At 40.1% G+C, this 144,179-nt stretch overlaps 4 protein-coding genes across 11 annotated transcripts in view; 1 reads left to right on the forward strand and 3 right to left on the reverse strand.

Moving 5' to 3' along the window:
• Nucleotides 1-7,371: 7,371 nt before the first annotated feature.
• On the reverse strand, nucleotides 7,372-68,851 carry LOC128696060 (ornithine decarboxylase-like). Of its 4 annotated transcripts, none has more exons than XM_070094944.1 (12): nucleotides 68,690-68,843; nucleotides 38,497-38,613; nucleotides 13,758-13,900; nucleotides 12,874-13,068; nucleotides 12,482-12,578; nucleotides 12,267-12,343; nucleotides 11,234-11,406; nucleotides 10,901-11,102; nucleotides 10,191-10,343; nucleotides 9,570-9,761; nucleotides 8,562-8,776; nucleotides 7,372-8,348 (listed from the first exon to the last, which is right to left on the reverse strand). In XM_070094944.1, exons 4-12 carry the CDS (start codon nucleotides 12,964-12,966, stop codon nucleotides 8,138-8,140), a joined length of 1,413 nt encoding a protein of 470 aa, XP_069951045.1. In that variant the 5' UTR covers nucleotides 12,967-13,068; nucleotides 13,758-13,900; nucleotides 38,497-38,613; nucleotides 68,690-68,843; the 3' UTR covers nucleotides 7,372-8,137. The 4 variants fall into 4 exon arrangements, with proteins under 4 accessions (XP_069951045.1, XP_069951044.1, XP_069951043.1 ...); XM_070094943.1 differs by lacking the exon at nucleotides 38,497-38,613 and adding an exon at nucleotides 23,898-24,064 and having other exon boundaries at nucleotides 68,690-68,840; XM_070094942.1 differs by lacking the exon at nucleotides 38,497-38,613 and having other exon boundaries at nucleotides 68,690-68,851.
• A 1,182-nt stretch (nucleotides 68,852-70,033) lies between these two features.
• On the reverse strand, nucleotides 70,034-92,236 carry LOC128696020 (ionotropic receptor 93a-like). The gene is made up of 6 exons (XM_070094945.1): nucleotides 91,333-92,236; nucleotides 87,621-87,716; nucleotides 87,017-87,148; nucleotides 75,599-75,726; nucleotides 74,732-74,892; nucleotides 70,034-72,172 (listed from the first exon to the last, which is right to left on the reverse strand). The coding sequence occupies exons 1-6, from the start codon at nucleotides 91,543-91,545 to the stop codon at nucleotides 72,033-72,035; spliced, it is 870 nt and encodes a 289-aa protein (XP_069951046.1). The 5' UTR covers nucleotides 91,546-92,236; the 3' UTR covers nucleotides 70,034-72,032.
• A 25,995-nt stretch (nucleotides 92,237-118,231) lies between these two features.
• On the reverse strand, nucleotides 118,232-125,777 carry LOC128696019 (thrombin inhibitor rhodniin). 2 transcript variants are annotated; one of them, XM_070094947.1, is made up of 5 exons: nucleotides 125,623-125,777; nucleotides 124,575-124,721; nucleotides 123,386-123,523; nucleotides 120,129-120,284; nucleotides 118,232-118,638 (listed from the first exon to the last, which is right to left on the reverse strand). In XM_070094947.1, exons 2-5 carry the CDS (start codon nucleotides 124,693-124,695, stop codon nucleotides 118,634-118,636), a joined length of 420 nt encoding a protein of 139 aa, XP_069951048.1. In that variant the 5' UTR covers nucleotides 124,696-124,721; nucleotides 125,623-125,777; the 3' UTR covers nucleotides 118,232-118,633. The 2 variants fall into 2 exon arrangements, 1 of the variants encoding a protein (XP_069951048.1); XR_011393270.1 differs by lacking the exon at nucleotides 120,129-120,284 and having other exon boundaries at nucleotides 125,623-125,776.
• A 5,481-nt stretch (nucleotides 125,778-131,258) lies between these two features.
• The window catches only part of LOC128696058 (uncharacterized), a 32,989-nt gene continuing 20,068 nt past the window's right edge, over nucleotides 131,259-144,179 (forward strand). Inside the window, exons 1-2 of one of the 4 annotated variants that reach the window (XM_053787064.2) lie at nucleotides 131,259-131,386; nucleotides 144,149-144,179. The exon at nucleotides 144,149-144,179 is cut by the window's right edge and continues 148 nt beyond it. Coding sequence is in view for 2 of the 4 variants with exons in the window: in XM_070094948.1 (XP_069951049.1) it covers nucleotides 139,820-139,946; nucleotides 144,149-144,179 (158 nt within the window). In the remaining 2 variants the exon portion in view is untranslated. Of the gene's footprint in view, nucleotides 131,387-139,258; nucleotides 139,361-139,640; nucleotides 139,947-144,148 lie in introns of those variants that run through there. The other 3 variants (XM_053787065.2, XM_070094948.1, XM_053787063.2) reach the window with 3 other exon arrangements.

A 144,179-nucleotide genomic window follows, 5' to 3' on the forward strand; every position in this document is an offset into this window, starting at 1 on the left:
AGTCTCTTTTGTCCCCTTTCCCTTTATATAAAGGGACTATACATGCTCTCCGCCAATCCCTAGGTACCTTCCCCTCTTTCATACATTTATTAAACAAAAGTACCAACCACTCCAACACTATATCCCCCCCTGCTTTTAACATTTCTGTCATGATCCCATCAGTTCCAGCTGCTTTACCCCCTTTCATTTTACGTAATGCCTCACGTACCTCCCCCACACTTACATTCTGCTCTTCTTCACTCCTAAAAGATGGTATACCTCCCTGACCAGTGCATGAAATTACTGCCTCTGTTTCTTCCTTAACATTTAAAAGTTCCTCAAAATATTCTCGCCATCTACCCAATACCTCCATCTCCCCATCTACTAACTCCCCTACTCTGTTTTTAACTGACAAATCCATATTTTCCCTAGGCTTTCTTAACTTGTTTAACTCACTCCAAAATTTTTTCTTATTTTCATTAAAATTTCTTGACAGTGCCTCTCCCACTCTATCATCTGCTCTCCTTTTGCACTCTCTCACCACTCTCTTTACCTTTCTTTTACTCTCCATATACTCTGCTCTTCTTATAACACTTCTGCTTTGTAAAAACCTCTCATAAGCTACCTTTTTCTCTTTTATCACACCCTTTACTTCATCATTCCACCAATCACTCCTCTTTCCTCCTGCCCCCACCCTCCTATAACCACAAACTTCTGCCCCACATTCTAATACTGCATTTTTAAAACTATTCCAACCCTCTTCAACCCCCCCACTACTCATCTTTGCACTAGCCCACCTTTCTGCCAATAGTCGCTTATATCTCACCCGAACTTCCTCCTCCCTTAGTTTATACACTTTCACCTCCCTCTTACTTGTTGTTGCCACCTTCCTCTTTTCCCATCTACCTCTTACTCTAACTGTAGCTACAACTAAATAATGATCCGATATATCAGTTGCCCCTCTATAAACATGTACATCCTGGAGCCTACCCATCAACCTTTTATCCACCAATACATAATCTAATAAACTACTTTCATTACGTGTTACATCATACCTTGTATATTTATTTATCCTCTTTTTCATAAAATATGTATTACTTATTACCAAATTTCTTTCTACACATAGCTCAATTAAAGGCTCCCCATTTACATTTACCCCTGGCACCCCAAATTTACCTACTACTCCCTCCATAACATTTTTACCCACTTTAGCATTGAAATCCCCAACCACCATTACTCTCACACTTGATTCAAAACTCCCCACGCATTCACTCAACATTTCCCAAAATCTCTCTCTCTCCTCTACACTTCTCTCTTCTCCAGGTGCATACACGCTTATTATAACCCACTTTTCACATCCAATCCAATATACATACATACATATATATATTTCAAAGTATTGTGATAACACTTACATGAGTGAGGCTGGAGGCAGTGATGTCAGGTTTGAGAGCAATGTATGATGTGAATGTCATGTAGAGAATTCGGAGCGTAGAATTTAAAAGGTGATGTAGGGTCACAAAGTGTATTATTCGGAGGGTTGAGATGGTTTGGGCATGTAGAGAGAAAAGGAGAGGGGTAGGGTGACAAAGAGGGCATATAAAAGGGAAGGCCGGAGGGGTACGGGATGGTCCCAATAATTCTAAGGGCTTGATATCCCAGCAGGGTTCCGTACTCAAATAAAAAAGGCCCAATACTCTGACTGGAACATTATTATAATCAAAAAGCGCTAAACCTACTAGGATCCTACAGTGCTGCGTAACTAGAATGCACATAAGAGACAAAAACTCATGACGACGTTTCGGCCCTACTTAAGCTAGTAACTAATCTCACGACTAGTTAATGGTCCATGTGGGACAGAAACACCGTCAATATTTCAATCTCCTATGTGCGGGTTATTTGTGTATTGTATACTCATCTAATTGCGGTTGCCGAGGTCAGGTCCCAGCTCCTGGCCCCGCCGTTGTTGGCCACTACTGGTTTCACCCTCCAGACTGCTTGAGCTCTGGTGTGAAAATAATTTGTATGGCGGAGTTAGTATTTAAGATTTATTTATATTGTTATAACTAAGAGCTAAACCCATAAGGGTCATACAGCTCTGCTAAGATTTATACCAACTGGTTGTATAAATAAGCTCAAGTAGGGAGAGGGGACAGAGGTTTCCGAACATTTTCCATAAAAAGTAGTATTTATAATTCACATTTTGGATTATTTTTATTATAATCATGGGGAGCACTAAACCCATAGGATTATACAGCATGTGGGGGGGGGAAGATAGGCTTAATTCAGGGAACCAGAGCACAGATTCATTTCCTTAGATCAAGAGCCCCTCACCAACGTCAAGGAACCTCCCTTGAGGGGTTCACATTTCGGAAAGGATAATCCATTACATGTAAGCCATTTTTCATTACTTACATTCCTTTAGCAGTCGTCTCTTATTTGTTTTCTTCAGAATCCACATTACTGATGTGATTGTCCCTAGAAGGAACAATCGTATCAAAAGTGGAGTATATTCAGAAAATATAGAAGCACAAGTTAGATTCTTACAGTCGTCATTGTTTTTCTTTATAAATTTGTGGAGAAAGGAAAATTATTCACAAGAAAGCCCCATCTTGTATCGTACAGCACTGAATAATGGATGAATGCTGACAGAAAGGTGAAGTTAATGGGACAGGAACCAAATGACATACTGATGACAGAAGTTAAGATTGTCACTTGCAGAACAAACTTTCACCGAGGCAATATTTCGCCATGTGCAGATCTTTAACAATTCATGCATTTTTATACTCACAAAATGCGCCCATCCCATATGGGTCATAAAGAGCCACAAGGGCTAACGGAAGCTATAGACGAAGGAAGAAATATGACAGCTAAACTTATGAGCTAACAAAGTTAGCACAACTCAGATTTTAATAAAAAAAAAAAAACAGTCAGTCTATTGAAAAAAGAGACAGAAAATGAATTCTATGTGCTGTGATAAGTCATACGGAAGATACAAAATACACACATGCAGTATACTGCTGGCAAAATAACTGGTGTGGTGAATCATAAGTATGAAGCTATACAGCAAGTACAGTGATTGTGTTGAAATGTTCCCTTGTTTCTGGGAAATGTGAGGTAATCAGGTTTGATCCAAGGAAGTGGAGATTCAATCCAATTCCCGTGATTAAAAGCTCTTAGCCAGCATTGAGACACCTCCCTTGAAGGTTTTTTACCTTTAATGGTCTTGTGCCCTGGTGAACAAACTTGTGCTTATTAGAAATAAGACAACTATAAATAACAATAATTTTGCCATAAGACAACTATCATATGTGAAGAATAATGGGATGTGGGGGAATTTAATTGCTGTACAACTTTTAATGCACTGAAGGAGTTTGAAGCAATAAACAATGAGAAAACATTGCTACAATGTGTATGATAGCAAGTAGTGCATACACTAACTGCTGAAAAAATTCTTGCCAACTAATAAATGTCCTTAGGAAACATATCTGGGATAACAAAACAAAAAAAAAAAAGAAAAAAAAAAAGTTATGTACTCTACTCGAAATTGAAGATTTGGAATCATCAGTGTACACTGCCAGAGCACAAGAATGAAATTAAAAATTCAAGGAAGAGTCAGTTTAAATTAGACATTATAATAATTGGGGAGCGCTAAACCCGTAGGATTATACAGCACATGTGGGGGGGATGGAAAGTATTCAGGCTCAATTCAGGGAACCAAAGCACAGATCCAATTCCCTAGATAAGGAGCCTCACCAGCGTCAAGGAACCTGCCATGAGGGGCTGTCAGGGTAACGCCTTCCACCTGAAAAAAAAGAATGGAAAAATAAATAAATGAATGATTTGAGGATTAATAATGAAGATAGTTTTCTAAGGCTTTTAATTAAAATTAAATAAAAATAAAAATTGGCCATTGTGGTTCTGGTATGATGTTAGGGCAGGAGTATATAATGCCCAAGATGGTTTTCAGATGTTTGAAGAAATTGTGTAGGTTATCCTGGGCGGTGGTATTCATTCGATGTTCTGGGAAAGCCTGTCACCACTTAGTTGTAACACCACACTTCAAATATGCAAGGTGAGGAGTCGTCGTAATGTCCCACTACTACGTCCAGTAGACAGGAATCTCGCTCCAATTTACTAGCGTCTACCCTGGTTAACCAGGCTAGCAGCAGAGCTGACAATGAAGAAAATAACACTGGTTACATAAAGTTAGACAAGTATAACATTGAAGAAAGACAAAGGGTGGTATTCAACTTCAGTGTCATTACAGGTAACCACGAAAATCAGAAACAATAAACAGCAATATTCCTGGTAGATCACTTTACGTGATCAGAAGAGTGGAGGTGAAGTGATTCTCCAAAATTCAACCCACACCAGGTAAGGTTAATACTAACAGTAGTAGAAATTAAAGCAAATCAGACACCAGGAACTGGAGTTTAGCCTCAGCCCGCTAGATGGTAGTGCAGCCAGCAACATGCTAATGGTTCCTGGGTCTCTGAACAACCAAAACCCACTTAGTAGTGGCTTGTCCCTCACGGGTTAAATCAGACAGATATGTTTTCTCTCGGGCATGGGAAGGAGGAACAAATGCAAGTCATCTGAACTTACTAAGGAGGGGAAAAACTTAACAATTTGGAGTGAACAGAATGGAAAAAACATGGCCAAAGTTCGAATGCAGACAAATTTATCTTACGAAGTTACAATTCTGCATACGTAATGGTTGTGGAAGCAAACAAAATACCCAAGTCAATGGGTATTGTGGTACTCTTAGTAGTGGTTCATGTCTGCAAACAAGGACTAGACTGGAGGGGAGGTTCAAAATACCATCAATAATTATTATACAGTGGACCCCCGGTTAATGATATTTTTTCACTCCAGAAGTATGTTCAGGTGCCAGTACTGACCGAATTTGTTCCCATAAGAAATATTGTGAAATAGATTAGTCCATTTCAGACCCCCAAACATACACGTACAAATGCACTTACATAAATACACTTACATAATTCGTCGCATTCGGAGGTAATCGTTATGCGGGGGTCCACTGTATTATTATAATCAAAAAGAAGCACTAAACCACAAAGGGCAGGGCAGGGAAGGAGGGATGATTATTAGGTTATGAAGTGCAGTGGGGCAGTGGATAATGCAGGGATGGAGGGTAGCTAGAGATTAAGGTTGAAAGGACTGAAAAGAGTGCCAGACATCATCAGATGTGTAGTGAATCAGTTGCTGTCAAAAAGTCAATGAGTGTGTCTGGATTAAAGGAGGGTCCATCAGCAAGAAGGGAAGATAAAGAAAGGGCAGCAGAGCAGAGATGACGACGGATGTAAATTGTACTTGCTCGTTGATAGAGTGGGCAGTCCAACAGAATGTGGCTAACAGATACTGGAACTTGACAATTCTCACGGAAAGGGACAGACCTCTCCATATTTTTTTTTTATTAACACATTGGCCATCTCCTACCAAGGCAGGGTGGCCTGAAAAAAAAACTTTCATCATTCATGCCATCATTGTTTTGCCAGAGGTGCACTTTCACTAGTTATAAAACTGCAACAGTGTAGGCACTGTACTTCGCCATCTCCAGGACTCAAGTCCGGCCTGATAGTTTCCCTGAATCCCTTCATAAATGTTACCTTGCTCACACTCCAACAGCACGTCAAGTCCTAACAACCATTTGTCTCCATTCGCTCCTATCTAACATGCTCATGCATGCTTGTTTGAAGTCCATGCCCCTTGTGCACAAAACCTACTTTACCCTTTCCCTCCAACCTTTTGTAGGCCGACCCTAGGAAAGGCCAGTGGGAGGGGGTAATGCGTATTGTGGGGTATTGTGGCAATCATCCAAAGAAGTGGTTCATGTCTGTAAACAAGGGCTAGACTGGAAGGGAGGTTCAAAATACCTCCAACAAATATAATCCCTATTATAAAAAATAAGTGCTAAAAGTATAATCCCTAATGATAAACAGTATAGAGGGCCAATCAAATATGCTTCAGGATTTGCATGCAAAGTTATTTACCTGTCGTGTTTAAGATTTGCCAGAGGGATTGTCATTAGTTAATGGTGCTAAATTTGCACAGCACATGGAATGCGGGGTAATCAGATTCAACTAAGGAAAGGCAGAATAGGTTCCATTCCTTGCATCAAGGCACCTCCCATTACAGGTTTGCTACTATAGGAAATTTCAAAACTTGGTTTTTCAAAAATTTTTTGTCGGCCCATTGTCTTTTGGACCATGAATCTGTTGCATCATGGAGGAGAGGGGTAGTAGTTATAAATGGCCAAGGTAAAGCAAAGCTCAAATACACAGGTTATGTAACTAGAATGCTGGTATTGGGTTACCTGAAAGCTGTTCCAGGCAGCACATGCAATAGTCAATAGAGGATGTCACTAGGGAGCCAGGAGAATTAAGGCACCTAAATTTGTCAGTTCCGAGAATGAACAAATCCTGGAACCACCCACAATGAACATTCACTACTGATCCCTGGATACCTCCAGAACTGACCAAAGTAGGCTTAGTGAAATTGCCTGCCTAGGCAAACTAACCAACCTTTCACATCTGCAGTTGCCACTGGTTGTCATTAAATGTCATTATCTTCTTCCAGAATATAATCAAATTAAGTGCAAAACCAGAAAATGTCATACATTATTATAATCGTGGGGGAGCACTAAACCCATAGGATTATACAGCACATGTGGGAGGGAGATGGAAGGTATCCAGGTTCAATTCAAGAAACTGGAGCACAGATGCAATTTTGAAGATCAAGGAACCTCCCTTGAGAAGATAAAGGTCATAGTGAATGATAGGTGTGCAAGAAGGCAAGAAAATAATTGATCATTTAGTTAATTAAAAAGTAGTCTCATCATCAATGGTGGGACTTTCAGGAAGGTCAGCATTAAGGTAGCAGCAACGATGAAGTGAAAACATCCCCTCATAAGAGTAGGGTATTTAGATTATAGCCAAGGAGAGGCTAATTCCTTGGATCAAGACCCCTCCCATCCTTTAAAGGATTTTTTACTTTTTTCTTTAACTGGAAAAGGACTGAAATCAGGTAAAGTGCTTAACCTGTTATATAGCACCTCAAAGGAGAGAATGCCTAATGTCTTGGATTGTCACACAAAAAACCCCCCCAGAATCTCCCTTAGGAAAAGGGTGTAAGGGTAAGATTACAGTAAACCCTCCATTAAAGACTTCAGATACAAGAAAATCTGCTGGGTCAATAGATTTGAAAGCAATTGACAGTTTTGATAAAATTGTTCATTGTTACAATCGTATCTAACCATTAAAATTGCCATTACTCGCTACCCAATTCTCTCAGTTTGTCCGTTAGAAGGTTAACTGCATTATAATCAACTTCTAAACCCAAGGGGTAAGAGAAAAGGTAATAAAACCACTGTTAAAATTTCAATACATGTATATTCAATTAGCCAATTCACATTAGTTAGTACTGAAGATCAGTACCGTACATCTGGCCAAGATACACATTGCCATGGGGTTACAAGTTCTACAAGAGAACTCTGAATGTCATTATGCTGGAGCATGCCAAATTGAACAATTAATACTGCAATAACATGGAATTCTACTGTCATCTGAACTGGCAAGCTGATAAGTTACTGAATAACTATTCCCATATACAGGTTACACATTGGAATACTATCTACTATAATGGGAGGTAAGCATTCACAATCACTACCATATTGCCCACATTCGATGCATGGCGACATTAATAACATTTCAAATATCTTCTATCAAATACTTAGGTAATCAAACTTTAGCTGTAGCAGTGAACCTTCCTGAAAAATTTTCACATTGCAGGTTTAAGAATACTATTTTCCACACAAATTCTCAACTAAAATTGTGAAGTAAAACTTTACTGCACACGTCAATTCAAATAACATTAAAATATTCCCAAAATAAAATATCAATATACCAAAAATAAAAATGACCCAGTTGTCATTGTTTTTAATTCCAAAGAGTAAATGTATTAAAACCAAACATGGAAATCAATACCAGTGATATGCCTATTCCCTTTATTTAAAATAAAAGATTATGTAATTCAAGCCAACTGTTGAATGGTTAACATGAACCAGGTTATTTGCAGTTGCTTTTTTTTTTTTTTGTTACAGTTTCCTAACTTCTCTACTCAAATGCATTTAGAAAGTTTACATTTCTCCAACATCAATGACAAGCTGAGCCAACTGCTCCTCCAATGTAGTGTTGTCAACAGTGGCAGAACAAGTGCGATAAACATTTTTCTTTGCTAACAATGAATCTTCATCTCTTAAACTGGGGCTTGAGCAGTCATCTAAAATACCTGTTCCATCTACTGAAGTAAATCTCACCGAGGATCCCAGATGCTCTTCCAAGTACAGCCTGAAATGAAAAAGTATAAAATGAAAATGAAACGCAAAAACAATCTTTTTTTTTTTTTTACCAAATCTTGTGCAGAGCTAATCTATAAAGACTAACAGTATATAAGCAGATTACTTAAAAACCATGAAGGGCACTCTGCAAGACTTATCTTCCAAAATCTACATTCTACTGCAAACATGTCAAAGACATGCTCATCAATGTGAACCAACTCACCAAGTATGATATGGTACAACAACATGTACTTTTGGTAGAGGGAAACCATTGAAGGTACCAGCAGCAGCAAGGGTGTAGGCTCCCATCTCTGGCCAAACCAGCCAGTCCCCACAGGAAAGCCTTGGCAGTTGAATTTCAGATATTACCTGATCTAGGCCATCACATGTTGGTCCCCAAATAGAGCATGACATATGGTGCTCACCCACAGCAGGTTCCTGGAAGATTAATATAAAACTGCATTTCAAATTTAAACAGTAATTTTCTATCTTTTCAAAATTAACATTTATTGCCAATGTTGCTGAAATGATACTGCAGAGCACATTAATATTTACAACAAGCATTTTAAACACTTTCTTACCAATTTCTAATTTTCTCAGACATTTATGGATGCCTTGTTGAATTTTTAGGGCTATATAGAATATTGGTACTTGGGTTATTAGTATTATAGTACTTTATACATCTGAGCAAGTACAATAAGGCATGTAGCAATTTTTTCTCTATCAAACATGTCCAATACAGTACTATCCTGCATCCATTTATCCCCTACAAGATTACTTTAGAATTAAAAATTAACTTTTGTTCCTGTCCTGCTTACATAGTGTAATAATTTTATTATTTTTACGTTAAAGTCTCTTCAATCCTGTTTTTGCATAGGCATTATGAAACTTTTCTGGTAAAACTCTTAATGCCTGTGAAACATTCGTGATGCAAGGACCCACACTACAGTTTCTGCAGTTCACTCACAATATTTACGATTTATTTCAAACAAATGATCAAATAAACTTCATATTCCATATAAAAAAATTAAATTTAAAGTATTTGTCACCATTTCACTACTAGTTTCCATTTTTAAGCATGTTTGTGTTTATATCTACTTCACTACATTGTAGGTTAACCAGTCTGACAGTAATTAAATCTCTCACTGAGGTACTGCACACATTACTTTAAATACAGTACAATTATATACTTCATCTTTGATAAAACTTCTGTATGAAAAATATTACATACCTCTAGAAGAACTGGATAAACAACCTGATGATCATAAATGGTGCAATTGAAAGAGCCATACACACCATCATTAATGTAGTACATGGTGGACAATATAAACCCATTATCATCACACACTTCTCTCATTGCCAAGATGTTCGTTGCCAAGGTAAAAGCAGATGCCACTACATAGCGACCAGGCTCTGCAATTATCTGAAAATGAAAAAATAAAGTTATCACCAAACTTTGCTTATTTGGTTGTAGAATTACAAATGGAAAGGTTGGAGATCAAGTAATTAAATGGCACCAAAGTCCCAATATCATGCAATAGTGTTTGGGCCTTGCTGTAAGAAATGAAAATTTTTCGATACAGTACAACTAGAAAATTTTAGTTAGTCACAGGGCAAATGCAATATACAAAAGAATTATCTGTACATTTCAGTCTGACTGAAGTCTAAGAACCCAAAATACAGATGCTCTCCATTCTTGTTTTAATTTTCGGCCATACAGGATTCATCTTTTCACTGATCAAAGTTAATTAAACTTGCCAAACATTAGCTACATATGGCATTATAACAAGTACAGTACATAATGGTTCACCCTACAATCTTTCCTGTTCACCAGTTTTGACACTTCACATACCTTCACTCCACAACCTTCAGGGAAAAACTCTTCCAGTGCTTTGTTGATATAATCAGATACTTCATCCAGGGAAGAGCTGCGAGTGCCTGGGAAACCACCACCAATGTCTAGCAGATTTGGGGTAAATCCCAAAGCTTCAGCTTGTTCAAATACCTGATGTACAAGCAAAAAAATGTTAGTACCCAATTATATAATACCTAACAAAACTGGTAAGCTGCCAACCAACTAAATGCTGTACTTAAAGCAAATGTGGTATGATACAAAAACAAGACCAATCAAAAACAGTATTAAGCAGGACTGCTAAATTCATTTAATTCACTCCAGGTTTTGAAAATTTCTGAAGAATAGATTTTCAGATTTATCAATGACAGTCTCTTAATTAACATATAACTAAAGTTACAAAGCCTTACTGCATAACCAAATTTCTCCAGTATACATTAATTCTGAAAGTCATTTAACCCTCAAATGGTCCAAACTTATATATACGTTTTTTCAACATCTGAAAGTATGTAAAAAAAAATGTAGATCTTTTTTGTTTTACATTTGAAAACGTGTAAAAAAACTATCTACATTTTTTTTCGTTACATTTGAAAATATGTAAAAAAAAAGTAGATCTACTTTTGTAGCACTACGAATTTGAACGTTGATTTGTTTGGACCGTTTAAGGGTTAAAGCAGCCAGCTGCCTTACATATTAAATAGAAGCCTTACTTGTTTAGCAGCTGCAATGGCACGATGAAAAACTGCAGGTTCACGACAGCCTGAGCCAACATGAAAGGATACTCCCACAATGTTTAGATCCAATGTTCTAGCTGTTGCCAAGAGCACACCAGCATCTTCTGGAAGCACTCCAAATTTTATACCCAGTGGGCACTGAACTTTAGCAGCATCGCAACGAAGACGCAGAACGAGCCTGGAAAAAAATGCACTACCAGGTAATACGTATTGGTCATAGAATTTAAGTTCATCAACACTACTTAGGGCCATATTATATTATCTAATACAATGTAAAGTAAGATATTTAAAATGCAGTAAAGCACTTACTTAGCACTTGGAAAGTATGCCTTTACTTTATGAAGTTCTGACTCATTATCAAATGTCATTAGTGGGATGTTGAATTTGGCTGCTTGCCGTATGTGGGACACAGGCTTGCATGGGTGGGCATAGATGATTCGTGAAGGATCCACTCCCAACTGCAACACCTTCTGCATCTCTGCCTAAATGAGAATAAACTTTTGCAATAAATTTGTTTAAAATGCAATCATCTCCCACCAAGGTAGGGTGTTCCATTTAATTTCTGTCTTCCCAGAAGTGTGCTGACATCACAGTTCAAAGGACTCCTAACTGCACCATCCTTACCCCTCCCTTCAGAGTAGAGGTACTGTACTTCCCAAATCCAGGATTCCAGTCTGGACTAGTTTCACCTGAATCCCATCAAATGTTACTTTTTTTCACTGACAGCACCTCAAGCTGTAAAAGCCATTTTTCTCCACTTGCTCCAATCTAGGATATTCACACAAGACAATTTCAGTCCCCTCCTAACCCTTCATGGGATGACTCCAACCTTTGATTTATATAGTACCTTCTTTGTCATCCTATTTTGCTCCATCCTCTTTAAATGCCCAGACCACATCAACCTCTCCTCAGCCCTCCAAGTTATATTTTAAGCAACCCAACCCTGTCTTTTAATCTCTACACTAATCCTTTGAATACACCACACACTGACCTTAAGACATTTCCACTGTCTTCAGCCTCATCATCACTGCAACATTTAAAGCTCATGCCTCATGCCCAAAAAATGTTGGTACCAGTATACCTTGGTACAGTCCCCTTTATGCCTCCACAATTTTCTTCCCACAGATACCCCAACACCACCTCTCCCTTAAGTCTAATCTGACCCAATTTTTCATAGATCCCACCTGCCAACATATCCAATCCAAAATGCCTGAATGCATTCACTTCCTCCAATTTAATGAAAAAGTTTTCACTGCCTATTTTTACTAATCACCTAGACCAAACATCTATTCATGATTAAAATTAGATTGTTTCCACAATGTAAATGTGGTAATATCCTTACCTTTGAGGCACAATCGAATCCAATTCCTAAAGCTGCTAAAATCTCCAAGACAGTTGGATCGTCGTTGCATTTAACCGCTGTTGAGAAAATTTTCATTGTGGAATGCATATTGTGTACAATTTTAAAACAAATCAAATTTATCAATATCAAGAAAATTTTTTATAAGCATGTATAATTAAAACCAGCAGTAGACAACTTAAAACCTCAAATCTTACCATAAAAGGGATCAACACGTGGCATCTTCAGCTTCCAAACCTTTATCTTTTGTACGATATCTCCAACATCCAAAACATAGAATGGGTCCTCTTGTCCCTATATATATATTACATATATATATAATCTATATACATCATAACTCTGAAGCAAACATTCACATCAATTGTTATGAAATTAAAAGTATCAATCTGTCTTATTTCACATTCTTAAACTTCTTTAGAAAAGTCAAATCTTTGGATCTAGTAGCAAATTTGCTTTAGCTACTTTGAGTCGAGTCCTATCAATTTTACTGCTCACAAATATTTTAAATATGCAAGTAAAAATACACTACTGGTACCATTAAATATTACAGTTAAGTACATATAAAAGACTGAACATACAACATACTTACAGGATCTCGAGCAAGCTCTTTAATAATGTCCATAATAGTCTCATCATTCAAGATATGAGCTGACCCACTGAAGAAGTTGCACTCCACTTTCATTGTCGCAAGGTCGTGTAAACTGATTCTTTAAAATGCTTTTCAGTAGATTTTACCAGCAGTTCTCTTGTAGTTCTTGTAACCTCCACGGAAATGTGTATCAGCCTATTTAGAAGAATTCTCAATTACATATTGTCTATGTAGACAGTTACCACTATAGACAATACATTCACCAAATTTTAGAATGTTTGAATACCTAGTATACACCATGAAAAATACCCAATGAAGAGATGTAATAGTGTGATTTTATTTTCACAGTAGAACCTAAGAAAAAAAATAGCAACCCATTCCTGATTATGAAATTCCATTCCTGGTTCCAAGTTTGTGTATCCCAATGAAAGCGTTGCAGCAATACAATGAAAATGCCAATACCATTTTAAGTCTAGTATGGATAGGAGCAAAACCCACTTGTAATTAATTTTCTAATTCCATCTCAAACACCACAGTAGCTTATGCTGTACTAATGCTAGTTAATGTCACTAGAAAATTAACAAAAATTCTTAAATTAGGTATTAGTTTCCATACAAAGTAAAACTATAGCAAGGCATTATCAAGTATTAAGCACTATCTAGGCAATTTCAATTATCACAACAAAATTATGTACTCTTAAGCTTTTATTTTTTAGACAAGTAATCAATAACATTATGAACTATTGTTTGTATTAACAGGTTTCTAAATATACTGGGTAAAGAAATCTATGTGAAAAAAATTTACAAGTTACCAGGAAGAAATCGAAAGTTCTACTGTCATATACGTACTGTTTAAAGAACCTTTACCAATATGGTCCTACATACCTTTGTTACGGCCTGCTGAGCCTCAGAATGAAGGCAAACAGTGGACCTCAGTACCACGGCGGCAAACCGTTAAGTGTGAATCTCCAGTTGCCCCCGTACAGAGTAAAGGTGCACTGGTCCAGACGGGATCCCGAGTATCGTCCCTAGGAAATTAAAAAAGTTTTTTTTTCATAATTTTAAAGGAAAATCAGAAAATTATACGTAAAACCTAGTACTGCCAAGTTAATTTTCCCAATACGTATTGTTTTAGTATCAGCGAGTCAATTTTGCAAAATCCAGGTAAATGGTAACAAATCTCTAAATTAAGAAATTACTATTCTATTTGATAACATTAAAACTAAGCACACAAATTATTTCAGAAGAGACAGTGAGGCTAGTACAAATAGGAAGTGTGTCTCACTCAGCAGACACAGGATCAACCAGCCACCATGTCTTGCGGTGAATGACTCGTGTGTTTAGTGTTCAATGATTTTAACATTAAAACTAAATAAACTATTTTAGACTAATACAAGATAAATTGTAAATAAATAGTATAATGCATTTGTAAATTTGACATGCATGCATGCCTTTACAAATACATAGCTAGTACTTTGGTGCATGAAACCTGTGGGAGCCAATAAATCTGCCTATCCCTAGGTTCACTGTACAGTCACTAAAATTTTTCGTGCATGACTAAGGGGCTAAAGTACTAAGGTATATTGTGAGAATATACAACCATGAAAAAGTGTAGCTTACTGTTCATACTCAAAAATTTAACATTATTCTACTGTGTTTCTGAACTTCATATAATGGAGTTCAGAAACAATCAACTGGGTCAATTGATTCTCACTGGACAGTTTTTGTTACAGAACTGTCCAGAACTTAATCACAAAATACTCACCACCCACTCTTCCCAATCAGTCCATTATATGGAGGGGTTTACTTTTAAAATCAGCCCGAGTATACAGTGTTCTCCTTTGCATTACCTTTACAAATGATTTCGCTTTCATTCTACAAGGCAAGCCGATACAGACATTTTTAGGTGAATCAAAGTTTAAATAAATTTAGAAGTACAATCACAAATCTGACATAACAGGGAAATTTCCATGCAATTGTTGGCAATTTGAAATTGGCATGCTTCCTACAATTACTACAGAGCAAATTTACACTAACGAGATAAAACAGTAACTGGTTTGCAGGTTACATCCATCAGTAACCTGCATTACCAAGTGTACTAATGAATGCTTTCTAATACAATCAGGCAGTTAGGAAATAAAGACATACTATAACTCAACAGTCAAACAGACCAGTTAACAGTACATTAAATGATACTTATGGTTAAATTAATTCTACAATGTTTTGTATAGAAAATTTTTATATGCACAAACTCAATTCCATTAATGTACACACTATTATAGGCTTTCAACAATGAAAAGTTACATAAAACAAGCTTTAAATCCACTGGGGCCCTTAGCTCGTTTAGGAACATTTCATTTAAAAGAGGTTTAAGCATCTTCGATGAAACTTTCTTAATAAAAGGTCTGCTCGTGCTATGCATTTCTTGCTTTTCCATATTTTTTGTGCAATGATTACTCCTGACTACCTGGGTCTGCATCATTCCATCTCCTAATTGTAAACATTTGTAAAGTCAAACACCCATTTGGCTGTATTGCTCACCTTGTGTTATAAAGTTGATCAAGTGTGATCTAGGGAAAGTAAGGGTAGCTAAAAAATCCTTTGATCAAGACCCTTGCACCCTTCCTTCTTCTTGAAAGGACTAGAGAAACTTTTGACAACCTAGAACAGTCCTACTAAATTCCAAAATTTTCTCCACTAATGTCCCAGTGAAAGCTTTTTGATCCAAGGAATTGAAGTTACTTTTCTTTTGATCACATTGAATCCCATCCATTCCCCAGGCACTGAGCAACCCACTACAGATTTAGCATTTCCTATTTCATCAATTACAAACCTCAAACTGTACAGGCCTTTATAAGAATATCCAGTTGGAATACCTACTGACTGGTTCAAATCCCTTGACCTGTACATCTAGGAATGCAGGCAACAAAGATGCACGATAATTTTATTTTTTATTTTATTTTATCAAAATATTGCTTGTTTCTCAACAAGGCAGGGTGACCTGGAAAAGAAACACTTTCATCATCATTCACTCCTTCACTGTCTTGCTAGTGGCATGCCTAGACTACAAATATAAAACTGCAACTTGTCAACACCCCTCCTTCAGAGTTAGTGCACTGTACCTCCCACCCCCAGGACTCGAGTCCAGCCTGCTGGACTTGAGTCCTGTTACCTTGCTCACACTCCGACAGCACGTTAAGTCCCAAAAACCAGTCGTCCCCACTCACTCCAAACATATTCGTGCATGCTTGCTGAAAGTCCAAGCCCCTCACACAAAAAGCTTCCTTTACCTCCTCCCTCCAACCTTTCCTCGGCTCTCCCCCCCCCTACCCCTTCCCATTCCTTCCACTATAGATTTATGTGCTCTCTAAGTCATTATTTCATTCCATCCTCTCCAAATGTCTGAACCACCTCAACCACCCTTCTGGATAATACTTTTAGTAACCCTGTACTTCCTCCTAATTTCCAAACTACAGATTCTCTGCATTATACAGTGGAACCCCCGATTTCATCCTTAAACCGTTCCAGGTCAGTCTAAATCTGAAACAATATTTCCCATAAGAAAAAATGTAAATACAATTAATCCATTCCAGACACCTAAAAATATTAACAAAATACATTTTTAAAGAATAATTATAGTTTTACATATAGAAAATGAGATATAAATGACTAATGAAATGGATGAATATTTAAAATCATACTTACCTTTATTGAAGACTTGTTGGAGTATGGACGGCAAAGAGGGGAGAGTGAGGAGGAGCAGAGGTTACTGTTTAGAAGGGAAATCCCCCTCTATAAGGACTTCATGTATCAAAGCCCTCTGGGGTTACTTACCTTCTTTGTCTTACTGGCACTGGACCCCTGTCGCACTAAAAATCTGTCCAGAGCGCTCATTTCTGGCATCTCTAAGACTTGCCTAAAATGGGACAAGGTACTGTCACTGAACATTGGTCGGTGATATTTTTTCCACAAAAGTTTGCACCTTATTCCACTTCGCACCAATGTCCTTAATCACTGAAGGCACCTTCTCCCCTCTCTCTTCCTCCTGAAGCAATTTCCTCAGCTGTGGTCTGTTGCTGTTCTAGAAGGTTTTGCAGCTCTTCAGTGGTTAGCTTTTCCCTGTGGTCCTCCACCAACTCTTCCACATCCTGGCCACTCGCATCCAACCCCATGGGCTTTCCCCAAAGACAATAGATTCCACAACAGGCATAGGGTTGACAGGAGCAGCCTCAAACCCTTTAAGATCTTTGTTGAGGACACATTCTGGCCACAATTTTCTTCAAGCACTCAGTAAAATGAAAGACAATGGATTATTACAAAATATTTTGGATGAATGTTCACTCAACCAGTGACAGAGCCAGACAGACATGTATGCATGAGTAGCGGTATCCCGGGCAGGTGGACGTGCCTGATACGGACTATTTCCGGGAAGAGGTATGAAATCCAAAGCAAAATTTCGCTGAAAAAAGTGGTCGAAACTAAGATATTCGGGGATCCACTGTATTCACACCATACATTGCCCTCAGACATGACATCACTGCTTCCAGCCTTCTTGTTGCAACATTCACCACCCATGCTTCATGCCCATACAAGAGCATTGGTACGACTTCTCTCATACATTCCCCTTTTTGCTTCCATGGATAACATTCTTTGTCTCCACAGACTCCTCTGTGTACCATTCGCCCTTTTCGCCTCATCAATCCTATGATTTACCTAGTCTTTCATAGACCCATCTGCTGACAAATCTCGCTCCCAAATTATCTGAATACATTCATTTCCTCCATACTCCCTCCATCCAATCTGATATCCAATCTTAAATTATCTAAATTTTTGTTATCCTCATCACCTTACTCTTTCCTATATTCACTTTTAATTTCCTTCTTTTACATACCCTACCAAACTCATCCACTAACCTGATAATATACACTTAGAAAATCTTAAGGGGGACTATTCCCAAATCAGGACATGGAAATCACTCCCTATGCAAGCAAAAGACTCAGCAGGCAGTGCAACATCCCCTTCCCCCCCAATGAAAAGCAGGGGTGCCTCAGTATGTTAAGACAACACAATAAGTGTCAGGTGCCCAAGAATGTTCAACTGCCTCCCAGCATACATACATAAGGGGGATTACCAACATATTCTTGGTTGTCTTCAAGAGAACTGGAAAGGCACCTAGAGTCAGTTCCCAACCAACTGGGCTGTGGTTCATACATCAGTTTGCATGCAGCCAATAATTAACAGCCTGGTTCATGAGGCCCTGATCCACCGCAAGGCCCAGTCATGGACTGGTCTGCTGGGGCACTGACCCCTGGAACACACTCCAGGAGCTAGTAAAAGTGATATGATAGACCAACTAATTGTGAACTCTGAAGTCACTTATTTTAGTCAGTCTCGAAGAACAGGCACGAAGTAAACAATGACACCACCCCATTTTCTTTAACAAATATGTACAGTGGACCCCCGCATACCGATTTTAATCCGTGCAAGAGGGCTCATTGGTATGCGAAATAATCGGTATGCGAATGAATTTTCCCCATAAGAAATAATGGAAATCAAATTAATCCGTGCAAGACACCCAAAAGTATGAAAAAAAAAATTTTTTACCACATGAAATATACATTTTCCTACACACAAAGAGAAGGATACATGCACAGTAGTAGAGTAGTACATGCACAGTATATATTGTGCATGTACTAGTCTACTAAATGAAGAATAAATGACACTTACCTTTATTGAAGATGCAGCAATGACTGATGAGACACTGTCCTGGGAGTGCCTTTTCCTCCTGAGTACTGTAGGTCCTGTTTGGTATTTTCTTCCAGAACATGCCTTATCACACTGTGTATGTCACTACGATTCTTAAATCTTTCAAACCAACCTTTGCTGGCTTTAAATTCACCAATATGAGCACTAGTTCCAGGCATTTTTCCCTGTTCACCTGGGTGTTAGTCGACTGGTGTGGGTTGCATCCTGGGAGACAAGATTAAGGACCCCAATGGAAATAAGTTAGACAGTCTTTGATGACACTGACTTTTTTGGGTTATCCTGGGTGGCAAATCCTCTGGGGTTAATTGTTTCTTGGTATATTCTCAATAAGCCACACCAACAACAGTGCTACAGCAGCAGCAGACGATGCTACAGCAGCAGCAGCAGACGATGCTACAGCAGCAGCAGCAGCAGACGATGCTACAGCAGCAGCAGCAGCAGACGATGCTACAGCAGCAGCAGCAGCAGACGATGCTACAGCAGCAGCAGCAGCAGACGATGCTACAGCAGCAGCAGCAGCTGACAGTGCTACAGCAGCAGCAGCTGACAGTGCTACAGCAGCAGCAGCTGACAGTGCTACAGCAGCAGCAGCAGACGATGCTACAGCAGCAGCAGCAGACGATGCTACAGCAGCAGCAGCAGACGATGCTACAGCAGCAGCAGCAGACGATGCTACAGCAGCAGCAGCAGACGATGCTACAGCAGCAGCAGCAGACGATGCTACAGCAGCAGCAGCAGACGATGCTACAGCAGCAGCAGCAGACGATGCTACAGCAGCAGCAGCAGACGATGCTACAGCAGCAGCAGCAGACGATGCTACAGCAGCAGCAGCAGACGATGCTACAGCAGCAGCAGCAGCAGACGATGCTACAGCAGCAGCAGCAGCAGACGATGCTACAGCAGCAGCAGCAGACGATGCTACAGCAGCAGCAGCAGCAGACGATGCTACAGCAGCAGCAGCAGCAGACGATGCTACAGCAGCAGCAGCAGCAGACGATGCTACAGCAGCAGCAGCAGACGATGCTACAGCAGCAGCAGCAGCAGACGATGCTACAGCAGCAGCAGCAGCAGACGATGCTACAGCAGCAGCAGCAGCAGACGATGCTACAGCAGCAGCAGCAGCAGACGATGCTACAGCAGCAGCAGCAGCAGACGATGCTACAGCAGCAGCAGCAGCAGACGATGCTACAGCAGCAGCAGCAGCAGACGATGCTACAGCAGCAGCAGCAGCAGACGATGCTACAGCAGCAGCAGCAGCAGACGATGCTACAGCAGCAGCAGCAGCAGACGATGCTACAGCAGCAGCAGCAGCAGACGATGCTACAGCAGCAGCAGCAGCAGACGATGCTACAGCAGCAGCAGCAGCAGACGATGCTACAGCAGCAGCAGCAGACGATGCTACAGCAGCAGCAGCAGACGATGCTACAGCAGCAGCAGCAGACGATGCTACAGCAGCAGCAGCAGACGATGCTACAGCAGCAGCAGCAGACGATGCTACAGCAGCAGCAGCAGACGATGCTACAGCAGCAGCAGCAGACGATGCTACAGCAGCAGCAGCAGCAGACGATGCTACAGCAGCAGCAGCAGACGATGCTACAGCAGCAGCAGCAGACGATGCTACAGCAGCAGCAGCAGACGATGCTGCAGCAGCAGCAGACGATGCTACAGCAGCAGCAGCAGCAGACGATGCTACAGCAGCAGCAGCAGCAGACGATGCTACAGCAGCAGCAGCAGACGATGCTACAGCAGCAGCAGCAGACGATGCTACAGCAGCAGCAGCAGACGATGCTACAGCAGCAGCAGCAGACGATGCTACAGCAGCAGCAGCAGACGATGCTACAGCAGCAGCAGCAGACGATGCTACAGCAGCAGCAGCAGACGATGCTACAGCAGCAGCAGCAGACGATGCTACAGCAGCAGCAGCAGACGATGCTACAGCAGCAGCAGCAGACGATGCTACAGCAGCAGCAGCAGACGATGCTACAGCAGCAGCAGCAGACGATGCTACAGCAGCAGCAGCAGACGATGCTACAGCAGCAGCAGCAGACGATGCTACAGCAGCAGCAGCAGACGATGCTACAGCAGCAGCAGCAGACGATGCTACAGCAGCAGCAGCAGACGATGCTACAGCAGCAGCAGCAGACGATGCTACAGCAGCAGCAGCAGACGATGCTACAGCAGCAGCAGCAGACGATGCTACAGCAGCAGCAGCAGACGATGCTACAGCAGCAGCAGCAGACGATGCTACAGCAGCAGCAGCAGACGATGCTACAGCAGCAGCAGCAGACGATGCTACAGCAGCAGCAGACGATGCTACAGCAGCAGCAGACGATGCTACAGCAGCAGCAGCAGCTGACCTGGCCAGCTCGGAGACACGCACTCCACTTTCATACTTATCAATGATCTTTTTCTTCATCTCTATAGTAATTCTCACCCTTATTGCTGTAGGGTTGGCACTAGAAGCTTTCTTGGGGCCCATGGTCACTTATTTTCCAGATAAAATCACCAAAAACACTGTAATAATACGAAATGTTATGATTGTATGCTTGGATGCTACCGCGGAGGCTGGCTGGTAAACAATGCCACTGGCGGAACATGTGAGGCTGGCTAAGGCGCACATTGGACGCGTCTCGGACGAACAGCGGTGAGCGGGTTTTTAAGCGGTATGCAAGGCAAAATTTTTGCGATTAAAGCAAGCGGTATGCGGATTAATCGTTATGTGATGCCAACGGTATGCGGGGGTCCACTGTATAGTGTTCCCTGGCAGCATCCTAGACACTCCTGTTCCTTTTCTACAACTTTCTACCAAATTGCACCCAACCCCTCAGACCCATATTTTTTGATGACAGAACAGTATTAAAAGTATGAACTAAACAACTGTATACTCCTGGACAGTAGCCAACAAAATCTAGATTTACTGCATGCTGTTTGGTAATAAATCAATCTCTAACAAAACTTTTAAAATCCTAGATAAAATCAGTTAACAGCCCTCCATTTAACCACAGTAGAGGGATCTGCTTAGTACAGGCCAATAGGCATACTGCAATACTTGCTATTTTTTGGAGGAACTGACATCTGGTGGGTAAATTTATTTTTGGAACTCTGATAGGTACTAAATTGTCAGTTTTAACAAATTATGAAAACTGTACAAAATATGCTAGATACAGAATTATCTTTGTCATCAAAACTACCCACCACAAAAAGCAAATAAAATTATTCATCTTTTTACCTTCACTTTCAATGTTTATGTCTAAACAGTGTATAGTATTACAGTATATTACATGGTAGGGTACGAGTTGCTTTTCAACATTCAGATCGGCCTGACACTGGCATTGAAAATCCTTCCCCCACCCCATCAGTTAAACCAAGGTTTTGCAGTACAACATGACAAACAGTACCAAGTTAATTATGTTGCTTAGTGCAGAAGCAACGATGTTGGGAAGCTTGCATCATACAGGAAACCTATGGTTAATCTCTGAAGAGATTTCAGTAATATGCAGCATTTTGATTACAAGATCAGTTTGGGTTAGCCACTCGGGATAATCGATGAAAGTTAGCGAGTAATCAAGGACTTATCTCCACTGGAGTCCTTCAATCTTGTCGCCCCAGGATGTGACCCATACCAGTCGACTAACACCTAAGTACCTACTTGAACGGAGACAACAGGTGTAAGGAAGCATGCCCAGTGTTTCCACCCCTTCTGGGGATTGAACCAGACTGAAGCGAGATCATTGCCAACCAAGCAAATTCTACTGGCCCAACATTTGCATTCTTACAGCACTGCCATGACAAATTTTTAATTGCTACCAAAAGTACAGTTTTTGCTTCAGTGATGCTACCTGCAAGTGTGCTGAGCAAAATGACAGTATGTATTTCCAAAAGTATAGGCACTTTCTAAATCTGAATTTACCCAGAGTATACCTGCCCAGTTTAAATTTATCACTTCAATTTCTTATTTCTCAGTTTATTTATATCTACATCATGTGTTTTGGATGCAATCAAATCCACCCCCTCAATTCTGTTTGAGCAAGTTCTAAGCTATTTTCATATAGGGGAGTAACTTACCCTTTACATTTCACAGCATTTTCTTATAACTTCTATAATGTGGAAACCAGAATTTCACTTCATTTGAGGCCTTACCAACACAAAATGTCATTACTTGCACTTGTGTCCTTTTACCCAGTAAGTAATGTAACATTAACTATGAAGTTAGTGAATGAATATTGAGACCTAGGCCTGTATCTACACAAAGAAATAGTTATAACTGACAAATTGAACAATTTCTACAGCAAACAAGATGTGAAGATGGTCATTTTTCTGCAACATGGATGGCAGTATCATCTGCTCATTTGAGAGGCCACAATCATTCTACCAGGCTTTAACCTGGTAGGTTAAAGACAAAGGACAATACATGGTACAGGGACACGTAACAACACTAAGATGGAAATTCTTCCCTGAATGAAGACATGGCTGATTACTGACTAGCTAAGTATGAAGGAGAATCAATAAGAACTATTCTAGACATTCCCCAGGGTTAAATTATCCAGATGAAAAAGGGGCACCGATCATTTACCAACAAAATCTGAAGACCAGGGAGGCTAGAAAACTAATAGCTGTTATAAAGCTAAATACATTCATTATAACCACATGCATAAAAGTCATGCAAATTCCAACTGGTAATCATTAATCGAAACATTTAAGGCCTCAAGGTCCAAGGGAATGACTGCATGTATTAAAAGTAATGTACATGCAACAGTAGCAAAATTATACAGTACATCTATATAATTAAGGAGGCACAGCTTTAATATAAATTATAGGCAAATACATTCCAAAACCCTCAGAAAAAATAGTCCCTTCATCTCTAATGCCTTCCTACAGATACAAGTTGAATTTACAGAGGGGAGGGGGATTAAAATGACAATGAAAAACAAATAAAACTCCAAAATAGATATCAAAAACAGATAAAAAGTTGATTGCATTTAGATTTGAGGAACTAAGTACTATTTTTTATATTGTAATAAAGTTCAATAGTCGTTGAAGATACAACTTTAAGAACTTTGAAATTAAAGAATGCGAATATTGAATAACTACCTTGCATGGGCCAGATGCCTACTGAGGTAATTACAAGGATCTGTATTAAATTAAGCCAATTAAAGAATAACAAGAGTCCAACACTGATGAAAAACAGTTCCTTAACTGTTCCTAGTTATAAAATATTAAGTACAATCAACGTCATGGATGTGCAGTTATATTACTCACCTAGGGTGTTAGTTTCCCATTTATCATGAACACGCCATACAGGGTATGCGTGCTTTCCCAATAACCGTCAGTAAATGATGGAGCTGATTAACTTCTCCAGTTCCATGGCTGGAAATAATACTGCTTCAGAGACTGCTACTTCTACGAGTCTTCAAATCGCCGGGTAACTTGGATGCACAGGAAAAGTATTAAACGTTCGTATGTGCTCAGAACCTGTTGTTGATCTCAACAGTTACTGACCAACACAGCAGCAGACGTTATGACACTATGTCAGCCTCTACCAGTGTGGATCTGGGTACCCCCCACTATATACAACGGGGGTGAGCCCGTTCCACACGTACTGAGGACCACCAGACTCGTGACAGTAAAAATCTAAGAAAATCGTGCCGTAGAGCCAGATAAAACGTTAACACAAGCGAAGCAACACGACCACTTTGGGAGCCGGGAAGTGAATGAGCATGTGTGGCCAGCTTTGCTTGCCGGAGGAGCGACCAGTTGCCCAGTAGTACAATTAATCTATGTCTCTAACACCAATCTTGCTATGAACGATAATGTTAATGCTAAATTAAATATGAATTTTATATAAACATTAGCGTATGTGCACGCTAGCATGCATAAAACGTGTTTATAAAGAAAGTTAGCCGGCAACCCGTTGTTCCAAGTAATCAATACTTACTGGCGCAAACTGGCGCAGGATCCTCCATGTCGGAAACAGGCCTGTTCAGAATCAAATACTTCCCGTCTTACTTCAATTTAGTTCGCTTTATTTTAGGCAAGTCATACAGTATATAAAAGGTAAGTATAATGCACAGGAATTGTATATTTTAACTCAATTACAAACTGCTTAGTCATTATGAACAAACGTGACATGTCTTTACAACCTAGCACATTCCTACAATTCCTCAAAAGGGTTTTGGATTTTATACTTTTATAGACAAATTAATCTTGAAACGCTAAGCTTATCATTTAGTGAACTAATGAATAGGTTAACAAATATAATCGTGTAGTTCCCGGTAATGTATACTACAAAATGTTGTGCAAGAGCAATTTCGCAACGGTACCACATACAATAACCTTTCTATATATATATATATATATATATATATATATATATATATATATATATATATATATATATATATATATATATATATATATATATATATATATATATATAAAATTGTACACTTAAGTTGCACAGACGCTTTAACGAATCTCCAGCAATATTTATTGCTCATTGAACATTTTGGGGGTCATTTAATTAATTATTGTTTTAAAAGTATAGCTCATGTGAGAGCCATGAGCTTAAAAATGTGACTAGGTTTATTACAAAATTATACTTTTAAAAATTAAATACTGTTCAAATAGCCATATTTTATTCAATGAAATTACTAGTAATTCTGAAAAAAAAAAAAACTTAAACTTCACATATCGTAAATATCCCGAAAACTGAAGTTTGGCAAATGAACAAACCTGTATAACAAACTCGTTACTCTTAATGCTCAAAATCTTGTAGCTTACAAAATGTTGCAGCCCAGTCCCTCTGATCCCATCTGTACGAACCTCCCTAATTTTTTGGCTACCTCTCACAGGATGGGTCAGATTAGTTATAAAATTTAAGATCCATCTGCCCACTTTCCCGTTATTCCTTCTGCTTGCAGTTATACCATGACCACACAGAGAGCATCCAATTATTATTGTAATAAAAAAAGAAGAGAGCATCCAAGACCAAGCTGTAATGATCCAGCAATTGGATGCACGCACGCTCCTGGGAACTGCTGTTCAACTAAATACTCGCAGTCAAATATGTCACAGCCTGTATGGAATCTGTTTCCACTATTACCTCTTTTAGATCATCCCACTTCCTAGCCACCCTCAGACGCAATATATATTTACTGGTGTTCTTGTGACCCTTTGTGTCTTTCAACTTCCAAATATCCCCTCCCTTTGTACCGTGAACCTTTCGTTCAGTCTGTCTGCCCTATCGAGTCCTCAGAGTATTTTGTAAGTCGTAATCATGTCTCAATTAGCTCCCGTCAACCAATTATCGATTTACCGTTAAAATCATACCGCTAGAACAACTGAACCTAAGCGATCAATTGAATTATTATAATTATGGGGGAGCGCTAAACCCGTAGGATTATACAGTGCACGTGGGGGGGATGGAAGGTATTCAGGCTCAATTCAGGAGCACAGATCCAATTCCCTTAAGAGCCCCTCACCAGCGTCAAGGAACCTCCCTTGGGGGGTTATCAGTTGAATATAAAAACGTTCAGTAATTTTAATGCATTTTACATTTAACAACCATAATATTAACTGGGAGGCTGCTTCTAACAAGTGGAAATCCTCCCAGTATTCGTTTTGGATGATTCTCTCGGCTATAGTAGTAATTTTATCGGAAGATTGTTCCTGATGGTCCTCGAGGGCCCTGTGGGGAAACTGACACTTCATTCAATTATACTTCTGTGGGCAATATGAAGGGTTGCGAACATGGCTGACTCGAGTGTTAATTTTAGTGACTGGAAATAAAAGGATATCAGTGTTAGGGGCTTTGAGCTTGGACATGGAAAGGTTGTCTGACGTCGCGGAGAGAGCTGCGACGTATATGGTTGTCGACTATATTCACACAATGAGGGTGTTTAGATTTGGGTTATCAGGTGTAATATCTAGGCGGCAAAATTTTATAGAGCGATGAAAAGGAATAAGCGAGTCATTTGGGAAGTTTCCCGATAGGGTACTCAGTATTGGGAGATTGTTGGCATTGTGACCATGGTTAGAGCCCATGTTTGGGATGGTGCTCCAGTCGGGTGAGGGGGTTGCAATGTCTTGGGCTGTATGGGTTTCGTGATTCTGTAAATGGGTGGGTGGAAATGGTGCAGTATGCTTGTAGGACAAGTGCATATCACAGAATTTAATTATGTTCCTGTAATGTTTATGATTCTTTTATGTTATTACTGTGATAATTAAATGATAGTTCATGAACGGCAATGGTATGTTTATTTTTTCGTTATGCAATCTTCCCTACGAGTGCTTTGTTTTGTGTATACCTGGAGAGGATTTCGGTGGTCAATGCCCCCGCGGCCCGGTCTGTGACCAGGCCTAATAGTGGATCAGGGCCTGATCAACCAGGCTGTTACTGTTGGCCGCACGTAAACTGACGCAAGAACCACAGCCCGGCTGGTCAGGTACTGACTTTAGGTGCTTGTCCAAAGTCTTATTTAATGTTGACCACAGGCAAAAAATTCACAGCACTACAACTACCTTCAGGACTCTGACAAAACTACCATTCTTGAATACATAGGATTAATTATATTTCTCTTATTTCCTATAGTTCATATGTCAAATTTTTAAATACGGAGACCAGAAATGTCCTGCATAATCTAACTTTGAACTTTCATTATTTATACTTTTGATACGTGATCAAGAAGCATTAGCCGTTTCTACCCATTAAATGAGAAACGATCTAGTTGTGTAGAAGTGAAAGATAGATGGAAACGTTATAAATAAGATCCTCTACATATCTAACAAGACAGAATGCTAATCGGTGAATTAGATTAGATAAATTCTGATTTATAAAAAGATACAGAAAAGCACAAGTTTGGCAAGAGATGTAGACGAGTAAACTCATCTGTGCAGATAAGGGGCTCTTCATGCCAGGAAGCGGACCCACCCTCCCCTTCTCTGGATCGAGCCTGATTACCTTCCATTTCTCTCAGGCGCTCTCTGACCCCTATGGGTTTGCTTCCCAATAAAATACTATCGTAGCTGATTAAAAAATCCAAGTAGGGTCACTGAAAAAATACTTTGAGTAGCATTATTAAGATGTGGACACTGGTGGGAATGAGTAGGCGAAACTTGGTCTTGCCCACCTATAGACCAGTAGGCCTACTGTAGCTCCCTATTTGTGTATTGGAGACCGGCTGAACACCAATAGATAAGACGCAAAGTATGTGGTTCGTAGGTAGGTGTACTTCGGTAACTTATCGCTAATCTAGCTTATCAGGTCTATACAATCATATACAATATATCTTACCTAATTAAGTGAGAGGTTGTCTAAAAATTTAGCTTTACAAATACTAGATCAGATTCAGATAATTATGGCGTGATTAATTTATGTCTGCTTGGGGTCTGATAAATTAAGACACGTGCAACACTTGGGTATCTTTACTGAGGAAAAGTTTCGCCACACAGTGGCTTCATCAGTCCATACAAATGAGAATGGTGAAGAACAAAAGGGGTTTGAGGTAATCAGTCCCTAACTCTGGAGTCTACGTAATCAGTCCATCAATCTTGAAAAGAAAGATTGATGGCGAAACGTTTCCTCAATAAGGGTACCCAAGCGTTGTACATGTGTGTAATTTATCAACTAGTCGGTTCTCTGAACCATTTATCTACATGCTTGGGGTCTGAAGAGCAACGGAGTCGACTTGGGGGTTTACAAACACATAACAGAACATGTTAAGGAAACCCGCCAATTAAAATGCACTTACCAATTTCAGAATAAACAAAAAATAATTAAAAAAATCGTGTTGCTGATTACATGGGCCTTAAGGATTACTCTCGTTGTGTAGACTGGGGTAACCAGATTTATAAGGTTAGGCAAGATTTGTCAGGAAACAGGACAAGTGTTTCCTGACGTGGGTCTTAGTCGTATGATGACTTGCCACTGGAGCTTTTGGTCCTTTGACCAAGGCCTTCCGCTGACTTACTGGTCCACCCCTTCAAAATTTAAACTATTTTTGAGGGGAGAAGGGGGGCATAAGGGAGGACAGACGGATGAACAGTGGCAATGACGACAATATGACTTTGTAAAGCGTTGGACAAGCCGACCAACCTGCATATATTCATTATAAGGAAATTGCATCAAATATAAATAACTCTAAAAGGATGAATACACCAAAACATCCTTTAGGTGACCAAAAGGCATTTACAGGCGAATCAAAGAGGACAGGGTCACCTTATTGACCAATATATTCAATCTAAGATAAACCAATAAAGGAATAAGGAAAGCCAAAGGTATTCGAGGTAGTAGACCAAGATAAAGAATACAGTGAGCATGTGGACTTCAGTTAGGCCTTTGTTATCCCCGGGTCGATTTATGGTTATCAGATAAGCAACAGTGTGATCAATGGGGAGAAAGAACCCTTCCTGTTCACAATCTACATGTGACACAGATGAAGGACTAAATAGTGACAAGTATGTTTGCCGATGACACTAAACAGACCGTTAGATAATTTCTGATGAGGACTAGAAAATGTTAATAGAATTACCGACAAAATATTGAGTAAAAAGGCACAAGTGCAACTAATGTGACATTTTATTGTGGCAACGTTTCGCTTTCCAGGATATTTTTTAAACCATAACGGTTTGAAAAAGCTCCTGGAGAGCGAAACGTTGCCGCAGTTAAATGTCACATTAGTTACACGTGTTTTTACCTAAAAGGACACTAGAAATCTGAAGGATGAGCTTGATAAGTGGATGTGGTCGGATAAATGGCAGCTGCAGGTCAATGCAGACAAATATAAAATTATAATCCTAGGAAAAGACTAACCATTCTACCTATACGCTAAATAATGCAGAGGTTAGTCAAACTGAATGCGAAAAATATTTAGTTCTGGGTAGCAGAAATTTAAAGCCAAGACAACATAAACAAGTATTAGCAATTAAGCTAGTATAGGATTCTTGGCTTCATATCAAGTAGTGAAAGTTAAGACATATGTGCAACATCTGGATATCTTTATTGTAGACGTCTACTGCAGACGTCTACAATAAAGATATCCAGATGTTGCACATGTCTTAACTTTCATATTGTCGGTATTTTATACCTTTCTTGCACATATCAAATAGTATAAATAATAGAAGTCCTTAAGTAATGCTTCAACGATACATAATTTTGGCAAAGCCTCACTCAGATTACCCTGCTCGGTTCTAGTCTCAACACTAGAGATGTATCAGATGTGAAAATTTAGATATCCGCGAATGCGGATGTGTACGAGGATGTCTTACTTATTTTACGGATGCTGATATGTGCTTATAGTAAAATGCGGATGCGATGTAAGAAACTGTGAGATTACCTCATACATATCTGCGGATGCGGATATGTATGAGGATGTCTTACTTATTTTGTAGATGCGGCTATTGAGGGCACGTCACAAGTGGTGTTCCGCAGGGGTCAGTGTTGGGCCCGTTGTTGTTCACAATTTACATAAACGACATAGATGAGGGAATAAATAGCGACATAAGCAAATTTGCTGATGACACCACAACAGGCCGTCCAATTCATTCTAATGAGGACATTAGTGCACTCCAGGATGATTTAAATAGACTGATGCAATGGTCGGAGAAGTGGCAGACGCAGTTTAATATAGACAAATGCAAGAGTTGCACATGTGTCTAATTTATCAACATGTCGGTTCTCTGAACCATTCATCTACAAAAGTTCTAAATGTTGGACAGGACAATAACCATGCCACTTATAAACTGTAATAAAGTTGGTAGAATTACCGACAATATGTAAAGTAAAAGGACACAAGTGCAACTAATGTGACATTTATTGTGGCAACGTTTCGCTCTCCAGGAGCTTTATCAAGCCATTACAAACAATACATGGACACAGAGGGTATATAAAGGCTCAGAGTGAGGTGTAATACTACTGAGGTACCATTTCGATGTTCACTAGTGGTAGTAGTAGTAGTAGTGGTGGTAGTGACAAAAGTAATACAATATGGTAGAGCAATTAATTCGTACATGAGTAAAAGGATAAAAAAGCTATTACTTGGGTAACATAAAAATAGGTTGGACAAATATAGACTGGAATGAGGCAGCTTGTTTCAGTGTTCACTCTCTGTGCTTTGTGTAGTATAACAGGAGAGACTATGTGATGGCAGGGTTTACTGTTTTCAGGAGGATTCTTGCTAAGACTTCGGAGATGGTGAAGCTGCCGTTATTTTGTTTAATTGTATTCGAAACAGCGATCAGTGCTGATTCGAGGCACTTGCGTCTGCGGAAATTAGTTTCTTTGATCACTAATTGGGCGTCTCTGAATTTCATGAGATGATTGGTGGAATTTCGGTGTTGTACACAGGCGTTGTTCAAGTTATCGTTCCTACATGCGTAAATGTGTTCATTGAGGCGGGTGTCGAGGTTTCTGGCTGTTTCACCTACATAAATCTTGTCACAGCCTCCACAGGGTATAGTGTAAACTCCTGCATTGACTGGTTCGTGGTGCCATCGAGGTTCTACGACGTAAAGTCAATCAGGACCTTAATCTTCCTCTACCTCCCGGAGATTTTGTTGACTTAATTGAACTCTGTGTTAATTTCAACTGTTTTTCTTTCAATAACAAGCTCTACAAACAAACCTACGGCATGGGAATGGGGTCCCCCATAAGTGCCGTCCTAGCCAACTTATACATGGAACACCTAGAGTCCAAACACTTCGCCAACATCATCCCTTCAAGCGTCACTTGGTTACGTTACGTGGACGATGTCCTCGTAATAACTCCAAAACGTTTTGATGTACGGGATCTTCAGACAAGGCTCAACGCAGTTGAACCGGCGATCCAGTTTACACTAGAAGAAGAGTCCAATGACAAGCTACCTTTCCTCGACGTCCTCATTCACAAAGTAGACAACAACCTAAGATTTCAAGTTTATCGGAAACCCACCAATAAAAATGATCTCACACACTTCTATTCCAGTCAAGATACCAAGACCAAAAGAGGCATCATCATCGGGTTTTTCCTAAGAGCATACCGAATTTGTAGTCCTGAGTTTCTTGACGAGGAGTGTACATACATTCACCAAACATTCACTGAGTTACATTTTCCTTCTTTTTTCATCAAAGACTGTAAGAAAGGAGCTCTTCAGATCATAACTTCTCCACGCATCAACACCACGCCAGCAAAGTTATAATTCTTCCCAACAGCCAGGTTGCACTGAACGTCTCAAAAGTACTTTCACAAGCTAACACCAGAGTTCGCCATCGCTTCTAGCACTTCAATAAAGGATATAACCAGGACAAAATCCAAGCACCACGAACCAGTCAATGCAGGAGTTTACACTATACCCTGTGGAGGCTGTGACAAGATTTACGTAGGTGAAACAGCCAGAAACCTCGACACCCGCCTCAATGAACACATTTACGCATGTAGGAACGATAACTTGAACAACGCCTGTGTACAACACCGAAATTCCACCAATCATCTCATGAAATTCAGAGACGCCCAATTAGTGATCAAAGAAACTAATTTCCGCAGACGCAAGTGCCTCGAATCAGCACTGATCGCTGTTTCGAATACAATTAAACAAAACAACGGCAGCTTCACCATCTCCGAAGTCTTAGCAAGAATCCTCCTGAAAACAGTAAACCCTGCCATCACATAGTCTCTCCTGTTATACTACACAAAGCACAGAGAGTGAACACTGAAACAAGCTGCCTCATTCCAGTCTATATTTGTCCAACCTATTTTTATGTTACCCAAGTAATAGCTTTTATATCCTTTTACTCATGTACGAATTAATTGCTCTACCATATTGTATTACTTTTGTCACTACCACTACTACTACTACTACTACCACTAGTGAACATCGAAATGGTACCTCACTAGTATTACACCTCACTCTGAGCCTTTATATACCCTCTGTGTCCATGTATTGTTTGTAATGGCTTGATAAAGCTCCTGGAGAGCGAAACGTTGCCACAATAAATGTCACATTAGTTGCACTTGTGTCCTTTTACTTTACACTTATAAACTGAATAGGGTAGAGGGCCGAGAAAAACTAATTTTGGGTGTGATTTACAGGGCCCCAAATCTTGATAGGGAGTGCAGTAAACTTGTATGGGACGAAATTCGTAAGGCATCTACATACGAAAATGTTGTGCTAATGGGAGATTTCAACTATAGACAGATTGACTGGAGCAATTTGACAGGAAATTTAGAGTCAGGTGACTTTCTTGATACGATCCAGGATTGTTTTTTAAAACAGTTTGTGACAGAGCCAACTAGGGGAAATAACCTCCTTGACTTGGTTCTTGCCAGTAGGGAAACACTAATAAATAATCTTGAGGTTAATGATGAGCTTGGGGAAAGTGATCACAAATCACTCAGTTTTAATATATCATGGAATTCCCCTAATAATGGCAATCAAGTCTCCATCCCTGACTTTCGCTTGGCTGATTTCATAGGACTGAAAAATTACTTAGGTGGGCTGAACTGGAATGACCTGACTAAGGGTCAGGTAGGTGGTGATGGTTGCCGATATGATGCTTTCCAGGGCATAGTTCTAGCTGCTCAGTCAAATTATGTTCCAAATAGGGAAATCAGATCAAACAAAAATGATCCTAAATGGATGAACAATAGATTAAAATATCTGATTGGTCAAAAGAGAGGCATATATAGGCAAATCAAAAGAGGAGAGGGGCAGTTAAGAAATCGATATATTCAGTTAAAGAGAAATAAAAAAGGGAATTAGAAAAGCAAAGAGATTATGAGGTTAAAGTTGCAAGAGAATCGAAGACTAACCCAAAAGGATTCTTTCAGGTATACAGAAGTAAGATCAGGGACAAGATAGGCCCACTCAAAAGTTCCTCGGGTCAGCTCACTGACAGTGATAAGGAAATGTGAGGAAATGGTATGGTGATACCGACAAGATGTGGAAAAAGACACTTATGTACAGTTCAGGACATTTATTAAAGGAAACGTTTCGCCACGAGTGGCTTCTTCAGTCCTAATACAGAGAAAACTAAGAAAACACACATATATATAGTGGTGGGAGTCAGGTGAGGTGAAGCGTGGGTAGAGGTGGTAATAGTAGTAGTAGTAGTAATTGAACTAAGGAGGTGAGGTTAGAGAGGGACCTGCTGGCATCAAGTAACACCAGTTCCCAGGATGGGTAATATCCTCTTGCTTAGTAATTTTGAAATACTGTAACTACCGGATTTTTGCTTTATAGTGTTACTGACAGAAATTAGTGCAGCTTCAATGCATTTTCTCCGTCTTAAGTCGTCTTCTTTAATAACTAGTTTAGCTTCATTGAATTTCATGAGGTGTCCAACATCGTCTCTATGTTGAACACATGCGTGGCGAAACGTTTCCTTTAATAAATGTCCTGAACTGTACATAAGTGTCTTTTTCCACATAAGGAAATGTGTAGAATTTTTAACACATACTTCCTCTCAGTTTTTACACAGGAGGATACCAGCGATATTCCGGAAATGATAAATTATGTAGAACAGGACGATAATAAACTGCGCACGATTAGGGTCACAAGTGACATGGTCCTTAGGCAAATAGATAAATTAAAACCTAACAAATCCCCAGGCCCTGATGAACTGTATGCAAGGGTTCTAAAGGAATGTAAAGAGGAGCTTAGCAAACCTTTGGCTAATCTTTTCAACATATCACTACAAACTGGCATGGTGCCAGATAAGTGGAAAATGGCAAATGTGATACCTATTTTCAAAGCAGGTGACAGGTCCTTAGCTTCGAACTATAGACCAATAAGCCTGGAACATTAAAATGGTATAAAATACCGACAGGTTGTTAGGTAAGACACATATGCAACAGTTAGGTATCTTTATTTCGAAACGTTTCGCCTACACAGTAGGCTTCTTCAGTCGAGTACAGAAAAGTTGATAGAAGCAGAAGATACTTGAAGACGATGTAATCAGTCCATCACCCTTAAAGTTTTGAGGTGGTCAGTCCCTCAGTCTGGAGAAGAGCATTGTTCCATAGTATGAACAATGGAACAATGCTCTTCTCCAGACTGAGGGACTGACCACCACTTCAAGTATCTTCTGTTTCTATCAACTTTTCTGTACTCGACTGAAGAAGCCTACTGTGTAGGCGAAACGTTTCGAAATAAAGATACCTAACTGTTGCATATGTGTCTTACCTACCAATAAGCCTAACCTCCATAGTGGGAAAATTTATGGAATCAATAATTGCCGAGGCAGTTCGTAGCCACCTTGAAAAGCATAAATTAATCAACGAATCTCAGCATGGTTTTACAAAGGGGCGTTCCTGCCTTACGAATTTATTAACTTTTTTCACTAAGGTATTTGAGGAGGTAGATCATGGTAATGAATATGATATTGTGTATATGGACTTCAGTAAGGCTTTTGACAGGGTCCCACATCAGAGACTATTGAGGAAAATTAAGGCACATGGAATAGGAGGAGAAATTTTTTCCTGGATAGAGGCATGGTTGACAAATAGGCAGCAGAGAGTTTGCATAAATGGGAAGAAATCAGAGTGGGGAAGCGTCACGAGCGGTGTTCCACAGGGGTCAGTGTTGGGCCCCCTGCTGTTCACAATCTACATAAACGACATAGATGAGGGCATAAAGAGCGACATCGGCAAGTTTGCCGATGACACCAAAATAGGCCGTCGAATTCATTCTGACGAGGACATTAGAGCACTCCAGGAAGATTTGAATAGACTGATGCAGTGGTCGGAGAAGTGGCAGATGCAGTTTAATATAGACAAATGCAAAGTTCTAAATGTTGGACAGGACAATAACCATGCCATATATAAACTAAATAATGTAGATCTTAATATTACGGATTGCGAAAAAGATTTAGGAGTTCTGGTTAGCAGTAATCTGAAACCAAGACAACAGTGCATAAGTGTTCGCAATAAAGCTAATAAAATCCTTGGCTTCATATCAAGAAGCATAAATAATAGGAGTCCTCAGGTTGTTCTTCAACTCTATACATCCTTGGTTAGGCCTCATTTAGATTATGCTGCACAATTTTGGTCACCGTATTACAGAATGGATATAAATGCTCTGGAAAATGTACAAAGGAGGATGACAAAGTTGATCCCATGTATCAGAAACCTTCCCTATGAGGATAGACTAAGGGCCCTGAATCTGCACTCTCTAGAAAGACGTAGAATTAGGGGGGATATGATTGAGGTGTATAAATGGAAGACAGGAATAAATAAAGGGGACGTAAATAGTGTGCTGAAAATATCTAGCCTAAACAGGACTCGCAGCAATGGTTTCAAGTTGGAAAAATTCAGATTCAGGAAGGATATAGGAAAGTACTGGTTTGGTAATAGAGTTGTGGATGAGTGGAACAAACTCCAAAGTACAGTTATAGAGGCCAGAACGTTGTGTAGTTTTAAAAATAGGTTGGATAAATACATGAGTGGATGTGGGTGGGTGTGAGTTGGACCTGATAGCTTGTGCTACCAGGTCGGTTGCCGTGTTCCTCCCTTAAGTCAATGTGACCTGACCTGACTAGGTTGGGTGCATTGGCTTAAGCCGGTAGGAGACTTGGACCTGCCTCGCATGGGCCAGTAGGCCTTCTGCAGTGTTCCTTCGTTCTTATGTTCTTATATCAAGAAGTATGAATAATAGAAGTCCTCAGGTTGTTCTTCAACTCTATATATCGTTGGTTAGGCCTCATTAAGATTATGCTGCACAGTTCTGGTCACCATATTACAGAATGAATATAAATACACTGGAAAACGTACAGAGGAGGATGACAAAGCTGATCTCATGTATCAGAAATCTTCCCTATGAAGATAGACTGTGGGCTCTGAATCTGCACTCTCTAGAAAGGCGTCGAGTTAGGAGGGATATGACTGAGGTGTATAAATGGAAAACAGGAATAAATAAAGGGGATGTAAATAGCGTGCTGAAAATATTCAACCAAGACAAGACTCGCAGCAATGGTTTCAAGTTGGAAAAGTTCAGATTCAGGAAGGACCTAAGAAAGCACTGGTTTGGTAATAGAATTGTGGATGAGAGGAACAAACTCCCGAGTACAGTCATAGAAACTAAGACCTTGTTTAGTTTTAAAAATAGGTTGGATAAATACACGAGTGGGTGTGGGTGGGTGAGAGTTGGACCTGACTGGCTTCTGCTACCAGGTCTGATGCCGTGCTCCTTCCTTAAGTGGAAGTGACCTGATTAGGTGGTCATTGTTCTAAGTCGGGGGGTGGCATGGACCTGCTTCGCATGGGTCAGTAGACCTGTTGCAGTGTTCCTTCTTATGTTTTACAGCGAGATGCGGATGTTCCGCGGATGCGGATATCCGATATATCCCCACTCCACAGTACACAATGGACATAAATGCGCTGGAAAATATAGAGAAGGACAATTAAGTCTGTCCCATGTACCAGAAACCTTGGTTTAGAAAAACACGTAAGCAAACACTGATACATTTATTAGAAAACGTTAGAAGTAATCAAAGTCCCAGGCCCGAAACGTTTTCTAATAAATATGTCCTAGTGTTTGCGTATGAGTTTTTCTAAACTAACTTGACGGTATCTCTATTACTAAGGTTTATACCATCATAATCCTTTCCTACGGAAACAAGCTGAATTTGCACTTTGGAAATACGTAGAATTTGGGGACCATCACTGACATATACAATTGTAAACAAAACAAAAAAAAGAATAACTAAGGGGTATGCAAATAACGTGCTGAGAGTATCTAACAACGACAGGACTCGCAGTAATGGATTCAAGTTGGACAAATACATATTAAAAAAGGATATAGCAAAATACCCGATTCATCGAATCAGGTAAGAACCTAAAATAACGGATTTGTTAGATAAACGTAGATTTATAAAGGACAGATAAGTACTAGTTTTCAAAGAGTTGTCGATGCCTGGAACAGTCTTCCGAGTAGGGTAATCGAGGCTAGGGCCATGGGTAACTTAGAGAGACTGGACAAATATATGCGTGGGAGGGGCTGGGTTTGATTGGTGTCGTGCGTACGGGAGTAAATTCTTGGGTAGCTTAGGGAAGGGGTCATTTTGACAAGACCTGTCTTGTATGAGCCAGTAGACCTTCTGCAGTGTTCTTCCACTATAAGTAACAAACTTGTAGATAGTGTCACTTGGGCCAGAACGTAGAGTAGCTTTAAATAGAAGTTGGACAATATACGAGTGGATGTGGTTGGGCGAGAGTTGGACCTACCTAGCATGGGCCAATAGGCCTACTGCAGTACTCATTTTTATGTTCTTAAAACACGTGTACGTTGCTGAAGCTTTCGCTTGGCGCCAATATGAATTTTCGTGCGATGTAGAAGGGGAAAGCAAAGGAAAGCTAGATAAAGACTACTTCATTTTGGAAATATAATTGGCACATTTCAATAGCAATCCTATCCCTCTTCTAAAAGGATAAACCAATGATTAAAGTTTGAAGCCGATCAGATCCGAAACGAAATCGGCCAATATTTTTATTATTTGAGGGCACATGAATATTTCAAATGTCGCATAAACCTTTCTCTAGTCTGAGTACACCAGCATAGAAAATTTGAAGCCGATCAGAGGCGTTCAAAAGTAATAAAAGAAAAAATGAACAATTAAAAATTAAAACATGGCCAAACACTTCACCCATATGTCTTGTCTAAATATTGGTAAAATTACGGTGTTAGGTAAAAACCACACAAGGGCAAGTAATAAGACATTTATTACGGCTACGTGTCGTTCTCCAATTTTATCAAACCAATACGAGCGAAACATAGCCGTAATAGATCTCATTATTTGCTCTTTTCGTCCTTCCACATTTATTACTGAATAAGTAGTCAGTCTTCATGCGTTAATATTAAACTTGAAACTATTACACGAGAAAGATACGTACTGTTACATTTTTAAGAGAGAAGAGTCTTTGCCATCCCATTGCTTCAGTTCAGGAAATGGCTCAAGATTTAACTGGTTTAAACTCAGCCGTTGGAGATCTCCAGGAAAGAGCGTTTTACTATCGGAAGATAAAAAAAAAAGAAACAATGACAACTATATCCCCAGTGCTCGTTACACAAATCTGTTATCTGCACGATATTGTGAACTATACACACACAAGAACATAATCTTATTATAATCATGGGATAGCGCTCAACCCACAGGGGTCTCGCACAACCTAGATAATGGTAAGCAGTCAAGTTTGATCCGAGGAAGAGGGAAGCTCCAGTTCCTGGGATCGACAATCCTTCACCAGCATCAAGACCCTCCCGCCCATCCCTTGAAGGATCATTTAAAAGAATGTAGGTTTTGTTTTAGAACCAATGAGGACAAGCCACATCTGCAGAAATAAAAAACGTTGCCACTAGGTAACTAGACTTCATTAGTGGCAGAAAAATAGATACGAAGTAGTGAATACTAGAACCAGTGGAAACTAAGCAATTAGGTATAGATTAAATATAAAGACGGAAGGAACACCGCAAGCCCTTTCTGCGCCTGTTGCTACAACTAGGTAACCACAAATAATGTCATGCAATTTCACATTTCGCTCGCTGGATGCGGTAAGACTTGTCCTTAACCTGGGACAGGTTCACTGTAGTGGTCTCCCCTATTTTCATATCAACTGCTAGCCATCGATTATAAGTTATGTAACCATTTTCATGCTCACGAGTTAGATTGCTACCAGTATGTCCAACAAATAACATTAGTTACAGCTACTAGTTTCCTTAATATCCTTACACATGAGACGAATTTATTATACAATACTTAAGAGATTTAAGTTAGTTCATGTACCCGCACCAACCTAACCTCACTACAAATTACTTTAACATTATAAAATACATTGCATATGTCCAGATATTACTTATGCTATCTGGTATCTGCAAGTAATGGATCACCTGAAAAAACTAGTAACTAAATGGTTATAACTGACCATAATTTTTAAAGGGGTAGACCGGTAAGCCAGCGGAAGGCCTAGGTCAGATGACCAAGAGCTCCAACGGTGGGTCATCATCTGACTAAGACTCGTGAAAGGAAACACTTGTCCTGTTTCCTGACAAACCTTACCTAACCTAACCTGAAAAAAAATACGCACACCAAGAATAGTCAAATTGCGTTATGCATTAATTATAATCAGTTATTACATTTAAAAAACTGAATCCAGTACCTGGGTAATTAATCAGATTAGATCCAAGGAAGGGGAGGACAGGTCCAATCTCTTAGATGACGAGCCCCTCACTAGTTTAGCGCTTCTTTTTTTATTATAATAATAATTTGACAAGCAAAGTAAATTATTTAATGACGTAATTTTCTTAGGAAGGATAGGTTCGGCTGTTTGATCATTGCTGGTGCGAAAGAATTGGCTTAAGAAAAAACTTGCATAAATTAGTTTTCCTTGGGATGCGTATTCATTATACGATAATAGCTTACCCACAACCACAGACCAGTCGAGTCTGGTTCTCTCACTTCCACGCACTAGATCACAGAATGGGTTTTCTGGTATCCCAGTGACGTATCTGAACATAAGTGTCATCATTCTAAGTAACAGCATAATTTAAGAGAATGAAGACAGACCTTGCTTATGTTCATTAGAGACGTCAATAATAATAATATGTATGGGGAAGCGCTAAACCAGTAGGGGTCCCATAGTGATTTAATCCACAGAGACAGTAGGTCCGATTTCTTGGATCTGGAGCCCCTTACCAGTATCAAGGAATTTCCTTTAATGAGTTACGTCATTGGGATACCAGAAGGCCCATTCTCTGAGCTAGTGCATGAAAGGGACAGAACCATACTTTTGTCACTACCACTACTACTACTACCACTAGTGAACATCGAAATGGTACCTCACTAGTATTCACCTCACTCTGAGCCTTTATATACCCTCTGTGTCCATGTATTGTTTGTAATGGCTTGATAAAGCTCCTGGAGAGCGAAACGTTGCCACAATAAATGTCACATTAGTTGCACTTGTGTCCTTTTACTTTACAGAACCATACTCCACCAGTCTGTGCTACTGGTTGTGGGGGGTAGGGTGTTATTGCGTATTAAACATTACTTGTTTGATCACCTGAAAAATATGCACTCCAAGGACAAGTTTAACTATGTTATGCAAGTTTTTAACTAAATTCTTTATTCTGGGCCAGCAATAATCAAGCAACCGTAATTAACCTTGCTAAAATTTACAACAAATTCAATAAAATCATTGTTTACCTATCTACGGATCTGCACTCCAGGAAGGTTCCTTGGTGCTGGTAAGGGGGCTCTTGATCTAAAAAAGTGAACCTGTCTTCCCCTTCCTTGGATAAAACCCGAGTGTCTCCCACTGCCCAAGCACGTATGAGAATAACGCTTCTCTCTCATAATAATAATAATAATAATAATACTTGCACTATGTTTTCCTTGGGGTGCGTATTCTTAACTAAGAACGGGAATGGCTGGGTAGCATGAGGTAATTAGGCCGACTGCAGTGCTCTTCTAATCTCTTTTCGTATGTAATGCAGATTAATATCCCATAACAATGAAGGCTGTATACAGGATGGGAACACTTAAGCGTGGTTAAATACACCCCTTTTTAAAAGATAAACAAGATCTATTGTTTCCCAATCTAACCCCATACTGGCCAGAGAACAGTGTCAGCCTTGCAGTTAATGGAAGGAAGATTTAGCATTTTCGGGCAATTATTCACATGGATTTAGCGCTTCATAATATTTCGGTCACTAGGTATAAGCTAATAAACTGGTGCGGGACAAACTGTTAAGAAATGTGCTTATAAACAATTTAAGGGCAGTTGAAAAAAAAACGGTCACTGGTTTTACAATGCACGCATCGTAGCCTACTTTTAAGTTTGAATCCTAATTTAAAATAAAAAAAAAAACTTGGAAAGCATTCAGTTATTAACCCTGGGTAATGTGTAAGAAAACTAAAATTAACTGGCTTTGTAGTTTTCTAGCAAGGTCGTGTTTGCCTTAAACACTACCGACAGTGCGTTTCTAAACATTACATAAGCAGTAGTCACTGCCACAACGTTGGTGTTCAGTTGCAGTTATCACAAGGCAAACACACTCAATGTTTACCCAACTACAGAGGCAGAATGTGCGCTCCAGTTAGGCCTTTAATTTAGAGTTTTTACATTCTATCAAATTAGTTAATTTAGGTTAATCTACCACAATACAGCTGGCGTAAGGAAGTAGGCTAAGAATCATACATCACAAAACGAACTTAATGCCATAGTGATGGCGTTGTTTTTACGTCCACAAATCTTTTATAAACACTTTCCTTAAGACCATTCATCTAGCGCCGGACTTTTCCTTACACATTACCTAACATCAACTTCCTGAAAATTTCCGGTGTACAGATAAATTTTTATGTTTACCGACAAGTCAGTGGTCAGTCGTCACGTGAGATCACAGACCCTGAGCTGCTTTGGGGATTAGCGTGGATGGTTACAAAGCATGGCTTGCTTCTGCAGTGTTTTAAAAATTGAGGTTGGAGAGTTGAAGGAGGAGGTCTTGCTTCTCCAGGAGGAGATTAGGAGGCTGAAGGTCCACCTCAATGGGTCTGGGAGAGAGTGTGAGGTGGCTGGAGTTGTGGGGAATGAGGCTTCTAGCAGTGAGGTGCAGTCTGTCTCTCGCTGTGAGGAGGCTGTAGTTGGGGAGGTAGCAACGGCTACCAGCAGTGAGGTGCAGCCCAGCACCTGCTACAAGTGGCGAGTGGTTCACAGTATTGGGAGGCGCATCAGAGTAAGGAAAGTTAAGAGTGAAGATCTGAAGGTAGGAAATCGCTTCTCTGTTCTTCAGGATGAATGTACTTCAGTGGCCAGTGAAGGTAAGGGTACTACTGCCCCTGCTAATGGAGGTAAGCGCATTCTTGTGGTTGGTGACTCTCAGGTAAGATATATTGACCGTGCTTTTTGTAATAGGAATAAGAAGATGAGAGATAGAGTGTGCTTCCCTGGAGCTGGTGTTGGAGACATAGTCAACAGGCTGGATAATATCATGTCAGGTAATGGGAACAAGCCCATTATCTGTCTCAGTACTGGTGGAAATGATATTGGGAAGGGTAGGAGAGAAGAGCTGCTAGATAAGTACAGGTCAGCTATAGATTTCATTAAGTCTAAGGGAGGGATCCCAATCATATGTAGCATCTTGCCTAGAAGGGGAGTAGGAAATGAATGGTTGTCTAGGGCAATTGGTGTAAATTGCTGGCTAGACAGATACTGCAAGGAACTTGCAATCCCATTCATTGACAACTGGAACAACTTTTATGGCAAACATGATATGTATGCAAGGGATGGGGTACATCTCTCTGGGGCAGGGGTGGTAGCACTTGCAGACTTGATTGAGAAGGCCATTGGTGAAATGCCTATGATTTTAAACTGATGGAAGATAGAGGTATGGGTGTGTGTGGGAAACAAGCAGGTTGCAACACTAGGGTTGGAAACAGTAAATGTATAAAAGGCATTCAGCATGAAGTTATAAATAAAGACAATAGATCAGGTCAGCAAACAAAGGGGGACAGCGGAGGGCAGCAAGGGACTAGCTCCCTTAAGGTTTACTATACTAATAGCAGGAGTGTAAGAAATAAGATAGATGAGCTAAGATTAATTGCAAGTGCAGGAAACATAGATATTATTGCTATAACAGAGACCTCGCTCAATCTGAAAGATAGAGAGATGCCCTCTGAATGCCACATACAAGGCTATAAATTATTCCACACTGACAGGGTCAACAGGAAGGGTGGTGGAGTAGCGATGTATGTCAGAGACAATTTAAATTGTTGTGTTAGACAAGATATTAAATTAGAAGCGTCAGCCACTGAATCTGTTTGGTTACAGCTTCTCGAGGGCCGAGAAAAACTAATTTTGGGTGTGATTTACAGGGCCCCAAATCTTGATAGGGAGTGCAGTAAACTTCTATGGGACGAAATTCGTAAGGCATCTACATACGAAAATGTTGTGCTAATGGGAGATTTCAACTATAGACAGATTGACTGGAGCAATTTGACAGGGAATTTAGAGTCAGGTGACTTTCTTGATACGATCCAGGATTGTTTTTTAAAACAGTTTGTGACAGAGCCTACTAGGGGAAATAACCTCCTTGACTTGGTTCTTGCCAGTAGGGAAACACTAATTAATAATCTTGAGGTTAATGATGAGCTCGGGGAAAGTGATCACAAATCACTCAGTTTTAATATATCATGGAATTCCCCTAATAATGGCAATCAACTCTCCGTCCCTGACTTTCGCTTGGCTGATTTCATAGGACTGAAAAATTACTTAGGTGGGCTGAACTGGAATGACCTGACTAAGAGTCAGGTAGGTGGTGATGGTTGCCGATATGATGCTTTCCAGGGCATAGTTCTAGCTGCTCAGTCAAATTATGTTCCAAATAGGGAAATCAGATCAAACAAAAATGATCCTAAATGGATGAACAATAGATTAAAATATCTGATTGGTCAAAAGAGAGGCATATATAGGCAAATCAAAAGAGGAGAGGGGCAATTAAGAAATCGATATATTCAGTTAGAGAGAGAAATAAAAAAGGGAATTAGAAATGCAAAAAGAGATTATGAGGTTAAAGTTGCAAGAGAATCGAAGACTAACCCAAAAGGATTCTTTCAGGTATACAGAAGTAAGATCAGGGACAAGATAGGCCCACTCAAAAGTTCCTCGGGTCAGCTCACTGACAGTGATAAGGAAATGTGTAGAATTTTTAACACATACTTCCTCTCAGTTTTTACACAGGAGGATACCAGCGATATTCCAGTAATGATAAATTATGTAGAACAGGACGATAATAAACTGTGCACGATTAGGGTCACAAGTGACATGGTCCTTAGGCAAATAGATAAATTAAAACCTAACAAATCCCCAGGCCCTGATGAACTGTATGCAAGGGTTCTAAAGGAATGTAAAGAGGAGCTTAGCACACCTTTGGCTAATCTTTTCAACATATCACTACAAACTGGCATGGTGCCAGATAAGTAGAAAATGGCAAATGTGATACCTATTTTCAAAATAGGTGACAGGTCCTTAGCTTCGAACTATAGACCAATAAGCCTAACCTCCATAGTGGGAAAATTTATGGAATCAATAATTGCCGAGGCAGTTCGTAGCCACCTTGAAAAGCATAAATTAATCAACGAATCTCAGCATGGTTTTACAAAGGGGCGTTCCTGCCTTACGAATTTATTAACTTTTTTCACTAAGGTATTTGAGGAGGTAGATCATGGTAATGAATATGATATTGTGTATATGGACTTCAGTAAGGCTTTTGACAGGGTCCCACATCAGAGACTATTGAGGAAAATTAAAGCACATGGAATAGGAGGAGAAATTTTTTCCTGGATAGAGGCATGGTTGACAAATAGGCAGCAGAGAGTTTACATAAATGGGGAGAAATCAGAGTGGGGAAGCATTACGAGCGGTGTTCCACAGGGGTCAGTGTTGGGCCCCCTGCTGTTCACAATCTACATAAACGACATAGACGAGGGCATAAAGAGCGACATCGGCAAGTTTGCCGATGACACCAAAATAGGCCGTCGAATTCATTCTGACGAGGACATTCGAGCACTCCAGGAAGATTTGAATAGACTGATGCAGTGGTCGGAGAAGTGGCAGATGCAGTTTAATATAGACAAATGCAAAGTTCTAAATGTTGGACAGGACAATAACCATGCCACATATAAACTAAATAATGTAGATCTTAATATTACGGATTGCGAAAAAGATTTAGGAGTTCTGGTTAGCAGTAATCTGAAACCAAGACAACAGTGCATAAGTGTTCGCAATAAAGCTAATAGAATCCTTGGCTTCATATCAAGAAGCATAAATAATAGGAGTCCTCAGGTTGTTCTTCAACTCTATACATCCTTGGTTAGGCCTCATTTAGATTATGCTGCACAGTTTTGGTCACCGTATTACAGGATGGATATAAATTCTCTGGAAAATGTACAAAGGAGGATGACAAAGTTGATCCCATGTATCAGAAACCTTCCCTATGAGGATAGACTAAGGGCCCTGAATCTGCACTCTCTAGAAAGACGTAGAATTAGGGGGGATATGATTGAGGTGTATAAACGGAAGACAGGAATAAATAAAGGGGATGTAAATAGTGTGCTGAAAATATCTAGCCTAGACAGGACTCGCAGCAATGGTTTTAAGTTGGAAAAATTCAGATTCAGGAAGGATATAGGAAAGTACTGGTTTGGTAATAGAGTTGTGGATGAGTGGAACAAACTCCCGAGTACAGTTATAGAGGCCAGAACGTTGTGTAGCTTTAAAAATAGGTTGGATAAATACACGAGTGGATGTGGGTGGGTGTGAGTTGGACCTGATTAGCTTGTGCTACCAGGTCGGTTGCCGTGTTCCTCCCTTAAGTCAATGTGACCTGACCTGACTAGGTTGGGTGCATTGGCTTAAGCCGGTAGGAGACTTGGACCTGCCTCGCATGGGCCAGTAGGCCTTCTGCAGTGTTCCTTCGTTCTTATGTTCTTATGACAATAAACCTATAATGTAGAGTAAACCTCCATATCCATGGCTTCGGTTTCCGTGGTTTCAATTATCTAGTTTACCGTGGCCCGAATTTTGCTCAACAGCAGCCCCAAAGCAAAGTTGTGATGGTGACAGTTATTCAAAGCCTAAAATAAGCCTTGAAGTGCTTCCCATTAGTGAAAATGTGCTAATTCTGAACTTGCGCATAATTTATTGTATGTATGTATGTATGTCAACGAAAAACATGTATAGGGTTCGCTACTATCCGCAGTTGGTCTTGGAACGTATCTCCGCAGATATGGGGGGGGGGGCAGGAAACACAAAATTTAAAGCAAACAAATTAAAAAGGATGGGGAAGCTTGATACTTGCAACGAAGCGACTCGCGGAGCCCTGACATTAACATCAGCTACTTTTCACATGGTGCGAGGACGGCCTGTTAAGAACTAGTGCGTGCTTGCTCACAAGTACATGCTGCAAACTAATACAAGGATAATATGCCTGATGATAACTTTGAACAAACCTGGTGCTCCGGGGTATGGGGAAAGCAGTCAAGCTTCGGCTAGACGCCCGTATTTAATTGGAGTTTAGTATTGTGGATAGTGTACTCTGGTGCCGAATTTGCAGGTTAAAAGTCCTGCTGTGGACAGAATATACCCGGAGAGGGTTTAGGGGGACTGCTCACACGGTCCTTTCTGAGACCAGGCCTCGTGGTGGATCACAGTCTGGTCAACTAGCCTGTTACTGCTGGCCATACGTTAACCGAGGTAAGAATCACAGCCCGGTTGATCAGGTACTGGCTTTAGGTGCCTGTCCAGCGCCTTCTTGAAGACAGCCAGGGGTCTATTGGTAATCCCCTTTATGTATGCTGGGAGGCAGATGAACAGTCTTGGGCCCCTGACACTTATGTGTTGTCCCAGTGTACACGTGTTGCCCCTGCTTTTCATTAGGGGGAATGTTGCATCTCCTGCCAAGTCTTTTGCTGTCGTAGAGATTTTTGTGTGCAAGTTTGGTACTAATCCCTCTAAGATTTTCAAAGTGTATGTTATCGTGTATCTTTCTCACCTGCATTCCAGGGAATACAAATCAAGGGACTTCAACCATTCCCAGTAATTTAGGTGCTTTATCATACTTGTGTGCAGTGAAAGTTCTCTGTGCACCCTCCAGGTCAGCAATTTCGCCTGCCTTGAAAGGGGGCAATTAGTGTATAGCAGTATTCTAGCCTAGAGAGAAAAAGTGATTTGAAGAGAATCATGGGCTTGGCATCCCTAGTTTTGAAACTTCTCATTATCCATCCTATCATTTTTCTAACAGATGAAGTAGATACATTGTTGTGGTCTCTGAAGGTGAGATCCTCTGACATTATCCCTCCCAGGTCCTTCACATTAGTTTTTCAATCTATTGTGTGATTAGAATTTGTTGTATACCTTGATACAGCTTTAATATAAAGTTTTCCACATCTGAGTAGTTGAAATTTCTCTTCACTGAACTTCATATTGTTTTCTGTGGCGCATTTAAAGATTTGGTTGATATCTATTTGGAGTCTTGCGGTGTCTTCGATGGAGGACACTGTCATGGCAATTCAGGTGTCATCTACAAAGACGACAGAGAGCTATGACTTACATGAGAGATAATGTTTGTAAATAATTTCGCCTGTTTGTGAATTGTTAAGCAATATACGTACGATAAATTAGACACATGTGCAACTCTTGGGTATCTTTATTGAAGAAACGTTTCGCCACACAGTGGCTTCATCAGTCCATACAAAGGAGAATCTTGAAGAACAGGAGGAGAATGAGGTAATCACTCCCTCAACCTTGAGTCGATGTGGTCAGTCCATCAATCTTGAATAGAATACGGCATACGTGCGGAGAAGGAGCTTATAAGCAGTTTGGAGGGATATGTTGTGTATTCTTTATATGTATATACTTCTAAACTGTTGTATTCTGAGCACCTCTGCAAAAACAGTGATTATGTGTGAGTGAGGTGAAAGTGTTGGATGATGATGAAAGTATTTTCTTTTTGGGTCACCCTGCCTCGGTGGGAGACGGCCGACTTGTTAAAAAAAAAAAAATGTACAGTGGACCCCCCGGTTAACGATATTTTTTCACTCCAGAAGTATGTTCAGGTGCCAGTACTGACCGAATTTGTTCCCATAAGGAATATTGTGAAGTAGATTAATCCATTTCAGACCCCCAAACATACACGTACAAACGCACTTACATAATTACACTTACATAATTGGTCGCATTCGGAGGTAATCGTTATGCGGGGGTCCACTGTATGTATGTATGTACTCGCCTATTTGTGGTTGCAGGGGACGATTCATAGCTCTTGGCCCCACCTCTTCATTAATTGCTACTAGGTCCTCTCTGTCTCCCAACTCCATGAGCTTTATCAAACCTCGTCTTAAAACTATGTATGGTTCCCACCTCCACTACGTCACTTTCTAGGCTATTCCACTGCCTCACAACTCTACGACTGAAGAAATACTTCCTTACATCCCTTTGACTCATCTGAGTCTTCAACTTCCAATTGTGCCTTTCACAGGAGGTGGCAAGATTCAGGGAAGAGCTCTCTCGATCCAAGAAATTGTACCTGTACTTCACTTCCTCGGAGCAAACCTGATTGTCTCCCATATCTAAGGTTCTGTATACCTTATGGTTTTAGAGCTTCACCATAAATATATTAATATCTATAACTTTAAATAAAACAGTCACATGCTACCAATGGCATCAGCAACAATTTTAAGTTAATACCATGGCTGGAACAACACTAATCCTACACACCAATGAAAACTATTTAGATACCCAAAATATTTGCTTCAATCATGTTACTTTACACTTAGTTCCACCTGTATACTGGGAGGCAGTTGAACAATCTTGGGCCCCTGACACTTATCGTGTTGTCTCAATGTACTCGTGGCACCCCTGCTTTTCATTGGGGGAATGTTGCATCTCCTGCCAAGGCTTTTGCTTTCACAGTGATTTTCGTGTGTAAGTTTGGTACTAATCCCTCTAGGAGTTTCCAAGTGTATATTATCATGCATCTTTCTTGCTTGCATTCCAGGGAATACCAATCAAAGGACTTCAACCGTACCCAGTAATTTAGGTGCCTTATCGTACTTGTGTGTGCCGTGAAAGTTCCTTGTACACACTCCAGGTCTGCAATTTTGCCTGCCTTGAAGGCGGCAGTTAGTGTACAGCAGTAATCCAGCCTGGAGAGAACAAGAGATTTGAAGAGAATCATGGGCTTGGGGGTTCTCATTATCCATCCTATCATTTTTCTAGCAGATGCAGTAGATACAGTGATGTGGTCTCTGAAGGCGAGATCCTCTAACATCATCTCTACCAGGTTCGGGTGTCATCCACAAAGGAAGACACGGAGTTATGGCTTACATCTCAGTCTATGTCAGATATGAGGATGAGGAATAGGATGGGAGCGAGTACTCTGCCTTGTGGAACAAAGCTTTTCACTGTAGCAGCCTTGGGCTTTACACTGTTTACTGTTATTCTGTGTTCTATTTGTCAGGAAGTTATAGATCCATCTACCAACTTTTCCTGTTATTCCTTTATCATGCATTTTGTGCACTATTACACAGTAGTCACACTTGTCAAAGGCTTTTGCAAAGTCTGTATACTACATCTGCATTTTGTTTATCCTCTACAGCATCCAGGACCTTGTCATAGTGGTCCAGTAGCTGGGACAGGCAGGAGCGACCTGCTCTAAACCCATGTTGCCCTGGGTTGTGTAACTGATGGGTATCTAGGTCATTTACAATCTTGCTTCTTAGAGCCCTTTCAAAGATTTTTACAATATGAGATATTAGTGCTATCGGTCTGTAGTTCTTTGCAACTGCTTTACTGCCACCTTTGTAGAGTGGGGCTGTGTCTGTTGTTTTCAGAGAGTGTGGGATGACCCATGTCCATGTTCCTTCTCCACAGAATGAAGAAGGCACGTGACAGGGGCTTCTTGCGGTTCTTGATGAACACGGAGTTCCACAAGTCTGGGCCTGGGGCAGAGTGCATGGGCATGTCATTTATTGCCTATTCAAAGTCTTGTGGTTAACGTTAGGATATCAGATTTTTGAGATGACCAAATTTTGGGTCTCATTCATAGGGAATTCATCTGAATTGTCGACCCTTAGTCTGGGTAATGACTTGCTGAACACTGTCGTATTGGGACTTTAGTATCTCACTCATTTCTTGGCTGTCATCTGTCCCATCTTGCCTAAGCAGGGGCCCAATACTTGATGTTTTTTCCCTTAGATTTGGCGTAAGTATTTTTTTTTTCAATTTCCTTTATGGCTTTTAGTTCTTCCTGCAATTTTTTTCTCCTGTAAGATTCCTTCAGCTTAAGTTCGATATTTGCTATTTCACTGGCCAGGGTCTACCTTTGTATTTCAGGTATACAGTGGACCCTCGGTTATCGGCCGTTTCGGATATCAGCCAATTTGGTTTCGCCCGCTTTTTTGGCCGATATTCTATTCTGGTTATCAGTCGTTATTTCAGAGAACGGCTGTACTGGATGTGTCCACCCGTGCTCCGTGGCATTCGAGTCAGTCTGGCTTTGTCTCTGGGAGAGTGAGGAAGCCTCTGCTCATTCATCCAAACATTTTGCTATAATCCATTGTTTTTTGTGGTTATTGAGTGTAACTGCAAAATAAGCAACCATGGGCCCAAAGAAACTTCCTAGTAATGTTCCTTTGGTAAAGAGAGAAACATGATGGAATTTAAGAAGTTGTTGAAAAGTATCAGAGTGGTGTACAGGTGCTAGAACTTACCAGGATGTATGGGAAATCCAAATCAACAATCACTTCCACCCTGGCAAAGAAAGTAGAAATCAAGGAAGCTAATGTTGCGAGAGGGGTAAATGTGCTAACGAAACAAAGGCAACCAATAATCCACTGAAGAGCTGCAAGACCTTCATTTGGAACAGCAACAGACGACAGCTGAGGAAAACTGGTTCAGAGGAGGAGGAAGAGGGGAGAATGTGCGTTCTTCAGTGATTAAGGACGTGTACAAAGTGCAGCGAGCTGCAAAATTTTGTTGAAATATATCACCCTGACCAAGCTGAAACAAGCCATGTCTGCAACATGTTCAGTGACAAAACCTTGTCCCACTGCAGGCAAAGCTGAATGAGATGCAGAGCTCTCTGGACAGTTTTTTTTTTTTTTTTTTTTTTTTTTTTTTTTGGGGGGGGGGTCCCACAGGGGTGCAGCGACTCAAGTTGGTCCTAGTGTCAGTAAAAGACAAAGAAGGGACGTAACCCCCAGAGAGCGCTTTGATACCTGAAGTCCTTATGGAGGGAGATTCCCCTTCCAAATAATAGTCCTCCCTCTCTCCTCGTCCTCGTCTTCCAGACACCAACAAGTCTTCAATAAAGGTATGTAATAGTGATTGAATTTTCATTATTTTATTTAGTTCTCATTGTTTTGTGTATGTAAAATTATAATTAATCTTTAAAAAATGTATTTTTTTTTTGTTAATATTTTTCGGTGTCTGAAACAGATTAATTGTATTTACATTAATTTTTATGGGAAATATTATTTCGGTTTTCGGCCATTTCGGTTTTAGGCTGACCCTCTGGAACAGATTACAGCCGATAACCGAGGGTCCACTGTATTGGCCACTCTCAGCAGCTCTGATTCTTTGCCTTCATCTGTATAAGGAGCATATGTCTCTTCCTAGTTTACATCTTCTCTTTCTTTTTCTTAATGTAATGTGCCTTGAGCAGATCTCAAGAACCACAGTTTATTTTTTCTAGACAAAGGTTCAGATCCATGTTGTTTAGGATATCTTCTCAGCTTGTTTCATTTAGGACATGGATGACTTGTTCCAATTGTATGCTTTAGTTATTGAAGTTGAATTTTGTGAAAACACTCATGACTGATCATATTTTGCTGGTCTGGAGCCCTGTGCATACATGTCTGTATCTGTATCATGTTGTGATCTGAGTGTACTGTCTTTGATACGGTTATATTACTTATCAGATCTTCGCCATTAGTGAAGATGAGGTCCAGTGTATTTTCTAGTCTTGTAGGCTCTAATATTTGCTGGTTTAAGGTGAATTTGGTGCAGAGATTTAATAGCTCGTGTGTGTGAGTATTTTCATGTGAGCTGCCTCCTGGGGTGATCTCTGCTAAAATATAATATGCTACACTCCTCCACTTTAGGTGTCTCAAGTTGAAATCTCCCAGTAGCAAGATGTTTGGGACAGGAGTTGGGAGATTTTCCAGACAGTGGTTGGTTTTTAAAAGCTGTTTCTGGAATTGCTGGGAAGTTGCATCTGGAGGCTTGTATACAACCACAATGAGAAGGTTTTGGTTTTCAATCTTTACCCCCAAAACTTCAACTACATCATTTGAGGTGTTTAGTAGTTCTGAGCAAATGAACGACTGACGTACAAGTCAACCTCCCCTTTGTTGCCTGTTTAGTCTGTCGCATCTGAATAGGTTATAACCCGAGATCCATATTTTGTTGTCAAATTGACCCCTGGCTGTCTTCAAGAAGGCCCTGGACAGGCACTTAAAGTCAGTACTTGACCAGCAGGGCTGTGGTTTGAACATCAGTTTGCATGTGGCCAGCAGTAACAGCCTGGTTGATCAAATGCTGATTCACCATGAGGCCTGGTCTCAGACCAAGCCGCAGGGGCGTTGACCCCTGAAACCCTCTCCAGGTTAGATACTGTATTTAATCCCTTTATTCTTTTTCTCCAGCTATTCACTTCAATCATGTCTCCCTTAATTTTTAAGAGGGAGGGAACAACCTCCATGAACTGGTCCCAGACTATGCCTCTTGGCCTGATTAACAACCAGTAGCTTTATCAAAATCCCAGGGAAAGGAAGGGGAAAGGGGCTACACCTGAAATAGGCTATAAACTAAATTATCAAAATAAGCACTAAACCCACAATGGTATTACAGTGCTGCAGGAAGGAACGAAGGTTAAGAATAAGTGGAAGTAGGGGTGTCTAAATTTAGGGATTAGCAGTGGTAGGAGTTAGTGGAAATAAAATTTAAATCAAAGTTGGTGCAATAATTCCTGTTAAAGTCTTCATCAAAAGTGGGCTTTTCAGCAAGGAGGTAAGTGAGGGTGTGTTGGGCCAGTTTACACAAATCTGAAGTGGATCCTGCATGTACTTTTGATAGGCAGGGCAACATGATCCGAGTTCTCAGAGTGATGCAGGCTGTTTCTCCATGATATACACAAGCAAATCACATGTCCAATATTTAAGCACGAGAGTGCAGGCTAATAAGGTTGACAACCATGGAAAGAAGAGGGCCAGAATTTTAAGTGTGGTTTTATAGAAAATTTATTGTGGTCTCATATAGACCAACATTGTTGCCAGCTGTTGTGAAGGTGGTAAATGAGCACTATAAAAAAAAAATCAGAATAAGGAATACCCCTGTGGGAAATCAGGTCTCTAATAAGCAAGTCAGCAGCTGAGTCTGTATGCTCATTGCCCTGCCAAAGCTGCATCAGTAATTTACGACCCATATCTATTTGCCCAATTTATAAGCATAAACAGAACAATGCCACTGTTGAATGGTACCAAAGGCTGGCTTTAATGTGCAAGATATTTCCTGAAAGGAGAACATCTAACTAATAAAGGTGTCTCCCAAAGGAGGGATACCCATATTGGTTACAATCTAGGCTAATTCACTCACGTATTATACAGCCTCTTCTCACTCAACGATGTAGTTCTGTTCCTAAGACCACATCGGTAAACGAATTTGCCGCTAAGCGAGGAGATTACTATAATGGGAGTGGGTTTGTGTCAACCATCTTTGATATTATTTTAATGTCACCCTTGCACCATTTATAACATTTTTTAGTACTTTTTTAAATGTTTATACAGTAGTTTACTGTAATAAGCAGAACAGAGGAAATCACCTTTAATATACATTATTTAGGTATGCATACAGGTCTGAGTCATTGGTAAGCGAGCAAGTCGCTAAGTGAGGAGAGGCTGTATAGTACGTCTATATCTACAAAGAATTGTGGATATAGACTGTTGGAAAAGTGAAAAGTAGACTGATTAATTTTACATGCTTTGTGATTATGATAGTTAATTTTCACTTTTTACAATTGTGTCGTCAATCACAAGTGTCAGTAAATTTAGATGAAAGGGGTAACATTTCCATTTATGAAGAACAAAATGAGAAGTTCTTTCCCAAACACTATGGAAAGTGGCATAAGTCTCATTAGAAGGGCACAATCCACCAACACCCCATTATAACAATGGTGCACAATATCGACAAGTAGATAAGACGTGTAAACAGTTAAGTACGTATCTTGAATTCTGAAAATACAGTGGACCCCCGGTTAACGATATTTTTTCATTCCAGAAGTATGTTCAGGTGCCAATACTGACTGAATTTGTTCCCATAAGGAATATTGTGAAGTAGATTAGTCCATTTCAGACCCCCAAACATACACGTACAAACGCACTTACATAAATACACTTACATAATTGGTCGCATTGGGAGGTGATCGTTAAGCAGGGGTCCACTGTACAGAGCTGAACACGTAGATAAGCCAAAGGACTGACCATCTCTAAACTACTTCAAGGCCCATGGACTGATCACATTTCCACTTCTTCGCTACTTCTGCTATCTTCATGTTTATTTACCTCTATTCAACTGAAGCAGCCCAATGTGTAGGCAAAATGTTTCAGAAATAACTGCTGCACGTGTTTGAATCATCCACCGAAATCCAACCCTGGTGGAAATCGCAATACTACAGGCAATTAAATGACTCATCCCCACCAACCACCTACTGGATGCTGCTTATGATTTCATTAATTTCAGAATGCCTCAACAAATCGGCTTCAAATTTTTAACACTGTTGTACTGTGACTATGGTAAGACTCGTGTAACTATGGTCATACTCAGGTACTCTATAATCAGTGTTATTAGCTCATTCAAAAAATTTTTGGGACAGGTGAAAAAATTTTTAAACAGCCACTTCTGACTGGTTTCAAACATTCATCACTGGTGTTTCCTACTTAAAAGAAGGCTGAGTGTGTTACCCAAGTGTGCAGATGCACACTGGATTTGTTAAAGCATATTAAGTATACTCTAGTATAAGGTACCTCTTTTGAATGACTAACTTTTAATAGGCAATGCATTAATGGACAGGATAGTACCCAGTACATATAGTTTGTGTAGATGCAAATTTGCCAATACGTATTAAGTTTAAAAAAAATTTGGAATCTTTGCATTTCATGCAGTAACTGGAAAGAAACATTTCCTGATAGTATCAAACTCTGAACATTAGTGTTTGGTCTTCAGAGGAAGCCTTATTTTGTTGAGCTTGACAGGCTCTAATTTGATAATTTTATTATTCAAATTTTGAGAATACCATACTTGGTCTTCTGGACCACTAAGAAACTGAACAAGCTGAAAAATTAAAGAAACCTCTAAAAACCATTTCAAACCTACATGTAATTTTTACGCAATTCCCTTCACCTGTTTAGTTTAGACTAAACATTACGGTGAATTTAAAATATTTTTTTTACAGTGCCCTGGTCATTTCAAAGTAGAAAAAACTTCTCAGAGTGTCTATCAAACTCAGTCTGCTGGTTTGTGCAATATAAATGGGAGAAACCACCCTCCCTCAGAAAAATTACTTTTTTATCTCAACTATCAGAGTTCAGAATGTGTATGATAACTGGGAATTGCCTGTCAAGTAGTGCCAAGTGTTTATCTTACTACATTTCTCTCTCTCTCACACACACACACACACACACACGGAAATGAGGCACTAAACTACAGACCTATGTGTCTGACATGTATTGTGTGCAAAGTCATGGAGAAGATTATCAGGAGGAGAGTGGTGGAACACCTGGAACGGAACAAGATTATAAATGAAAACCAGCATGGGTTCATGGAAGGCAAATCCTGTGTCACAAACCTTCTGGAGTTTTATGACAAGGTAACAGAAGACACGAGAGAGAGGGGTGGGTTGATTGCGTTTTCCTAGACTGCAGGAAGGCCTTTGACACAGTTCCCCACAAGAGATTAGTGCAGAAGCTGGAGGATCAGGCGCATATAACAGGGAGGGCACTGCAATGGATCAGGGAATACCTGACAGGGAGGCAGCAACGAGTCATGGTACGTGAAGAGTTATCACAGTGGGTGCCTGTGACGAGCGGGGTCCCACAGGGGTCAGTTCTAGGACCAGTGCTATTTTTGATATATGCGAACAACATGATGGAAGGAATAGACTTTGAAGTGTCCCTATTCGCAGATGATGTGAAGTTGATGAGAAGAATTAAATCGGATGAGGATGAGGCAGGACTGCAAAGAGACCTGGACAGGCTGGACATGTGGTCCAGAAACTGGCTTCTCGAATTCAATCCTGCCAAATGCAAAGTCATGAAGATTGGTGAGGGGCAAAGAAGACCGCAGACAGTATAGGCTAGGTGGACAAAGACTACAGACCTCACTCAGGAAGAAAGACCTTGGGGTGACCATAACACAAAGCACATCACCGGAGGCACACAACCAAATAACTGCTGCAGCATACGGGCACCTGGCAAACCTGAGAATAGCATTCCGATACCTTAATATGGAATCGTTCAAGACACTGTACACTGTGTATGTTAGGCCCATACTGGAGTATGCAGCACCAGTCTGGAACCCACACCTGGTCAAGCATGTCAAGAAGTTAGAGAAAGCACAAAGGTTTACAACAAGGCTAGTCCCAGAGCTCAGGGGAATGTCGTACGAGGAAAGGTTGAGGGAAATCGGACTGACGATACTGGAGGACAGAAGAGTCAGGGGAGACATGATAACAACATACAAGATACTGCGGGGAATAGACAAGGTGGACAGAGACAGGATGTTCCAGAGAGGGGACACAGAAACAAGGGGTCACAACTGGAAGCTGAAGACTCAGATGAGTCACAGGGACGTTAGGAAGTATTTCTTCAGAGTCGTCAGGAAGTGGAATAGCCTAGCAAGTGAAGTAGTGGAGGCAGGAACCATACATAGTTTTAAGAAGAGGTATGACAAAGCTCAGGAAGCAGAGAGGGAGAGGACCTAGTAGCAGTCAGTGAAGAGGCAGGGGCCAGGAGCTGAGTCTCGACCCCTGCAACCACAATTAGGCGAGTACAATTAGGAGAGTACACACACACACACCCCGTGTATGTTAGGCCCTTATTGGAGTATGCAGCACCAGTTTGGAACCCCACACCTAGCCAAGCACGTAAAGAAACTAGAGAAAGTGCAAAAGTTTGCAACAAGACTAGTCCCAGAGCTAAGGGGTATGTCCTACGAGGAGAGGTTAAGGGAAATCGATCTGACAACACTGGAGGACAGGAGAGAGAGGGGGGACATGATAACGACATACAAAATACTGAGCGGAATTGACAAGGTGGACAAAGACAGGATGTTCCAGAGATTGGACACAGTAACAAGGGAACACAGTTGGAAGTTGAAGACACAGATGAATCACAGGGATGTTAGGAAGTATTTCTTCAGCCACAGAGTAGTCAGGAAGTGGAATAGTTTGGGAAGCAATGTAGTGGAGGCAGGATCCATACACAGCTTTAAGCAGAGGTATGATAAAGCTCACAGTTCAGGGAGAGTGACCTAATAGTGACCAGTGAAGAGGTGGGGCCAGGAGCTAGGACTCAACTCCTACAACCTCAACTAGGTGAGTACACACACAAAAGGAGATTGATTGGGAAAACCTGGAGCCACATAGGGGTCCCAAAACATGGAGAGCCAAGATGATGGATGTGATACTGATAAAACCTCATGCATCATCATGTTAGGGACACTACCAGAGAGAGGCGAGGATGAACCAGCAAGACTGGACCTCATATTCACCTAGAGTAGCGCGGACATCAAAGACATCACGTATGAAAGGCCCCTCAGAGCTAGTGATCACGTGGTTCTGAGCTTTGAATACACAGTTACAAGTGGAGAGGGTAACAGGAGTAGGATGGGCAAAGCCAAACTACAAAATGGTGGACTACACAGGCATGAAGAACTTCCTGCAAGAGGTTCAGTGGGAAAGTGAATTGGTAGGAAAATCAGTAAACAAAATAATGGACTACATGACACCAAAATGCATGGAAGCAGAGGAGAGGTTTGTTCCCAAGGGCAACAGAAATAATGGAAAGGCCAGAACGAGCCCTTGGTTCACCCAAAGGTGTAGGGAGGCAAAAAATCAGTGCGCTAGAGAATGGAAAACATTGTTTTTTAAGCTGGTTTATCAAGTGCAACTGCTAAATGAGCCACCGTGGGCCAAAGAAAGTTCCGAGGGTCAGCCCTTTGATAAAGAAGGCAAGAAACACTATAGAATATTGTGTCTTTGGGGGAAGTCCATGGGGTTGAATGTGAGTGGCCAGGATGTGGAAGAGTTGGTGGATGACCACTGGGAAGAGCTAGCCAATGAAGAGCTTCAAGACCATCATTTGGAACAGCAACAGACTGCAGCTGAAGAAATTGCTTCAGAGGAGGAGGAAGAGAGAGGGGAGAATGTGATTTCTTCAGTGATTAAGGACATGTGTGCAACGTGGAGTGAGCTGCAAAGTTTTGTGGAGAAATATCACCCTAACAAAGCTGTTGCAAGCCACGTCTGCAACATGTTCAATGACAATGTCTTGTTCCATTTTAGGCAAATCTTAAAGAGACGCCAGAAACAGACCTCTCTGGACAGACTTTTTGTGCGACAGGGGTACAGTGACTCAAGCTGGTCCTAGTGCTAGTAAAAGACAAAGAAGGGAAGTAGGCCAAGATAGGGCCTTGATACCTGAAGTCCTTATGGAAGGGGATTCCCCTTCCAAATAATAACCTCTCCTCCTCTCTCTCCCCTTCCATATGCCAGCAAGTCTTCAATAAAGGTGAAAGTGATGTTAAATGTTCATTTATCCATTTCATTAGCCATTTATATTTATTTCTCATTGTTTTCTGTATGTAATACTATAATTATTCTCAATAAAATGTATTTTTTGTTAATATTTTTGGGTGTCTGGAACAGATAAATTGGATTTACATTATTTCTTATGGGAAATACTACTTCAGTTTTTGTACGATTCGGTTTTCACCATACTTTTTCAAATGGATTAATCACGAAAACCGAGGTTCCACTGTTCTGGTGTCTATTGTTAAGATAAGATTTTAGGTAATCAAAGGAATCTCCTCTGAATCCAAATCACTGACATTCCTGGTTCTGTGGTAGTGGCAGGAGACCAATTGTGCCTGTCAACTGGAATGTAGTAAACTGATGGTGGTAGTGCTCAGTTTGTTCTGCAGCATTCACAACCCTGAGGTTGCCCAGGCGCACACGTTTTATTCACAGGCGGAGGCTGGCAGCGCGTAGAAGTTTTTCATATTTTACCACTACATATTTTTATTCAAAGACTGAGAAAGTTAAGGGGCTAAGACTTTATATTATCTTTTAGGTGAAATTTTGTCTCTGGATAGGATCCTGTACTGATTTCAAAGAAAATTACACCCAATATTTTTGCCACTCACAGTGCATTGCCTAATGTGACTACATGTACCAATATACATAGTACAGCCTCTCCTCACTTAGTGATGTACTTGTTTACCAACTACTCGCACTTACGATGGGCTCTCTGACCAGTATGCATACCTAAATAATGTATATTAGAGCTGATTTCCTCTATTCTTTTTATTACAATATACAGTACAGAACTCTGTCCTTGGAAGCAAAGAGGGGAATGTATGAGAGTATAGCTTTACCAACGCTCTTATATGGGTGTGAAGCATGGGTGATGGATGTGGCAGTAAGGAGAAAGCTGGAGGCAGGGGAGATGTCATGTCTGAGGGCAATGTGTGGTGTGAATATAATGCAGAAAATTTGTAGTTTGGGAAGTTAGGAGGATTGCCAAAACTGTTGTCCAGAGGGCTGAGGAAGGGTTGTTGAGGTGGTTTGGACATGTAGAGAGAATGGAACTAAACAGAATGACTTCGAGAGTGTATAAATCTGTAGTGGAGGGAAGGCGGGGTAGGGGTCGGCCTAGGAAAGGTTGGAGGGAGGGGTTAAAGGAGGTTTTGTATGCAAGGGGCTTGGACTTCCAGCAAGCATGCATGAGCGTATTTGATAGGATTGAATGGAGGCAAATGGTTTTTAATACTTGACGTGCTGTTGCAGTGTAAGCACGGTAACATTAATGAAGGGATTCAGGGAAACCGGCAGGCCAGACTTGAGTCCTGGAGATGGGAAGTACAGTGTCTGCACTCTGAAGGAGGGGTGTTAATGTTGCAGTTTTATAAACTGTAATGTAAAGCACCCTTCTGGCAAGACAGTGATGGAGTGAATGATGATGAAAGTTTTTCTTTTTTGGGCCACCCTGCCTTGGTGGGAATCGGCCGATGTGTTAATAAAATAAAATAAAACAGTACACTGCTGTATAAACATTTAAAGATATACCAGAAATGTTATAAATGGTGCAAAGGTGACACACTTGGGTATCATTAAAGATACCCAAGTGTTACACACGTGTCTAATTTACCATTATAGTGTGCTCCTCACTTAGTGATGAATTCGTTTACCGACGTGGTCTAAGGAGCTGAACTCTGTCGTTAAGTGAGGAGAGGCTGTACAGAACATACAAAACTGGTTGTGAAACTTAAAATTTATGAGCTAGTTTGTACACCTTCCAAACTGCAATTAACGGTGTATCAAAGTGTATATTAGAAAAAAGTCTACAAACATTTCTACTTAATATTTCAAATATTCCCATAACAAAGGATTCCTGTTTATAATTCTATAGTGTTTCATACAACTCAGTTCCATAGTTTGCTTCAATAGTAGCTATGATGCCAAGTAAGTCTCAAAAGAGCTAATGTAAGTACAGTGGAACCTCAAATATTGAACTTAATTCGCTCCAGAAGTTAGTTCTAAATTTGAAAAGTCTGAAAAGCGAAGCAATATTTCCCATAAGAAATAATGGAAATACAATTAATCCGTTCCAGAAACCCAAAAATATTCACAAAAAAAAAAAATTATAGATTAATTATAGTTTTACATACACACAACAAATATAGTGTTCAATTATATGTATTAATAAATTTAAATAAACATATAAAATAACATTTTACTTACCTTTATTGAAGATTGGTGATAGCACCTGGAAGATAGGGAGGAGGAGAGAGGGAGTTGGGGTTAGTGTTTGGAAGGAGAATCCCCCTCCATGAGGACTTCAGGTATCGAAGCCCTCTCTGGGGTTACTTCCCTCCTCTGTCTTTTAACCCGTAAACGGTCCAAACGTATATATACGTTATCTACCGTAGTGCCCCAAATTTTTTGAGGAAAAAAAAAAAAATTGTTTTTAATAGGAAAAAAGAGCATATGGTACCCAGACATCCCCAATTATTTTAATATGGCGCACAGTGAGTGCGCATACCCATTCTGTCATGTCTAGGCGACTCAGGCTTATCGTGGCAATGTTAAATGTATGACAAATAAAACGTATATATACGTTCGTTTGTGGTAGGGGACCTGAATGCTAAAGTAGGAGAAACTTTTACAGAGGGTGTGGTAGGTAAGTTTGGGGTGCCAGGCGTAAATGATAATGGGAGCCCTTTGATTGAACTTTGTATAGAAAGGGGTTTAGTTATAGGTAATACATATTTTAAGAAAAAGAGGATAAATAAGTATACAAGATATGATGTAGGGCGAAATGACAGTAGTTTGTTGGATTATGTATTGGTAGATAAAAGACTGTTGAGTAGACTTCAGGATGTACATGTTTATAGAGGGGCCACATATCAGATCACTTTCTAGTTGTAGCTACACTGAGAGTAAAAGGTAGATGGGATACAAGGAGAATAGAAGCATCAGGGAAGAGAGAGGTGAAGGTTTATAAACTAAAAGAGGAGGCAGTTAGGGTAAGATATAAACAGCTATTGGAGGATAGATGGGCTAATGAGAGCATAGGCAATGGGGTCGAAGAGGTATGGGGTAGGTTTAAAAATGTAGTGTTAGAGTGTTCAGCAGAAGTTTGTGGTTACAGGAAAGTGGGTGCGGGAGGGAAGAGGAGCGATTGGTGGAATGATGATGTAAAGAGAGTAGTAAGGGAGAAAAAGTTAGCATATGAGAAGTTTTTACAAAGTAGAAGTGATGCAAGGAGGGAAGAGTATATGGAGAAAAAGTGAGAGGTTAAGAGAGTGGTGAAGAAATGTAAAAAGAGAGCGAATGAGAGAGTGGGTGAGATGTTATCAACAAATTTTGCTGAAAATAAGAAAAAGTTTTGGAGTGAGATTAACAAGTTAAGGAAGCCTAGAGAACAAATGGATTTGTCAGTTAAAAATAGGAGAGGAGAGTTATTAAATGGAGAGTTGGAGGTATTGGGAAGATGGAGGGAATATTTTGAGGAATTGTTAAATGTTGATGAAGATAGGGAAGCTGTGATTTCGTGTATAGGGCAAGGAGGAATAACATCTTGTAGGAGTGAGGAAGAGCCAGTTGTGAGTGTGGGGGAAGTTCGTGAGGTAGTAGGTAAAATGAAAGGGGGTAAGGCAGCCGGGATTGATGGGATAAAGATAGAAATGTTAAAAGCAGGTGGGGATATAGTTTTGGAGTGGTTGGTGCAATTATTTAATAAATGTATGGAAGAGGGTAAGGTACCTAGGGATTGGCAGAGAGCATGCATAGTTCCTTTGTATAAAGGCAAAGGAGACAAAAGAGAGTGCAAAAATTATAGGGGGATAAGTCTGTTGAGTATACCTGGTAAAGTGTATGGTAGAGTTATTATTGAAAGAATTAAGAGTAAGACGGAGAATAGGATAGCAGATGAACAAGGAGGCTTTAGGAAAGGTAGGGGGTGTGTGGACCAGGCGTTTACAGTGAAACATAAGTGAACAATATTTAGATAAGGCTAAAGAGGTCTTTGTGGCATTTATGGATTTGGAAAAGGCGTATGACAGGGTGGATAGGGGGGCAATGTGGCAGATGTTGCAGGTGTATGGTGTAGGAGGTAGGTTACTGAAAGCAGTGAAGAGTTTTTACGAGGATAGTGAGGCTCAAGTTAGAGTATGTAGGAAAGAGGGAAATTATTTCCCAGTAAAAGTAGGCCTTAGACAAGGATGTGTGATGTCACCGTGGTTGTTTAATATATTTATAGATGGGGTTGTAAGAGAAGTAAATGCGAGGGTCTTGGCAAGAGGCGTGGAGTTAAAAGATAAAGAATCACACAAAGTGGGAGTTGTCACAGTTGCTCTTTGCTGATGACACTGTGCTCTTGGGAGATTCTGAAGAGAAGTTGCAGAGATTGGTGGATGAATTTGGTAGGGTGTGCACAAGAAGAAAATTAAAAGTGAATACAGGAAAGAGTAAGGTTATGAGGATAACAAAAAGATTAGGTGATGAAAGATTGGATATCAGATTGGAGGGAAAGAGTATGGAGGAGGTGAATGTATTCAGATATTTGGGAGTGTCAGCGGATGGGTCTATGAAAGATTAGGTGAATCATAGAATTGACGAGGGGAAAAGGGTGAGTGGTGCACTTAGGAGTCTGTGGAGACAAAGAACTTTGTCCTTGGAGGCAAAGAGGGGAATGTATGAGAGTATAGTTTTACCAACGCTCTTATATGGGTGTGAAGCATGGGTGATGAATGTTGCAGCAAGGAGAAGGCTGGAGGCAGTGGAGATGTCATGTCTGAGGGCAATGTGTGGTGTGAATATAATGCAGAGACTTCGTAGTTTGGAAGTTAGGAGGAGGTGCGGGATTACCAAAACTGTTGCCCAGAGGGCTGAGGAAGGGTTGTTGAGGTGGTTCAGACATTTAGAAAGAATGGAGCGAAACAGAGTGACTTCAAGAGTGTATCAGTCTGTAGTGGAAGGAAGGCGGGGTAGGGGTCGGCCTAGGAAAAGTTGGAGGGAGGGGGTAAAGGAGGTTTTGTGTTCGAGGGGCTTGGACTTTCAGCAGGCATGCATGAGCGTGTTTGATAGGAGTGAATGGAGACAAATGGTTTTTAACCCTTTGACTGTTTCAGGCCCCTTCTGAAACTGTCATTCTATGTTGCTCAATTTTTGAAAAAAAAAAAAAAAAAAAAATTATTTTTTTCTTATGAAATGATAGAGAATCTTTTCCCGATGGTAATGACACCAAAAGTTCGAAATTTGGTCGAAAACTCGTGGAATTATGCTCCCGCAAGTTAGCGGTCTCGGCGACATATGTGAATCGGCGATTTCGCCGACTTTGAGCCCTATTTTCAGCCTATTCCGTTGTTCCAGTTGACCAAACTCATAGCTATTTCTTTAGAACTCCATTTTATCTATCAGCTGAGTACAAGAAACCTCCCATTTACTAATTTGGACTACCCAATATGGTGGTCAGATATTGGCAATTTGGCCAATTTCACACAAAATAAAAAAGATGCCAATTTCAAAATAGGGTCCAGAATAAACAAGGTAGACATTCGTGGCACTAAAATAACATATGCTCTGTTCATTAGTCACATCTCTAGGCCCCTTTTATATTATTATTGCTTTCTATTTTGATTTTTTATTCATACAAAAAAATACAAAATTTACTGTTATGCAGACTACTGCATTATTGTAAAAATGGTATAAATAATATCAGTGCACTAGTGAAAGAATATTAGACTCCCCAGTTGACGTGTATTGGACGTGTGGTGTGATTTATTTACTCCTGAACATTGGTAAAAAATCGAACATTTCCGCTACTTTGAGCTCAGTTTCAAGGTTGTTTTCATCGTCAAAGTAATGAAAATCATCTCTATTTCTGTAATATGTTTTCCGTTTTATCACCTAAGACCATGAAAACGCGAATACAACAATAAATACTATACGAAAATACACCTCAAAGTCGGCGTTTTATTCCAAAAAAAACGATGAGTTTTTTTTTTTCTCATTACGCAATGTGTGCTGCAGGATTTTTTTTATGTGGTGCACACTGACCACACAGACCCATTCTCTCACATGTGGGCCTACCAGCTTTCTCCCGCTTGATTTGAAGCCGCTAGAATTATTGAGCATATATACGTAAGAAACATTGGCTCGTAAGACGTATTTATACGTCGAAAACAGTCAAAGGGTTAATACTTGATGTGCTGTTGGAGTGTGAGCAAAGTAACATTTATGAAGGGGTTGAGGGAAACTGGCAGGCCTGACTTGAGTCCTGGAGATGGGAAGTACTGTACAGTGCCTGCACTCTGAAGGAGGGGTGTTAATGTTGCAGTTTAAAAACTGTAGTGTAAAGCACCCTTCTGGCAAGACAGTGATGGAGTGAATGATGGTGAAAGTTTTTCTTTTTCGGGCCACCCTGCCTTGGTGGGAATCGGCCAGTGTGATAATAATAATAATAAAAAAAAATACGTTCGGGGCACTAGTGGTAAAAGCGTTTAAGATTTCCCTAAAATGGGACATGGTTCTATCACTGAACTTGTTGCAAAGATGGCTTGTTTCAGCTTGCTCAGGGTGGTACTTCTCCACAAACATTTGGACGTCATTCCACTTGGACATCATTCCACTTCTGTATCATTTCCTTCACATCTATGGTGTTTCTCACTTTCTTTACCACGGGTACCACTAGCAAGTTCCACTGCTCCCATTGTAGCTTATTTCACAGTCCAACAAGCACTAAACACAATGAAATAATCGTAAAATGTTTGAATGAGATCGCAGGTTAGTGTTCACTCAAGCATCAACAAAACCAGACTGGCTCACGGCGCCTGCGTGGGGACACGGACAGAGCGGGCTGCCGGACAGGTCCGGTACCGGCGGTTCGAAAATAGGGGCAAGTTCGATAATAGGGACAAAGTTGGTTCGAAAAGGGGTTCTACTTTTGAAGAGTTCGATAAGCGATACGTTCGAAATTTGAGGTTCCACTGTATGATTCTTAAATGTACAGTTAATAATATAAATTTTACTAAACTGCATTACGCACTGATATTGGACTGCTGCTATGTACCGGATTAGCACAATGTGAACATCAATATAGCTCCAGACTTCGAGCAGTGAAACTGTAGTCTTATAGTACATGTATGTTTTTTCTTTTTCTTTATTATATAAAGTACTGGAATCCCTTGTATAGGCAAATATGAGTGGAAAGAGGAAATGCAATAATGATGAGCATTCTAGTAAATGTAAATGGTTAACATTAGATGAAAAACTAGAAATTATAAAACTTGAAGATGGTGCATCATATGTTAAATTAGCACATGACAAGAAAATGAATGAAGCATCAGTACGTGTGCATATGAGGAATAAAGATAAAAAGACATGGAATGGCTACAGCATCTTATATGTCAAAAGTGACTACGAAAACTTGTAGTTTTGAAATGGATAATATGGAATGTCTTTTAATGTTATCGATTGAGAACTGCAGCCAGAAAAGCATTCCATTAAGTCAGATGACAATTCAATCTAAAGCAACAAGTCTCTATTCAATGTTAAAAAAAAGAAAATGGCAATGAAGGCGAAAGTTTTCTGGCAAGTCAAGGCATGTCAGTGTAGATAATGAGGCAGCTGCAAGATTTCCCAATGATCTAAAATAATTGAAGAAATAGCTACAAAGACTAGCAAATTTTTAACATATGTATATGAAACGAGTGTTTTGGAAGATGCCATCACACACTTATTTGGCAGAAAAAGAATCATCACATTCAGGATATAAAGTCTCCAAAGAGACTGGTGACTTTAAACTAAAGCCTATGTTGGTGTACAGAGCAAAATAATCCAAGGGCTCTGAAATCCTATTCAAAAAATGCTCTTCCTGTTTTATGGCAGTCAAGTAAGTAAGCCTGGGTAATGAGAGAAGTGTATGAAGACTGGTTTACAAATTCTTTTTGCCCTGCAAAGATGACATGGATTTTAAAATTTTGCTATTGGACAATGCAACAGGTCATCCTATTTCTCTTTCTGACGTGAATAAGAATATCAATGTAATTTTCCTGCCACCGAACATGACATCATTATTGCAGCCAAAGAATCAGGGTGTCATTGCTAGGTTTAAGGCCTATTATTTAAGACGTGCCTTGGCGTAAGCCATATTAGTAACAATGGGAGAAAATGCCATAAGTTTAAATTAATTTTGGAAAGGTTACAATATCCGAAATGCAATTGAAAAGCACGAGTGAATCATGGCTTTAAGTAAGTGTGAGTAGCATGAAAGCTGTTTAGCAATTTTTTTTTACCATATCGTTCCAATGATTTTGCTGGTTTTGAATCCGATATTGAAACCGTTTGTGAAAACATTATGCAGCTTGGTAAAGATCATCTTAGATTAGAAGCTTTGGATTGTGAAAGTGTGTCAATGCACTGACTTGCTTTCTGATGACTGTGATGATGCAACACTTGTGAAAATGGATGAGCAACATTTATACAAAGAAACAGAGGAAAATTAAGAAAATGCTGTGCCCATGAAAGAATTCACAGTGAATGAAATACAGTGGCACCTAGAGTTTTGAACAGCTCCCAACTCGAACAATTATGTAGGTGCATTTTTGTAAGTGCTTTTATAAGTATTTTTGGTGGTCTGAAATGGTCTAATCTAATTTACATTATTCTTTATGGGAACAAATTCATTCAGTATCGGCACTTGAACAGTCTTCTGGAACAAATTAAGTTTGTAACTCGAAGTACCACTGTATCAACATCAATTTGAGAAAGTAGAAGATATTTGTAACTTCATACTGAATGCAGATCCAAACACCGAGTTAAGGAGGCATTACAAAACTATTTTTGATGCTATAAAGATATGTATATACCTTTGAAGAGTTTCCAGAGTTTTACTATTCTCTGTATGTTGATAAAAGATGAAATAACTGTGCAAACTACATTCAACTATTTTCCAAATAAAAATCTTTTTCTTTACTGTATGTATGGTACACTCTTTCTTTACAACTGTAATAAAAATCTTTAGTACTATTTTTTTTTGTTTTTATCATTTGTAATTTCTTTATTTGCCCACAACAGTCAACTAACTCCAAGGTACCATGTAGGTAGTAGTCAGTTGGTGTTAGGATATGCCTATATTTATCCTCTTAAAAGGGGTTCGACACCATGGCCTCTTGGGTGCAAACCGAGCATGTTAAAACCACTGCACTACATACTTTAATATAATTATATACAGTACACATATACAAATATATGTAATACAAAACTCAGGGCCCCCACTGAAAAAAAATCTCTGACTGGAATTGTATGGATATGCTAGGTTAAGTGAACATAATATAAATATATAAATATATATATATAAATATATAAATATATATATATATATATATATATATATATATATATATATATATATATATATATATATATATATATATATATATTCTAATAATGATTATTTGCGTTATGTTTGGATATAAATACAGAAAAAATACTTTCATATACAGTAAAGGCTTAATACTTCACAGAGAAACATGGTAATACCAAAGTCAGGAGTACTAGTCAATTAAGACAACTTCTAAACCTATTTTTTATGACAACGTCTCAACAACAAATTAAAACTACTTGTTAATACCCCTGCAACCATAATTAGGCGAGTACTGACCCCCGGCATTATCAACGCTGCTGCTGCTCGGGCTACCCACCTACCACCATCTCAAGGTCCATTTCACACAAATCCACTTCAAACCTCATAGCTACCTGGACTGACGACCGAGGCCTTCTTAACAAATAAATTTTGGAGGTTGACTTGGCCCTTGGGAACATAGAAGGTTGCACATGGGGCGGCAATGGATGAAAATAGACGCCCGCTCCTTCTCGTCTTGTGGACAACGTTATAGTGGACCTCATTCCTCCCTTCAACCTTGTGTAAAGCCTCTCTGGCTCTATTATTTACACCTGGGGATCAACTCGTGGTGATAAGGTGGTATATCAGTGGTATACAATACTTATTGACTTTATTATGAAGTGTAAAGGAAAGTATTTATTCACTTTCATAAATCTAATGCAAGAGATGTGACAGAATTTTCCCCATCTAGGGACATTGTGGATTACTGATGTAAAACATTTAATAATTATAATAACAAAACAACAATAATAAAACATTAATAGTAATAATAATAATAATAATAATAATAATAATAATAATATTAATAATAATAATAATAATAATTTGACATGTATCCTATACCCATCCTGCGGGTGCTAGTCAATGGGTTGCTGAAGCACATTATGGGGACTGGGCCCCAAATGTTTTTTTTTTTTAATGCAAATTACAGTGGTAATAAACTATTTATGGAACAAAGCACAATACAGTCTACAGCCATAAACTCAAGTCACAAAAACAAAAACAATATATTTACGTGTGGTTATGAAATAATGAATAATCCCCAATAATTAGTAAGTTCACCCATTACTGTATTTTTCTTTATCCTTTTATTTTGTGATAAACTTACTGCCATACTTTATCAACATTTTATATATACTGTCTTCAGTATTATTTACAATTGCTTTCACATTTTTTTTTATATTTATACTTGTCAACTGTATATATTGTGTTATCGTGTCTTGTACATTATTTTGGCCAATTTTGCATTGTCGCTTTACTACTTTTAAGTTTTATTTGTAAGGCCCAGTTAACCTTCTTGAATTTATTACATTTAGTTCATTATTACTACCTCACGATGGAAATAAATGGTATAAATTACCGACACAATGGAATTATAAACACATAAGTGGTATAATGTGATCCTTTATTGACAACATTTCGCCCACACAGTGGACTTTATCAAGTCACAAACAGATCTGATGAACATCAAAATGGTATACAATACCGACAGGTTGTTAGGTAAGACACATATGCAACAGTTAGACAACTTTATTCCGAAACGTTTCGCCTACACAGTAGGCTTCTTCAGTCGAATACAGAAAGTAGGCAGGAACAGTAGAGATGTGAAGACGATGTAATCAGTCCATCACCCTTAAAGTCGTAGAATTTGAGGTTGTCAGTCCCTCGGCCTGGAGAAGTTCAGTTCCATAGTCAGGAACTAGTTCCTGACTATGGAACTGAACTTCTCCAGGCCGAGGGACTGACAACCTCAAATTCTACGACTTTAAGGGTGATGGACTGATTACATCGTCTTCACATCTCTACTGTTCCTGCCTACTTTCTGTATTCGACTGAAGAAGCCTACTGTGTAGGCGAAACGTTTCGGAATAAAGTTGTCTAACTGTTGCATATGTGTCTTACCTCACAAACAGATCTGTTTGTGACTTGATAAAGTCCACTGTGTGGGCGAAACGTTGTCAATAAAGGAACACATTATACTGCATGTGTTTATATTTCCATTACCACATCACGTTTGGTATATTTTTATTTTTTTTTAACAATTATTTGCAAACCCAGTGTATTAGTCAACTAAGCTTACATTGTAGATTCATTAATTTGGTTCAATGTTAATTATGCTTTTACACAAATAACCCGCACATAGGACGACGTTTCGGACCGAAACGTCGTCATAAGCATCATTCTCCTTTATGCAGGTTATCTGTGTATTATTCCAGTCACAGTATTGTGACTTTATTCTCAACTTTTATTTATATACTAAGTTATTACATTACTGTACATTATTATGTACTTATGAATATTAACACTGATCCAGAGTTGAACCTCTTCTTCGATCTTTACAATAATCAATTAATTGCAGATCATGACTACAAATATTGCACTGCCAACTATCTCAAAAACATCTCGAAGTAAAAACAATGACTTGTCTGGACTCGACAGGCAGGACGAAAGTAAATTCTTGGGAATACACCAAGACAGCAAAGTAAAATTTAACACATACCTCTAGGACATTTCTAAAAAAAATGTCCAAAACAATGGACATTTTCTCAAAAATATGCTACTGTGTTCCCCAAACATCCCTACTCACTTTGTGCTACTCTCTAATTTATCCATTCCTCTCACGATATTTGTGCATGGGGAACAAGAACTAATAGCCTTAAACCTGTTACAACTCAGCAAAAATCAGCTTTCAGAATCATTAGTCATTCAGGATCGAGGCAACACACACCCTCATTTTCAATGGTTCAAATTTGCTTAACGTACAAAATATTCACACTTTTTACTGTCCCCACTATGCCTACAGGACACTCAATTTAAACATTAACCAGAGCTTATATCTGGAGAGCTGCAACACAACACATGGACACAATGCAATAACAAGTATCTCTCTGATATTCCATGTGTGACTCAACTCGTTCAAAAACTCCATGCAAATACAAGGCCCTCAAATTTTGAAACTGCCTGATAATGCCAAAAGTTCTCCATCTGCCAATATCTTTATCGGTATTGTAAAAAAAAAAAAAAACTTTTAAATCTCATATAAAATTTTACCCATTAATTGTCTGTAAATTCTCATGCTTTGATTGCATAACCTCAGTTCAACCACTCCATAAAATACAGGTCATTAAACTGGTACAAATTCAATGTAATGTATTTGCAATTGACCAATTCGTCATTTGCAACCTGTCTCATTGTACTTGCGATCGTAATGAATTACTCAACTTGTACTGGCTTAAATTATACACTAAGTCCAGATTTTTAGTTTGCCCTAAATGCATTGCATAATTAGTGGCTTTATTCTCAGCCTTCAATTGAATGAAATTATATCTGTATTATAATAATTAAAAATAAAAGACAATAAAATGTAATGTATAAATAATTTATATAACTAACTTATTTGTATAGCTCACAAGAAATAATTCTTCCTGTGAATGCACTAGTATGGATGGCAATACAGGACTGAACGCTCCAGTCAGGACGTCAGCGAAAAGGATGAACGTACCATTCAGGATGTCGGTGAAGTGATTAACACGTGAGAACGGCAGCAAACGAAATGAATATTCTTTCCATGGTGCCACCGATGGGATCGACTAAATAATCAGAACATCACTGAAAGGATTGAGTAAATTTGTCACGATGCCGGTGAAGGACCTCGGTATAACATCCAGGACGTTCGTGCATATGAATGAACGCCCATTATCGAAACTGCATGTCGTCTACGTCGGGTGAGACGTCAGTTGTAGCGGTCTGTAGTAGGCGCTCACTGGATGAGCGACCCCTCCCAAAATTGGCAATAGTCACTTCGGCACTCAGTACCACCACACACAACACTATACCTAGAAGAAGAAGACATTGTTCTGATAATTAACTCGGAAGATTTGTCACCCAGAATTACTAAATAAAGTCAGGATGTCATCTAGATCTGCATTATTTTCATTAGGGCCCTATAATTCTCTCTCCTAGGATGAGAACCCCACCAGTCGACTAACACCCATAGATACCTAGGTGCTTTTAGGTGAACGGGGACAGAAGGTATCTGCTTCTATCCTGGGTTAAGGACTATCGTATATTATCTACATATATAAGTCAAGGATAGAAAGGCAGAAGGCTCTCTCGAACTACCTCTATTTAGAGCTGTGTATTAGTGGTTCTACTTCTGGTTACCACCACTTGCTATGGCTGTCAGCGCCCTCTACTACTACTAACATTCAACTGACTATTTTGGTGCAGTCGATAAACAAACATCATGAGTCTGTTGACTTAGATCACGCCATCTATTGAATGTATATGACAGTCCGCGTGGGTTTAGTGAGTGGGTTGATTGAGGTAGCAAGATGAATAGGGAAATTATATATTTTTATTGAAAATATTAAAACAAGATATATTCAATTACGAAAAATATTTTTTTTATTTATTTAGCTGGGCTGTGGTTCTTACGTCGGTTTACGTGCGGCCAGCAATAACAACCTGGTTGATCAGACCCTGATCCACCACAAGGACTGGTCTCAGACCGGGCCGCGGGGGCAATGACCCCCGAAACCCTCTCCAGGTATACTCCAAGTAAGAATATTATAACATCTAACCCTTACTAATGCGAAAGGTGAGCCTGCTTATTTAAAATATAACAGCTTATCAGGCCATGGCTCGACTAAGGACAGGGAGATCAAATATCCATACTGTTCCTGTTCTTTGTCTTAATGATATTCATGGTTAAGAAAGCGGTCTCACGGAGGTATGTCGAGAGGAATGGGAAAACAATTTAGAGAATTTTTTTTAATCTCCGAATATTCTCCTTTCACATTGATGCCAAAGGAAGCAAATGAGGTTACAAACTGGAAACTCATCTTAATTTTTTCGTCAGCAGTTGACTCCAAAAATTTGTTTCCTACAGTGACAGTTAAATCACCCCACAATGCAATAAATGGATTTCGGATCCATTTACTCTCCGTGGATTTTCTCCTGGAAAGTTCTCAACCTTTTCCCGGTGAGGGGCTCTTGATCAAGGGAATTAGACTTATCTTCCCATCCTTTGGATCAAACTTGAATACTTCGCATTCCCTAGGTGCTATTTGATCCTCCGGGTTAGCGCTTCCCATTGATTAACTTTAATAAATATAAATAAAATGAACTGAAAACGCTCAGTTGAAATCATTATGTTACTAATAACGTGTCATGGAGATATACCATCAAGTTCTTCACCAGCTTCAGTGATCGCTCTGACGTATATCGAAACAATCTCTTGACACTATATTTACAATTAATTCCTATATTTTAACAAGGGACCGAAATGAAGTTTCCGAAACTTTGCCAAGAAAGAATCGTATTATACAGAATTTTTGCCTCTTTATCACCGGGATAATGTTGCTCAGGGTAGAGCTTTATTAAGGATGCTTTTAGCGGAATGTCCTAATAAAATCTTTTTTGGAATATTGTTTCTTCATATTTCTACCTGTCGGTATGAGGTTATACAACCCACACACACACATCCCATGGCAGACATTAGTCTGAGACATTCCCACGAAAGGGAGCCAAGGCCGGGCCACCTCTTGGAAAAGGCCCGGGCCGGGCGATTATACCGGCGAATCTACTTACCTACCATCATACACACATACATTTTACGTGACATTTCATTCTGATGAACAAAGGATCTATGTTAATACGACGTGGGTGTTTAAGGATGATGTGTTTGGTTTGTGTACTAGGCACTGTATGATGACAAGAGTTTTCAAGGGTGGCAATGAGTAGGAATAAGTTCCAACACTGACATTTAGCCAGTGTTACAACGTGGTACTTGTGAATCAGCGTTGGAAGATTCTTGGCCTTTTAACCACAATGTGTATACATTGTTTTATGTGTGTACTACATTTCTCTTCATTATGTATCGTTGTTTAGCTGTGTTGCAAGCGAGTGTGGCTAAGCTGCATTGCTCAGTTCGATTGGCTTTAATTAGTGTTTGTTTAAGCCAAAACACAATGGATGTTAATATGTATGTATTATTTATATTGAAGTCTTAAACAAAATTAAATAAAAACCTAAAGTAGATATTAAAGTAAACTCAGTGTATAAACGAGACATACCTACAGATATAGAAAAAAATCACAATAAACGCGTTATTGCAAATTTATAAAAATACCAGTGAAAATAGGAAAAACACCTGAGCGCTTCATGCGCTTACACACATATCTTCTGAAGATATGTGTGTAAACACATGAAACTGCTCAAGTGTCTTTCCTATTTTCACTGGTAGTTTTATACTTACAGATATAGCTAGGGGCTTACAAATTGCAAGGATAATTCACAAATTGCAAGGATAACTCAGACTGCAAGCATAAGTCACGGATTGCAATGATAATAAACATATTGCAAGGATAACTCTGACTGCAAAGACAACTCACAGATAGCATACACGATGAAGAGACCGTAGTAGTCACTGCCTGCAAGTGGGCGCCTGTTACTAACTTTGTTGGAGCCTAGAGCACCAAGGCAAGCTGTACTGTTGGGCAGCTGCTCCGAGATCCACCGCTCCACCAGACCCTTGTTCACAAACTCTAAAACTCTGCAAGTAATTTTTTTAACGTAACTCGTCGAAGGTTAGCTTAGGTAAGACTGGTCACGACACAAGACAAGTGTTTCCTGACGCGGGTCCAGGAAGGAGCGGAAGGCCTGTCATCTCACAAGCCTTCCGCTGGCTTAATGATCCACTCCTTTAAATACTATTATACTAATCGAAGGTTTGGAACATAGTATTAACTATTTTAGTTTCTAACTCGGATTTAATTAGTCTATGATTTTTATAAAGAAAAGAAAATAATCTAAAAATGTATCTTATTAAAATTCTAGTTAAATTGATCTTTTAGTAATAAACAATTAATTTCTTAAGATCTCGCTAACTTTTTCAGATGTATTTTTTCTAAGAGGTTTTATACTACGTGAGTTCCATTCAAAACCTGGTCATAGCTACACTATATCACCCCACAGAATTCCACTCCTCCCCTAACAGGTATCTATTTACTGTCAGGTGAACAAGGACAGCAGGTATAGGGAAATTCAGCTATATGTATCGCCCTGCCTGGAAAACAGCCTAGAGTGTTTCAGTAGTAAAAGGAACGTTTTCACCACTGAGCTACTGTACATTTATGGATACTGTTGCGCATGAATGGTATACAGTACCGACAAGATGAAGAATTAGGTACATGTGCAATGTCTACAAATAAAAATACCCAGATGTTGCACATATGGATACTGGATACGTAGTGACCTACTTCTGATTGGCCCTGGAGTAGAGAGGATGCTGGTGCTGGAAGGCGAGAGCCAAGGGCATTGACTTGAAATCTTCCCTTGCCATGTAGTAGTTACACTCGCCTGTAGCACTGAAGTCCTCGGACATCACCTGCGTCACAAACAGCACTTAGACTCAAACATTACTTAAAAGCCTGATCTGTAGCCGAGGTGAAGACAGTTTTTGAGGCACAAGTGGCAATGACAAACTGTAAAACTATACGAAGAAAATATTTCTGTCAGGGGCATCACTCAGATGCTGGACATTATTATTATTATAATCATGGAGGAGCGCTAAACCCATAGGATTATACAGCGCATGTGGAGGGATAGAGGGTATTCAGGCTCAATTCAGGGAACCGGAGCACAGATCCAATTCCCTAGATCAAGAGGTTCTCAACAGCATCAAGGAACCGCCCTTGAGTGGAGATGCTGTACAGCTGAGGTTAACACAATAATTCTATGACGAGTAACAATGAGACGGTGTACAGCTGTGGTTATAACAAAGTTCTCGCTGTAGATGATTTATTTATTTATTATTTATTTATTTATTATTATTTGGACATGATACACAGATACATAGTTGTACAAAAGAAATACAGCGGTTGAGTGTACATGCCAAAAGCCCACGCTCAAAAATCACACGCTCAAAACATGACTCTTTGTATTTTCAATAAATCAGTCATGAGGTTGATTGATATCATCACTGGAGACTCATCTTTGATATCATCACTGGAGACTCATTTTTTGATATCATCATTGGAGAATCATCCTTGATATCATCAATGGAGACTCATCCTTGATATCTTCACTGGCGGTATTAACTCATCCTTGACTATTGTAACATTCAGGTATCATTACCTTTACAAATTACCATTACGTAACTACAGCAAATCCTGCATAATTTTACACTACGACCGTTGCTTACAACGTGCCAATATTATTCGGTATAATTGCTACGTATTCGGTGAGCATTATAATCAGAGATATATCTGACATTCTCATCTTGAATTTAATCGGATCATTTTCTCACTTTCCTTCCCCGGAAGGTTCCTTCCTCACCGTTTCCAGTACCTATTTTTATTATAGGTAAAATTATATGCTGGATATCCCCAATTAGTTAAGTTGAAGACCTGTCGGCTGCACGAGGGTAACTTACCCAGCACTCACATATATGTACACGGACGTCAATTATACTTTGATCCCAGGAATGAGGATTAAACTGTTATTAATATTAGTTGGGTTATTAGGTTTAAAAGTTATCGACTACACAAGTCGTTAATTAAGGATGTATGATACATGTATGATACATGCCAAGGACACTTTATCCCTTAAATAGGAATTAAACACGGCAGCATAACACTTACCTTTATTGGAGATTCTTCTTAGTGTATGGGAGACTGGAGGAGGAGAGAGAGTGGATTGTTTATAGTTTGGAAGGGGAATCCCCTTCAATCAACACCTCAGGTACCATTTGCTTTTCTGGGGTTGCTTCTCTTCTCTGTTTCTTAATGCCACTAGGACCACCTTGAGAGTCACTGGAGTCCTGTCTCACAAAATAACTGTGGAGAGAGCTCTGTTTCTGGCGTCTCTTTAACACTTCCCTAAAATGGCCCAAGACTTTGTCACTGTACATGTTGCCAACCTGGCTTGCAACAACCTTGTTAGGGTGACGTTTCTCCATAAAGCTTTCCATCTTACCCCACATAGTAAAAATCTCTTTAATTTCTGAAGAAGGCACCTTCTTCCATCTCTCTTCCTCCTCCTCTGCAGCAAGATTCTGAGCTGCGATGTGTTGCTCTTCCTGCTGAAGCTCTTGCAGCTCCTCAGTGGTGAGCTCTTCATTATGGTCTCCCACCAATTCTTCCACATCCTCCAAACTCACATCCAACCCCATGGAACTCCCCAGTGCCACAATTGATTTTACAACAGACATAGGCTCATTAGGGTCAGTCCCAAATTCTTCAAAATCCCTCTTGTCGACACAATCTGGCCACAATTTTCTCCAGGCAGAGTTCAAAGTCCTGGTAGTCACTCCCTCCCAAGCCATACCTATAAGGGTTATGCAGTGGAGGATGCTGAAGTGTTCTCTCCAAAATTCCCTTAGGGTCAAGTGAGTGTCTGTGGTCACAGTCAAGCACCTGTGAAACATTGCTTTTGTGTAGAGTTTTTTAAAGTTTGCAATAACCTGTTGGTCCATGGGTTGGAGGAGAGGAGTGGTATTCGGGGGCAAGAACTTTACTGTGATGAACCCAAACTCCTCGAAAATTAGGTCATCCAAGTTTGGAGGATGAGCAGGTGCATTGTCCATTACTAGCAGGCACTTGAGATCCAATTTCTTTTCCAGGAGATACTCCTTCACACTAGGGCCAAACACTTCATTGAACCACTCGACGAAAATTTCCCTCGTGACCCATGCCTTACTATTAGATTTCCAAAACACACACAATTTACTCTTCATAACATTGTTTTTCCTGAACACTTTGGGATTTTCAGAATGGTACACTAGTAATGGCTTCACTTTGAAATCCCCACTAGCATTAGCACAGAACATTAGCGTCAGCCTGTCTTTCATAGGCTTGTGTCCTGGCATTGCCTTTTCCTCTTGTGTAATGAAGGTCCTCTTTGGCATTTTCTTCCAAAAGAGGCCTGTTTCGTCACAATTGAACACTTGTTCAGGTTTCAGTCCTTCAGCCTCTATGTACTCCTGGAATTCATGCACATATTTTTCAGCCGCCTTGTGGTCCGAACTGGCAGCCTCACCATGCCTTACCACACTGTGTATGCCAGCACGATTCTTAAATCTCTCAAACCAGCCTTTGCTGGCCTTAAATTCACTCACTTCACCACTATTTGCTGGCAATTTCTTTACCAAATCTTCATGCAACTGCCTAGCCTTTTCACAAATAAACGAAGTCATAAGAGTATCTCATGCTAATTGTTTCTCATTTATCCACACCAATAATAACTTCTCAACCTCTTCCAGTACTGGTGATCTCATTTTTGTCAGCATAGTTACTCCCTTTGCAACAACAGCATCCTTTATTTCCTTTTTCTTGGCCACTATGGAACATAAGGTTGTGTAGGGTTTCCTATACATCCTGGACAGTTCGGCCACGCTTGTACCACTTTCATATTGTTCAATGATGGTTTTCTTAAATTCAATCGTATTTCTCATCTTCTTTACCACAGGCTTGGCACTAGGAGCTTTCTTTGGAGCCATGGTAGCTTATTTAGTACTTGCAAGCACTAAAATAAATGGAATATTATGAAATATTTCACTGGAGCACGTGAGGGGACCTTCGCTCACTGGTAAACAATGCCAGACTGGCTGCCGCCCTGGCTCAAGCCGTGGGTACGCATCCCAGACGAACTACGACTCCCGAGTCAACCTATGAAAAGCAAGTCCATGTTTATACGAAAATGCCTCTATGATTGGCGAATTTTACGATTGCCGGGAACTACGAAAAGCGGGGGAACACTGTATATATATATATATATATATATATATATATATATATATATAATATATATATATATATATATATATATATATATATATATATATATATGAAGGGATTCAGGGAAACCGGCAGGCCGGACTTGAGTCCGGGAGATGGGAAGTACAGTGCCTGCACTCTGAAGGAGGGGTGTTAATGTTGCAGTTTAAAAACTGTAGTGTAAAGCACCCTTCTGGCAAGACAGTGATGGAGTGAATGATGGTGAAAGTTTTTCTTTTTCGGGCCACCCTGCCTTGGTGGGAATCGGCCGGTGTGATAATAAAAAAAATATATATATATATATATATATATATATATATATATATATATATATATATATATATATATATATATATATATATATATATATATATATATATATATATATTTTATTATCACACTGGCCGATTCCCACCAAGGCAGGGTGGCCCGAAAAAGAAAAACTTTCACCATCATTCACTCCATCACTGTCTTACCAGAAGGGTGCTTTACACTACAGTTTTTAAACTGCAACATTAACACCCCTCCTTCAGAGTGCAGGCACTGTACTTCCCATCTCCAGGACTCAAGTCCGGCCTGCCGTTTTCCCTGAACCCCTTCATAAATGTTACTTTGCTCACACTCCAACAGCACGTCAAGTATTAAAAACCATTCGTCTCCATTCACTCCTATCAAACACGCTCACGCATGCCTGCTGGAAGTCCAAGCCCCTCGCACACAAAACCCCCTTTACCCCCTCCCTCCAACCTTTCCTAGGCCGACCCCTACCCCACCTTCCTTCCACTACAGACTGATACACTCTTGAAGTTATTCTGTTTCGCTCCATTCTCTCCACATGTCCAAACCACCTCAACAACCCTTCCTCAGCCCTCTGGACTTCAGTTTTGGTAATCCTCCACCTCCTCCTAACTTCCAAACTGCGAATTCTCTGCATTATATTCACACCACACATTGCCCTCAGACATGACATCTCCACTGCCTCCAGCCTTCTCCTCGCTGCAACATTCATCACCCATGCTTCACACCCATATAAGAGCGTTGGTAAAACTATACTCTCATACATTCCCCTCTTTGCCTCCAAGGACAAAGTTCTTTGTCTCCACAGACTCCTAAGTGCACCACTCACCCTTTTCCCCTCATCAATTCTATGATTCACCTCATCTTTCATAGACCCATCCACTGACACGTCCACTCCCAAATATCTGAATATATTCACCTCCTCCATACTCTCTCCCTCCAATCTGATATCCAGTCTTTCATCACCTAATCTTTTTGTTATCCTCATAACCTTACTCTTTCCTGTATTCACTTTCAATTTTCTTCTTTTGCACACCCTACCAAATTCATCCACCAATCTCTGCAACTTCTCTTCAGAATCTCCCAAGAGCACAGTGTCATCAGCAAAGAGCAACTGTGACAACTCCCACTTTATGTGTGATTCTTTATCTTTTAACTCCACGCCTCTTGCCAAGGCCCTCGCATTTACTTCTCTTACAACCCCATCTATAAATATATTAAACAACCACGGTGACATCACACATCCTTGTCTAAGGCCTACTTTTACTGGGAAATAATTTCCCTCTTTCCTACATACTCTAACTTGAGCCTCACTATCCTCGTAAAAACTCTTCACTGCTTTCAGTAACCTACCTCCTACACCATACACCTGCAACATCTGCCACATTGCCCCCCTATCCAGCCTGTCATACACCTTTTCCAAATCCATAAATGCCACAAAGACCTCTTTACCCTTATCTAAATACTGTTCACTTATATGTTTCACTGTAAACACCTGGTCCACACACCCCCTACCTTTCCTAAAGCCTCCTTGCTCATCTGCTATCCTATTCTCCGTCTTACTCTTAATTCTTTCAATAATAACCCTACCATACACTTTGCCAGGTATACTCAACAGACTTATCCCCCTCTAATTTTTGCACTCTCTTTTATCCCCTTTGCCTTTATACAAAGGAACTATGCATGCTCTCTGCCAATCCCTAGGTACCTTACCCTCTTCCATACATTTATTAAATAATTGCACCAACCACTCCAAAACTATATCCCCACCTGCTTTTAATATATATATATATATATATATATATATATATATATATATATATATATATATATATATATATATATATATATATATATATATATATAGAGAGAGAGAGAGAGAGAGAGAGAGAGAGAGAGAGATGAGAATCTTAAAATATACGCCCTTAAAAGTATTAATACTATAGTTACGTAAAAAAAAAACATTAAACCTGTGTACCTGGAGTTTACCTGGAGAGAGTTCCGGGGGTCAACGCCCCCGCGGCCCGGTCTGAGACCAGGCCTCCTGGTGGATCAGAGCCTGATCAACCAGGCTGTTGCTGCTGGCTGCACGCAAACCAACGTACGAGCCACAGCCCGGCTGATCCGGAACTGACTTTAGGTGCTTGTCCAGTGCCAGCTTGAAGACTGCCAGGGGTCTGTTGGTAATCCCCCTTATGTGTGCTGGGAGGCAGTTGAACAGTCTCGGGCCCCTGACACTTATTGTATGGTCTCTTAACGTGCTAGTGACACCCCTGCTTTTCATTGGGGGGATGGTGCATCGTCTGCCAAGTCTTTTGCTTTCGTAGTGAGTGATTTTCGTGTGCAAGTTCGGTACTAGTCCCTCTAGGATTTTCCAGGTGTATATAATCATGTATCGTTCCCTCCTGCGTTCCAGGGAATACAGGTGTAGGTTATTAAGCGTTGACGGATATACCATATATACATCTTTCGGTGTATATATGGTATCCTTTAGGATATATTTACCTACTCGACTGGTCCGAACCCTCGACTGGTCCGAACCCTTGACCGGTTTCAAACGGATTCGTTGGATAATAAAGCAGACTGTAAACGGATGGGGTTGTAGGCGCCCTTATCAAACACAAACAATAAATATAAATCAGGAACGTACACGGTAAGCTGTCCAATATACAAGTACAGTTAGAAATAGAAATACAAATAGCTAGAGCTTCATTTAAGGAAGTTATTAATAGAGTATTCAAGAGGTTGCTAGTAGAATTACAGTAAATCAACCATTCAAATCATTATGAAGCTCTGTGTAGTCTGCAATCAATCAAACAAACGGGCTTCCACATGGATAAATTGTCATTTTTGTGGAAATTGGTGTCACGCCCCTTGTGCAGATATCCAAGAACTAGCTACAAGCAGTATTAAAACAGGGAAGTGTTTTTGGGTATGCCCAAATGAGATAAATCTGTGGACTAAAATCACAAGGGTATTAAAAGAGGATAACACCAAAGCTGCTTTCATAGACAACCTGGAAGCTTTCTACAACAGATGGGAACATAAAAAGTCTGGGCTGAATGGTACTACCCTTGATACTGGCCATGTAGTCAGAAACTGTAAGGCTGGTGGTGATGTCCTGGTAGTCAGTAAATGTGGGGCTGATAGTGCTGTCCTGGGAGACAGTAATGGTGAAGCTGGAGGTGCTGTCCTGGGAGACAGTAATGGTGAAGCTGGAGGTGCTGTCCTGGGAGACAGTAATGGTGAAGCTGGAGATTTTGTCCAGGTAGTCGGGAATTATACGCAGGATGGAATGCATATAAATGACCTCATAGGGGACAGGAGCCGTAGTGGAGAAACAAGTGTAGTCAAAGATAAGATAAAACCAATATTGCAAATTAGAAATACCACAAGAAATAGCAAACAAGAGGACTCCACTAGCAATAGTGAGGATATATTACCAAAAGCAACTGGTGGGAGCTCCATTGTTGGTGCTAGGGAGGATAGGAATAAGACAGGTAAACATGCACCAACAGGGAATACAGTCACAGAAACCCAAGGCAAATGGAAACCAAGCCTGTGCACATACTATGCACTTGGTATCTGTAGACATGGGAAATCTGGAAAAACAGATGGGACGTGCAACTATGACCACCCTAGAAAATGCCGTGCCCATATGACAACAGGAAAATGCAAACTCCCTTCCTGTAAGCTTTTTCACCCTGAAATGTGTACCTCTTCAGTACAGGAAAGACTGTGCTATAACTTAAATTGCCAGGCACACCATCTAAAGGGGACAAAAAGATACAAAACATCCAGGCCATGGGAAAACCTGGGTAGCCACAGCCACTCAAGAGGGAGAGGTTTTTTAGTGCCAGGAAGGAAAAAAAAACTGGCAGGAAATGGCAGAAATTGTACGCCAAATCCAGTCATTCCTGAAGTGGAACCACAGTCGATGGCCTCCACTCCAAACCAACAGATACAGATACTAATGCCGGGAAAAAATCCCCCCCCCCCAGTACCAACAATACCACCAGTCCGATGACATTCTTCTTTGCAAATATACAGGGTCTAAAGCCAGCAACAAACAACAAAATACCTTTCATCCGTGGACTGCTTGCAGAGGCAAAGGCAATGTTCGCGGCTTTCACTGAGACCCACATAAAGGATCACTTGGATAACGAAATATGGATCCCAGGTTACAACCTATACAGATGTGACACAGTGAACAGGCAAAAGGGAAGGGGGGGTTGGCCTGTACATTGCAGAGTCACTTGTTTGCACAGAACTGCTTAATGCCACAAATGATGTAGTGGAAGTTTTAGCAGTAAAGATCGAGAACCAAAACCTAGTCATTGTGGTAGTCTACAAGCCTCCGGATGCAACATCCCAGCAATTCCAGGAACAGCTGTTAAAAATTGACTACTGTCTGGAAAATCTTCCAGCTCCTGCACCCAACATCTTGCTCCTGGGGGATTTCAACTTAAGGCACCTAAAATGGAGGAATATAGCAAATAATATTGTTGCAGAAATAACACCAGGAGGCAGCTCTGATGAAAACTCACACTCACACGAGCTTTTAATCTCTGCACAAAATTCAATTTAAACCAGCAAATAATAGAGCCTACTAGACTGGAGAATACACTAGACCTCATCTTCACTAACAATGATGATCTGATAAGAAATGTTACCATATCAAAAACAATATACTCAGATCACAACATAATTGAGGTTCAGACATGTATGCGCGGAGCCCCAGACCGACATAATGAAATTAGTCACGAGGGAGCATTCACCAAATTCAACTTCAATAACAAAAACATAAAGTGGGACCAAGTAAACCAAGTCCTAACCGATATAAGCTGGGAAGATATACTAAGCAACACAGACCCCAACTTATGCCTAGAACAGATTAACTCGGTGGCACTCGATGTATGCACAAGGCTTATTCCTCTAAGAAAAAGGAGGAGTAGATGTAAAATAGAAAGAGACAGGCACTCCCTTTACAGGCGACGGAAAAGAATAACAGAGCGGCTAAAAGAGGTCAATATATCTGAAATGCGTAGGGAGACACTGGTCAGAGAAATAGCAAATATCGAACTTAAGCTAAAGGAATCTTATAGGAGTCAGGAATCGCGGGAAGAACTAAAAGCCATAAATGATATCGAAAGAAACCCAAAGTATTTCTTCTCCTATGCCAAATCAAAGTCGAGAACAACGTCCAGTATTGGGCCCTTACTTAAACAAGATGGGTCCTACACAGATGACAGCAAGGAAATGAGTGAGCTACTCAAGTCCAATATGACTCAGTTTTTAGCAAGCCACTAACCAGACTGAGAGTCGAAGATCAAAATTAATTTTTTATGAGAGAGCCACAGAATTTGGCTAACACAAGCCTATCTGATGTTATTCTGATGCCAAATGACTTCGAACAGGCGATAAATGACATGCCCATGCACTCTGCCCCAGGGCCAGACTCATGGAACTCCGTGTTCATCAAGAACTGCAAGAAGCCCCTATCACGAGCCTTTACCATCCTATGGAGAGGGAGCATGGACATGGGGGTCGTCCCACAGTTACTAAAAACAACAGACATAGCCCCACTCCACAAAGGGGGCAGTAAAGCAACAGCAAAGAACTACAGACCGATAGCACTAACATCCCATATCATAAAAATCTTTGAAAGGGTCCTAAGAAGCAAGATCACCACCCATCTAGAAACCCATCAGTTACACAACCCAGGGCAACATGGGTTTAGAACAGGTCGCTCCTGTCTGTCTCAACTATTGGATCACTACGACAAGGTCCTTGATGCACTAGAAGACAAAAAGAATGCAGATGTAATATATACAGACTTTGCAAAAGCCTTCGACAAGTGTGACCATGGCGTAATAGCGCACAAAATGCGTGCTAAAGGAATAACAGGAAAAGTCGGTCGATGGATCTATAATTTCCTCACTAACAGAACACAAAGAGTAGTAGTCAACAGAGTAAAGTCCGAGGCAGCCACGGTGAAAAGCTCTGTTCCACAAGGCACAGTACTCGCTCCCATCTTGTTCCTCATCCTCATATCTGACATAGACAAGGATGTCAGCCACAGCACCGTGTCTTCCTTTGCAGATGACACCCGAATCTGCATGACAGTGTCTTCCATTGCAGACACTGCAAGGCTCCAGGCGGACATCAACCAAATCTTTCAGTGGGCTGCAGAAAACAATATGAAGTTCAACGATGAGAAATTTCAATTACTCAGATATGGTAAACACGAGGAAATTAAATCTTCATCAGAGTACAAAACAAATTCTGGCCACAAAATAGAGCGTAACACCAACGTCAAAGACCTGGGAGTGATCATGTCGGAGGATCTCACCTTCAAGGACCATAACATTGTATCAATCGCATCTGTTAGAAAAATGACAGGATGGATAATGAGAACCTTCAAAACTAGGGATGCCAAGCCCATGATGACACTCTTCAGGTCACTTGCTCTATCTAGGCTGGAATATTGCTGCACACTAACAGCACCTTTCAAGGCAGGTGAAATTGCTGACCTAGAAAATGTACAGAGAACCTTCACGGCGCGCATAACGGAGATAAAACACCTCAATTACTGGGAGCACTTGAGGTTCCTGAACCTGTATTCCCTGGAACGCAGGCGGGAGAGATACATGATTATATACACCTGGAAAATCCTAGAGGGACTAGTACCGAACTTGCACACGAAAATCACTCACTACGAAAGCAAAAGACTTGGCAGACGATGCAACATCCCCCCAATGAAAAGCAGGGGTGTCACTAGCACGTTAAGAGACCATACAATAAGTGTCAGGGGCCCGAGACTGTTCAACTGCCTCCCAGCATACATAAGGGGGATTACCAACAGACCCCTGGCAGTCTTCAAGCTGGCACTGGACGAGCACCTAAAGTCGGTTCCTGATCAGCCGGGCTGTGGCTCGTACATTGGTTTGCGTGCAGCCAGCAGTAACAGCCTGGTTGATCAGGCTCTGATCCACCAGGAGGCCTGGTCACAGACCGGGCCGCGGGGGCGTTGACCCCCGGAACTCTCTCCAGGTAACTTACACACCATTAACTTTGGTCGTAAAGGCATTCACTAATGTTTCTCTAACACTCCCAAGGCTTTAAAAGGGTGTGCTCTTGATCCAAAGAACTGGAGACTATCCTTCATTAGGTTAAACCTGATTGCCTCCCATTCTCCAGGTCATTAACCCCCCTTTCCGCTGTATGACTTACGGGTTTAATGCTTCCCAACGAATATAAAAATAATATTGATAATTCTAGATATGAGCCTTATTACATCTAGGACCCTGGGCTATCCTAGAGCACCAGGCGCAATGATGTCGATCCCCTGGGAAAGTCAAGACCTGACTCATTAGTTGTGCAACCGCTGACATACCTGTGCTAGGTATCAGTAATTAAGCAACCACCAGCGTACCTGTGCTGGGTATCAGTTATTAAGCAACCGCTGACAAATCAGTGCTCTGTACCCGTTATTAAGTAACCGCTGGCGAACTGGGACAACCTTGCCACCTCATTAAATTTTAAAGTCTTACATAGTATATTAGTATTAGGAACTATATGTTTTTAACATTAATTATATCCCACCTTCTTCATCGTCATTTTGTCACAGATGGATGCGTACTTTCCAGCGAGAATGTCGTTCCTGAAGGTGTAGCAGTCTGTGATGGTATGTGAGTGGCCCGTCCATAAGGCTTTGTAGAGCCCTTCTGTGGCTTGCTGGGGACATCCACGAATAGAGGATACAGTTTCTTAAACATTAAGCTCTTAGTACGTCACCTAACTCATTATTCAGCTTCAGTGGTACACATAAGTATTGCAGCACATGAGGAAATTGTATTTAGAACTGAAAAAATATAATATTCTATATACCTATTTGAGATATACAAAGCTCATATTTTATACTGACTTAGACCAAGATATCTGTACGATTCCTGAAAGGGTTTAAATAATGCATGTATTAAGTTTCCGCAGCAAATGTAAGGAATTTAGCAGAAAAACGTGCAAAAGTATGAACAAGAGTTTGACACTGCCCATGAGTTTAAAAATAGTGTGACTATTAGTGAGTAGTGGAGAAGGGAGGGTAGAAGCCGAGATTTCGACCCCCGCAATCACAAATTAATTATTGCAATTTGGTGAGTATAACATTGCCAACATGACCAGTACAAAGGACAGAGGAGACATTACTTACACTGACTATTTGGAAGAATGAGGAACCAGACTCGATAGTCCATGGCACCCTCCTCTGACTGACCAAGTCCTTCATGCTGTCGATGGGCACAGCAACCTGAGATCATTATTATAATATTCATGGGGAATAGATAAAGTTGTAAGGATCAGACAGCAACTGGGGACTGGGAGGTAATAATCAGATTTGATAAAAGGAGGGGAAAGATACCTTCGATTCTCTGGATTAAGACCTATTCACTAGATGAAGAATTAAACACATGTGCTACATCTGGGTTTCTTTATTGTAGACGTTTCGCCATCCAGTGGCTTTATCAATATAAATTCACTGACATAATTGTAAGACAGTTGAACTATATACGATAAATGAGATAATCAGTCCCTCAGTCTCGAAATTGGTGAAGAGCACCGTAGTCGTGAAGAGTTTGAAGCACAGGGATGAGGATTGGCGCTTATATACATTATGCAGGGCAGGGAATACATTAATTATACTGATTATCTGGAAAAATGAGGAACCAGACTCGACAGTCCATGATACCCGCCTCTGACTGGCCAAGTCCTTCATACTGTTGGTGGGAACCAATCTTCATGTCTGTGTTAGACTCTTCACAAATACAGTACTCTTCAACTGATTATTTACCTCACCTTTTGTATATAGTTCTACTGTCTTCTAATTATGTCCTTGAATTTGGTAAAGCCACTGAATGGCGAAACGTCTACACCAAAGATACATAGACGTTGCACATGTGTCTAATTCTTCCTCTTGTCAGTATTGTGTACCATATATGTGCACCTCTTCACTAGCATGAAGGCAACCTCCCTGAAGGGAAGTCAGCCTGAACAAAAGGGTTTTTATACCTGCTTCATTTACCTCCATTAAATCTTTCTCTCAAATCTCCATTTAATATACACATCTACTCCATTTCTGATTACCATTATGACTACTTTGAAAATGTTACATATTCCCTGAATATCTACGTAGTGTAAGTAATTTAATAGATTTTCCGTTGACATTCAGCAGCCTCCCATCACTTAAAACCTTAGATTACACCAAATGGAAGTATACCAAATAGAAATTAATAGACGACCTGTTGCCTAACAAACAGCCACCCCTCTCTTGCCACATCTTGCCTATTTATTCTCTTGCATACAAGTGTTCTGATAAGCAACGCCCCTTCCCCACACAAAAACACACTCGCTCGTGTGTGTCGTGCTGAATAGGTAAAATTGGTCATTTAGTAAGAACTCATTTAAAATTAAGTCCTTTCTAAAAAATTTCTCTTATACGTTTAAATATATATTTTTTTCATTTATGTTAATGTAAAAATTAATAATTTTGTATCAAAAGAGTCTTAGAAAACTTACCTAACTGTATTATAACAAGCGCAATTTAATTTAGCCTAATCAAACTAAATATATTTTAGATAAGTTTACAATATAATTTAATAATAAACAAACACAATGAAATATTTTTTTTTCGTTAGGTTCAGAGTGATTTTTGCCAAATTACTGCATACGCAAATTTTCTCTTGCCTTATTCAACAAGAAGAGCGTTATTAAGCCAAAATAGCAAGTTTTACGTATTCGGCACGACATATATATATATATAGATATATATATATATATATATATATATATATATATATATATATATATATATATATATATATATATATATATATATTATTTTTTTATTATCACACTGGCCGATTCCCACCAAGGCAGGGTGGCCCGAAAAAGAAAAACTTTCACCATCATTCACTCCATCACTGTCTTGCCAGAAGGGTGCTTTACACTACAGTTTTTAAACTGCAACATTAACACCCCTCCTTCAGAGTGCAGGCACTGTACTTCCCATCTCCAAAACTCAAGTCTGGCCTGCCGGTTTCCCTGAACCCCTTCATAAATGTTACTTTGCTCACACTCCAACAGCACGTCAAGTATTAAAAAACATTTGTCTCCATTCACTCCTATCAAACACGTTCACGCACGCCTGCTGGAAGTCCAAGCCCCTCGCACACAAAACCTCCTTTACCCCCTCTCTCCAACCTTTCCTAGGCCGACCCCTACCCCGCCTTCCTTCCACTACAGACCGATACACTCTTGAAGTCATTCTGTTTCGCTCCATTCTCTCTACATGTCCAAACCACCTCAACAACCCTTCCTCAGCCCTCTGGACAACAGTTTTGGTAATCCCGCACCTCCTCCTAACTTCCAAACTACGAATTCTCTGCATTATATTCACACCACACATTGCCCTCAGACATGACATCTCCACTGCCTCCAGCCTTCTCCTCGCTGCAACATTCATCACCCATGCTTCACACCCATATAAGAGCGTTGGTAAAACTATACTCTCATACATTCCCCTCTTTGCCTCCAAGGACAAAGTTCTTTGTCTCCACAGACTCCTAAGTGCACCACTCACTCTTTTCCCCTCATCAATTCTATGATTCACCTCATCTTTCATAGACCCATCCGCTGACACGTCCACTCCCAAATATCTGAATACATTCACCTCCTCCATACTCTCTCCCTCCAATCTGATATTCAATCTTTCATCACCTAATCTTTTTGTTATCCTCATAACCTTACTCTTTCCTGTATTCACCTTTAATTTTCTTCTTTTGCACACCCTACCAAATTCATCCACCAATCTCTGCAACTTCTCTTCAGAATCTCCCAAGAGCACAGTGTCATCAGCAAAGAGCAGCTGTGACAACTCCCACTTTGTGTGTGATTCTTTATCTTTTAACTCCACGCCTCTTGCCAAGACCCTCGCATTTACTTCTCTTACAACCCCATCTATAAATATATTAAACAACCACGGTGACATCACACATCCTTGTCTAAGGCCTACTTTTACTGGGAAATAATTTCCCTCTTTCCTACATACTCTAACTTGAGCCTCACTATCCTCGTAAAAACTCTTCACTGCTTTCAGTAACCTACCTCCTACACCATACACTTGCAACATCTGCCACATTGCCCCCCTATCCACCCTGTCATACGCCTTTTCCAAATCCATAAATGCCACAAAGACCTCTTTAGCCTTATCTAAATACTGTTCACTTCTATGTTTCACTGTAAACACCTGGTCCACACACCCCCTACCTTTCCTAAAGCCTCCTTGTTCATCTGCTATCCTATTCTCCGTCTTATATATATATATATATATATATATATATATATATATATATATATATATATATATATATATATATATATATATGCTCAAACAAACAAGCACTGTTGTAGGTTTGTGTCAATATGATAACTTTACTGAGTAATTCCAATAAATTTTAGGCTCTAATTGCGATAGGCGTTGGACAAGCACACAATCTCAGAGAGCGTCATCCCAAAGGGTAGTCACCACGTAAAAGTAACTACAGCCCTGTTAGAAGCCCAGACTGAAATTCTTGAGGTTATCCTCATTCCCCTACTGAAATATTCCAGCTTAGGCTGACAGACTTCGTTACCTCATTAGGAAAATAATCTAGATGATGGCAAATGGCAGGAACACCATTCATGATGGGCGCTAGGTAAACATGATAATTCCTGGGTGAGTAGGCCTCCTGGTCCCTGTTTTGCATGGGCCAGTAGGCTTGCTATAGTGCTCTTCTATTCTTATGCTGCTCTTAAATTCTTACAGTGTCATGTAGATCATGGTAGCCACATAATGTGGGATATTTGATTTTGAGAATAAGAACACTGACCTTGGGAATGGAGAGCATGGCTGTGAGAGTGCTGGAGAAGACAGAAATGAAGATGAAACAGAAGAAGAGCCACACTGCTGTCATCACTCGTCTACTGGCACTCACAGGCATCCAAGCCTCACCTGCAGTAAAAATAAACCACGGAACCGGTGGGATTTGAACCCATGGCGGCGAGTTCAAACCCCACCCGTTCCGTGGTTTGTTGGCAATCATGTTATTACGATTTCGTGGGTTACCTGTAGGAGTTACCTGTAGGAGGTTTCCTGTAGGAAGTTTCCTGTAGGAGATTTCCTGTAGGGGTTACCTCTATGGGTTGCATGTAGGAAGTAAATAATATACGAGTAATTGCACCAGTGTACTAGCTGAAAGTAATGTATACATAAGAAGTAAGAATAGTTTTACCTCTAAGATGTCAGCTTAAAATTACTTGAGATATCTGCTAGTCCTAAGTTCAGAGGAAATACAGAAAGTGCCATATAGCGTCATTTCTCTGTTGGAGCTGTTATGACGTACATTAGTTATATATTACATGGAAAAGAAATTTAAAGTCTTATCTGCGTAGAGAAAGCTATTGTTAAGCAATCGCTACTTCGGTTGTTAGACGGCTCAGGAGAGGACAGCAACGATGAATCGACACGCAAAGCACTCAGTAACTACATAAAGCTCTCAGTTGCCCCCTAATAAAAGCATTTCAGAAATTATTAAACTAGAGCTCTGATTTAACTACTAAAGTACGAGCGGTGGCAACTTGTTAAGCTTCAGTCACCAAGAGTACAGAGTTAACAGATTTTATAACATGTCACGTCTCAGTCACAATTGAGTGTTACATGTCACGTATCATTCACTAAGTGTTAAGATATAACAAACGACTGATTGCAACATGTCACCTGAGAGTAAGACACATGTGCAACATCTGGGTATCTTTATTGTAGACGTTTCGCCATCCAGTGGCTTTATCAATACAAATTCTAGGACATAACTTGAAGACAGTAGAACTATGTACAGAAGATGAGGTAATCAGTCCCTCAACCTAGGAGTAGGTGCTGATTACCTCATCTTCTGTACATAGTTCTACTGTCTTCAAGTTATGTCCTAGAATTTGTATTGATAAAGCCACTGGATGGCGAAACGTCTACAATAAAGATACCCAGATGTTGCACATGTGTCTTACTCTCATCTTGTCGGTATTATATACCATTCGTGCACAACATGTCACCTATCATTCACCAAGAGTACTAAGATAATAACTGACCTTGATTGAAGAGTGTTCCAATAATCCACATTGTTGGGGACTTCTCTGTGCTGGTCTTCTGCTTAGCTTGTGACTTCTCGCTTTTTTTATTATATTCGTTTATTACTGTTTGCTGTTCGTATGGACTGAGGTAGAAGAAGACAAAGAGGACGATCCATGTGAGTACGGCTGCAGCCACCAGTCCAAGCCATACCTGCACGCGCACATAATAAGCTGTTTAACATGACTAAAGTCATTGCTGATTATTAGTATATTTACGGAGAAACGCTTAACCCTTGGGAAATGGAAAGTAATCAGGTTTGATTCAAAGAAGGACAGGGTATTTCCAGTCTCCTAGATCAAGAGCCCCTCACCAACATTAGAGTATTCCCCTTTTGAATAGTGTGAAACAGCGGCAGGCAGACAAGCACTCACACAGACGTGAAGTCAATGCAAACTAAGAGGTCACACTCTCAAGAATTTAATAAATTGTCTAACAGGACTGAACCAGTTAATATAAAATGTCATTCCCACACCTACACCCTAGCGCCATGATGACATTGATATTGTAATTTAGGGTCAAGAATGTGTTCTCTTTTCACCTCCTTTCAATATCGCTCCATCGTGTCACAGAAGTACAGGTGTGGGACTGTCACTTACTTAATCAGGGCTGGAGCCATCATGCAGCAATAGTACAAGTGTGGCAGTGCCAACTGATTGACCCGAGTTCCATTATTATTACTCATTAGAGAAGCAGTAAACCCGTAGGGCTCATACAGCGCCTGGGGAATTAAAGGCAGTCAGATCTGATCCAAGACAAGGGAGGATAGCAGGGTAGCTCTCTTGAAGGAGACCCGAGTTCCAGTCCATACTCCGTTTATATTATTATTAATATATTCATGGGGAAACGATAAACCCATAAGGGTCATACAGTGCCTGGGGGAATGGGAAGCACTCTGGTTCAATCCAAGAAAAGGGAGCATACCTTCGATTTTTTTGGACCAAGAGCCCTTCACTGGTCTCAAAGCACCTCTGTTGAAGGGATTAAAATAAAAAAAATAATTTTAGACAGTTGTTCGCAATTATGATAATTATTATTTATATTCACTGGGAAACAACGAACCGTAGGGGTTTACAGCTTATATAGGCAGAAATGTCTGAGTTACAAACATTATTATTTTATTCACAAAATAGCGTATAACCCGTGAGGATTGTAAGTTTTAGAGGGTCTACATATATAGTGTTACCAACAGCACCTGCCACTGGAAGGGTCGGCTGAAAGCAAAGAGGTCTGTCTGAAGCCCAGACCTGCGGATGAAGACACTCGTGTAATCCATGAAGATGGGTTGACTAAACTGACAACAGTAGTGGTACCGTTCCCAGTTGATAGTGAAGGGGCCTAGGGCGAAATCTACTTCACTGTGGAGGAAATTATTTTATTACGTTTAAGCCTATCGATTACGCAAAGCTCATTAATGTTGGATGTTATCTTGACATATCAGTAAACTTTCAACTTTATACACTGATAAGTATACACTTTTTGGTGTATAAAAACCTTCCTTTAAACAGTGATTAACAAATATTGGTAAAATTACCCACAATATTAAATAAAATGGCACAAGAGCAACTAATGACACACATATGACGGCTACATTTCGCTATCTAGGATCTTTACCAAGCAATGCAAACAATATAAGCACACAAATGATGTATAAAGGGAACATGGTGATGTGCAGCAAGTGGGGCTAGGTCACCAAGTAAGAACAAGCACTGCAATATGATTACTGGCCCATGCTGATAGTAGAAGCGATTTATTGTCAGGTGCTAATATTTCAGAGATGATGAAATTTGTCTCTGTTCCGTGTTAACTGCGTAATTTTCGTTTGTAGGTGTTTGGTTTCTTCACTCCGCGAGCATCATTTCATTTTGTCGGTATTTTATACCATTTTAATGTTCCATCATTTCATTTTATCAGTTGCCTGGTGATGTTCTGATGTTGCATACATGCGTTATTCAGTTTGTCACATCTGCACGCGCAGATGCATTCATTTCGACATGTTCCTAGCTTTCGTGCTGTTTTCTAGACACAGCTTCCAGAAGGTTATGTAAACCACTGCGATGACTAATTCAAGGTTCTCCACTTGGATCCCGGTAAGGTCTGTAATGCTCTAGTTGCTATGGCTATACTGTACCTGTAGTAGGTTCACCGGTCTTGTCCCGGCCTGGGTTTTATCCAGATGGTGACCCGGCGTTGGCCCCCCGGGTAGGGGAAGAATGGCTACTTGAGTATTTCTTTATGCGATTGATTTGGAGACGCTCAGGTGTCGCAAAAGTATAGGTCATACAGCGCCTGGGAAATGGGAGGTAATCAGGCTTGATCCATGAAAGGGGAGGATAACTACGAGTCCTCGGATGAAGAGCCCTTCAACAGCACCAAGACACCCCTTTGAAAAGCAGATTTGAAGAGTAGTTCATGGAGGCTAGGTGTGTGAAGACTGCAAGAAGGCTAGGTGTGTGAAGACTGCAAGAAGGCTAGGTGTGTGAAGACTACAAGAAGGCTAGGTGTATGAAGACTGCAAGAAGGCTAGGTGTGTGAAGACTGCAAGAAGGCTAGGTGTGTGAAGACTACAAGAAGGCTAGGTGTGCGAAGACTGCAAGAAGGCTAGGTGTGTGAAGACTGCAAGAAGGCTAGGTGTGTGGAGTCTACAAGAAGGCTAGGTGTGTGAAGACTGCAAGAAGGCTAGGTGTGTGAAGACTGCAAGAAGGCTAGGTGTGTGAAGACTGCAAGAAGGCTAGGTGTGTGGAGACTACAAGAAGGCTAGGTGTGCGAAGACTGCAAGAAGGCTAGGTGTGTGAAGACTGCAAGAAGGCTAGGTGTGCGAAGACTGCAAGAAGGCTAGGTGTGTGAAGACTGCAAGAAGGCTAGGTGTGTGAAGACTGCAAGAAGGCTAGGTGTGTGGAGACTACAAGAAGGCTAGGTGTGTGAAGACTGCAAGAAGGCTAGGTGTGTGAAGACTGCAAGAAGGCTAGGTGTGTGGAGACTACAAGAAGGCTAGGTGTGTGAAGACTGCAAGAAGGCTAGGTGTGTGGAGACTACAAGAAGGCTAGGTGTGTGAAGACTTCAATAAGACTGGGTGTGTGAAGACTGCAAGAAGGCTAGGTGTCTGGAGACTGCAAGAAGGCTAGGTGTGTGAAGACTTCAAGAAGGCTGGGCGTGTGAAGACTGCATCAAGGCTAGGTGTATGCAAATTTGACGTGACCAGCAAGAACAATCAATATTGTATAAAGACAAATGAAAAAGGACTGGACAGATGCAATTTAATAGTAAAAATCACGAGATCTTCGCACTGACTGCTAAGTTAGGTATATTCGTCCGTAAAATGTTAAAAAGTGCAAGTGTTTCCTGACGATGGTCATCTGAGTGAAGCCTTCCGTTGGCATATCAGTCCACCCCTTTTAAGTTTGCTGAATTATTCAACAGGAGTATCAAAATTTGTATCCTATTCGCCACACTTGTTAATTTTCCATCTTGATAACTAGCTATATGAGTTACAATACTTGCTCCTGTGCATGGCAAGTATATTGTATATATCTGTGTTGGTATGAGAGACCAGCAAGAACTAGTGGGGTAGCAAAGCTGAGGCGAAACACGTACCCTCTCTTCACCATTCCCAACATGCCGCTCCAAGATCCGTTGGGGAATCTAATTCCCCATAACCCGTCTTCAGGACGCCGCAGCTCCCACCTAATACACAAACACACTACCTTATACAAACATAAGAGCAACGATAAAAAAAAGTTAAGTTTTAAAGGCATATTTTTTCTCCAAATTAATCTCAATTCACCAAAAACCTGCACTTACGAGCATTATGACGACATTTCAGTCCACCCTTGGCAAGTGTCAAGTTACAACAGGCGAGAAAAGTAGAGATGGCCATTGCTACTTTCCTCGCCCCAGTTGTGATTCAGCAACGATCCAGGACAGACCGAAACGTGGTCATAAGGTTCCTCACTTAAATGTTTTTTGGTGAATTGTTCCAACCACGGTACTGTGACTTTCTATTCGATTGTATATCTCAATTAGGTGTTTATCTACATTGATTCACGTACCGAGTTAGTACAGTACAAGTCGTTTGTATTTATAATTTTATTATTTTTAGTTAATAAATGATTACAATAGTGACATGTGTAGAAGGCGTTAAACATACCCTATAATTCCTGAAAGGATTTAAATAAATTGTTAATATTTTTGTTGTACTCACGTAAAATTCATGGTCTGGGAGAGAGCGAGGAGGAGGTTGTGCATGATGCCTGAGTAGGTAAGTTTCCCCGTCACCTCGTGATGTGTGAATCTTAGCCACGGCACCCATTGCTCAGCTCCCACAATCAGGTGCATCCTTCCCTCTACACACCTGGCGACGGGTTGATGGCTGATTGGTGAGTAGGTTGGTTGGCTACTTGATTAATGTTTGGTTGACTCGCTACCTGCCTGGTTGACTGGCTACCTGGCTGATTGCCTGGTAGCCAGGCAATTAGCTACCTGACTGGCTGAAGTGTTGTACATCATTAAGACTGTATAGGAAAAACATTGTCAATAAAGTATCAATGTAATCGAATGTGTACATTTCTCATCTTATCTGTACTTTATACCATTACCTACCTAAAGTTAGGTAGGGGTTGTAGTTAGGTAAAGTTAGCTTAAGACAGGTTAAGGTAAGTTAGGTTTAAATAAGAATTGTTTGGATTTTTAACCCGGAGGGATAGCCACCCAGGTACCTATTTACTGTCATGTGAACAAATTAGGTGCAAATTAGGTTTTGGCTAGGTTAGATACGGATGCTGGTTAGCCTAGCTTAGATTCGATGTGTCATTTTTTACCTGTACGATTTTACACTGAAAGAGTAATGGAGGGTACTGTAAATTATGGACGAGTACATTAAGTACATTAATTAAGTACAAATGAAAAATGAACAGATACAAGATTCGCGAAGAGTGATATTATTATGTCATGAAACTATGTTTAGAAGAAATGCTATCAAAAAGATTTCCAGTGTTCAGATTTTATCAGAGATAAAATCTGGACACTGGAGTTTGGAGTGTAACCATAGGTTACCCTAGATATGGACTTAAGTTTAATATAAACGGTAATATTTAAACAGTTCAGTTACTGTATATATAGTTTTTTTAACATTATATAGTTGTTGAAAGTGAACATATTACCTAACAACTAGAACAATTAACACAATTGCTAATATTGGTCATAAAATTCACTACACTGTGCGTTAATCCTTTGTATTACGAGGGAATGGCAGACCGGGTTAGAAAGTATGAATTTGTGTTATAAGGTGTTGTAATTTGTAAAGACACGACTTTCAAACTAGTGACTTGTAACTTTGTGGAACGAAAAAACTTTGTGAGATTGCTTAAAAAAACGTCCTAGTTGAAAGAGCTTAGTCTCCACGCGAAACGTTGTCTCAATGAAAGTTTACAATCTGTTACTGTGTACTGTACTTCTATCACTAAAAGCCTGGCTGATCAAACTATCACATGTCAGGAGAATTTTTGTCGACTCACAAAATATCACTACAGGTGTCCACTGTATGTCTGTCACATTATCCAATGTATCCAAGATTCACGCCCCTCGGTAACTTCAACTAGTCATGTAGTCTGAAATATTATAAAATCAAGCAAACAGTATTTATTAGTCAACGAATTTATAATACAACTAAGTGTGGTACAGTTCATGGCTCGGCCGGATTCAGTGGTACGTGGATACAAGGGAAGATTAAAATTTTACATAAATTTATTTCTAATTTAGTTTAGCAAAATCGATTATGTTAAGCCATCAGAGGAAAAATTCACATGAAGATATGAAAAAACTACAGAAAATCTAGAGACGGGTGGATCACACATCCTAACTAAATGTACACAAACACATCAATTATGTATTAATTTAACTTACCTTAATGCTATAATGTATGTCTGTGCAACATCAATAAAAAATAATATGTATACAGCGTATTCAGTGGCATTTATTTCCTCAAAAAATTCCCAGCAAATATTTTTTTTGTGAGCTCATTAACACTAGCAGATCTCAACATTAGTAACAATAACTATGTATGGGTTATATTTGTGAAGCAATTTGCTACTATAAATACAGAATTTAAAAATATGTCGAATCTTGTTCTGTGTTTTTTATTCCTTAGAATGATGTAATCTGAAGTCCATATAATTAATTTGACTAAAACGTCCAAGTATATGATAGGAAAACCACTGTTAATCACGACATACACCTGGAGTTTACCTAGAGAGAGTTCCGGGGGTCAACGCCCCCGCGGCCCGGTCTTTGACCAGGCCTCATGGTGGATCAGAGCCTGATCAACCAGGCTGTTACTGCTGGCTGCACGCAATCCAACGTACGAGCCACAGCCCGGTTGGTCAGGTACTGACTTTAGGTGTTTGTCCAGTGCCTGCTTGAAGACAGCCAGAGGTCTATTGGTAATCCCCCTTATGTATGCTGGGAGGCAGTTGAACAGTCTTGGGCCCCTGACACTTACTGTGTTGTCTCTTAACGTGCTCGTGACACCCCTGCTTTTCATTGGGGGGATGTTGCATCGTCTGCCGAGTCTTTTGCTTTCGTAGTGAGTGATTTTCGTGTGCAAGTTCGGTACTAGTCCCTCTTGGATTTTCCAGGTGTACATAATCATGTATATAATCCATGTGTATATAATCTCTCCCGCCTGCGTTCCAGGGAGTACAGGTTCAGGAACTTCAAGCGCTCCCAGTAATTGAGGTGTTTTATCTCCGCTATGCGCGCACCTAGAATAAGTTCGACATATCACAATCTCTTTATGTGATGTGGCACATTGATACTTGGTAATTTTATCGTAATCCAGAATCTGCACATCGGAAAGGATAGGCTATATGTTTCCTGTTTCAGCCTATATAGTTGCATTAACGCTAAAATATGACGTAAACTCTTAATGTATAATAACCAGTGCATGCTGAAGCTCCTCCGTGTGGAAAGGATGGGTAATTACGTGTTGAAAAAAGCCAGTTACGTTAAGAATGCAAAATGATCGTAACCTTTTTGCATGCAGCAGGATATTCCATTAATACAAATTAGTATTTATACCTGCATTGATTACTGTCAGTAGAGGCGTTATGTTCTTAGGTTACATGTCCGTTCTCCTCGTATTATTTTCACTTTTATTAGCGGGGTTATTTTATATATATCTGCGAAGCCTCATTTGGTTCATCAGTAACAAGCGGTAAACCCGTATGGGTCGTAGCACAGGTGGTTTTATATTAATTTATCACATCAAGCACGTTGCAGTACGAGAAGTACAGTTGTTACTTGCTGTTCATTTTTTTTTTTAGGTTATTGAAGACATGGAACGAGCGTTAGCCTATATGGTGACTGATTATGTGTATTTTATGTGGAGTATTTGTGATATTATTATTGAAGAGTGCATAATTTAGTTGTTACCTGGAAAAATGTATAGAACGAAAGTTAGAAATCAACAGGTGTTTGGAAGACGGTTTACACGAAAGTTTCCTGTTCGATATTCCTGTTCAATATTCTCATGTGACATAAACAGATGACAGCCAAGAAATGAGTGAGATACTCAAGTCTCAATACGACTCAGTGCTCAGCGAGCCGCTACCCAGACTAAGGGTCGACAATCCAAATCAGTTCTTTATGAACGAGACCCAAAATTTGGTCATCTCAAAAATTTGATATTATCCTAACACCAAGAGACTTTGAAAAGGCAATAAATGACATGCCCATGCACTCTGCCCCAGCCCCAGACTCATGGAACTCTGTGTTCATCAAGAACGTGACAGGGGCTGTCACGTGCCTTCAGCATTCTATGGATAGGGAGGGAGCATGGACACAGGGGTCATCCCCACACTCACTAAAAACAACAGACATAGCCCCACTCTACAAAGGTGGCAGTAAAGCAATTGCAAAGAACTACAGACCGATAGCACTAACATCCCATATAAAAATCTCTGAAAGGGTTCTAGAAGCAATATCGCCAACCACCTAGATACCCATCAGTTACACAACCCAGGGCAACACGGGTTTAGAGCAAATCGCTCCTGCCTGTCCCAGCTACTGGACCACTATGACAAGGTCCTGGATGCTGTAGAGGATAAACAAAACACAGATGTTCTCGTTCTCGTCCAGACCAGAGCTTTGGTGAGATGGGTAAGGAAGAAGGATGGGTAAGGATAGAAATTTTGGAAAAGGGTGGGAGGGGGGAGAGAGGTAGGATATAAAAGGTAAGTGGCCCAACCACTTTGGTGTAATTTAAAAAGTGTATGTGAAATGATAAGATATTCTTTAAGGGGTATAATACTAACCCATCAGAGTCACATAGATATAACAGATATATATGTACATGACTCTGAATGGGTAGTAATTATACAAGTTGCAATTTTTTTTTTTTTTTTTTTTTTTTTTTTTTTTTTTTTTTTTTTTTTTTTTTGCGATTGCACAACGGATATTTATGCGACAATGAAGGCAATAATTTTCTGGCCAGTTTATAGAATTCCGTCACAATGGCTTCTTACAGGTGGTGTCCAGCCATAGTAAATAGCACAATTTTTACATTAGATTGTCATATAAGATGTCTCCCTAATTGGGGGCGATGATGTTCTCAGTATACATAGAAGGGTTCTGGTGTTACCCAATCTTCTACATCAGGGAGGTTGCTCAATATCATGGGTCGAGGGTAATCATCTTTATGTATAAAACGACGGACCCTCTGTGGGAGAGTCATTCTTTGAGTCCTGTAAGGAGTATTGATGATATAATCCGTGGTATTTACCACTTGTATAGGATGTTCTCTATCTGGCATGTATGGTTCTTGCATTGTATAGAGTTGTTTCTTTTTTAGGGTGTCAAGGCGTACATTTATGGCAGTAATATCTTGTTGTATGTGTAAATCTGCCATTTTAACTCTGTCTCTCCTCCTGGTATCGGTAATGAAGCGAAGAGCTCTATTCTGGACCCTTTGTAACCGTAGCATATTGCTCTTTGTTGTTAATGACATTGGGACACAAGGGTATTCGAGTATTGGTCGTATTAACATTTTATGCAGATGTTTTTTGACATGTTGAGGGGCTTGATTGAATCGAAAGAGACTGCTAAGACCGGCTTTGGCTATGTTGATCTTTTTAGTTACATGAGATGTTGAGTGGAGCAGCCTGTCTATTTCATATCCCAAAATCTTGTTAGGGTTTCTAATGACTACAGGTGTACCTCTGATGGAGATACCCCCTTTATCTTCAATTGTTGATGCAAAACATCCTATCGTGCTAACAAGGACCTTGTCAGGATTAGTCGTAATTCTCCATTTCTTTTCCCAATTAGATGTTCTACGAAGTTCAATATTCATTTTTTCTATGACTCTCTCATACTTGTATTTTCCTGTTACCGGAATCGATGAGACGACATGAACAACATCATCTGCAAACTGTGTCACAATTGTATCATTAAACTCTGGTTGAGGAAGGTCATTCACATAAATGTTGAACAGAAGTGGACTGAGACAAGAACCTTGTGGGACACCAGCTGTCGGTATAAAAGGCTCTGTCGACCTGCCATGAAAGGTGGGAATGATTTTTCTTTGAGTTAAGAAATTATATATTACTCTGAGAAAAGTCCAGTTATGGTCTGGTAGGTCAATGAGTTTGTATATAAGGCCATCATGCCATAAGCTATCAAAAGCTTTATGAACATCTCTGGTGGCAATTAAGGCAAGATTGCCCTGATGTTTTAGACTTGCTACAATATCGAAAATAACATTTATTGCATGATTGGTACCTCTATGTGTTCGAAAGCCAAATTGTTTTTCAGTGAACAAGTGATTAAACTCCATATAGTAGTTCAATCTGTTGGAAATGACCTTCTCAAGAACTTTTCCAGTGACTTCAAGTAAAGATATAGGTCTAGTATACACAGACTGCAAAAGCTTTCGAGAGTTCATTACCTTTGTAAATTGTGAGTTCATTACCTTTGTAAATTGTGAGTTCATTACCTTTGTAAATTGTGAGTTCATTACCTTTGTAAATTGTGAGTTCATTACCTCTGTAACTTGCTCAGCTATCAAAACTTTGGAGTCCAGTCCCTGGACCAATTATGTACCTCTGTAATCTTTTGACTACCGCCCACAGGATGGGTATGGGGTGCATAATAAACATATTAAACTTAAACTAACTGGTGCAATAGCGCACAAAATGCGTGATAAAGGAATAGCAGGAAAAGTTGGTAGATGGATCTATAACTTCCTGACAAATAGAAGACAATGAGTAACAGTAAACCGAGTAAAGTCTGAGACAGTTACGGTGAAAAGCTCTGTTCCACAAGGCATTCTATTCCTCATACTCATATCTGACATAGACAGAGATGTAAGCCATAGCTCCGTGTCTTCCTTTGCGGATGACGCCCAAATTGCCATGACAGTGACCTCCATCGAAGACACCGCAAGACTACTAGCGAACATCAACCATATCTTCAAATGGGCCACTCAAAACAATATTAAGTTCATTGAAGAGAAATTTCAACTACTCAGATATGGAAAACTTGAGGAAATTAAAAAACTATCAAGGTATAAAACAAATGCTCACCATACAACAGAGCGAAAAGTAATGTGAAGGACCACAACAATGTATCTACCGCATCTGCTAGGAAAATGATAGGAAGGGTAATGAGAACCTTCAAAACTAGGGACGCCAAGCCCATGATGATTCTTTTTCAAATCGCTTGTGCTCTCTAGGCTGGAATACTGCTGTACACTAACGGCCTCCTTCAAGGCAAGCGAAATTACTGGCCTGGAGAGTGTACAAAAAACTTTCACGGCACACATAAGTACGATAAGGCACCTAAATTACTGGGAACGGTTGAAGTCCCTTGATTTGTATTCCCTGGAATGCAGGCGAGAGCGATATATGATAATATACACTTGGAAAATCCTAGAGGGATTAGTACCAAACTTGCATACGAAAATTACTCCCTATGAGAGCAAAAGACTCGGCAGATGTAACATTCTCCTGATGAAAAGCAGGGGCGCCACGAGTACACTGAGAGACAACACAGTAAGTGTCCGGGGCCCAAGACTGTTTCAACTGCCTCCTAGCATACATAAGGAGGATTACCAATAGACCCCTGGCTGTTTTCAAGAAGGCACTGGACAGTCACCTAAAGTCAGTACCTGACCAGTCGTGCTGTGGTTCGTATGTCAGTTTGCGTGCGGCCAGCAGTAACAGCCTTTTTGAACAGACCCTGATCCACCACTAGGCCTTGTCTCAGACCGAGCCGCGGGGGCGTTGACCCCCGAAACCCTCTCCAGGTTTGTTTTGGATTGGGTAAAGTGTATTTGTATCGTGTAGTCATCATGTTGTCAAGTTCATATATGTTGGAGTGATCTAATGATCTGTAATAATAATATCTTTATTTAGTACAAGTACAAGGTATACAGTCCTAGCTGACATCAATGACATACTACTATATAGAAAGTCTCTTGTTATGCTGAGCATTTCGGGCAAATTAGGTCAGTTTTGTCCCAGGATGCGACCCACACCAGTCGACTAACACCCAGGTACCCATTTTAAAACTGATGGGTGAACAGGAACAGCAAGTGTCTTATGGAAGCACGTCCCTAATGTTTTCCAACCGTACCGGAGAAGATTCAAACCCCGAACCTCAGCGTGTTTGGTAATAGAGTTGTGGATGAGTGGAACAAACTCCCGAGTACAGTTATTCAGGCTAAAACGTTGTGTAGTTTTAAAAATAGGTTAGATAAATACATGAGTGGATGTGAGCTGGACCTGACTAGCTTGTGCTGCTGGGTCTGGTGCCGTGCTCCTTCCTTGAGTGGAGGTGACCAGACTGGGTGGGTCATTGGTCTAATCCGGAGGGGGTGGGTCATTGGGCTAATCCGGGGGGACAACATGGACCTGCTCCGCATGGGTCAGTAGGCCTGTTGCAGTGTTCCTTCTTTCTTATGTTCTTATGTGTGAGCCGAGTGCGCTAGCGATCGAGCTACGGGACACTCATGTGTGTGTTCCATGTATATAAAGTTTTAAATAAAAAAATCACATGAAGCCGATATATATTTAAGACATCATTTACATGAATAAACAAAACTGACAACAGTGAGGCTGAAACAATTAACAACCTACCTACGAACTGAAAATGAAAAATTGTGGCTCGTCCTGGCTAACAGTGAAGCACTCGCGACTTGGATCTCATTGGCTGCTGGTAATAAAGAAGTGACACTACAGAACAAACTTTTCGATCTTTATCAAATCATGAACTTTATAAATATCTAAACAGATCGAAACGTTGTCATAATAAAGGTTTGTCCTGCTAAGGGCCTTTTACTGACTCGCAATTTTGAAAATGCTTCAAAATGAAAACATCATCCAGTTTTCATTTCTAATTTCTTCGTTAGTTGTGAATAGAGAAACCTTTCTTATACCTGTATAAGCAGATATTTAAACAAATGTACACAACTGCTCAAGGTAATGTTGATGGTATACTCAGACGAGGATGAAGGGGTGGCGGCAGGTGCTGGAGTTTGCCTATCCTTGCTTGTTCACCTACTGAATCTTGTTGGGTCATGCTGCCAATATATAACGTGACCCATCTATCCAGCCCGCCCACCATCAATCCTCCACCAACAACAATAGCTCTAATGATTCCCTCTTCCCCCGCTTTCATGTAAGTGGTAGTACTTTTTTTTATGTCGTTTTTATGCACTAATTATCTGAACAAACTATTGTAATGGTACGGTAATGAATTTTATGTATATACGAGCAAGGGGGAAAAAACAAAGCTAGCAAGAGAAGAAAATATACCATCCATTTCGGACTGGTTTGTCAGATAATAAATGTTTCAGAATGTATTATTCAAATTTAATTAGAAAAAGTGACCATGTTCAGATGAACTAAAGGAGACAATGGGGAGACTTAGGAGAAAGATGGACTAGACAGACTACAGGTAACGAAGTGGGAGATCGAAGACGGGGTAGATTTAAAAATGCAATGATAGAATGTGCAGCATAAGTTTGTCGTTATAGGAGGGGTCGGTGCTTGTGGGAAGAGGAGTGATTGGTGGAATGATGCGGAAAGGAGGGTGGTAAGGCAGATGATAAAAGAGACGTTTATACAATATAGAAATGATATACGGAAAGCATATTATATGGATAAAAAATGGGCTAAGAGAATTGTTAGGGACTGCAAAAGGATAGCCACTGAGCGAATAGGCGAGTCTTGGCAAATTTGGTTGATAATAAGAAATAGTTTTGGAGAAAGATTAATAAGTTGAGGAAACCTGGGTAGCACATGGACTTTGCAGCTAAAAACGAAAGAGGGAAGGTGTTAGATGGGAAAATGGAAGTACTGGAAACATGGAGAGAATATTTTGAAGCGATGTTAAATATTTATGATGGAAGGGAGACAGTGATTTCATGCGCTGGGCTAGGAGGAATAATATCTCATACGAGTAATGAAGAGCCCATGGTGGATGTGGCAGAAGTGACGAGACAGTAGGCAGAAAGGAGGTAAATAAACTTGGGCAGATAAGATTAAGGCTGAGGTGGTAAAGTATATGGGGAAAGTAGTTTTGGAGTGGTAGGTGTATCTGTTCAATATATGCAAGAAGGAACGGTACCTAAGGATTGGCACAGAGCATACGTAACTCAGCCTTGTTTGTGGGTTTTCTGCAGACTCTTAGAATTAAAGTTTCTACCATTCCTGAAAAGTAAAACATCAAGGAAGCATAGGCAGTTATTGTGTTCCTTCTCCACTGTGAATTTGACTAACTGTTCCTTAGAGCTGATGTCGAGAGGTGCTGTGGTGACCAGACGACTGGGCAGGGTTACTATGAATTCATCCACAAAACCTAACCAAGTTACGTACCTATGGGGACGTACAACTTCAGTTTCTCCTCGACGTAGTATGATAGTGTGCCACATAAGCTGGCAGGAGCTTTAGCTAAACAGTGTTTAAGATCCTGCGTACTATCAGTCCTGCCCATCTCACTCATTCTGGTAATTTGGACAGAATTAAGGACATCAGTGTCAAAAAATAAAAAGAGTGCTTGTTATGACGGTATCTTGCTATTTACCATGGTTCCCTCAACACGAGCTATTGTTCTCCATCGTCAGGAATTTGCGGATGACCTTGACTGGTATCTTTAACCAAATCGAGTTGTGTATCGATTTCTTCTGCGTCCCTTTCGACGACTTTGTACAGGCAGTCGTATGTATGACAGAATGACCATGAGCTCATTGAGTTCGGTCATGAGGTAACCTAACCTGTACACGGAGCAGCTGGAAAAGGTCCGTATGTGCCCCGCCTTCGATCATCATCTACCCCAGTATGTTGATTTGAATTCACCAGTCAACGTAATATACGCAGTTTTTTAAGTTTTTAGATTCTTCGTCTTGTGGCCTGAGGTTCATTACTATCTATTTGTTTATATGTTCGAGCTGTATGCTCTATACGTCGAGAGTACCTCACGAAATTTTAAAAACCACATCGAGAATATATGGGTGGCTCTTTCCGTACTATCCTTTCTTTATATAACCCCCTTTAACCTTGCAAACGAAGATCATTGTCTCTTAACCAACCACCCTTTATAGTCCTGACTTCAATACCACAAAGATTCAACGTCATTATCTCTGAAGCTGTTCACTCGATGCCTCATTCTGTCTCTCTCTCACACACAATATATATATATATATATATATATATATATATATATATATATATATATATATCTATATATATATATATATATATATATATATATATATATATGTCGTGCCGAATAGGCAGAACTTGCGATCTTGGCTTAAATAGCAACGCTCATCTTGCCATATAGGACAAGTGAAAATTTGTTTATGCAATAATTTCGCCAAAATCATTCTGAACCTAACGAAAAAAATATATTTCACTGTGTTTGTTTAGTATTAAATTATTGTAAACAAATGTTAAATATATTTAGTTGGGTTAGGCTAAAATAAATTGCTCTTGTTATAATAAGGTTAGGTAAGTTTTCTAAGTTCCTTTTGGTGCAAAATTATTAATTTTTACATCAACATTAATGAAAAAAATATATCTTTAAACGTACAAGAGAAAATTTTAGAAAGGACTTAATTTTAAATGAGTTCTTGCTAATTGACCAGTTTTACATATTCGGCACGACATATATATATATATATATATATATATATATATATATATATATATATATATATATATATATATATATATATATATATATATATATATATATATATATATATTGTGTGTGAGAGAGATAGAAACAAAAAAGAGGAATCGAGTGAACAGCTTCTTTACATCCTAACAGCTGTTCTCTCACTCATTTTAATGTTTATACGTGAATTTAAAAGTTTGTGATAGCAGATAGGTTAAGTCAGTTATGGTAACATTGTTAAGTTAGAACTGTATACCATAATTTTAGTTGAATTTTGTGAGTTCTTTTTAAATAGAATATTTGTTTTTATGCAGATCATCTGTTCTGCTTGATAACTTATTCCTTTATACTTCTGCACTGATGATGGGCTTTCAAATTCTGAGACGTCTCGTTAAAATTAATGAAGATTTTTATGACCGGTTTGGTATTAACATTGCCTCTGGCAACACAGTAATAGTGTGAATGATGATGAAAGTGTTTCTTTTTCGGGTCGCCCTACCTCGGGTGCCGAATAGGTAAAAGTGGTCAGTTTGCAAGAACTCATTTAAAATTAAGTCATTTCTAAAATTTTCGCTTATACACTAAAGATATTTTTTTTTCATTTATGTTAATGTAAAAGTTAATAATTTTGTACCAAAATTATTATTATTATTATTATAATAAAAAAAGAAGCGCTAAACGACAAGGGCTATACAGCGCTGCAGGGCAGGAAGCAGGTTATCAGGTGGCAAAAGGGAGAGGGATGATTAGTAGGTTACGGAGGACAGCGGGTCAGTGGATAGTGAAAGGGTAGAGGGTAGCAATAGATTGAGGTAGAAAGGGCTGAGGGGAGTGCGAAAGTTATCATCATCAGAGTTTGTGGAGTAAATCAGTCGTTGTCAAGAAGTCAGTGAGTGAGTCAGGATTAAAGGAGGGTCCATCAGCAAGAAGGGAAGGTAAAGAGAGAGTAGTAGAGCGGAGACGACGTTGGAGGTAAATCTGCAAAAGAACCTTAGAAAACTTACCTAACCTTATTATAGCAATCGCAATTTAATTCAGCCTAATCCAAGTAAATATATTTTTATTCGTTAGGTTCAGAATGATTTTTGCGAAATTATTGCATATACAAATTTTCGTTTACCTTATTCGGCTAGAAGAGTGTTGCTATTTAAGCCAGAATCGCAAGTTTTTACCTATTCGGCACGACATATATGTATAATATATATAAACATATGTTGTGCTAGATAAAGAAGTAAGCATGTCGTTCTCACTTTCGTGGAAATTAAAAATCTAAGAATTAAGTGGTGATTGAGGTGTGCCAGTGCGTTGAATTTTATATAATGTAGCAGGCATGAAGGTGGTAGTGGCGCCCCCCCCCCAACACCCTCCATCATTAAGTCATGGAACCAGTCGGGCCAACACTGCCACACGTGTTTGCCACACACGCACGCCAATATTCCCTCACAAGTGTCCATGCCATCTACGGAAAATGTTAATTACACTCTCATACTTTACTCGAGAAATTTAGATGGATTATTGGGTTTAAGCCTACACGAGGGTCTTTAAGGCAACACAGCATACAACCAGCCATGAATACTTTGATCTGTTAGGCAAAAGGACATAAGAGCAAGTAATAAGTACTATGGCTATGTTTTGCACTCCAAGGCAGTACAAACAACATAAAAAACAGAGGGTAGGATGGATAATGAAAACCTTCAAAACTTGGGACACCAACCCCATAATGATTCTCTTCAAATCGCTTGTGCTCTCTAGGCTGGAATACTGCTGTACACTAACGGCCCCCTTCAAGGCTGTCGACATTGCAGACCTGGAGAGTGTACAAAGAACTTTCACGGCACACATAAGTACGATAAGGCACCTAAATTGCAGGGAACGGTTGAACGTCCTTGACCTATATTCCCAGGAACGCAGGCGAGAGAGATACATGATAATATACACTTGGAAGGTCCTGGAGGGATTGGTACCAAACCTGCACACGAAAATCACTCCCTAGGAAAGCAAAAGACTCGGCAGGAGATGCAACATTTCCCCAATGAAAAGCAGGGGCGCAACGAGTACACTGAGAGACAACACAGTAAGTGTCCGGGGTCCAAAACTGTTCAACTGCCTCCCAGCCTACATAAGGGGGATTACCAATAGACCCCTGGGTGTCTTTAAGAAGGCACTGGACAGGCACCTAAAGTTAGTACCTGACCAACCGGGCTGTGGTTCGTACGTCAGCTTGCGTGCGGCAAGTAGTAACAGCTGGTTGATCAGACCCTGATCCACCGTGAGGCCTGGTCTCAGACCGAGCCGCGGGGGCGTTGACTCTCGAAACCCTCTCCAGGTAAACATAATGAGGTGCAGGAAGTACATGAGTACTGCAGTAGGCCAACTGGCCCATGCTTGTGTGACTTCTTGTCAGGTGACGGTGGAGTTTATCGTTTCGAGGATTCATGTTTATATTTCAAGAGATAATGAAGCTTCGTAACAGCCTCAAGTTTTTGGAAAAAGCTGCTGGTGTAGTTTTCCTTCACGCGTCTACGAGATGTGGGGCGTCCTTATTCAACTTGAAAGAAAATGGTTCGGAATGTTTGGAAGTGAATGAACCTTTCTCGACATAACGTGGCCCAATTACACGAGAGAAATTAAGCACCACTGCTTCCAGAAAATTGAGGTTCATAGTTCTTATGAATTCGAGAATATAGAATATGTGACATGTGCTGTGTTAACGAGACACGTGAGATGATCTTTAAAGTGGCTCGTGATTTACAAAGCATACCTGAACACCTCATCCATTGTAAGGAGAATTGTCAACAGACCTCCTGGGTGAAAAAAGACAAAATAACATAAGCCTTTAACAACGACGTTTCGTTAATGGGAAGTTTTTCAAATTACCTTTCATGTTATGAAAGCCTACGCTGTTTATCTTTTCTAACTGTGGGCTCGTTCGCTGCCTCTTCCACCACCTTCTTCTTCTTCTTCTTCTTATGACCAGAGCTTTGGTAAGATGGGTAAGGAAGAAGGATGGGTAAGGATGGAAATATTGGAAAAGGGTGGGAGGGGGGAGAGAGGTAGGATATAAAAGGTAAGTGGCCCAACCACTTTGGTGTAATTTAAAAAGTGTATGTGAAATGATAAGATATTCTTTAAGGGGTATAATACTAACCCATCAGAGTCACATAGATATAACAGATATATAAGTACATGACTCTGAATTGGTAGTAATTATATAAGTTGTAATTGCTTTTTTTTTTTTTTTTTTTTTTTTTTTTTTGCGATTGCACAACGGATATTTATGCGACAATGAAGGCAATAATTTTCTGGCCAGTTTATAGAATTACGTGACAATGGCTTCTTACATGTGGTGTCCAGCCATGGTAAATAAAATAATTTTTACATTAGATTGTCATATAAGATGTCTCCCTAATTGGGGGCGATGATTTTCTCAGTATACATAGAAGGGTTCTGGTGTTACCCAATCTTCTTCATCAGGGAGGTTGCTCAATATCATGGGTCGAGGGTAATCATCTTTATGGATAAAACGACGGACCCTCTGTGGGAGAGTCATTCTTTGAGTCCTGTGAGGAGGAGTATTGATGATATAATCCGTGGTATTTACCACTTGTATAGGATGTGCTCTCTCTGGCATGTATAGTTCTTGCATTGTATAGAGTTTTCTTTTTTAGGGTGTCGAGGCGTACATTTATGGCAGTAATATCTTGTTGTATGTGTAAATCTGCCATTTTAACTCTGTCTTTCCTCCTGGTATCGGTAATGAAGCGAAGAGCTCTATTCTGGACCCTTTGTAACCGTAGCATGTTGTTAGGTAAGACACATATGCAACAGTTAGGTATCTTTATTATGAAACGTTTCGCCTACACAGTAGGCTTCTTCAGTCAAGTACAGAAAAGTTGATAGAAGCAGAAGATACTTGAAGACGATGTAATCAGTCCATCACCCTTAAAGTTTTGAGGTGGTCAGTCCCTCAGTCTGGAGAAGAGCATTGTTCCATAGTATGAAACAATATGGAGAAGAAGTGACAGGATGGAGCTTTTTATAGCGCCAAGAGGTGAGACGTAGGCCACTAGGAGAGGTAAGAACTCAGATGTTGAGAAGTCAGGTCCCTCTCAAATCCAGCCCCTCTCACTAGTGGAAGTTGTCGAAGTTGATTGCAGGTCTGTACCAAGATACCCTTGTGTTGCAGTGTCTGACAGATTGAACATTAAAATGGTATAAAATACCGACAGGTTGTTAGGTAAGACACATATGCAACAGTTAGGTATCTTTATTATGAAACGTTTCGCCTACACAGTAGGCTTCTTCAGTCAAGTACAGAAAAGTTGATAGAAGCAGAAGATACTTGAAGACGATGTAATCAGTCCATCACCCTTAAAGTTTTGAGGTGGTCAGTCCCTCAGTCTGGAGAAGAGCATTGTTCCATAGTATGAAACAATATGGAGAAGAAGTGACAGGATGGAGCTTTTTATAGCGCCAAGAGGTGAGACGTAGGCCACTAGGAGAGGTAAGAACTCAGATGTTGAGAAGTCAGGTCCCTCTCAAATCCAGCCCCTCTCACTAGTGGAAGTTGTCGAAGTTGATTGCAGGTCTGTACCAAGATACCCTTGTGTTGCAGTGTCTGACAGATTGAACATTAAAATGGTATAAAATACCGACAGGTTGTTAGCATGTTGGTCTTTGTTGTTAATGACATTGGGACACAAGGGTATTCGAGTATTGGTCTTATTATCATTTTATACAGATGTTTTTTGACATGTTGAGGGGCTTGATTGAATCGAAAGAGACTGCTAAGACCGGCTTTGGCTGTGTTGATCTTTTTAGTTACATGAGATGTTGAGTGGAGCAGCCTGTCTATTTCATATCCCAATATCTTGTTAGGGTTTCTAATGGCTACAGGTATACATCTGATGGAGATACCCCCTTTATCTTCAATTGTTGATGCAAAACATCCTATCGTGCTAACAAGGACCTTGTCAGGATTAGCCGTAATTCTCCATTTCTTTTCCCAATTAGATGTTCTACGAAGTTCAATATTCGTTTTTTCTATGACTCTCTCATACTTATATTTTCCTGTTACCGGAGTTGATGAGACGACATGAATAACATCATCTGCAAACTGTGTCACAATTGTATCATTAAACTCTGGTTGAGGAAGGTCATTCACATAAATGTTGAACAGAATTGGACCGAGACAAGAACCTTGTGGGACACCAGCTGTCGGTATAAAAGGCTCTGTCGACCTGCCATGAAAGGTGGGAATGATTTTTCTTTGAGTTAAGAAATTATATATTAATCTGAGAAAAGTCCAGTTATGGTCTGGTAGGTCAATGAGTTTGTATATAAGGCCATCATGCCATAAGCTATCAAAAGCTTTATGAACATCTCTGGTGGCAATTAAGGCAAGATTGCCCTGATGTTTTAGACTTGCTACAGTATCGAAAATAACATTTATTGCATGATTGGTACCTCTATGTGTTCTAAAGCCAAATTGTTTTTCAGTAAAAAAGTGATTAAACTCCATATAGTAGTTCAATCTGTTGGAAATGACTTTCTCAAGAACTTTTCCAGTGACTTCAAGTAAAGATATAGGTCTATAGTTCCCAGGTTGGTGGATGTCTTTATTGGGCTTACCAAGAAAGATCATCCTAGCAGTCTTAAAAACCACTGGAAAATGTCCTGAGGCCAAGATGGCATTAAAGATATTTACCAAAGACTGTTTACAATTTCTGGGTAGGAACTTTATTTGTTTCATTGTTATTCCAGAGAGGCCAGGGGCTCTATTTCGCATTCTTCCAATAACCTGACTCATCTCTAGTAATGTAATAGGTCTAGTAAGCGGGTGGGTATCTTCAAGAGTTGAAGTATCGATGGAAGGTAGTGGTTGTAGATCATCCAAGTTCTCATCTCTCCATTCATTTACCAACTGATAATGATTATTGTTAAATTGACGACTGTTATTGTGGGAGAGAATTTTCTCCCATACATCACCCATCAAATTAGCCTGGTCCTGTGGATCGTCAAGTTTAATTTCAACATCTTCATCATCCTCATCAGTGAAGTTATGAACTAGGTAGTTAGAAGCCTTGTGCTTTGCCCCTAAAAGTTGTCGGATCTTACTCCAAAATTTTGCTGGTTCACGTTTATACTGATTAGCTTGAAGAACTAGCAATTTCCATAAGTCCCGTTTGTGATGACTAATCATGTTAATTAATTCTTGCCTTAATCGGTGCAGTGTAGCTACTGGTGGTTGTCGCATTTGAAGATGCCTTCGACATTCTGCTTGATAATTTCTTAAACTGTCTCTAATTTCCCTAGTAGGTTTATATTGTTGGTATATCTTTGTGGAAGCTAATTGGCAAGTTGCATTCATTCATTCATTAGAGATTTGCCGGTAATTCCGGCCCGGGTCTTCTCCAGATGGTGACCCGACAAGTTGCATTAGTAGCTTCAATTATTCGATTATGCAGGGACCTGATTGCATCATCAATTGCAGTGGAAGGTAGATTTTCCAATGACAATTTCATCCTCACCCAGAAATGCCCTGAAGGGGTCAAATCCTAGGGTGTTAAGATTGGGTTTAGGAGGTACAGGGATTCTAAATGGAGAAGTTTGAAGTTGTATTATAACAGGGATATGGTCAGATCCTACGTTTCCACCAGGAGATATACGACAGTGAAAGATGTCACAGTCTCTTGTTTGTCAGTACTATATCTGGTGTCCCTGGATGAGGTCCAATGTACGATTTAAAGAATGGGCCTTGAAATGACAAGTTTTTAGCTGTCATGATATTAAATAGTTGTTTTCCTTTTAAGTCACCCAGTGGAATACCAGCTCCACCGTTGAAGAGGGCAGGGTGATGAGCATTAAAATCTGCTAGAATTGTTGGAATATTTCTGCTTAATATCCTATGTAGAGGAATTGACTCTATATATTGTTGTCTCGGGGGAAAATATCCAGTTCCTATCACTAGTTGTCCGTGAGACGTTGTCATTTCTATTGCAAGAATGTTATCTTCATCAACATGAATATTTTTAAATGTATAGCCTAATTTAACTAAGAGGGCTACACCACTAAAGGGTCCTCTCGATTTCTCCACAGTAGAGTAACCACATAATTTAATATGTTGATCAACTCTGCAGCTGTCTCGTTCAAGAGTATAACATCGGGATTGTAATTATGTAGTTCAACCTCAAGGAGGTAATGGTTATTAAAGAAATGTTGAATATTAAGTTGGAAAATTGTAATCCCCATTATTTCTTGCACTTCGCTCGTGTACTGCGGTCTGAACGCCTGCAAGTAATGTCATGTTTGGTATCCACACTATCCCTGCTGGACTCGTCAAGGGAAGGAGGGAACTTCTGCGTAGTTGCTTGTATTAAAAATGCCATCTTCTTCACTAGAGGTGGTAATATTAACAGACTCATTAGAATCGTTAGTCATCATCAGAAAACTGAGGTATGATATTCCCAGTTACAGGAAGCAGAAGCTCGTGAGAGTTAATGGGAGACTGTGGAGGCTCCAAGGGAAAATTAGGTAGGCAAGGTGAGTTACCCTGGGAAAGTTCCTGTTCAACAGGATCAGCTTCAATAGCGGGAGAGTAGGCACCAATTTCTGGGGCATTATGTTCAGGTGTTGACTTATCGGGTTGAGGGGAGTTGACAACCTGGGTATGCAAGGTGGGCGATCCCTGGGCCAGGGATGACTTAGGCTTATTTTTAGATGTAGAGTAGGGTACATACTTCTTGTTATGAGAAGGCTGGGTCATAATAGCCTCCACATTTTCTGGGATAGTGATGGGAGTGATCCCATTAGCCATTAACAGATCATTTAAAACCTGAGAGCAGAGTTGAATGCCACCACCTGCTATGTCTTTGGCCATCATATACATTAGTTGTGCTCTCGTCATATCCCCGGCTGTGGATACCTGAGACATAGGAGATGAGACTGAACCTTGTTGTTGCGTTTGTGTATGTTGTAGGTGGGGCGCTCCAAGAGGGGCAGAATTCCAAACATTGGAACCATTGGTAGAGACCTGAGGAGTCCCACTTGATCCAGGCAGAGCTGGGAAGGAAGTTTGGGACATCGTTGGCGGTGCCTGGGGAGTGGTCTTCTTAGAAGTGGACAGTTTCTTGGCTTCAATAATTTTCTGCATTTCCTTTTTCTTTTCAGGACAAATAGCAGAAACAGCATGATGTTTTCCGTTGCAGAGGACACATTTGGGTGTATTTTTATTATTACAATCTCGATAAGAATGTTGGCCAGAGCAAATGCTACAAATCTGCCCTTGAGTACTGCATTTGTTGGTGTTATGACCAAAGGCATAACATTTAAAACATTGTGTCACACTGACAAATCGGTCAACAGAGATTTGGTCAGGTGTACATCTGGTGCCAAAACATTTGAAGCCATTTTGACACTCAGGTGTCTCAAGTATTAACTTTAAGGTTACCTTGTTGTTGTTAGGTTTAGAGAATTTATGTGCTTCGACAGCCCTAAAGTCAGAATTCTCTGTATTAAAGTCCTCAACAATTTCATTCACTGTGTTATGTCTCATGAAACTGTTAATTCTTGCAACAAACACAGTCCTCTGAGCTTGATAGCTCTCAGGTGCAGCTGGGGTAACACCAGAAGTCTTCAGTTTTTCAAGGACATCATGCTTCAGCAGTTGAAGTAACTCTTCTTCCGAAGAGAGAAGTACTGCTCCAGCGTGGGTTTGAAAAACATCCACTGGAGCAACAGTTGAGTTCGAGCAAATACATGCTAGAATTTCTTTCATCGACTTTTGATTTCCATCAGTACGTAATCTTACTCGTATCCTCGCCATGATGTCTAGGAAGGAACATCTGGCAGAGGAGTTTCTTAACAAAAAGGGAACTTCCCTTAATGTTATACTAGCATCCTATTTCAGCTGACTTATGAATGTCAGCCCCTAAGATAGCCTACCCTCGAGTGGTGAGGGGGAAAGGGCCCAAGGCAAAGATCGGCCGGATTTTAAAAAACCACACGGGCTACCGGATGTTCAAAATGCCTTGTGTTAACTCGCCAAAGCGAAGTTGCCGAAAAAGAAGAAGAAATGAAAGTCAGAAGGATAGCAATGTATGTAGTGTGTGGGCCAGTGTTGATGTTTGGGTGAGGGGAGGATGGGGATGAGAGGGGTGAACAAGCAAGAAAGTCACCGCCTTACCCTCTTGATGGGATGGGGCTCGAAGTGACTGCAAGCAAGTTTCCTCTCAGCTCTGGTGAAGAACTACTCAGGATAACCCAAGAAAAATCTCGAGCAACAGTGTTCCGAGTTGCTCAGCTGAAGAGCAGGAACGACGACGTCTTCTCTCTACGGTGGCTGGGCTGCTTCTGTCCTTCCACCACCTCTGTTTTCAAAAGGGAACTTGACAAGTGTCTTCAGGCCGTTCCTGATCACCGTTGACCCATCGGAATCTTCATCAGGTAGGAGGCAGAAATGCAGGCATCTTTTATGTGGCATGTAAAATATGTGCTGTATATTTGGTCCCAGTCACTTCTGTTGAGACCTGAATATTTACATTTTAGCACCTGGCAGTGGAAGTAGGTGGAATATTACGTATTACATAAACAGACATTGCCTGAGGCCAGTCATGCATGAAGGGCACTGAACTTCTGTAAAACGTTAATAATAAAAATAAAAATAATAATCTTTATCTTTACAAGTACATGTACAATGTATACAGGCCTAGATGACATCAGTGATAAATTGAGAGTCCCTTGTTATACATAGCAGTTCAGGCAAATTAGGTAAATTTTGTACCCAGGACCAGGTAAACTCCAGGATACGACCCACACCAGTCGACTAACACCCAGGTACCTATTTTACTGATAGGTGAACAGGGACAGCAGGTGCCTTAAGGAAACACGTCCTAATGTTTCCACCCGTACCGGGGATCGAACCATGGACTTCAATTTGTAAGTGAATTATGATCACAGACGCTCAGTTAATAGTCATACTGCCTGTGGAATTGGAGGTAATCAGGTTTTATCCAAGGCAGGGAAAGGTATCACGGCACACCACAGAAGGAACCAATTACACCGAATAATTATTATCGAAAAACACACTGAAATTTTGGCTCAGCAAAAATATGGGTGGCAGTCATCTTTACATATAATAAAGTGGGTGGCAGCTACACTTTAAGATTCACACAGTAGTTTATTAAAATGACCGCATATATGAGAAGCCCTGTGCAATATCTGATGCTTTTATCACATTGAACTATACTACTTATTGTATTAACCAAAATTTTATAAATTCTCATTGTAATACACACATGACTGTAATTCCACATTCAAATAAATTACAAAGAAAGCTTCCATAATAATAATAATAATAATTAATATACTTTGTATTATTAGTAGTATAATAATAAAAATTATCCATCAATATGAAAACTAAGAAAACGAATAAATTAAATAAGTATAACAAACTTCATATTTATTGCCAATCTACAGGGATAACATAAATATAATTAATAATACTCCAGGTGAAATATTAATACCAAGAAAGAGCAAATGTTTTAGTTAAATATCCTCTAAATTAATATCAAATAATATCTGTACGATAATCTTGCAATTCTGGAATATACGTACAGATACTCACAGTTCCATCTTATTCAACATTACTAAAGATATATTTGAAGATTTGTAATCATGCCACTAGAAATAAGTACCTCAAGGTACAGCCCCAGTGAGGGCAGAAGCCCAGCGTAAGTGCATGTGACGTTAATGGGAGTAATAAAATTGATTTCAAAATTATCAGAAGACAAGCTAGGCTCGATCACAGCTGTGGCGTTGCAACTCTTCATGGCAGCTTATACTGCAAAAATAAATATTATTACAGTTAGTTTTCTGGACAATACGGCTGCACATCGTAATTATATTTAATTATTAATTTATGTTTTATTTTTTTAAAGTCTTTATTCCTTTTAGGAAGTTAGCTTTTATTTAGAACTCTTACCATGTTTCTCCATTAATGAGGAAAGTGCATACGCAGCTACATACACCAATGATTTTCTCCATCTAAAAGATTAGTTCATGTGTAAACCTGAGGAAAAGCCAGACACATCTTTTAAAAAGCATACGGAACCTATTACAATTATTGCTTCAGATCATTTTTTAATAGATTGATATCCTCATTATGCAGCCCACACCCACCCTTAGGGTGAAAGTCAGGATTACAGAGGTATATAATGGGTTCAGATACTGGGTTCCAACATTTGTTTAAAAAGTTTATTTGTGTCACCTTATAACTGCTCCCCCCCCCCCTGCAATATTAGGTAAAGCAGTTAATCATACAACTTCTTAGATAGATTAGGTAATTTAAGTACCGTATTATATTACATAAGTTTTTAGCAAGGCTTAATTAGGTTAGTTTTATTGCAAAAAATGCAAACATAAAAACTGCACAGAGCTATATATCACTTCCTGGGGACGGGTGAATCTAGAAGTAATCCATTAATGGCCGCCTGTGTAGTATATTTGCACAATTTCATATATCTTAAGACAATATGTGATGTTTTTCTTAAATATGATGAAAACCCAACTGGGGTAGGCCAACGGATGTTTAAACCAGTGTAATGAGGCAACTGTCCTATTTCCTGACGAACAAAACAGCCATCACTACATTCACAATCCTGTTTAGATATCGTATTTGTTTGAATTGGAACTGTTGCCTTAAGTCTTTAAATTTAATTTTCAATTTTCTTTAGTAATTAGAACTGTATCAGCTTTGTAAAGAAAATATCGAAACCGGAAGACACTTGCAAATAAATTGCCTTAGGACATATCCGTTTAATCTCGTTATAGTGTCTATCATCATCAGTACATACTGGTACATCAAGGGATAAGATCATAATCACTACTGATTATACGCTGGAAATCAAAATAAAATTATGAACTGATTTGTTTATTTTACGCCTATTGATTACACGAGGATCACTGAAACAAAATTGACATGTAGACTAACATCAATAATGCTTTAATCCGTAATAAAGATTAAGTATACGAATAGCACCCTTCCCCCAACTGGCTTCATTAATAAACCTGACTCTTCTGAGAGAAGTCCCTATCAGATGAGCCGTAGTGCTTACACGAACTGCTTGCAGCAAGCGCAGACTTCATGACCCAGGCTATAGGGAGGCCTGGTCTGGTGCTGTGGTTTCATAATGATGGCCTCCTCAGTCAGGATGTTAGTGCGATTATTCTCAGAACTATGTACATGAAACTTACTATTATACGCTGAGATATATATACCGTTTATACAGAGAACTCGCTCGTGTGGTGGTTTCTAGCACAGCTCTCACTCACCGTTAACACAGACACCATCATGGGCCTGACTAATGGATGGATCCTTGCACGATGCCAGGCGGAGGCGACAGGAGTTGGAATAAGATTTACCATCACTCCCACAAACTGGAACTATCTTAGATGAACAGTAGAAAGTACACTCGGAAGAATCAGACTCTGCAAACCATTGAATGCTAACAAGATGATGTTTGCTGTGTTCATGTATGTACTATGTTACAGCAGCTGAACATCATTTTTCTAAATAAAAAGGAATCATGCAATGACGATACAATAATTCATGTCCGGTGTTGCCTTACCAGTCAATAATACATAATGTAGTGCTTTTCAAATATACAGTAATTGTTTTTTCATATTTCCTCCCATTATTCTGACGTTCACTATAGATGCCCTCCAGTCTCCTGAAGCTGTAGAACTCATTCAAGGTTTCTGGTAAATGTTAATTCACAGAAGTTTAAACATCGATAGTATTTAACTGAATGCAAATTTTAAATATAAAAGTCTCCTTTCGTGTTTATGAACGCCTAGAATTTATTACATTTTTATAATGATCTTGAGTTACACATGTAATGTACGGCCACAAAACCGCTTGTGCTCATCCATTTACGTTTAAATAAAACATTAAATATATCGCATAAGACGAACAATAATGATAACATTAGCAAAATTCACTTTTAGTGCTTTGCGTAATTATCATAACACGTCAGTGAAAATAACCTGTAACACTCACCAGCGGAGTCAGTGAATATGAAGTGCTGTTATAAACATTGCATTAAAATTATAGGTATTAATATAAATGCTGCATTACTATTATTGTATTATTATAACATTCCAATTATCATCATTACTGGTCACAGTAGACAGTAACAAGCATGTTTTACGGGCACTATTTTCTATTAATACGAGCTGTATGAAAATTAGATTAAATTTACCTTAGGTATATTAGGCTTGTGATGAATGGTTTGAAAAGATAGCCTGAGCTTGCTACCATCTGCAGCTCATAAGACTGCCATCCCCACGAGCCCTTTTAGGGCGGGGCAGATGGCAGACCAGAGGCCTAGCTTCTCCCTACGAGCCCCGTGAGGGCGGGGAATGTGGCTAGGCCTGGGGACAGTTGGTCCCAAAGATGAGGGGGTACTTGTACCTCCTCCCATGTGAGACTTAAGTCTCTAGACACTCCCCAGATAGGGAGCCAAGGCCGGGTCACCACTACTCGGAAAAGACCCGGGCCGGGAGAGTACCGGCGAATAAAAAAAAAATGGTTTGAAAAACCGACAAGTTGAAGATTGAGACACTTGTGCAACATATGGGAATCTTTATTCAGGAAACGTTTCGCCACACAGTGGCTTCATCAGTCCAATACAAAGTAGAAAGGTGTAAGGAGAGGAGGAGTTTGAGATAATCAGTCCCTCAGCCTGGAGTCGATGTGTTCACTCCATCAATCTTGTAGAATGTACAGCATAGGTTAGGTTAGGTAAGGTTCGTCAGGAAACAGGACAAATGTTTCCTGGCGCGGGTCTTAGTCAGATGATGACCCGCCTTTGGAGCTTTTGGTCATCTGACCGAGGCCTTCCGCTGGCTTACCGGTCCACCCCTTTAAAAATTATGGTCATTTATAACCATTGTTAAAATGTACAGCATAGGGCCGTAGACGTGGCTTATATAATGTAGTCAGGTGAGGCGAAGCAGGAGGAGGCGGGGTCATTTGGTACCAACCACTAGTCGAAGTAGGTCATCGTCCAAAGGTTGGACAAGTGTTGAAGAAATCTTTGTAACAAGATCCCATGATGCTGCAGTGTCTGACAGTTTAGATGAATGGTTTAAAGATTCCCATATGTTGCACAAGTGTCTCAATCTTCATATTAGGTTTGGTTTGGCTAATTAGCAGGTAAAATTTAGTTAGGATTGGTTGTTAGGTAACTAGGTTAAATTGAGTAATTTAGATTAGGATAAGTTAGGTTTTGTTTGGTTAGATTAGGTAAGGATGGGTAAATTATATAAGGTTAAATTAGGTTAGGTAAAATTGGGTTAGATTAATTTAATATTTACATTCAGCTTCTGTACTAGGTACACTCGTCAGGACCTAACTTGGAAATGATTAGGTTAAGTAAGGTGATGTTGGGCTAGGTTACGCTGAGTGATGTTGGGCTAGGTTACACTGAGTGATGTTGGGCTAGGTTACACTGAGTGATGTTGGGCTAGGTTACACTGAGTGATGTTGGGCTAGGTTACACTGAGTGATGATGGGCTAGGTTACACTGAGTGATGTTGAGCTAGGTTACACTGAGTGATGTTGGGCTAGGTTACACTGAGTGATGTTGGGCTAGGTTACACTGAGTGATGATGGGCTAGGTTACACTGAGTGATGTTGAGCTAGGTTACGCTGAGTGATGTTGGGCTAGGTTACACTGAGTGATGTTGGGCTAGGTTACACTGAGTGATGTTGGGCTAGGTTACATGAGTGATGTTGAGCTAGGTTACACTGAGTGATGTTGGGCTAGGTTACACTGAGTGATGTTGGGCTAGGTTACACTGAGTGATGTTGGGCTAGGTTACACTGAGTGATGTTGGGCTAGGTTACATGAGTGATGTTGGGCTAGGTTACACTGAGTGATGATGGGCTAGGTTACGCTGAGTGATGTTGGGCTAGGTTACGCTGAGTGATGTTGGGCTAGGTTACACTGAGTAATGTTGGGCTAGGTTACACTGAGTGATGTTGGGTTAGGTTACACTGAGTGATGTTGGGCTAGGTTACACTGAGTGATGTTGGGCTAGGCTACACTGAGTGATGTTGGGCTAGGTTACGCTGAGTGATGTTGAGCTAGGTTACGCTGAGTGATGTTGGGCTAGGTTACGCTGAGTGATGTTGGGCTAGGTTACACTGAGTGATGTTGGGCTAGGTTACGCTGAGTGATGTTGGGCTAGGTTACACTGAGTGATGTTGGGCTAGGTTACGCTGAGTGATGTTGGGACACTGAGTGATGTTGGGCTAGGTTACGCTGAGTGATGTTGGGCTAGGTTACACTGAGTGATGTTGGGCTAGGTTACGCTGAGTGATGTTGGGCTAGGTTACGCTGAGTGATGTTGGGCTAGGTTACGCTGAGTGATGTTGGGCTAGGTTACGTTCAGTAATGCTGGGTTAGGTTACGTTAAATGAGTACATTATGTTAAATTCGGGAAGGAAATTTTGTTAAGATGATATAAGTTAAGTTACGCTAAGTTTAGTTAAATTAACTGCTGTATTTAGCTGCTATACTCACCACACTCTCCAGAGCCGATCTTGGTGATGGTGGGGTCCCTACAGGAGGCAGCCTGGAGACCACATTCATTACCGTATGTCTTGCCGTCACTCCCACACACAGGGAAGTAGCTTGCTGGGCATGCCAGGGGACAGTCACCTGAACCAGGGGTAAGATGTGTAATGAATGCGTGTATGAGAGAGAGATGGAGAGGGGGGATCATATTATTTTCATGGTGGGGAGGGAGCGCTAAAGCTGCAGGTGTCAAACAGCACCTGAGGGGGAATAGGAGGCAATCAGATTCGATCCAACGACGGGGTAGTCAGTTCTAATTACTTGGATCCAGAGCCCCTCGCCGGCATCAAGTGCCCTTCCCTTGAGGGGAAAGGAGGGAGAAAATCTAAGGACACTAAAGAAAAAAAATAGAAAGGGAAGGGGGTTAAAGATTTACTACAAATAATAGAGGAAAATTCTTAAGCTTTTGTTTATATACCATTATAAACATTCATGCGCGACATACGTGAGATTTACTTCCTTTTCACTCCAGGAAATAAGTATATATTACACAAGGAAGGAGTGTGTTGGTGGAGAGTAGAACTTGATTGCTAATGTTTATGTTGGTGGTGAGTGGAACTTGATTTCTAGAGTATGTTGGTTGTGATTAGTACGTGATTGCTAGTGTATGTTGGTGGTGAGTGGTACGTGATTACTAGTGTATGTTGGTGAGTGGTACTTGACTGCTAGTGGATTGGTGGTGAGTGGTACTCGATTGCATGTTGGTGATTGATTGGGGTTATGTTCATGGTGAACCGTGATTGGAAAAAGTTTAGAGGTTTGCAATGAGACTAGTCCTAGAGACAAGTGTATGAGCTATAGAGACTAAAGAATCTAAAAGTGATGATATTAGAGGGTAGAAGGACCAGGGAGGCCATGATAATGACTTACAAAATGCGAAAAGAAATGATAGTGGAAAGGAACAGGCTTTTCGAGAGGAAGCTTCGAAACATACACGAGAGCCCAGCTGAAAGTTAAAAAAAAAAATGAGCCACAGGGCTGTGGAACAACCTAGATCCGTTCTTAATTTTAAAAACATTTATGAAAGGGTTCGCCAAATCAGGAAAGAGTAAACCCTGTAGTGGCTAATTAAGAGGAAGGGGTGGACCTGAGACTGAGACCCAACCCCATAAACCACAAATAGGTAAATACATACTTCCAGCTGGCGCAGGTTTGCGGCCGAAGCCTGGTCCGTGTTGTCCCGGGCCGTGAGGGACAGCTGTCACCGCCATTATCACCGCCATCACCACCACTATCATGCAACACCTTGGGGCCATCTTCACTCCTTGACTCGTCACCTCAACTGAGATAGTGGTGATTCATTACCATAAACACTATGAATGCAGCTGATACCAACCACTAAAAAAATTATTCAATAACATATTTCTAGTTGCAAAATATCGACTAAAAACACATTTACGTACGTAAAATTTTAAATGTAATAGTAGGGTTCGGCTTTAATTTAATAATCCCCTCAAGGGAGGTTCCTTGATGCTGGTGAGGGGCTCTTGATCTAGGGAATTGGATCTGTACTCCAGTTCCCTGAATACCTTCCATCATTATCTCCTCCACAGGCACTGTATAATCCCTATGGGTTTAGCACTCCCCATGATAATTATATATATATACATATATATAATATATATATATATATATATATATATATATATATATATATGTATATATATATATATATATATATATATATATATATATATATATATATATATATATATATATATATATATATATATATATATTCGTGCCGAATAGGCAGAACTTGCCATCTTGGCTTAAATAGCAACGCTTATCATGCCTTATAGAACAAATGAAAATTTGTGTATGCAATAATTTCGCCAAAACCATTCTGAACCTAACGACAAATATATATTTCACTGTGTTTGTTTAGTATTAAATTACTGTAAACAAATCTAAAATATATTTAGTTGGGTTAGGCTAAAATAAATTGCTCTTTTTATAATAAGGTTAGGTAAGTCTTCTAAGATTCTTTTGGTGCAAAATTAAAATTTTTTACATTAACATTAATGAAAAAAATATGTCTTTAAACGTATAAGAGAAAATTTCAGAAAGGACTTAATTTTAAATGAGTTCTTGCTAATTGACCAGTTTTACATATTCGGCACGACATATATATATATATGTGTGTGTGTGTGCGTATGTATTGTGATTTCTTCCAAACTTACCAGTTAACTCCGGTCACGTGGGCTGTAGGAGAGAGACTGTGAGCTTATACGAGCATCATTGAAGAAATTGTCTTGGGATCCCCATGGTTCTGACGTCACTCAAGGTCCACATGCCCACAGTGATCCTCACTTTATTTATTGTCATTTCAGCCTTCACTTCTCAAACTAAAATAAACAATGGTTATAAATGACCATAATTTTTAAACGGGTGGACCGGTAAGCCAGCGGAAGGCCTCGGTCAGATGACCAAAAGCTCCAAAGGCGGGTCATCATCTGACCAAGACCCGCGTCAGGAAACATTTGTCCTGTTTCCTGACGAACCTTACCTAACCTAACCTTCACTTCTCAACCGAGAAGAAATCAACTTTGCGAATATCGAATAAAGCATATTTCTGAAAAATTTTTGATAATATTCCTGTGATTTGTGTGTAATAATTGATGGGGATAATAGTGTTTATAAAGTACTGTAGGTGTGTAATGTTTGAGTAAGTTTTGAAATGTGATAATTCACAGGGGAACCAATATCTCCCTTTATATTTTCCTTATTTATTAAATTCAGTTAATTAAATAAAAAGTAATTTTTGTAATATTTGAAAAATTAATATTCGGATAAGGAAAATGTATTGCACACCTAGAAATATCACTAAATTTGTACAATACTTGTACAAGTAAAACGTTTTGAGGAGCATCAAATATGGCGGTATGGGAAAGAGACTAACCGGCTAATTAGCGAATATTTTGGGAAATTAACGGTGACCGATAGAAATAGTATTGACAGGTCATAAGATAAATGAAGAGGAAATACATCTGAAAGTTTCCAGCTATATAAAGAACCGGCATAATAAGGTTAAGAATAATAATGGACGCGATAGCTGGACATATTGACTACCTCAATATGTCCAGTATGTCCCAGTGGGTTATAAGAAGAACATAAGAACGAAGGAACACTGCAGAAGGCCTACTGGCCCATGCGAGGCAGGTCCAAGTCTCCTACCGGCTTAAGCCAATGCACCCAACCTAGTCAGGTCAGGTCACATTGACTTAAGGGAGGAACACGGCAACCGACCTGGTAAGATTAAGACACATGTGCAACATCTGGGTATCTTTATTGTAGACGTTTCGCCATCCAGTGGCTTTATCAATACAAATTCTAGGACATAACTTGAAGACAGTAGAACTATGTACAGAAGATGAGGTAATCAGTCCCTCAACCTAGGAGTAGGTGCAAAGAGCACCATAGTCGTGGTGCTCTTTGCACCTACTCCTAGGTGTGCTAAGCTCCTCTTTACATTCCTTTAGAACCCTTGCATACAGTTCATCAGGGCCTGGGGATTTGTTAGGTTTTAATTTATCTATTTGCCTAAGGACCATGTCACTTGTGACCCTAATAGTGCACAGTTTATTATCGTCCTGTTCTACATAATTTATCATTACTGGAATATCGCTGGTATCCTCCTGTGTAAAAACTGAGAGGAAGTATGTGTTAAAAATTCTACACATTTCCTTATCACTGTCAGTGAGCTGACCCGAGGAACTTTTGAGTGGGCCTATCTTGTCCCTGATCTTACTTCTGTATACCTGAAAGAATCCTTTTGGGTTAGTCTTCGATTCTCTTGCAACTTTAACCTCATAATCTCTTTTTGCTTTTCTAATTCCCTTTTTTATTTCTCTCTTTAACTGAATATATCGATTTCTTAATTGCCCCTCTCCTCTTTTGATTTGCCTATATATGCCTCTCTTTTGACCAATCAGATATTTTAATCTATTGTTCATCCATTTAGGATCATTTTTGTTTGATCTGATTTCCCTATTTGGAACATAATTTGACTGAGCAGCTAGAACTATGCCCTGGAAAGCATCATATCGGCGACCATCACCACCTACCTGACCCTTAGTCAGGTCATTCCAGTTCAGCCCACCTAAGTAATTTTTCAGTCCTATGAAATCAGCCAAGCGAAAGTCAGGGACGGAGACTTGATTGCCATTATTAGGGGAATTCCATGATATATTAAAACTGAGTGATTTGTGATCACTTTCCCCAAGCTCATCATTAACCTCAAGATTATTAATTAGTGTTTCCCTACTGGCAAGAACCAAGTCAAGGAGGTTATTTCCACTAGTTGGCTCTGTCACAAACTGTTTTAAAAAACAATCCTGGATCGTATCAAGAAAGTCACCTGACTCTAAATTTCCTGTCAAATTGCTCCAGTCAATCTGTCTATAGTTGAAATCACCCATTAGCACAACATTTTCGTATGTAGATGCCTTACGAATTTCGTCCCATAGAAGTTTACTGCACTCCCTATCAAGATTTGGGGCCCTGTAAATCACACCCAAAATTAGTTTTTCTCGGCCCTCGAGAAGCTGTAACCAAACAGATTCAGTGGCTGACGCTTCTAATTTAATATCTTGTCTAACACAACAATTTAAATTGTCTCTGACATACATCGCTACTCCACCACCTTTCCTGTTGACCCTGTCAGTGTGGAATAATTTATAACCTTGTATGTGACATTCAGAGGGCATCTCTCTATCTTTCAGATTGAGCCAGGTCTCTGTTATAGCAATAATATCTATGTTTCCTGCACTTGCAATTAATCTTAGCTCATCTATCTTATTTCTTACACTCCTGCTATTAGTATAGTAAACCTTAAGGGAGCTAGTCCCTTGCTGCCCTCTGCTGTCCCCCTTTGTTTGCTGACCTGATCTATTGTCTTTATTTATAACTTCATGCTGAATGCCTTTTATACATTTACTGTTTCCAACCCAAGTGTTGCAACCTGCTTGTTTCCCACACACACCCATACCTCTATCTTCCATCAGTTTAAAATCATAGGCATTTCACCAATGGCCTTCTCAATCGAGTCTGCAAGTGCTACCACCCCTGCCCCAGAGAGATGTACCCCATCCCTTGCATACATATCATGTTTGCCATAAAAGTTGTTCCAGTTGTCAATGAATGGGATTGCAAGTTCCTTGCAGTATCCGTCTAGCCAGCAATTTACACCAATTGCCCTAGACAACCATTCATTTCCTACTCCCCTTCTAGGCAAGATGCTACATATGATTGGGATCCCTCCCTTAGACTTAATGAAATCTATAGCTGACCTGTACTTATCTAGCAGCTCTTCTCTCCTACCCTTCCCAATATCATTTCCACCAGCACTGAGACAGATAATGGGCTTGTTCCCATTACCTGACATGATATTATCCAGCCTGTTGACAATGTCCCCAACACCAGCTCCAGGGAAGCACACTCTATCTCTCATCTTCTTATTCCTATTACAAAAAGCACGGTCAATATATCTTACCTGAGAGTCACCAACCACAAGAATGCGCTTACCTCCATTAGCAGGGGCAGTAGTACCCTTACCTTCACTGGCCACTGAAGTACATTCATCCTGAAGAACAGAGAACCGATTTCCTACCTTCAGATCTTCACTCTTAACTTTCCTTACTCTGATGCGCCTCCCATTACTGTGAACCACTCGCCACTTGTAGCAGGTGCTGGACTGCACCTCACTGCTGGTAGCCGTTGCTACCTCCCCAACTACAGCCTCCTCACAGCGAGAGACAGACTGCACCTCACTGCTAGAAGCCTCATTCCCCACAACTCCAGCCACCTCACACTCTCTCCCAGACCCATTGAGGTGGACCTTCAGCCTCCTAATCTCCTGGAGAAGCAAAACCTCCTCCTTCAACTCTACAACCTCAATTTTTAAAACACTGCAGAAGCAAGCCATGCTTTGTAACCATCCACACTAATCCCCAAAACAGCTCAGGGTCTGTGACCTCACGTGACGACTGACCACTGACAGGTAAGGTTGCTAGATATTGGCCAGTTTTTCTAGTTGCTTTTCTGTAGAAGGCGTTAGGATATATCACCCATGGAATATGTGGAAAATTTTATAGGGGTGATTACCTTTATGTACCTCAACATTACATGCATACAAGTAAACTCATTGGGAGACAACCATATTGTTTACCGTAGTCACCCCGTGTAGACATGTGAGAAAACTTAACCACCCCTGGTCACGGCAGGTGGTTCCTTCGACCTCACAATCTTATCCATATCTATCCGAGACCAGTATGGATTGGATAGCACCCACAAGTACGGTGCTACTAATTAATTGTGGACTGTATAGATTATATTAGTGTAACTGAATGAAAGGGGAGGGGGGTAGGTTACACATGGATATATCCATCAAGGAAAAACACTTGTACATAATCTCTTCACTTACCAGATATTCTCTGGTGGTCACTTGATGTAGCTGGATCACTCATAACTTCAAATTCAAATTCAAAATTCAAAGTTTATTCTCTATAAGGATTACAATGCTGAGTTTACAGAAATTTGGTTATTGTGTGGTTTACATGTAGTAAAATAGTGATTACAGAGTGTACCACTAGAACGCTTAGCATGACTAGGCATTTCGGGCAGACTTAGTTTTATTCTTATTTGTAAAATATTACAAATTATGAGGTAAGTTGGTATTATGGCTAAGTGACTAAATACTAGTTTGTGAGTTTAGCAATGTGAATGCTTTTGTTTTGGCACAGTACATAGTTTCAGTATTGGAGTATCACAGGATTCATTATTTTAAGATTGAGATTAATATTTCTGTTTATGGTCAAATGAGTGAGTGTAAGTGTGAACCACCAGGTGGTATTCGTGTAGTTAGTTGACGGGGTGTATCAGGGAGATAAGATGTTTTCTAATGGTAGTTTTGAAGGTGATGAATGTGTCTGCAGTTCTAGAGTTCTCAGGTAGGGTATTCCAGATTTTAGGGCCTTTGACATACATTGAATTTTTGTAAAGGTTTAGTCGGACACGGGGAATGTCGTAGAGATGTTTGTGTCTGGTGTTATGCCTGTGGGTTCTGTCACAACTATCAAGAAAGCGTTTTAGGTCAAGGTTGATATTAGAGTTTAAGGCCCTGTAGATGTAGATTGCACAGTAGTAAGTGTGGATGTACTGAACTGAGAGTAAGTTTAAGTCTATGAAGAGTGGGGGGGTGTGTTGCGAGGGATGGGATTTAGTGATTATTCTTACTGCAGCTTTTTGTTGGGTTATTATTGGCTTTAGGTGTGTTGCTGCAGTTGATCCCCAAGCACAAATAGCATAGGTGAGGTATGGATAAATAAGTGAGTGGTATAGTGTGAGAAGGGCATTTTGCGGCACGTAGTATCGTATCTTGGAGAGGATCCCAACCGTTTTGGATACTTTTTTGGTTATATGCTGGATATGGGTGCTGAAATTCAGGTTGTTGTCAAGGTATAAGCCTAGGAATTTGCCCCCATTATTTCTGGTAATTAGAGTGTTGTCAATCTTAATGTTAATTTGTGCATCTCCTGCTCTGCTACCAAACATAATATAGTAGGTTTTGTCAGTGTTAAGCGTAAGTTTATTGGCTGTCATCCAAGTCGATATTTTAATCAGCTCCTCATTCACAATGGTGTTGAGGGTGGCAAGATTAGGGTGAGAGATGACATAAGTCGTGTCGTCAGCAAAGAGAATGGGTTTCAGGTGTTGGGATACATTACAACATACCTAACTGGCCAGTATCAGTCTGCTATAACTAGAAGGGTTACTTAACTGTGGGTGATTGATACTCCTTATTTCCTCCATTCACCATCTCATTTCGATGTCCTGCTACACCGACAAGGTTCTTATTCCAGCAGGACGAGGTATCCGTCGGTTTGTCCCGGTTTAGAAGTCGGGACTCCATAAAGCCTTCACTATCCTCGGGACAGGAACAACGAGGTAAACATGTGCACACACACTCTGGGAATGGCAGTTCATATCGCTTCAACGATTTCTTAACTTAGTGTTATTATCACTGATTACATTACGATTTACAAGACGGTTTAATGTCTCATAATTATTATACACATTGGAGGCCACTCCATTAAGATTTGAGACCAATGAGTGATGATTAAATCACGGGTAATTTTCCCCGGGACACAGTCCATGGCGACGCGCCAGTCGCCCCCGGTCCTACCATTATTCACTCATTTTACCACCTTATTTACAGCGGTGCCGTCAATCACGTTCCCTCACTCTTCACCAGGGACAGTCACGACACTTCCTATTATGAAATGAGGCCTATATTAATCCTTAGACCGCCGTGATCGCCAATTTCCTGGTTCCATGCTTTCCCAGCCTCCTCACTACATTCAAAACACTCCCGCCTCTCCCCTGCCCCGAGTCGACCTCTCCCCCCGCACATCCGTGCATGCGCAAAGGGAACTCTTGATTCTATCCTATTGTCAAATACATTTTTGACTCATATCGACACATTAAACACCTATTAGGCACTATAGCTTCGGAAAATTAAAATATTTTCCACAGAATAAATGGGTAAGTTTAATCATCTATTTTTGTAATTCTATGCTTAATCTATAAGTAGTAACTCAGGCAAAATACAGTCCACATAAATAGTTTTACTGGCGTAATGTTTCATAAATATTCAGGAACCATGTGTTCCTAATCCATGGTCCCGGAGTTAACATGCTTTGTAAGATAATCTGTCTAGGATGTGAACAATTTAGTGATAGTTCGAACATACCACAATTCATGCTTCTCAGAAAATTCTGTTTACTATTAAACATTAGCTGGAGAAAAAAATGGCTCTTGCAAACACTACGAGATTCTGCCCCTGCTTATGTAAGCCGCGTTCATCTTACACACGCCCTTCAGATCCTTTGACGCAGGTGAATGAATAAAAATAAATATTCATGAGAAACTGCTAAAATCGTAGAGGTCAAACATTGTCTGGAGGAGTAAGAGGCAACCAGGTTCGATCCAAGGGTAGATTATTATTATAATCAAGGGGGAAGCGCTAAACCCGTAGGATTATACAGCACCTGTGGGGGGATGTGGAAGGTATTCAGATTTAATTCAGGAACCTGAAGGACAGATCCTGTAGAAAATTACATTTATCTGAATGTATCATTATGTACATAACAGTAAATGAACAAAGATAATTATTATTTATCAGTTAGACAAGTAGGAATTTGGGACACCTAGGTCGCAAAAAATGTCCCCCTTCGATACCTACCACTGTCATATCCACAAGTTGCTCTAGACCTATTAATTACAAATGAAAGATACATCACCATGAATTCTGGTAAATATATAAATTTGTGGACTGTATATTAAATTAGTAAAGGTTTATATATATACACATATACATAACAGGAGAATATATCTTAATATCACTCACCAATTTGACTGGAGATTAATGTGTATCATACTCAGAAAACCTCATTCTAACTAAATTAATGAAAATAATACTGGCCAGAATTATAACACAAATCTATATAGCTTATCTGAGGTTCCTGGAGTTGTCTTGTCCAGTCGTCTGATATCTCAAGTTATGCAGGAATGCACATCCAACAATTTCGGCTCCTATTTGAGAGGTGTCAGCCCAATTTTAACCTCTAGAGCAAGAAAATTCTTCCGATTATTAACTACCGTTCTGTTCAATTTAAACAACAATGGCGAGTGACCTCTGCGCAGGCGCAGCTTCTTCCCATTTTCGATAACATAATTTTTATTATATATAATATAGGCCATCTATTTACCTATAAATTACCGTATTTCCGGAAAATATACAGTATTTTCCACAGATCCAATTCCCTAGATCAAGAGCCCCTCACCAGCATCAAGGAACCTTCCTTGAGGGGATCCAAGGGTAGAAACGACAGGTCCAATTCCTTGGATCAAGATTTCCCCACCGGCATCAAGGCACCTCCTTGAGGGGCCTTGAAAGGAGAACACAATAATAACATCAGTAGAGAGAATGTAGATGCAGCAGTTTCCGATTATATTTGATTTGCCATTCATATTTTTTTTAACAAAAAAAAATCTGATACACCTTTGTGTGGCTACCCTGATTTATATGAAATTTTTACATAGAACAAGAATCATTGTCATTAACAGGTACAGTGGGCATGCTTGAGGTGTGAACATTATGGAACTATTAAAACCTGAGAAAAAATGGAGGTTGTGCGACGTGTGAAATTGAGTTGGGGTTGTGTTGGAGAGTGGAGATGTTAATGTTGTGGGGCTACAAATTGGGGTTGTAATGTGGGGATTGAGGTTGTGGTCGCGTAGGTCGTGATGAATTTATGGGGGTGTGAGGTTGTTGGGGTGCGGAGGTGCAAGACATTGGGATATTATATCGGTGTGTGGACACAGGTTCCTGCAGACTCATCCTAACCTTGGATAGTCAGTATTTTTTTTTTTACTCAGGAGGACATATAGCGCCTTGGAATGGGAGACATCAAGAGCCTCTCACCGGCATCAAGGCACCCGGGGTTGGTAAGTAGTTTCCAGAATAAGCTTTCCATGACTACATCTGAGGGACACAGAAGAATGTCTTACTTGAAAGAACACATGGTTACACAAATTAGTATGTGATGTATTATGTTAACTGCAGTATTTCTGAAATATATTATTTTTTTTTTTTACATAGGGTTTGACAAGGTTAAGGATCCCTAACTTTATTGACAAGCTATTTACACGCTAAGGATTCCTAACTTTATTGGCAAGCTAAGAGCTGTTACCTACATCAGCTCATTTGAAAGCATTTTTATTGTTATGAGACATACAAGTAGGGAACAGGATGAAGTTGGAGCCATCTGTGGGCCAGCATTTTCATTTGATCAACTGACTTTATCTCGTTGACATCATTATGCTGTACGAATGTGTTCCATACTCGAGTCATCCTGGGTATATAGGATCTCAGATGGAGTGATGTTCTGGAGCAGGGTACAGCCAGAGTGAAGTTGCTGCTTTCTGCCCGTCTTGTGGCATAAAAGCTTGTTTCACGCTGTCCTCGAAGTGGATCCAAGTGTGGTACCTTGACAATATTGGCCTTGTACATAACAGTAAGGCCACCCACATCCCTCCTATGTTGAAGGCTCTGCTGAAATGACAGATCTATCCAGAATGGGTCCAGGCGAGAGATGAGACGTCTTGCTCTGTTCTCTACTCTGTCAAGCAGTCGCAGATGAGAGGGGGGCAGGCAAACCAAGAAAGTGGAGCATACTCAAGGTGCGAGCGTATTTGTGCCTCGTACAGAATCTTGCAACCCATACTGTCTTTTTCCACCACTGTAAAGCTTTAAAATTGTTTGTATATATACATCTCTACATATATACTTACATGCATCACTGCATAATCATTATGTGCAAATCCCATGCTTGACATATGCAGTACTTTAAAATAAGTAAACTGTACCCGATTTTAAGTATACTACATCTAAACAGCTGATAATTATATATTTGTGTTCACATAATTTTGTGCCTTTATTTCAGTCTGGGGAAAGCTGTAAACCCGTAAGGATCATATAGGGAATGGGAGACATTCAAGTTCGATCTATGAAAGGAAAGGATGAATCCAGTCCCTCGGATCAAGAGCCAACACCTCCGTTGAGGGGTGTGCACACATGTGATGTGCGGAAAAATCTTCGTTTATTAATAGTAAATTTACGAGGAAAAAAACTGGCAGGAAATGGCAGAAATCGTACACCAAATCCAGTCATTCTTGGAGTGGAACCACAGTCGATGGCCTCCACTCCAAACCAACAGATACAGATACTAATGCCGGAAAAAAAAATCCCCCCCCCAGTACCAACAATACCACCAGTCCGATAACATTCTTCTTTGCAAATATACAGGGTCTAAAGCCAGCAACAAACAACAAAATACCTTTCATCCATGGACTGCTTGCAGAGGCAAAGGCAATGTTCGTGGCTTTCACTAAGACCCACATAAAGGATCACTTGGACAACGAAATATGGATCCCAGGTTACAACCTATACAGATGTGACAGAGTGAACAGGCAAAAGGGGGGGGGGTTGGCCTGTACATTGCAGAGTCACTTGTTTGCACAGAACTGCTTAATGCCTCAAATGATGTAGTGGAAGTTTTAGCAGTAAAGGTCGAGAACCAAAACCTAATCCTTGTGGTAGTCTACAAGCCTCCGGATGCAACATCCCAGCAATTCCAGGAACAGCTGTTAAAAATTGACCACTGTCTGGAAAATCTTCCAGCTCCTGCACCCAACATCTTGCTCCTGGGGGATTTCAACTTAAGGCACCTAAAATGGAGGAATATAGCAAATAATATTGTTGCAGAAATAACACCAGGAGGCAGCTCTGATGAAAACTCACACTCACACGAGCTTTTAATCTCTGCACAAAATTCAATTTAAACCAGCAAATAATAGAGCCTACTAGACTGGAGAATACACTAGACCTCATCTTCACTAACAATGATGATCTGATAAGAAATGTCACCATATCAAAAACAATATACTCAGATCACAACATAATTGAGGTTCAGACATGTATGCGTGGAGCCCCTGACCGACATAATGAGACTAGTCACGAGGGAGCATTCACCAAATTCAACTTCAATAACAAAAACATAAAGTGGGACCAAGTAAACCAAGTCCTAACCGATATAAGCTGGGAAGATATACTAAGCAACACAGACCCCAACTTATGCCTAGAACAGATTAACTCGGTGGCACTCGATGTATGCACAAGGCTTATTCCTCTAAGAAAAAGGAGGAGTAGATGTAAAATAGAAAGAGACAGGCGCTCCCTTTACAGGCGACGGAAAAGAATAACAGAGCGGCTAAAAGAGGTCAATATATCTGAAATGCGTAGGGAGACACTGGTCAGAGAAATAGCAAGCATCGAACTTAAGCTAAAAGAATCCTTTAGGAGTCAGGAATCGCGGGAAGAACTAAAAGCCATAAATGAAATCGAAAGAAACCCAAAGTATTTCTTCTCCTATGCCAAATCAAAATCGAGAACAACGTCCAGTATTGGGCCCCTACTTAAACAAGATGGGTCCTACACAGATGACAGCAAGGAAATGAGTGAGCTACTCAAGTCCCAATATGACTCAGTTTTTAGCAAGCCGCTAACCAGACTGAGAGTCGAAGATCAAAATTATTTTTTTATGAGCCACAAAATTTGATTAACACAAGCCTATCCGATGTTATCCTGACGCCAAATGACTTCGAACAGGCGATAAATGACATGCCCATGCACTCTGCCCCAGAGCCAGACTCATGGAACTCTGTGTTCATCAAGAACTGCAAGAAGCCCCTATCACGAGCCTTTTCCATCCTATGGAGAGGGAGCATGGACACGGGGGTCGTCCCACAGTTACTAAAAACAACAGACATAGCCCCACTCCACAAAGGGGGCAGTAAAGCAACAGCAAAGAACTACAGACCAATAGCACTAACATCCCATATCATAAAAATCTTTGAAAGGGTCCTAAGAAGCAAGATCACCACCCATCTAGAAACACATCAGTTACACAACCCAGGGCAACATGGGTTTAGAACAGGTCGCTCCTGTCTGTCTCAACTATTGGATCACTACGACAAGGTCCTAAATGCACTAGAAGACAAAAAGAATGCAGATGTAATATATACAGACTTTGCAAAAGCCTTCGACAAGTGTGACCATGGCGTAATAGCGCACAAAATGCGTGCTAAAGGAATAACAGGAAAAGTCGGTCGATGGATCTGTAATTTCCTCACTAACAGAACACAGAGAGTAGTCGTCAACAGAGTAAAGTCCGAGGCAGCTACGGTGAAAAGCTCTGTTCCACAAGGCACAGTACTCGCTCCCATCTTGTTCCTTATCCTCATATCTGACATAGACAAGGATGTCAGCCACAGCACCGTGTCTTCCTTTGCAGATGACACCCGAATCTGCATGACAGTGTCTTCCATTGCAGACACTGCAAGGCTCCAGGCGGACATCAACCAAATCTTTCAGTGGGCTGCAGAAAACAATATGAAGTTCAACGATGAGAAATTTCAATTACTCAGATATGGTAAACATGAGGAAATTAAATCTTCATCAGAGTACAAAACAAATTCTGGCCACAAAATAGAGCGAAACACCAACGTCAAAGACCTGGGAGTGATCATGTCGGAGGATCTCACCTTCAAGGACCATAACATTGTATCAATCGCATCTGCTAGAAAAATGACAGGATGGATAATGAGAACCTTCAAAACTAGGGAGGCCAAGCCCATGATGACACTCTTCAGGTCACTTGTTCTATCTAGGCTGGAGTATTGCTGCACACTAACAGCACCTTTCAAGGCAGGTGAAATTGCCGACCTAGAAAATGTACAGAGAACTTTCACGGCGCGCATAACGGAGATAAAACACCTCAATTACTGGGAGCGCTTGAGGTTCCTAAACCTGTATTCCCTGGAACGCAGGAGGGAGAGATACATGATTATATACACCTGGAAAATCCTAGAGGGACTAGTACCGAACTTGCACACGAAAATCACTCACTATGAAAGCAAAAGACTTGGCAGACGATGCACCATCCCCCCAATGAAAAGCAGGGGTGTCACTAGCACGTTAAGAGACCATACAATAAGTGTCAGGGGCCCGAGACTGTTCAACTGCCTCCCAGCACACATAAGGGGGATTACCAACAGACCCCTGGCAGTCTTCAAGCTAGCACTGGACAAGCACCTAAAGTCAGTTCCTGATCAGCCGGGCTGTGGCTCGTACGTTGGTTTGCGTGCAGCCAGCAGTAACAGGCTGGTTGATCAGGCTCTGATCCACCAGGAGGCCTGATCACAGACCGGGCCGAGGGGGCGTTGACCCCCGGAACTCTCTCCAGGTAAACTCCAGGTATTCCAGTGGAGATGTCCTGTCTAAGGGCAATGTGTGGTATAAATATTATGCAGAAATTAGGAGAAGGTGTGGAGTTAATAAAGTATTAGTCAGAGGGCTGAAGAGGGGTTGTTGAGGTGGTTTGGTCATTTAGAGAGATTGGATCAAAGTAGAATGACATGGAGAGAGTATAAATCTATAGAAGGAAGACGGGGTAGGGGTCGTCCTCGAAAAGGTTGGAGGGAGGGGGTAAAGGGGGTTTTGTGAGCGAGGGGCTTGGACTTCCAGCAAGCGTGCGTGAGCGTGTTAGGAGTGAATGGAGACGAATGGTATTTGGGACCTGACGAGCTGTTGGAGTGTGAACAGGGTAATATTTAGTGAAGGGATTCAGGGGAAACCGGTTATTTTTATATAGCCGGACTTGAGTTCTGGAAATGGGAAGTACAGTGCCTGCACTTTAAAGGAGGGGTTTGGGATATTGGCAGTTTGGAGGGATGTGTTGTGTATCTTTATACGTATATGCTTGTAAACTGTTGTATTCTGAGCACTTTTGCAAAAACAGTGATTGTGTGAGTGAGGTGAAAGTGCTGAATGATGAAAATATTTTCTTTTTGGGTCACCCTGCCTCGGTGTGGGAGACGGCCGACTTGTTAATATATATATATATATATATATATATATATATATATATATATATATATATATATATATATATATATATATATATATATATATATATATATATATATATATATATATATATATATATATATATATATATATATATATATATATATATATATATATATATATTATATAGATAGTCAGAGGGCAGTAATCATTGGGTAATAGAGGCACCAGTATATAATGTGGCCCGTGGGCTGGTAGACAACATTCGTTTCACACATTGAGTGTCCATAGCTCGATCCCCGTCAAGGGTGGAAACATTGGGCGTGTTTCCTTACCTACTGTCCTGATCACCTACCAAGCAAATTGGTGCCTGGGTGTTAGCCGACCGGTGTGGGTCGCATCCTGGAAGACAAAATAATAAGTTTGTTCAGGTATACACAAATATAGCAGCATGTGTGTAAAGAACCTAGCTAGGATAACCCCCAAAAAAGTCAGTTATTTATTTCCATTGGGGTCCTTTAGTAAGTAAGATAGACAGACAATCCTCGATAACATACTGAATTTTTGGGTTATCCTGGGTGGCTAGCCCTCCGGGGTTAAAAATCCGAGTAATCTTAAGCTTCTAATACAACACTAAAAACAGGGATAATCATGTATATCCTAGGAATCCGAAGCCGGATTTCTTGACGCCTTGGAATCCGGATTCCCTTAATTTTTAAAGTTTTAGCAGCAAAATGTAAACAAAACAAAGGTTGAATATACGAAGTTGGAGAATGTTATTAGAAGAAACCTCTAGATACAATGCATGCATTGTGAAGTAGAAAAAAGAAGAAATGGGAGAAAAAAAATTTCATGTACATGAAGTACAGTGAAGAAGAAAAAAAGAAGAAATGACAGAAGAGCAGTATAAAATATTCCACACAGCTAAGGAGGTATACGAGTGTCTAAAAAAGTTTCAAGAGAGTACAATGACCAAGTACTGCCTAGATTGTTGTACTTCACATTTTGGAGACGAAAGTAAGTTCCTGGACACTTGATCCTCTTAAGCTGAGTGGTATAGGTGAGCACTGAGTGGTATGCAGCACTCAGCTCACACATTGAGGTCTGTGGTTCGATCCCCGGTATGGATAGAAACAGGATGTATTTCCTTAAGACATCTGCTGTCCCTGTTCACCTAGCAGTAGACAGGTACTTGAGTGTTAGCTGACTAGTGTGGGTTGCATCCTGGGGATAAAATTTACCTAATTTGCCCAAAATGCTCTGCATAACAAGGGGCTTCCTATATAGTATGCCATTGAAGTCAGCTAGGTCTGTATGAGTTGTATGTGCTTGTAGAAATAAAGATTATTATTATTATTATCAGGCCGTCCTGACAATCCAGCATCTCTTGAGTGATTGTTCCAGTCATCCTAGTGCTGCCCTGCCAGTCCAGCATCTCATGATAGTCTCATGATTGACTGTACAGTTCATCAGAATGTCATCTTGACAGTCTAGCATCTCTTGATTAATTGTTCTGTTCACGAGTGCTGTCCTGACTGTCCATTATTCCTAGACAGATTGTTCCACTCATCAGAGAGCAAGCCAGTTTCATTTTGCAAGCCTTTGTTCTTACCGTATCTGTCCTTTTCTCTGATGATCCCACTTTTATTGTAGACTTTCTTTGATCCCCAGTTGCTAAATCAACTTTGACCTTCATCCTTTCTGCTGATTGTCTGTCCTTCAGTAGTTCCACCCCCTTCTTCTACAGTCACTTTTTTTTTATCTGTCCTTGATGCCAGTGGAGGGCTCTTGATTCAAGAAATTGGAAGTGACCTTAACTTCCTTTGTCAGACCCGAATGCCTCTTCCTATTTTATTAGCACTTCCCCATGAGTATAATAATAAGGAAGTATCTCTTCACCCATCAGTTGGATTTGTCAGTGGCTGTTTACATGGGAATTAGGTAGTAACCAGTTGACATTTAACCACAAGTAAACAAATTAAAAATAATTGAATGTGGCATGTCTGGCAGCATAGTTTAATATCTGTTTACCTTTGGGCACCTGGCTGCTGGTGAAATAGCTTCAGTAGTCTAATAATACTAAAATCATTTCTGTTGCCTCATCTGAGCAACACTGAATGACCCTTATAGATTTAATATTTTTCATGTGTGGGATATAATAATACACTAATTTATTTGTTTGAGGATACCTTTTAATTTGAGATTACATCTTCCATTGTTTTATACTGTATTCTAAAACTATAATTTCTAATAGTTTTGGCAATGTATTTATTGTAGTGAATGTATGAAGTGTGTTATTATTATTAGGGATAAGACAGTACCAAAATTTTGCCAATACCGATACTCAATTACCTCATCTTCTGTACATAGTTCTACTGTCTTCAAGTTATGTCCTAGAATTTGTATTGATAAAGCCACTGGATGGCGAAACATCTACAATAAAGATACCCAGATGTTGCACATGTGTCTTAATCTCACTCAATTTTAAGCTGATACTGATACCATAAAAATTAGCAGTACTGATTCCTATACAGTACTGCCAAAATTAGCCAGTACTGATACCATTTCTTTGGCACACCAATTATTATTATTAAGGGGAAGCACTAAACCCATAGGAGTCATACAGCACCTGTGAAATGGGAGTCAATCAGCATTAATCTGAGGAAGGGAGGAGTAACTTCACGTTCTTGGATTAAGAGTCTTTCACTATCATGAAGGCACCCTATTGAAGGGTCTACTAAATGGAGACCTCAGCATTTAAAATGCTGTATTCGAATTTGGTTTTATCATTGCCCAATAGTTTAATTCTTGTCACAGTTACTGTGCACTTCATCTAGTTCAGTGTTAAATGGTAACAGTGATAGAGGTCATTTATATGACATACTTGGATATCTAATACATCTGTCATATGCCTATTATAGCTCATCCCACCCTATCATGCTGTTTATTATAGGGAATTAGGTGTCAGGTTAGTGATAGAGGTCATTTATATGACATACTTGGATATCTAATACATCTGTCATATGCCTATTATAGCTCATCCCACCCTATCATGCTGTTTATCATAGGGAATTAGGTGTCAGGTTACTCCAGTTGCTACTACCAATTCACTAATCAGTAACCTAGATGCACTTGGGCTTCAGACTCTTATGTACATATGTACACATGCAAAATATTCCCTCAGTTACACTCCTGCATGCTGCAACCTTATCTTCTTGATAGTATATAGCTTATTTTGTCATGAACCCCTCACACCAGGGTTGGTTTTCTGTTACCTAATTCTTTAACACTATATTGTTTTATGTAGTCTGTTACAGTACATGTATATACTGTACAATACGTATAATAATTTTGAGATGACACCGCATTTGTTTTTTTTTGTTTTTTTCCAAAACACTGGCCCTAACTGCCTCAGTGGCAGATTAAAGAATCTAAATATTTGTCTGCATTTAGATAACTTTCAAATTCACCCATAATACTGTATGTGAAAATCTATATACTATTTAGAAACCAGTTAAGTAATAGAATGTTTGCCATCCAAGTAGGAAGACAAGAAGAAAGTAAACTTCTAGGCCTTCAGAATCTAGACAACAGTAGGTATAATTTAAAAGGTTTGCTATTATGTATACTGCTCTACACTGATTACCCTATACTTAACACTTATCAGTCCAAATCTTGCATACAGTATTTATGCATGGGAATCAACAGCAGCACACTAAAAGTATCTCAAACCAATTATCACACAGAAATCAGCCATCAGAACCATACATATTCTAACTTTAAAAATGCACACCTTTATGCAGATTTCTGAGCCTACTAAACATAAGTGCCATACAGTAATTTATCAGTTATCTGGAGATGGGGAGAGGTTGTGTCAGATTTTAAAAAAATACCAGGTAATCACATTATTTTTTATTGCCCCTATTGATTGTAGATATCTTTTTTGCATTATCTATTCAGGTCCTTTGTACAGGAAAGATTTACTCGGGCTTCAGACTTTTCATAGAGCTGCAAGAGAACCTATGGGCATCATGCAAAAAATAAATACTTGAACCTCTCTTATAGTCCATGTGTATAACTGTTTCTGGTCTGAATTAACTTGATTATAAATTTTGTGTAAAGTTACTACAATAGTAAAAGTGATGGCTCTTATATATTATATTTAACACTTGATTTAGTCTTACCCCACATCAGTGTATAATCTTGATCATTGTATTTTGTTATATACAGTAAGGTATGCAAACTCATTGGGGAAGTGGAAAAGAATTCTTCCTCTGTAAGCCATGTGTGTTGTAAGAGGCAACTAAAATACTGGGAGCAAGGGGCTGGTCACCCTGCCATGGTGGGATACGGCCTGTGTGTTAAAAAAAAGTATGAAAATAGCCACAGAGTGGGGGAGTTGAATGATAGCTCTAGGCCTTTCATGCTGCAGTTAACACTTTTTCAAGAGCTTTGAGTAGTGAAATACCGGTCAGCTCAGGTAGGTGTGTATATGAAGACATCCTACACAGGAAGAGAATTGCCAAATCCACCCACCCTGACTAACCATCAGATACCAGAGGCTACTTTGTGAGGAAATTTTCAGAACTTACATAAAATAATGCCATACATGCACTCAAGAGAAATAAGTTTTTTGTTCCTTGTAACGATATATTCTCCCATTTATTACCACACCTACTGCACTTATGAGCTGCTGCTTAAAATACCTCCTTGAACATTTGGCATCTGACATCTGACTGTTAGTCAGGCTGGGTGGACTTGGGTGCCTCTCTTTCTTTGTAGAATGTCTTCATAGACACACCTACCTGGGCTGATCTCCATTTCTATTTCACTATTGCAAGCTCTTGACAAGGTGTTGACTGTAACACAAAAGGCATAGAGCTGTCATTCAACTCCCCCACCCTGTGGATGTTTTACATCTGGTATTGCTCAGATGTGATTATTGCTCAGCATGGAATGTTTTATAATCTAAGGATTTTGTAAAAGTTGTTTAATGTAATTTTTTTCTTGTTACACACCAGTATAATGTATCATATATATTTTTGAAAGTAAAGATCTATATTGTATGTGTTTTGAAATTTTTAGTCTTCCTCACATTTGAGGGCTTATTTAATAGAAACTTAAAAAATATATGAATTCGCCATCAGAAGAGTTTCTTTCCCCATTGGTCTTTTCTTATTAGAGAGACAAATATACAATATATACTGTACTGATTTCAGACTGGAGACCAAACATTTGGGAGAAGAGTCG

The sequence above is a fragment of the Cherax quadricarinatus genome, chromosome 48 (assembly GCF_038502225.1).
Source record: "Cherax quadricarinatus isolate ZL_2023a chromosome 48, ASM3850222v1, whole genome shotgun sequence".
Taxonomy (NCBI): Eukaryota; Metazoa; Arthropoda; class Malacostraca; order Decapoda; family Parastacidae; genus Cherax; species Cherax quadricarinatus.

What these genes read in the sequence shown, in the direction of transcription:
- LOC128696060 (XM_070094942.1), bottom strand. Translation starts at nt 12,966, where the DNA reads ATGAAAGTGGAGTGCAACTTCTTCAGTGGGTCAGCTCATATCTTGAAT. An exon ending in CTGAAGGTTGTGGAGTGAAG is followed by an intron (nt 9,762 to 10,190) that starts GTATGTGAAGTG and finishes TTTCATTTTCAG; the next exon opens with ATAATTGCAGAGCCTGGTCG. An exon ending in TTTATCCAGTTCTTCTAGAG is followed by an intron (nt 8,777 to 9,569) that starts GTATGTAATATT and finishes TTAATCTTCCAG; the next exon opens with GAACCTGCTGTGGGTGAGCA.
- LOC128696019 (XM_070094947.1), bottom strand. Translation starts at nt 124,695, where the DNA reads ATGGCCCCAAGGTGTTGCATGATAGTGGTGGTGATGGCGGTGATAATG. An exon ending in CAAACCTGCGCCAGCTGGAA is followed by an intron (nt 123,524 to 124,574) that starts GTATGTATTTAC and finishes CCCCTGGTTCAG; the next exon opens with GTGACTGTCCCCTGGCATGC. An exon ending in GATCGGCTCTGGAGAGTGTG is followed by an intron (nt 120,285 to 123,385) that starts GTGAGTATAGCA and finishes AATGGTTTGCAG; the next exon opens with AGTCTGATTCTTCCGAGTGT.
- LOC128696020 (XM_070094945.1), bottom strand. Translation starts at nt 91,545, where the DNA reads ATGATTGCCAACAAACCACGGAACGGGTGGGGTTTGAACTCGCCGCCA. An exon ending in ACAAAATGACGATGAAGAAG is followed by an intron (nt 75,727 to 87,016) that starts GTGGGATATAAT and finishes TTTGTGACGCAG; the next exon opens with GTGATGTCCGAGGACTTCAG. An exon ending in CTTCATCGTGTATGCTATCT is followed by an intron (nt 72,173 to 74,731) that starts GTGAGTTGTCTT and finishes TTCTTCTTCTAG; the next exon opens with GTATAGTGTTGTGTGTGGTG.